At 49.0% G+C, this 144,179-nt stretch overlaps 1 protein-coding gene across 1 annotated transcript; it reads left to right on the top strand.

Annotated features, from left to right (window-relative positions):
* The first annotated feature begins 31,424 nt into the window (after positions 1–31,424).
* Positions 31,425–129,945, top strand: PTCH2 (patched 2). Its single transcript, XM_086952296.1, has 24 exons — positions 31,425–32,031; positions 40,721–40,913; positions 71,102–71,291; positions 72,242–72,311; positions 74,968–75,059; positions 81,719–81,914; positions 82,351–82,472; positions 90,413–90,560; positions 92,549–92,680; positions 93,280–93,435; positions 95,723–95,815; positions 96,490–96,615; positions 97,463–97,581; positions 98,907–99,303; positions 99,766–100,078; positions 104,888–105,030; positions 105,374–105,554; positions 105,726–106,006; positions 109,275–109,412; positions 110,111–110,253; positions 122,546–122,645; positions 123,388–123,672; positions 124,506–125,027; positions 127,275–129,945. The coding sequence occupies exons 1-23, from the start codon at positions 31,876–31,878 to the stop codon at positions 125,025–125,027; spliced, it is 4,296 nt and encodes a 1,431-aa protein (XP_086808422.1). The 5' UTR covers positions 31,425–31,875; the 3' UTR covers positions 127,275–129,945.
* Positions 129,946–144,179: the final 14,234 nt, after the last annotated feature.

Genomic DNA, 144,179 nt, shown 5'->3' with positions numbered 1-144,179 from the left:
GGGGCTACCTAATAGGGGCTGAGCTGAAGAATGGTCCTAGCTTAGTTCCTGTTTCACCATCTCTTGACCCCAAACAGCTTTTTTTGCCTTCATGGTGGTGGCCAGCGTGTTATCCTCCAGATCAGTGTCAGTCTCCACACAAGAGCTATGTTCCTCTTCTTCTTCGGACCACTCACCCCCATCGGAGACAGAGAAGAAGGCTTCACTTGGATCATTTTCCTTATCACATCCAGCCCCTCCTGTTGCCCCGTTTAGCATTAATTCATCCTTGGCTACTGGGGGATTTAAAATGTCAGTTGTCTCTCCTTCAGCATTAATGATATCCCCCCTAGTACTTTTAGCCAGTGGATGCAGGATATTTATATGCTGTTCTAGAGGTGGTGCAATATCAGTAGCAACCAAGTTTTCATTGTTTGAGGATAAAAGTGCTGGATTTGCCACCTCTGCCTCTGCCTCTGTTTTACTTTCGATTTCTATCAGGGTTATATCATCCGGCGCTTGGGTCGGGGGGGTATACAATGGGCACCCAGCTCGTGAGCTGCATCTGGAGCATTGCTCTCTCCCGTGTCCTTAACCCCTTTCTCCTTACCCGCTTTTACCAGCATTTCCAAAACTGACGCAGTTGCCAGCCGGGTCTTGGGAGCTCCATGTTGCCTTTTTTTTTGCTGATCAGGCTGAGTATTTTCATCACCTCGTGTGACATCAGAGGTTACATTTTCAGCCTCATCTTTCTGCATTTTTTTTCTATTGCTGGCAGATTTTGTACCCTGATTCAGTTTTGGCACCATTCCGCGCTGGGCTCTCTGCAAGTAATTCCTCTCTTGGAAACCAGAACGGCTATGAGCGCCGTCAACCACTCCGTGCAGCTTCTCCTCGTTCCTACAGCTCCACGCTGAGCTCCGCGTTCGACTCCGCAATTGGCTCCACCCTCCTCCAGAAGCGTAGCGGGCGAGAGTGAGAGTCTTCAGCGCCTGCAGGACCGCCCTTAGCAGCAGCCTCGATGATCCGATGTGAATGAGAGCCAGCATCTCGTCCGAGCCTGTAAGTCGCCAAACCCTTACTTTCGGGTGCGTTTCCAGCTGCAAACCATTTTTGGATAGTTGTCATTAAGGATAACACGTACACCTTTTGGGGAACAGCGTATCGTAGCACGAAAATATTTTAGCATATCGATACCTACAATGTTATCTGGAGTGTTAAGGGAGAGCAAGAAAGTACATGTTGTAGTGAATCTATCTAGTCCGAATTCAGGTGGCTGTGTTAGTGGGCTAGGGTAAGTGTTCAGTCGAACCCTATTGATGTCATCAATGTGCCAGACAGGGGAGCCCTAGGAACCAGTCTTTCAGACAGGGCACTACTGGTAGCCCCTGTATCATCCAGAAATCGATCAGTAGATCCCAAGACATTTGCTTTAAAATAGGGAACCATTTGATCTACTGGCACCTCAACCGATCCCAAACCCCGTCCTAGGCATCCCTATGCATAATCGGAATCTGTGGGTGTGTAAGCAGAATAGTCAGTCATTTGGTACTGATGTCATTTGTCAAAAGTGTTAGGGTAATTCGTCCTTGTTCAACTGCCTCAAAACGGGGGCGAACACCTGCACCACCCCTTCTCCCTACATTCCCGGGGCGCCCTCTCATACTTCCCTTCACCGATGATATTGTTGGCCCTGTAATAGGGGGCACTCTGAACTCCAGTGCCCAGTCTCCTTACAATAGGCGCACTTGTCAGGAGACATATTTGCCCGGAAGAGGGGGAGTGGTCTGGGTGTATGCATTACACGTCCGCCTATTCTATTCTATTATTCTATTAAAAATATTTATACAGCGCACTATCACCTTCGGTTTCTTGGCGCTCTTGATAAAGATTGCGGTGATCCAGGAAAGGGGGATTAATCATAAGCCGCTTGAAAGAGCAGAGTTTTTAAGAGAGTACGGAAGCTATCGTACTTAGGACAGAGACGAAGAGAGAGGGGTAGGGAGTTCCAGGTGGCGGGAGCCAGGACAGAAAAGCTCAGGCCACCGTGCCTTTTTCTTTTAAATCTGGGGACCTCAAGGAGATTCAAAGATGCTGAGCGCAGAGCTCTGGCAGGAATATGACGGGACAAGGCTGATGAAATAAACTTAGGGGCTGCGTCCTCTAAGGCCCTAAAGGTGGTACATGCCAGTTTGAAGATACACCGTTTTGAGACAGGGAGCCAATGCAGACTGCGGAGTAAGGGGGTGACGTGCTGGTGTTTGGGCTGGCAGAAAATCAAGCGGGCAGCTTGGTTCTGCACCAACTGAAGTCGATGAAGGTGACATGCCGGAATTCCTGCGTACAAGATGTTGGCGTAGTCAAGCCTGGAGGTGATGAGAGCAATGACTACCTGGGTCAGGGCTTCTTTGTTAAGAAACCTACTAATCTTGCGAATTCGCCTGAGATGGAAAAAGCAGGCAGAAGTTACCGCGTTGATGTGGGGTCTCATAGAAAGATCTTGGGAAATGGTCACCCCCAGGCTTTTGACTGAGCTCACAGGAGTGGGTGCCGTCCCCAGAGATGTAGGCCAAAAGGATTGGGGCCACCCACCAAGACGAGCTCAGTCTTGGTGGGGTTTAACTTTAAGTGGCTGTGGTACATCCACTCAGCTATGGTTAGCATAGTAGACTGGAAGTTAGTGCAGGAAGGGGGGAGGGAATCGACAGGGAAAATTAGCTGCAGATCATCGGCATAATTGTAAATTGTGACCGGGAAGTTGTGGAGTGTGGCTAACAGTGGTTGGAGGTATAAATTAAAAAGAAGAGGGGATAATGCCGAGCCTTGTGGGACACCACAGTGAAGGAGAGTGTAGGGCGCAGAGAAGGTGGAGAGGTGAACGGACTGTGAGCGTTGGTGGAGGAAGGATTTAAGCCAGTCAAGGGCCACTACTTGGATACCGGCGTTGTAGACACGGTCGATCAAGATGGTGTGATCGACCGTGTCGAACGCCGCAGAGAGATCCAATAGGACAAGGGCTTGAGCGATGTTCTTGTCAGCTCCTTTCCTGAGGGTGTCCATGACTGCCACTATGACCGCCTCGGTGGAATGGAGGGGTCTAAATCCAGCTTGTTGAGGATCCAAAAACAAAGATTGTTCTATGAAAGAGCTCAGGCAGCGGGTCACGCAAGTTTCCAGAATCTTGCCTAAGTAAGGGAGGAGGGAAATAGGTCTGTAATTACTGAGTATGGTAGGGTCTGCATTGGGTTTCTTAAGAATTGGTAAAACGGCAGCTTGCTTGAAAGAAGATGGGACCACTCCGGTAGCAAGAGAGTTGTTGAGTAATGCTAGAGGGGGGCCCGGGCAAGCAAGAAAGGCTCCTTTGAGAACCTGAGGGGGGCAACAGTCATTAGGGGATCCCGAACTGACTTTGTGAAGAAGTGATGAAAACTCTTGTAGAGAGATCGGTGGGAATTTGGTCAAGGTGCTAGTGTTTTGGGGAGGTAGAGGAGGAGGCGTAGGAGATGCAGGGGTAGGGATGTTATGTTTTATGGTTGTTATTTTTTCTATGAAATAGGAATTGAGTGAGTTGCATAGAGCTTGTGTCGGCTGAGGTTGGGGGGTGACTCGGTCTGGAAGGGAGAGCTCATTTACGATTGAAAAGATGTCTTTTGTTTTATTATTCGAATTCAGAATTTTTTGTGAGAAGTAAGCTGTCTTGGCTTCCAGAATAGTTTTTAAGGACTCAGTGTATATGAGTTTAAGTTGGGGGTCGTAATGGCGACGCCAGCAGCGCTCTGTTTGCCGCAGGGCGAGTTTGTCTGCTTTAAGTTGGTCCGTGTACCAGCGTTGAGCATCAAGGGGGCGCATTGTTTTGATTGTTTTCAGGGGGGCAGCTTTATCGCTAGCCCGGCGTAACCATTCATTGAGTTTCTCAGCCTGATTCTCTACTGAGGATAGCGACAATGGTGCCGAGGATGCCAGTGAGGCGTAGAAGTCAGGAAGATTAGCCCTTTTCCAATTGCGGGCCATCTTGTTCTTAGTGCGAATGGAAGGACACGAGGTGTGAAGATGAAGGTGAAAGAAGATGAAATGGCCTCCTCCGCCTCTTCCACCTCCTCTAAATGGTGGACCATATGCTTGAGCCATCATTACCTTTGTTTTTAAATCCTTATCCTTATCCTTTTTATCCTCCCTTCCCTTTGCTTCCTGTTCCTGTCGCTCATAATATTGTGCAATTGCCAGAAGGGAAACTGGGGAGGATGTGGTCCAAGAACTTTCACTGGCCTTGAGGCGACTAGATATTTCAGGTAACATATTAGCAACAAATTTGTTAACAAACAGGTGTTTGCCTGTCTCGTCAGCCAACGACTGGCCACTAAAGTCATGAAATGCCTCCTCAAATCTTGAAAAGAAGTCAGAAACTGACTCATCATTTTTCTGTTTACAGGATGCTAACGTAGTCCAATCTATTTTCTTCGGGGGTATGAGAGTCTTCAATTTAGTCACAAGATTTAATATCTCCTGTTGGGAATTCTGGGCAGGTTCCCTGTCCGCATCTATTTCTTCTAATTTTTCCCAGATGTCACCAAATGCTACATACAGCGTCATTAATTTTACGGATTGTTCTCCACATATCATGGGGCAAAATAAGCCCAAAGAACATATCTATATCTGCTAAGGTCATAGTGCAAGAGCTGATAACTCCCTCCACCTCCTCATAGAAGGCGGCAGGGTTTTTCCGGGGGTTGGGCTAGGCAGTCTTAAAGGCCAAAACATCAGCTCTACTCCAAGAAGTGTAGACCCAATTATATATGAAATATCCCTGTGCATCACCGGAAGTCTATTCATCATTAGTTCCCGCACCCTTCGGGGGAACATAGAGGGGTGCGGCTTCACGCATTGTCTCCTATCAACTTTACTACTAATACTAGGATTGTCCTCGCCCAACGGAACATCTTATTTCTCTGTCTGAGACTTTTCTGTTTCTACGATTTTATATTTTCTAGCTAATTCTTTCTCCTCTCGCAGTTTTAATGTGTCATCCCGTAGTTTAACCGCTCGTCTAACTGTATCAGGTATGTTTTTGAAAGGGTAAGTCCCATCTCCTAGCTGCTTCTGCATTCAAGTCTTTTGGGCCTGGTTCGTCAGAGATATTTAGCCAATTATTTAATACATCCCAACAGAACTTTTCTAAAAAATATATTTGGTTTGCGTCTTCCCAAGCCTGAACTGTAGTTGTGAGGATCGTTGCTGACGTAGCCCGACAAGAAACCTCTCTAGCACTGCCCTTCAATTTATCTTTATCTTTGCTAGACAGAATAGAGCGAGTCTGTTGCATGGATCGCTGATCATTGTCCATATCTTTTGAGGGGGAGAGCTCCTCATCAGGAGCACTCGGAATGGGTGATTTATACGGTGGCAGGGTTCGCTCTAGTATGATATAATCATCATGAAGCGCATCAAGGGGGGGCGTGGCTTGGACGCCGGAGGGAATGGCGGTGTGAGCTAGAGGCTCCGCGCCTGATCCCCATATTATCCTGATTTAAGGTGCGGAGGCCCGTGCAAACACGCTCACCTGCATGCCATTGGCAGGAGGAATGATAGCAGCACCCTCGTAAGCAAAGGAGCGATCCCGCCAGTGGAACAGTGATCCGGACGACGAGCTTGCCCATACTGTGGGCAGAGCTATCCGGAAACGGCGGCCATTGCTGAGCTGGATGGCCGCTGCTGCTGAGCCCCAACAGACCGTGCTGCACACCGAGGAGACAGTCCCTGAAGCACGAGACAGGCGGACGATGAGTGCACAGCCGGTGGCGCTGCAGATCCCGCAGGACACACGGTGTAGCATCGGCCTGCCCCTTCGGCTGGAGGACGGAGACGCCGGTTCACAAAATGGCGGCGGGGCCGGGCTCCGACACGAAGCAGTGCGATCGGTGGCTCGCATCTCGGAAAGAGACTGAGCGCCCCGGCGGAGGTCTGCTGCCCTGAACATCGCCCGGGCTCCGAAGGGAGCAGTTAATTGAGCTGGAGAAAGCGGGAACACACAAGACCAGCGGCGCACGGAGCGGGTGAGCCGGCGAAGTAGCAAGTAAGAGCAGACTGCGTCGCCACACGAGAGAGTGGGCCCCCGCTCCGCGCCGAGCCCGTGCAAGGCCCTTGGACCTACACTCGCTCAATACTGTCGGCGCGCACTGTGGGGGTGCCCGGGCCTGATTCCGGGAGCCAAGTGCCGGGCATCGCTAAGTCAAGGTTGAAGCGGACCGAAGTGGCACCCCAGACCCGCCACAACGCGAAGGTCGGGGAAAGCAGTGAACTAGCCCTCGGGGACGTTGCGGACCTGTGGGGGCACTGGTGACGAGACCATACGGGCCCAGACCTTGGGGATGGCTTTGAGACACGAGCTGGGGCGAGCTGGCAACCAGGTGTAGCGGCTAAGCGCCGCTGGAAAGAGAAGCGCTCGGACTGATCCAATTTACTGGCACAGCACGGAACTAACGCAGAGAGGTTGCAGATCGTTCCCGGACCACGATCTGGCCCAACCCAATGAGAGGAACCACGGGAGCTCAAGCACGGCTGGTGGGTGAACTGGGAGTTGAGGCGGGAGGAGCCTACATACTTCGCATAAACAGGGGAGTCTCAACTGGTAGGCCCAACGTGCCTAGAAACCACTGGCACTGCGGCTGCTCTCGAACTCACGATTGGAGGGCCGGCAGACCAACAGGGGCCCTTGCTGCAAACCCTCCTATAACCTACGGATATGGACACACCACCCACACTGCGGAGAGTAACAGCCCGACAGGGGTTACAGCACCATGGTGAAGAACAAGGGGAAGACGGACGGGGCCGCAAACTCGGAAACACCGGAGGGCTCCGCCCAGGGGCCTTTGGGCTTGCAACAACTCCAAGACCACATACTGGAGGCTATTGCGGCAACGATAGACACTTTACAGCAGGATATTGCACAAGTGGCGTCAGGCCTGGGGCTCCTACGTGCGGACCATGGCAAACTTAAAGATAGGGTCAAGAACATGGAAGACACCCTACAGGAGTTGGCCCCTGCCCATAAAACAATGGAGGTGAAACTAGCGGACGCCCTAGACCGAATACAAGCCTTGGAGCGGAGAGCCGAAGAGGCCAAAAACAGAAGCCGGTGCAATAATGACCGTTTGGTGGGCCTGCCGGAAAAAACAGAAGGAGGGGATATGATCAGTTATTTGGACACTTGGTTTAAGGCGACAGTGGCACCAGAAGGCCTCTATCCCTTTTTCACACTTGAGCACGCCCACCGTGTCCCGGCTAGGCCTCCCAGACCAGGTCTGCCTAGACCGATAGTGGTCAAGTTACTGCATTATAAGGACAGGAACTTGCTGCTCCAGAGGGCCCGGGATGTGGGGCCATTTCAGGTAGCCAACAGTAAGGTGATGCTATTCCCTGATTACACCTATGAGACGCAGCGGCTGCGAGCCTCCTTCTTGTCCCTTAAACGGGAATTCAGAACTGAAGGCATACAGTACTCCCTGCTCTTCCCGGCCAAGCTACGGGTGGTGCTGGATAGCAAGACACTTTTTTTCCTCACGTCGGTGGATGCCTGGGCGTGGTGGGAAACTTACAAGGTGGGCACGGACGGAGCAAAATACCGGGAGGAAGAAGAACGGCGGACAGCGCAGGTGCGGAAATCGCAAAGACTCCGCAGACGACGGCAGGGATCTCGGAAACCCTCTGTGTCCCCCAAACGGAGGAGGAAAGGAGGGCGGCGCTGCAAGCAGTAGTGGAACTTTCGGGGACGGATGCTTTCCCCTCAAAACGGGGCACGGAGTCGGAGGGCCACATCACGGGTTCGGAAACGGACCAATCGGAAGTTAACAGCACCAGAGACCCGATAGTAACACCACAGACGGCGGAGGAAATCTTGAACATCTGACACGAGTGCAGCAGTAGACGGACACTACTGGTAACTGGGGGAGTTTTTGTCATGTAATGCAGATGTATGTTGCAACACAGGATGGTTCACCGCTGCTGTTTCTGGGGGGATCGTGGGTGCGGGGCGGGGGGCTGGCGTAGCTACCTTCCGGCTTAGAGCCACACTCCAATAGCTCTTAAGGCGACCACAGTGACGACTGTGGAATAGGTGGGAGGTTGGGTTGTTTACCTGAGTTTGGATGGGAACTGATAGTCTGTTATTGGGTCCTGTTCTGGGGGGGAGGGAGGGGAGGATTGTTGGAGATGTTCTCCACTGGGGTCCACTTGTTTCTGTTCTGGAGGGGGGTTGGACAAGTGAGGATCTGGAGACATGTTGGGGGGTAATCACCACTTACGCGGGAGCTGGAGACTGGCCGATGTCACAACTGGAGTTACGGGACAATGGCTAATACAGGCACTCTGAGATGTATGACCTGGAATGTGAGGGGACTGCACACAATGGCAAGGAGACACAAGGTTCACGCCTATCTGATCCGTATGGGGGTGCATATAGCATTTCTTCAAGAAACACACCTGACAAAACAGGAGGGAATGGCTCTACAGCGCAGGTGGAGAGGGCAACTATTTAACACTACTTATTCTGCATTTTCTAGGGGTACACTGATCTAGGTCAGGGCGGGTACTCCATTCCAGATGACCAGGCAAACGATAGGCAAACTTAGGGGCAGGGACATAGCCTTATGCAGCATATACGCACCGAACAATGATCAGCTGTCCTTCCTGACGAGACTCTCAGGAGCACTTGCGCACTATCTGACAGGTCCGGTAGTGATGGGAGGGGACTTCAACTCAGTGACGGACGTTACTCTCGACAGATCTCACCCGCCGCTGGGAGACTCCCCAGTACACCGACTCACCAGAGACCGACTGGACTGGCAAGGGAGATGGGATCTGGTAGATGCTTGGCGTACACAACACCCCCATGAAAGGGACTACTCTTATTTCTCTAGCCTGCATGACTTGCATGTTCGACTTGACACAGTGCTGTGCTCCCCGTTGGTGATGTCGACTGTTGCACGGACTGAGTACCTTGCCAGGACAATCTCAGATCATAACCCCATGCTGGTTACTGTGGACTGTTAGACGACCCCCTGTTCCATGCAACGCTAGAAGAGGGGATAACTCAGTACTTTGCGGACAACGCTAGCACAACAACATCCAGGGCGACGGAGTGGGACGCCTTCAAGGTAGTTGCCAGAGGGCGCTGTATCGAGAAGTATGTGGGGGTATGGAGGGTTCTGTTGGGAGATCTTGACAAGGCAGAGGACAAACTGAGAGACGCGGAAGTGGCGAGGCCAGGCCACCCCGAACTCCAGGAGGCGGTTAGTGCAGCTAGGGAAGCAGTAGCGATTGAAGTGGAGCGTCTACGTAGTTTTGACAACAAGGCCTACACGCTTAGGGCACATGCTGAAGAGGATAAGGCTGGGACGTTGCTGGCGTGGCTGGCTAACCCCACTAAACGGAGCTCCCCTATCCTGGCACTAGAGGAAGACGAGGGACACACGATTTACACTCAAACTGCAATACTACAGGGGTTTCTGCGCTATTATGAAACGCTGTACAGGAGCGCACTGGAGGGAGGTGAATGCGGTATTGACGCTTTTCTGGAGGGGATGCTCCTCCCACGGCTGGACCAGGACCAGGCGGAAGACCTAGGTAGAGACATAGACCTGGGAGAAATTAGGGGAGCCATAAAGCGGATGGCACACAACAAAACGCCGGGACTAGATGGATTGCCCATAGAATTTTATTGTAAATATGTGGACCTGCTGGTGCCCCGTCTCCAAGAGGTGTACATAGAGGCTAAGACGGCTGGCTATTTGCCCCAATCAATGCGGGAGGCGTTCGTGATCCCCTTGCTGAAGCCAGGGAGGGAGAGCAGCAGCACGGCTTCGTACAGACCGTTATCTATGCTAACCACGGACTATAAAATCTTAAGTAACATATTAGCAGCCAGACTGCTGCAGCATATGACCGGCTTGGTCCACAAAGACCAGTCCGGATACATTCCAACGCGCAACACGACAGCAAATATCAGACGCTTTATAAGATTGTTGGATGACATTTATCCAGAGGAGCAGACACCAATAGTTCTGTCAATAGACATTGAAAAAGCGTTTGATAGCTTGGAATGGGAGTACTTGTATAAGGTCATGGAACGCTTTGGGCTCTGTGAAGGCTATTATCCAATGGACGAGAGTGCTATACGCCTCGGCAGTAGCGAGAGTACGAGTAGGATCGCTCATCTCCCAGCAGTACCCGGTGGAGAGGGGGACGAGACAGGGGTGATCTCTGTCCCCCCTCTTATTCGCTCTAGCGATCGAACCCCTCGTAGCAGAGGTCCGGACGGGGAAACACTATAAGGGTTTAAGTAGCAGAGGGTCAACAGTTTATTTCTTTATATGCAGACGACCTATTGTTATTCCTTGAGGACGCAGAGGTGGCGCTGGCGGGCGCGGAGAGACTATTAATGCGCTTCGGAGAACTCTCAGGTTTGAAAGTTAACTGGTCCAAAACATGCTTATTCCCTGTACGACAGGGCGAGGCATGGCCAGCCTTTCGTCCCTTACTCAACTGGGAGCCCACCTGCCTAAAATACCTGGGGGTGTACGCTTTCAAGTTTCAAGTTTATTTATTATGATAAGGAACTCTTTATGAGGTCCACATAAAACAGCATATGCATACAAAACAACAAATGTTTTAAAAAATATATTTCCATCACAATCACATGAGATATCTTAATACAGGTCCAAAAAACATTTTAAAAAGTTGTACAGTTTAAAAGCAAACATTTCATTAGGTGGGTTAATCAAGGCTGCCTTAAACGAAGATGCTGATAATATGTTAAGTTGTAAGCAAATTGGTCTTAACCATCTACGCCTGCAGGGCATCAGTGTAGGGCAAACGAACATGACGTGATCTAGATCCTGATCATACAACTGGCAAAGATCACAGCGTGCCGAACAACCAAACCAGCTGGCATGTAGAATTTTTAGCGGAAGCAAATTGTGTCTTAATAAGTACACCAGGCGTCTCACGCCATGGGAGATGTTCCAGTACATATACGGTTGAGCTTTCCGCAGGGTATAAGATTCAATAACAGGCGTACAACCTTTTTTCGCTAGACAAAAGTCTCTATCAAGACAAAACCCCAATTCCCAAGAGGCTGACTTCAAAACAGTTTTTAATTGATGAGAGGACAATAAAAATAGAGTCTCCTCATCTAATTTCAATTGTAACACAGCAAATCTGAAGTTTTTTACAATCGATGAGAAGTCATTAAAAGATCCTAATAATTCATTTTTTATGAGGACTCTTAAGGTATTGGGTTCACCTTTAGATAAAGCTACTACCCAGCGTATGATACTAGCCAGACCTTGTACCCTGCTGCTACGTAAACCCAATTCCTGTCTCAAGGAAGCAGTCGAATTTGCTGTGCCTACAGACATTAAACTCCGTAGAGTTTTTCCTTCCGCAGTGTTTAAAAAACTCAATTTTTTTGGATCAACTAACTCAATTCCATATAACAGGGAGGCTGGAACTTTCGCTCTGAAAACATCTAAAAGAATAGAAAAATGCCTTCTACCTGTGGCTTTATACAGGGAAACTAAGCTCTTTCCCTGAGAAATAGCCTTCCGAGAGTTATTGTCTATGTGTGGTTTGTCACTTAAATTATGAGTGACAATTTTACCTAAAAAGGTATAAGATTTCACACATTCTAGTTTTTCCCCCCCCACAACCCATGGAAAGTTAAAACATTTAGGCTTCTTTCTACCAGAAAAACAAATCACCTTGCTTTTTGCCGTATTTATTGATAAAAAATGACTTTCAGCATATTCAAAAAGTGCATGCAACCGATTATTTAGGCCCTTTGGGGTGAGATCCAAAATTAGGATGTCGTCTGCATACATAAGGCATGCAATTGGAACACCCCCCAAGGACGGGGCAATACCGGCGCAAGCAGAAAGAGCGATGGGTAAATCAACAGTATATAAGGAAAATAGCAACGGAGCCAAGAGGCAACCTTGCTTCAACCCATTAGATGTTGGAATTAATTTAGATACGCCACGATCACCTCCAAGTAAAACTCTGCACCAAGTGTCAGAATACAGGGCGCGAATTAACTTAATAAGTGATGCAGGCATACCTAGGTTGAATAACTTTCTCCACAGCAAATTTCTATCTACTTTATCAAAGGCGGTGGAGAAGTCAATAAAAGCGCCATATACCTGACCACCCCGAACTTTCACATATTTTTCATTGATAACTTGTAATGCAGTCAGGTTATCTAAAGTTCCATGATTTTGTCTGAAACCAGTTTGCTCCAAGGGAAGGATTTTATGTTCAGATACCCAATCGTTAGTTAAAGAAAGCACACATTTTGCAAACACCTTACCAATGGCGTCAAGCAAGGCAATTTGACGATAATTTTGTGGTAGATCTCTTGCCCCTTTTTTGTATAAAGGGACAATGATGCTTCCTTTCCAGGAGGGGGGGACTGTTCCGCTAGAAAAGCAGAATTTAAACACTGGAAAGAGTATTTTACTCCAAAGTTCACTCTGGTTTTTTAATACTGAAATTGGGATTTTATCAGGACCCATCGCACCAGAGGAACGCATATTCTTAATGGCACATTCAATTTCCTTTTCTGTTGGACAGTCAAGTGTAAATGAGACATTATCAAATTCAACATTAAACCCATAAGAATTATTATTACTGTACAACTTCTCGATATAGTGAACCCACACCTGTTCCTCAATGGCAATGGGCGTAGGACTGGCTCTAGTACCACAGCCTTTGCCAATTAAGGACCAAAAGGTCTTAGTTTGGCGATTATAAGAAGCTTCCCTCAGTTGAATCCAGAGGGCGTCTTCCTTAGAACGTTTTAAGCGGGCCTTAAGCCTAACTCTCCTTCTTTTTAGAATAGACAACTTAGACTTAGCTTCTTGGGTAAAACATAAAAATTGCCCCCTTACAACTTTATTTATTTCTCTATTTATAGCCCGTAGAGGGTGAGGGGCTACAAGGGACTGTTTCACACCTGATTTCTTTTTTGCACAAGCAGTTACAGAATCTAAAAAATTAATAAAACATAACAGCTCTCTCCCTTCCCAGAGAGGTAGATTCTCGACGGTAAAATACAAAAGAGGCGCTAGGTTTTCAACAATACAAGGGTTCCAAAAACATTTCCCTGAGCTGGAATCAAAATTCACAGAATCTATATCCAGACTCCACGGAACCACTTTCTGAAAACTAATGGAGACAGAAAGCGTTAATGCATAATGTTCACTAAGGTTCGATTCAATGACCTTCATATCCTTCAATAGGTGAAAACCGGCATAATCTATCATGATAAAATCAATAATAGATTTTCCCTTATTAGATTTACGAGTAAAAGCTGCCGGGATATCAGATGGAAGCCTCCCATTTACAATTAAGCAATCCGCTTTAAGTAAACCATCTAAAATAAGTTTACCTCTTTTGTTAGTTTTAATTTTGGGGGGGAACTGGGCTGAAGGTATATTCAGAGATTCTTCCAATGGGATATTTCTAAACAACTCCAACCCGCAGTTAGATATATTACAATTTAGGTCCCCAAACATTAACACATGCGGAGTTGGTGAGATCTCCAAGACTTTAGTTAAAAAAGTGAATAAAGTTTTTAAACCAGCATTAAAACAACAATTGGGGGGAATATAAATGTTTACCACAATCAGCAATCTATTAGGGCAATCCTCAAATACATCTTTTAGAGTTATTGCTTGAAACAGTTTTCCTGGATCCAGATAGTGTGAATAGTTCCATTGCAATCTATTAGATAATAAGCATGCTAACCCTCCCTTAGCATGGCCTCTTCTAGTGCTGGTTGCGTTATAATCCAAAACAAAATAGTCTTTATCCAAAACAAAACTTCCATCCACCCAGGTTTCTTGCAAACAGATTATATCTGCCTTTTGAGAATGAAGGAAACCCAATTTCTCCTTATAATCTTTGAATCCGGCAGTGTTCCATGAGATAAATTTCAGCTCCCTGTTAAAAATTAGAATCCTGAATGGAACGGGGAGCAGATTTACTCGCAAGGACTCCAGGTAGCCAACTCCATTTAGATTGATCATCCTTCACTGTCTGCTTAAGGGGAGGGTTTTTGTAGGAAACTAGCCTTTCATTCCTAGCCACACAAACTTTTAGGTTCTCTGATCTAAGATTAGACCAATCCGACAATCGCACACCCGAATTGGAGGAAAGTGATAATGAAGCATTAGCGGCAGTATTTAAAATACATTTTTCCCCAAAGTGTGGCATCACATCTATCCCTCTAATTTGTAGATCCTCAGCCCATTGTAGAACAAGATTTAACACAACTTTTGAATAAAATTTCACCCTTGTTGATCTTAAAGGTTTCCCCACGTAAGAATTAAGGAGAAGTACAAGATCTAAATCGGAGGTTTGGATTAATTTCAAGCTTTCGATCTCTTTAAAACAGATCAATAGGGCAGATCTATTCAAAATTAAATCTGGTTCAAAAAGGGGAGAAAAATCAAGATATAACGTATCCACATTTGTTTTTTCTTTTGGGAGGACAACTGTCGTTAAGGATGGAGCCTGAAAGGGTGTTGCTGTAGGATTTAAAGAAGACGGGGGCGGAATAACAAATGGAGAGGTAACCTTAGAGATAACTTGGCAAGAACCTGGATTAGCCTTACAATAAGAAAAAGGATTAGCGGGAGGGAGGAAAACCTTGGGAAGAAAAGGATTAGTTAAATTTATAGGACCTAGACCAGAGGGGGGAGCGTCTTCTTTGGGCGATACAACCCTAATTTCTACCTTAGGGGTGAGAGACTGCTCCACCTGCGGAGAATCATCTAAACTTAATTCCACATTCTTATCAAAAAGAAGTTTCCTCTGTCTTTTTTTGGCAAACCTACGGATAGGTTTCCTCTTCTTCATTCTAATCTTTTTATGTTTCTGGGGACTCGTATTTCCCATCAATCCCGTTTTTATTTTAGGGATCTCCTCTTCCTTATTTGATGGCAAGGAAAATATCGGAAAGAGGGAAGGCAATTCGGATTTAGAAATAAGAGGGGAAGTTGCTATTATCTCTATCTTATCACTAAGTGGGGCTATACAATTAGCGCCAGCCGAAACAACTTTGGAGGGTTTAGGGATAGCTGAGAGTACTATGGGCTGACTTTCCTTTTGACCTTCTATCGAGGGAGAAGAAAGCGCTAAATCCAAAACTGCCGAAGTTAAAGGAGCGCTTATTTTCTGGGGCATCAACAGAGAAGCCACTGGAATAGGAGGATCTGACACTAACTCGTTTTTGCTTAACAAGAGAACTTGCAAAATCTGCGTTACAGTATCAAAAATACATTCCGAACCTCCCACAAACTTTTCAAGTAATCTTAGAATCGAAGACAAAATTGATTCCAAAGAGGACAAAGAGTTAGAAATTAGCCTCCCGTTAATATTTGGAGAGCCCTCAGCTAAATTGTTCAACACTGGACCTGAACAGGATGTAAGATTTAATTGTGGAAGGGAGAAATCTAATTTATTAGAGGGTGTGCTACTTAGGGGACCAGTACTTGAAATCGTTATTACTTCCTCTAAAGGCACACCTTTAGAGTTCCCCTGCAACGATCCCATCCGCGCCCTATGAGCTGTTAAATCAATATCAGGCAGAGTGAATTCATTCCCTACTACAGGGGATGTAACTAACGTAGCTGGTAGGAAATCAGTATTCATTGAAACTTCCAGCTATGCGAGCATTGAAGGGCAGCATGGCCTTTTGGGCCACGCTCCCGCTCTCGGTAACTGGCCGAATCTCCTTAATTAAAATGATTGCCCTACCGCGCCTTCTATATTATTTCTGCACACTGCCTGTGTGGATTCCCAGCTCCACCTTTTGTCAACTGAAATCACAACTGACCTCGTGGGGATCAGGTAGAAGTAGAGTGGCCCTGACAACGCTTACCCGCCCGAAGGACGAGGGGGAACTGGCAGTCCCGGACTTCGAGTTTTATTATCTGGGGGCCCAACTGCAACTTTTCACGCAGGAAGAGGCGAGGGTCTTTCGGGGGCCAGACGCTGAGAGAGAGGGGGGGACTCCGCGACATGTCCTTGCCTATATAACCCTGCAGCAGCGGCTTACCCTTAGTGATTTAACCCTTGAGGAGAGGACGTTTCGACTCTGCTGGAATCGCTCCCAGCGTCGGGCGGGCGTACGACATCCATACGCCCCTGAGATCCCTCTCGGAATGGTAAAGGCGCTCCCTCACGGAGGGGATTGGTCACAGTTGCAGGTCTGAGAAGACGCAGGGCTGCAGGTCCTTGGCGATTTGTACGAGGATGGGGTGCTATTACCATATCAGACACTCCAAGAGAGGTTTGACCTCCCAAGAGGAGGGTACCTACTGCATGCTGCGATCACTAGAGCGATGCAAGCGCATTGGAAAGAAGGGTTATTAGAGCCCGCAACGACCATGGCTTGTCCATACGCCATGATGGTGGCAGGGACTTACAAAGCAGTCACATGCCTGTACTCTAGAATGCTCTGAGAGAACCTGCCGCCCCTGTCGGCTTTGAAAGCCAAGTGGGAGGCTGACCTGGGTAAGGCGATCCCTGAGACAGCCTGGGCACAGATAGTGCGACGAGCACAGAACAGCACGAGAAACGCATGCTTCCAGCAGATACACTTCTTCATCCTCTGTTGAAAATGAGCCCATAACCCTATCGATGCCCAGGCTGCTGGCGCAAACCGCCTCTTAGTTCCCATGTTGAATAGTTATTAAAATAAAGAGACGGGTGCTGGAAGCAGGAATCAAGAACAGAGTTTATTTCTCATGAGGAGAGCAAGTCATTTCGGACACGAAACACAGTGTCTTTCGGGAGGTGCTCTAACAAGTGAGCTGAGACTCGTGCTTTTATACCCTACAGAACACTTGATAACACAATCGGGACTGTATGACGCAAAAGAAAGACGTCCCTCTAATCCTCGTGGTGATCCTATAATCCTCGTGGCGATCCTACCCACATACATTCACAATAGGGACCCTTGACCTGCTGATAAGAGGGGAGGGCAATCATGCAGCTGAATGTCTCGTAGGATGTGTACGCCTGATCATAGCCCCGGGGGTGGGGTGGCTAAGACCAATAGAGGATCCTTTGAAGAGGAGTGACTTCATACAATAGGGGCAGTAAATGGTATCTCCTGGCCCAGGCGATGGCCTCGGACATGTGTGGTCAGCCGGACTCGGGGGAAAGGGTCATCAAAGGAGTGGTATTCATGCCGTGTGGACAATCGAGCGCGAAGGGAAGGCTTGTCAACAGAGGGGCATTCATGGAAGGGTAGGAGGTGTTGGTCAGGCGCGGCCGTGACTCTCAAGGACTGGGTCTTGCAGAAGAAGAAGGTTTATGACTTGCCCACGTGAGGAGAAGGGAGGGGTAGCCAGGGTGGACACAAGGGTAGAGTCACACAGAGAGCGAGAGAGAGATCTTATGGAGAGAGCGGGGGCAGTCAGGTGCAGCTGGGGAGGGCCACGTCAGCTAAGGCGAAGGATGCCTCTTCAAGAGGGGATGGGGGGATTTGAGTGGGTCGAACAAAAGGGAGAGGGTTTCATGCTTTATGCATGTGAGGGAGAGAGATTTCGAATACACGCAGAAGGGGAGCCGGTGATTCTAATCTTAGGCGGGCAAAAGGGCCAGGGTGCCTAAAATGGCTGTCATGTATACATGGGTACAGGCCTTTGCTGGCAGTAGGATGCAGTTAATGCTTTACGGTATTCGTGGTACGCGCAGGGAGAGGAGTGGGAAAAGGGAAATGAACGTTGCTTATGTACATCAATATTTCTAATTTTCTACAGTCGCCCCTTTTTACATAGCAAAAGTTCATTTTTGTGATCGACGATGGTACATATAAACAGGCACGGTCGCAGAATTAGCATTGTCAATATTGGCATATGGTATATAATCATGGACAGTTGATGTGTTTGGTAGATTACGGCACATAGGAGATTGCATTTGTCGAGTTCCTACCATTTCAAAGCACTACATAGCATAAATGTTTCTGACTAAAAAAATGTAACCAATGAACAGTTTTGACCAGGTAGTTGAGAGCGGAATTCAGTTCAATATACAATCTTTCTTCGTCCCAGTGTCTTTTTGTCAGCGAGCCATCACTGGTAGGCTCCAGTCCAAGTACTTTCGTTGGCGCTGTTGAGCACCGGCGGTGGAGCTATAGGTCCAGCTCGGTTCTTATCCTTACGCGTTGCAGGGTGCGGTCAGTCCTCTGCTGTTAGACCACAGTCCTGTTCCCTAAACAATCCGGTTGGTGGCGCCTTATGTTCGGCACCCACAGTTCTATGGCAGCACCCTATTCCCAGTGGGATGCAGTTCTTTCCCTTGGCAAAAAGTCACGTGGAAAAGAGGGTGAGTGTTGTTCAAACTGTCGATAGGTGAGAGGGCGGAGTTGGGTCAGCGTTCCTGGGACACGCAAAGGGGACCAAAGGGAGCAAAGGATAACAAGCAGGCAAGCCCATCCATCGGGCTCAAGGAAGGGGGGCGGAGACTCCAGGCACACGTGGGTTAGCAGGCGGGGGGCTTCGAGGCGGCCCACCGTTTTTTTTTTTTCATTTTCCACGTTGAAATTGCGGTCTCGTCCCGTATCCTGTTGCTCTGCGGCTCCACCTTTGGTCGAGGTCACGCGAGTCCCAAGATCCGCAGCCAGGCTGTACGTCACTTCTGACCCATCTCCTTCGGCGATCGTGAATCTTTGAATAGGTACAAGACAAGGTTTCAGTGAAATGGCAAAAGAAGATATCTACGCATGTGAATTCCTTCCTCAACTCTACGCATTTGGGAGATACGCTCATTGGTCACAGTCAGAGGTCCATTACCAAGCAGTGCATGTGTCAGTATTCCTACTGGGTTCATGGCAGGTCTATTCATCGTCTTATTTATAAATCAAGTGAGGTAAATGGGGTTCCCATTAATTGTGCGTCACATCATATTCAGCATTTACAGAGCATTTCCCATCAGGACTGACTAACCTTTACGAACAGGGCGGGGGTGCCATTATCGGGAGTCAGGCAAAACAGGGTCTTCTCGAGGGTCAACGGCTACTCAGGTGCATCAAGTTTATATTCGGGACAGCAATTGGGGTTTATCAAAAATGGGGCGGGGAGGCTTCGGGCGCTTGCGCTTGGGTGCAAAAAAAAGGGGGGTGGGGCAATCCGGGCGTTGGGGGTTCAATCTGGACGTGGCGTTCGTTTCTGAAGAACAGATACAAGGTGCCATTGACATACGGTTCCCCTATAAATGGCCAGATTTGGGGGACTTTAGTCGTCTTACCTGTCCTTTCCTTCTCAGCCAATTCAAGTTCATTCATTTTGCAGAAAGGAGAGGCAGTAATATGGCAAGGTACAATCATTTTAGTTTCAGCCAATTTCGTTGAACACCTTCGCGTTCAATAAATATCCAATCAGACTGGTGCCGGTGGGGCACGATTTTACCAAAAGAGAGAGAGAGAGAATAGGAAGACTCTCATAGAGAGTGAGAGTCGTCCGCAATCTAAACGAGCCATTCGGTACACGTATGACATGTAGGGAGAGAGAGAGAGAGAGAGAGAGAGAGAGAGAGAGAGAGAGAGAGAGAGAGAGAGACGTGTACAAAAATAGGTCATTTAGTGCGCTTACAACACAGAACAGCAAAGGTTAGGTAACATGCAGATACTGACAGAGGGAAGACATAAATCCGTACATTATACACAAACTCAGACAGGGAAGACGGCATATGTATTACACATATATAAGACATTCACGACAAGACAGGAAACAATTGTTAGCCTACAAGATCTGTTTTTATATGTATATCCTACGTATCTTTACTATCCTGTTTTATCTACGTGCTTAGCTCCTTCTACCCTTCCCCCCTTTCCCTTCTCGCTTGTCACGCCTGCGAGCGTTCCCAATTACCAATACTCACACCTCGGCTGGTCGATCAGTAATTAACCTGGTCGTGCTAGTTACCCATGGTTGGATCTTAAGCCATTTTTCTGTTCCCTTCCTTGGTGGGAGGTTCTCCAGGCTGAGGCAACGGCAAGTATTGATCGGGAGAACAGTCGGACAGCTTGGCTATATCTATAAGAGTGTGAGAAAGGGGGTAGTGCATTTTTGAACATCAGCAACATCTCTAACTTCCTAGACGGGTGGTGTCGTGGCAACCCTCACCCGTATAAATTTTCTTTGTCCTTTCCCTACCTAGTCAAACGTCCAGTTACATTATTTAACTCGTCATTTCTAGTCAATTTTTCGTCGTTCAGTACCTGTCCAGTTTCTATGTCAGTCCATCCTCTCAGTCGCTATGTCCTAAGGAGGAACAGTCATGTTAAGCCTACGTCTTTTAAAATCTTATTGTTATAACCACTAAACACATATTTCCCCCTTTCCCTCTTTCGTCGGTGGTCCAACCGTCGCTCTTCCACACCTCAGCCGACGTTCTGACGTGTCCTGCAAAAGGGAGGAAAAGAAGAGGTGGGGGGGGGGGGGGCAGCATTCAAAGCGCAGTAGTTCGAAAATGTTTTTACCTACCATATACTCGCCCTACCTCCTCGTACCGCATTCCCTTGCCATTTCGGCATTTCAGCCCAGAGGGACCAGTGGTGTCAGATAGATAATCATTGACGATCTGAGTATCTACATGAGCTACTTGGTCGTAACCCTCTTTATCGGGTGCAAGGGTGACGGTCAGGTGGCATTTTCTGTGGTGTCATTTTAAGGGTATCTGAAACACTTTTCCGGCTGCTTGTGGCACATAAGGTAGCTGCTAAATATCTGATCCCTTTTGATCTACATCCTTCATCATACTTACTCTTCGCTCACAGTAGTAAGGCATCCAAAATTCATTAATGCAACTGCTACGACCATGCTTTCTTCTTCAAAATACTTTTAATAAACAAAATTGGTGGCAGTTCATTGCATAAAGTGCAGCAGTGCAAATAAAATCGTATTAAAATTTCCTTACAGAGCAAGCATGATGCATGTTCAAGAATTCATTTTTAATTAATTCAAAAATTCATTATCCGATACTCATTCGTTATCTAAGTTATACCAATTCATTTTCCAAATCATAATCAGTACCCACCCTAAGTCAATTCATTATTCAAGCACATACTCAATGCCCTTCATATCTACTTTCATTATCCAAAAACTGCACATAGATCTCGGGACAACAAGCTGCGCAATCTGGGTGTAACAGAGTTTATTCAAAGTACTTTTCATTTTGCGGCGGCGCCATTTTAGGCGGGGTCAGGCAAGTTCCAGCACAGTCAGAAATGTTCTAGTCTCGCGTGGTTGGCCCAGAACTTTCCGTTGGCAGTTCAAAAAGTTTTGTGCTATATTGTTAACAGTCTAGCAAATATGGACCATGAGTCAAAGAGTGGGAAGGGCGGCAACAATTTTCCTACCGGGTCATCCTGGCGTTCCTCCGGAACTGAACAAGTCCGTGCCGTGGCTTCATTTTAGCCATTTCCAATCCGAGGCTGGTGCCGGCAGGAGTTGTACCGGTGTCGTGGTTCCCAGTGAAGGGGACGGGGGCACCCATGCGGAGGGATCGGAGCCCCCCGGCTCTTATAGAATCTTCAAGGTTGAGGGGAGAAGGCATGGAGCGTGTGCCCGTCCTGGGCAGAAGACCGCTTTATGATGTTGACCCTCTTTAAGTAAGAGCATTGGGGTGTCGCTGGAAGCCTCCACCTGGAGGGAGGTGGGGGAGGCTCGTTCGCGTCACCTCCCCCTTCCAGCGACCCCGCGCCGTTATCCGGCTCCGTCGTTTCGATATTGGCCGTGCTGGCTATTTGAAGATGGGGGGGGGGGTGGTCGGCGGCTGAGGCAAGACAGCTCCCCCTTCTCTCTTGACATGTGGCGGGACTATCTGGAACTGTCCAGGCGTCGACATGTGGCAGCACTACCTGTAACTATCCAGGAATTTGACGTGTGGCGGGACTACTTGATTTGCCGCCATTCTCGCCCCTGGCTTCGGCCTTCTTCGTGGGTCGGACCAGGCGAGAGACAGAAGGGGGGGGTGGTCGGTGGCTGAAGCAAGACAGCCCCCCCCCCTCGTGGCCTGCGGGGCAGCGGAAGAGGAGAGAAGGAGAGGATTCTGCCATTCTTTGGACCGCCTGCCCAACATCATCTCCTCCCGACCGTGGTCAGGCGAGCCCCTCGTGCCTCGAGGCCTCACCTTCCGGATGGGCGTAACTGCGGACCTGTTGCATTTTGGGAGCTTCCGGAATGGGGGTAGGTACCTATTGGATTGTTTCTATTTCATGTGATCGTTATTTGGGCGTGGCGGGCAACGAGGCAGGCATGTTGGGAGCAGGAACAGGCGTTGAAGCCTAGCTACCTCGTGGCTATCTTTGCTGCCAAACTTTTCGCCATTTTATATTTCTTATTATGAACTATTTCTAATGTTTCTTATTTTTAGTGAAGTCAAAAGCTCATCAGGGGGTTACTGACTTAGCCTGATTTCTTTTTAGTTTTCTTTCTCTTCCTTAGCGTGTTTCGAGCTAAGGCTTTCTGTTAGTAGGGAACGGTGATCACTTCATATTTTTATGTGTCCTTTTCACTAGGGGGTACTTCTGGGCGGACCAGACGAGTTCCCTCCAATAAATGGTCCGGGGTGGAACGAGATTATCGATCAAAAGGGGAACATATATTCCTTCATTGGGGTATCATCCTGGACAGACCGAGCGATGTACTTCCATCTACTAGGGTAGCCTCCTGGACGGACCAGTCTCCTGGGCGGACCATGCGAGCTACCCCCCAAACAGTGGGGAGTGGGTAGGACTGACGAATTCACAAAGGGGCATAACCTACCCTTTACTACTTGCAAAGACTAGATAGAATATTTCTATTCCACGTTGTTTGCAGGCAGAAAATACCTCAAACGAAACAATTCCTGGAACAACAATGTCCAGGCAACCAACCAATCAGTGGGGAGAAAAACAGGCATGACGGATTACAATGAGGACAAATGTCTGCATTACCTGCCCTTCGCTATCCAAAAAGGAAGACAGAATATTTCTACTCGTCTCAGTTTGTAGACAGGGAAGATCTCAAAGAACAACAATCGACTATCAACCGACTTCAAACAATTCAGTGGGGAGAAAAGTAGGCATGACGGATTAGTACCGGGGACAAAAGTCTGTATTACCTACCCTTCTCTATCTGCAAAGAGGGACGACGTTCCTATTCGCCGCTGTTTGAAAACAGAGAATGTCTCGTTCTCAGAAGAGAACCAATATGTCAAGTAGCCCTCAAAGCTAAATGAACCAATACCAATAATTTCGGTATACAAATACCGATTTTCAATACAAACAATCAACAATCAGCAATTTCGGTATACAAATACCGATTTTCAATACAAACAATCAACAATCAGCAATTTCGGTATACAAATACCGATTTTCAATACAATCAATCAACAATTAGGTGGATAGAACCACCCTACCAATCAGGCGTAGGAACGCCCTACTTAATCTTACCCGGACCGGACCATACGGACAGTTCTTCGACTTCCTCCTCCAGCGCCCGTTCGTTCTCTTACTCCATGTAACATTCCTGTGGGATTCCAGTCAGGACAATAGGTCACTGCAAGAGAGGTCCGTTCAGAATTGGTGAAGCTCTGTCGATCGGCAGCCGGGCGAGAGCCCTCTCAAGGCAGGCATGCTCCGATCATTTAGATGTTCACTTCTTCGTTCGGATCTCTCTTACCGCACCCCATGTCACTGATGGGCCCCACTTGGGCGCCAATTGTTGAAAATGAGCCCATAACCCTATCGATGCCCAGGCTGCTGGCGCAAACCGCCTCTTAGTTCCCATGTTGAATAGTTATTAAAATAAAGAGACGGGTGCTGGAAGCAGGAATCAAGAACAGAGTTTATTTCTCATGAGGAGAGCAAGTCATTTCGGACACGAAACACAGTGTCTTTCGGGAGGTGCTCTAACAAGTGAGCTGAGACTCGTGCTTTTATACCCTACAGAACACTTGATAACACAATCGGGACTGTATGACGCAAAAGAAAGACGTCCCTCTAATCCTCGTGGTGATCCTATAATCCTCGTGGCGATCCTACCCACATACATTCACAATAGGGACCCTTGACCTGCTGATAAGAGGGGAGGGCAATCATGCAGCTGAATGTCTCGTAGGATGTGTACGCCTGATCATAGCCCCGGGGGTGGGGTGGCTAAGACCAATAGAGGATCCTTTGAAGAGGAGTGACTTCATACAATAGGGGCAGTAAATGGTATCTCCTGGCCCAGGCGATGGCCTCGGACATGTGTGGTCAGCCGGACTCGGGGGAAAGGGTCATCAAAGGAGTGGTATTCATGCCGTGTGGACAATCGAGCGCGAAGGGAAGGCTTGTCAACAGAGGGGCATTCATGGAAGGGTAGGAGGTGTTGGTCAGGCGCGGCCGTGACTCTCAAGGACTGGGTCTTGCAGAAGAAGAAGGTTTATGACTTGCCCACGTGAGGAGAAGGGAGGGGTAGCCAGGGTGGACACAAGGGTAGAGTCACACAGAGAGCGAGAGAGAGATCTTATGGAGAGAGCGGGGGCAGTCAGGTGCAGCTGGGGAGGGCCACGTCAGCTAAGGCGAAGGATGCCTCTTCAAGAGGGGATGGGGGGATTTGAGTGGGTCGAACAAAAGGGAGATGGTTTCATGCTTTATGCATGTGAGGGAGAGAGATTTCGAATACACGCAGAAGGGGAGCCGGTGATTCTAATCTTAGGCGGGCAAAAGGGCCAGGGTGCCTAAAATGGCTGTCATGTATACATGGGTACAGGCCTTTGCTGGCAGTAGGATGCAGTTAATGCTTTACGGTATTCGTGGTACGCGCAGGGAGAGGAGTGGGAAAAGGGAAATGAACGTTGCTTATGTACATCAATATTTCTAATTTTCTACACCTCCACAGAGCCTATTTAACACCTGGTAAAATCAAAAATATTTCGGGGCAGCTGAGGGAACATGTCCCAGATGTACTACAGAGGGGGCGAAACTAGACCATATGATGTGGTCCTGCACTGCGCTGGGAGACTATTGGCGGGCGGTTGGTGACACATTGAATGAGGTGACGGAGAGGCGATTGCACTTTGACATGGCTATCAGTGTTTTACACTGGTTCCCGCACACTCCCAAAAATAAGATCACAAGTAAATTTATTGATATGGGCCTTCTCCTTGCCAAAACTGAAATCACGAGACTTTGGAAGACGAGATCAGGCCCCACATACAGGAGGCGGATTAATGAGTTGCTGAAATGGGCCGCTAGCGAAAGCACGCTTCGGCACCAAATGGCACGACGGAGACTAGACGACAAGGCGCTGGTCGCAGCTGCTGCGTGGGAAGCATTAGTGCAGGCCTTACGCGACTGCGCGTCGCAAGACGACGGGGACGACCTTGACGCTAACATTGAAACTCCCCAAGACACACCAGGCACATCACACACCTAGACGATCGTTAGCTCCTGATACCATTCACAGAGGTAGACTACACAAGCTCACATGCGTAGGTGGTGGAATTCGGGGGAGGAGGAGAGGGTAGTTGGGGATCTTTTAGGGGATGAAGGGGAGGAGGGATGGGGGAGAAAATAACGGAAAAGCGGACGTGAGAACTTTTTGCACACCAGTAACAGCTTTGTATGGATTTATTACTTCTGACACTTTCCTACTTAACACCGCCCGACCTCTGGGATGTGGGCTTAATGGCTGTGTATGGAACTGAACACAAACTGGCGCCCAGTCAATGCCAGAAATGGAACATCTGCATGGAAGTATTGTGTAACTTATAAGTCTGCAATAAAAATTCTTTAAAAAAAAAAAAATGAAGCGCATCAAGTATTGGATAGACAGGACGTCTAATAGGGTACTGGCCATTTACCTGCAATCGGCGTTCTCTATCTTTCTTTTCTATTCCTTCCTGCATTTCCTTATCTCTTAATTCAATACAATGCTGATATATCGTCTTCCGCTGTTCTTTCTTCGCTATAGCTTCCGCTTTCTTAGCTCTCTCTCGCGCTTCCTTATTCCACATACGCAATCAAACATATCCTGACTACTCTTTCTTTTGAACAAACACTGTTCCACGTACTGAACCTTCTCAAAATCAAATGAACCATTTACTGGCACTGTAGGTCGGGTTCTTTCTTTGTGTATCCATACATTATGGGACAAATACCATATTTTATACACATATCTCTATTCGGCATCCCTTCTGGAGGAGCCATCTGACTTTGTTCCAAAACATTTCTGGTACTGCAACAGCAGCACCACTTACAAATTTTGCTCAGTGTGGGCATGTTTATGTATATGTAAAATATTACTATCCAAACAAATGTCAGAAGGAGAAAAATCCCCACATGACCTGCCTTCAATCTTTGCAAAGAATGAATACTAAAACCAAACCAAACAAGAAAGAGTGCCGCATCAGCGACCTTACCAAACAGAAGTCTTCAACTCCTACCTGCCGATCTCTGGTCGACCTAATGATCACTTCAAATTCGCCAAAGAAGCCCCAGTCGAGGCCGGCCACCACCCGGAGGGTCAAGTCGGGAAAACCGGAAAGTTAACGTTCGCTGCAAAGACAAAGATTTTCTCATGCAGTGCGCGTCCTCAGTGATAATTTCGATCTTCCGTCAAGACCACTCCTTCAGACGGCCGCCTCACCAATAGGGCACCAAGTTGGGCGCCAATTGTGGAAAGGTACCCCCGTGAGGGCACACTGGTGCAGGGTCACCCTCTCATCCACGGGTCTGAAGTCTAACAAAAAAGAGATCGGCACTGGAGTGAAGTAAAACAAACCACGTTTATTAAACACTCAGGGGTGGGACTGCGTCCGAACAACACCCTCAAGTGTTGTGGGAGGAAGTACATTGAATGCAAAAACCATCACCCTTATATACGGTTTGTTGCAGTGTAATTGCATGGGAAGGAAACCTGGAGGAAACAAGTTTAAGCACGGAAATAGCTATAGGCAAACAAGAGCAGATGGGTGACCAGGTGGTCAGGAGATGAGGAGGGGGAGTAAAGAATATTTATGGCGGCAATAAGCAATCATTTGATAACATCTGAGAGCAAGTGCACCTGCAGCTGCATCCCCCCAGCACGTACACCAGATTGACCATGTCAGAAAGGTCAGCTAAAGGACACATGCTGGGTGAAAAGGCGGGCAGCAGAGAGTAAAACGAATACGATAGAAATTAAATGGACGCAACAGTCAAAATGGCTGTCGCTTAAGCTAACATAGAATTTACACTTTTCCACAGAGTGCATGTTTAGGGCTACAAGGTACCAGTCTGTGACAGAAAGCACTGTGAACATGCAAGCCATTATTTTAAACTTGAATTACACAGTATAAGATAGCTGCTATAAAATGTGCGAAAAGTTTTAAAACATAATAGTGCTTTCAAAATATATATTTTTGTAATACCTAGACAGTACGTAGCGCAAATTCTTTTTTAGAATGGTCTTTTAAAAGCGCACACATTGCACCTTAGCTAGTAGCTCCCTTATAATAGCTCTCAAAAAGAATAAATGTGTGTCTTCAGGAAGCTTCAGGTGATTCCATCACTTAAAGCCAATATTGCCTTCCAAGCACCCTTTACATTTGCAGATTGACTAGCTGCATGCATTTACATTTATTTCAGGGAGGCAGGCACCCTAGCAAGAAGGCTTGTTTAGTTGTCTGCCCCTCTCTCTGTGTCAAAGCACAGGAGACTCCCTCCCACTTCCGCTGATGCTTTTCAACCGTCAGAATTAACCATCCTGGGCGGTTGTTTTTTCACACAAAGTGGGGAACTGTTTTTCTAAAATTAAAAAAGTATGGGCACGTCGTCCCCCTCCAATCCCCCCCAATTCGACCATTGCACTAAACACAGTCCTAGTGCTGATGCAGGAATTGGGTAGAAATCAAAAGCCCCAAAGGTTTTGCTGCAATCAGCTATTCTGGTGAAATGTCTGGTATCAGGTCCTTCACTTTGCTATGTCTGCTTCTTGCCATAGTTTTACGGAGGTCGTGTGTGCATAGACCCCCTGGGTGTGAGCCAGGTGTCTGATAATTTACAAAACTGTCCTAAAAATGAAAATCACTTATTTACTCACCACCCAAAATTAACAGTGGTCCCACCCAAGTCATGAAATTATATTTTAGGGTGGCATTGGTAACTGCCAGAGGTTCAAGAGAATATGACCTCATTGAATGGGGCTACCGGGGACCCTATAGTCAGTGTGTGGCACAGTTTAGAGAAAACCAATTATCGGCCAAACTGATCTTAGGTTCGAGACTAATGCAGGCCGACTGCTGGTGCTGGATTTTTGCTTATATCCCAAGTACAGCCAATGAAAATACCATCATTTCAGGGGCCGATACCTTTCAACTGGCCACAGAGGTTATGCGGTGGTTTGGCTAAGACAGTCCTTGCAGTCCTTTAATTCTGCCCCTAGACTCTTTTTTGTCAGCGAATGGAATGAATAACTCCCTTGAGATGAGGCAGTCACCCGTGCCTTGCTCCTCGTGGGCCTGCTGCACTCTACGCAGGGCAGTACAGCGCCCTCCTGCACTCAGCAGTACATTCCCTAGAGTCCCATGCCTGGCCTTGAGAAGCATTGCATCTCCTGGGCTGGTGCACTGAGTTCCCTCTCAAAATGTAAGCCAAATACACGTAACTGGCTGGCTCCAGGCCCGGGACAGTATTCATTCATCTCCGAGGGCACTAGTAAAGTAGGGGCACCTTCCCTCAATGATAAACTCCCCTTCAGTCAGGGGGGAATGCCTCTGCACTGACTTCCTTCTGGCCCTTTGGTGAGGTTAGAAGCTGATGAGGCCACGTCTAATGGTCTGAGGGAACTCAGACTGTCCTGGGTGTGGCCTCTGGACTCCTCTGGGGATCGTGAAGAGGGAGGGGGCCAGCTACTGTTTCAGGGCACGTGTTCTAGCGTCAAGAACCCCACCAGCCCCCCAAGCATCTGGTGTGGACAGCATTGTGCTGGGGTCACTCCACAAGGTGGAGAACCACCCCGTGCAGGGTACGAGCCTCTTCTGCAGCCTTCATTTTTCCTAGTGAACACACTCATACGAAATCACATTCATACGAAATCTTATGTACATATTAATACGAAATCATGTACACATTAATACGAAATCTGGTGTACACAGTACTACTAAAAATGCAGACCAAATGAGTTGAGGACTTCTCTCTCCACATTCTTGAGTGGGTTGTTGAGACTCTGTACACGTTACCGTGTGTGTAGCGAGATTGTCACGAGCCCAGGGACACATTTTTCAGAACCCATGGTTACTTAGTGCTAGACCCCACCGTGAAATATCGCAACCCCGTGAAAGCACAATTTGTGAAAATAACGCGTGGTACAAAAGCGTGGTTGGGGCTGGGAATCTGCAGAAGGGCACATCTGGAACACTCTGTCCTCCCCCTTTGTCTGGGATTGAGGCTGGAGATGTGTTTGTGTTCCCTGTCTCTCCAATAAAAACAACATAAATGAAAAAATACCAGTTCTGCAGCTGTCCCAATAAATGCCATGTCAGGCTGGGATAATAAACAGTGTGTGTGTGTGTGGTGCCGGTGATGCGTGACGCTGTGCATGAGGTGCTGTTAGGATATGCGTCTGGGTTCGCCTGTGTGCGTGTGTGTGTGTGTGTGTGGCGAGGCGCTATGTGTGCGTTTCTTATGTAATATGTGCGCTGTCTCTGCTGTGCATGCGTGCGCATGGGTGATACAGGCGACTGCTGTGTGCGTTTAATTGGTCATATATGTGCATGGGGTGATGTGTAGTTTGTTGTGTGCCCGGTCTTTGGTTTGTGTCCGCAGTGTATGCTGTGGGCATGTTTTCTTTTATGTCCGCACGATGTGTGCGTTATTTATGACAGAATGTGTGTCCTGTGTGTGCAAGCTGTGTTTGCAGCGCGCGTTGTAATGGTGAATGCTTGTGAGTATGGGGTTGCTGATGTTGATACACTGTCCTGGTGGGGTGAGTAGTGTATGTTCTCTCTCGTTGTGTGCATTGTGCTGGTAAGTGCAGTGCTATTGGGTTTCATTCCAAGAGTGCTGGTGCGTAAGTGGTGTAAGTGGAGTGTATTGGCTGTATGTGCGTGTGTAGTTGAGTTTGTGTCTACGGTGAGGTACTCTTCTGCTAGTATTGCGCTTTGTGTGTTAATTAACCAGTGGGTGTGTGCGCGTACTTGGGTGTGGTGATGGGTGAGTGAGGAAATTGCTGCTGGTGTGTTTGTGGTGCTGTGTGCGCATGTGTTTGGGCTGCTCGTAATGTGCGTGGTCTTGTAGGCATGTTTTGTGCTGGTGATGTAGGTGGGGTGCTTCTGGGTGGGTGGTGTGACAGTTTATCTAATACTGGCAATGTGTAGTGGTGATCTTGTATGTGGTGCTTGGCTCATGGCGTGTGTGTTTGTAAAAGTCTGTGCTGCCCTGGGTGGTCTGTGCTGGTGATGATGTGGGCAATGCTGGTTTAAGCACAAAGCATAGTTCAAGTTAAATATATATGTATATATGTATGTATGTATGTATGTATGTATGTATGTCTGTCTGTCTGTCTGTCTGTCTGTCTGTCGGGAAATAAAGCACTTTAAATTTGGAAACTTGCCGTGTGATCCGTGTCCTGATTGACCGTTTCCGCGGTGGAATTGGGAGCTGTTTGACATATATATATATATATATATATATATATATATATATATATATATATATATATATATATATATATATATATATATATATATATATATATATATATATATATATGTGTGTGTGTGTGTGGTAATCGTGCCTGGTGGTTGTGTAGTGTGATTGAGTAGTGCGTGTGCGTCTGGTGATTGTGCAGTGTTTTCCATGGCGTGCAGTTCTGAGTGCGGGTGTGTGTAGCGTCGCTATGCAATGTGCGGGTGTGTGTAGCGCCGCTATACAATGTGTGTGGGTTGCGCGGTGCCAGCTGTGTGTGTGGGGGGGGGGGGGAGGTGCCGGAGATGTGAATGTGTATCATTCCTAAATGTTATGGTGCTAAATTCCTATAGTGTTAAACAGCATTGCCTCACACCAGATGAGCACTAACACCTCAGCCTCTCACTCCAGCCCTCAGTTTACCGCCCCCCCTCCCGTCGCCCCAGGCCCCCCCCCCCCCCATATTGATCTGAGGACAGAGGAGAGAGAGGCAGCAGAGCCCAGGCAGGCGGGAGGGAGAGCTGGGGCTGCTTGGGTGGTCTCGTCTCTCCCTCCGGTTGCTTAGCAGCTAATAATAGGAGATGCTTGTGGGGTAATTTGCCTCTTCCTCAGCCAATGGGGGGAGGCAGAGCCCTTTTCCATCCCAAACCTCCCACCCACCCAGCCGGCCCCCGCCCTCCCCCCTCTCACTTCTTTTCAAGATCTGCTTGGAGGCAGCTTCTCACCAAATGTTGGTGGGACTGCCTGTGAAGCGGAGCTCCAAGACCCCCAGAGCGGCCCTTTTTCTCTCCACTCTTGATTTTCGATGTCTAGCCGTGCTTTGGTTTTTATTATATTTTTGTTGCAGCTGATCCCTCTTTGGAGTGTGTGCCGTTTTTGATGTTCTATTGGTGTTGTTTTCGCCGCTCCTTCTGCGACTTTTAAAAAATTTGCGCCGATCCGGAGGAAAAGGAAAGGGAAAAGCGAGCGTCCCCGAGGAGCTGGGATGACGAAGATGTGGGTCTCCGAGGGGTCTCCCCCGTGATGCCCCCTTTGCCTGGCACCCCCGCCCTCCATGGATTACCTCTCCTGACCGCCCGCGGCTGACTTTCTTTCTGGTTGTGTCTTTGGGTGATTTTCTTTCGTTTTGTTGCTGCTGGTGGTTTTGTTTTCCTCTCCTTGCCACCGCCACCAGCTCCCTCCTTGTGCTTGGATCCCCTATGGCATCGGATCTCCGGGCCCCCCCTGCGCCCCCAGGAGGGTTTGGGGGGCAGCCCCCCGGGTACAGCGCCCCCGCACCGCCGGCTGTCAACCCGGACCTGCAGAGGAGACCCGGCTCCTGCCACGCTGCCTATGCCCTGAAGCAGATCTCCAAGGTAAGAGGGTACGGGCGGTGGGGGTGCCCGCTGGGAGGAAGGGGGTGCAAGTGTGGCGAGAGTGACCCGCGTCTTCAAGGTGCTGGAAGTTGTCTTTCAAAGGATCTGGAGCTCGGCATCCTCGAAAGGAAGCGAGGGAGGGAGAGAGTGCCGTCTCCTTGCATTAAAAGAGGCGCTCCTTTAAATAAAGGAGTCGAGGACGTGAGGGGCGCGGGGTCAGCCGTGGGTGACAGCCCGGGGCTTGGTCCTGGGATAGAAGATGGTGTGCGTGAATGGGAGGCACAGGGCTGGCCTTTGCGTGAGTCGAAGGGATGTTAGGGATTTAAAGAGCCAATAAGGACGCCGGGTGTGGGGACCACTGGCGGTGTGGAGAAGGCTCGCCAGGCAGCGTCGCATCACAGTGGACAGCAGGGGCATGGGGCTACAACAAGGGGACTGCCCGCCTTGAGCTTGCACATTGTGGGAGAGGGGACGCGGCCTGGGCCCGGGGTCTATCTCTGCCGAAACAGAACTGGGTGCACTGAGACGGTCGGGGCAGACCCCCCTCTCTGCACACACGGCGTTGGCTGAGATGCACGGGGGTGGGCTGGACGAGTTTGCCGAGGTTGAAGTCACTGTTCGGGTGGGGAATGCAAAAGTGAGAATAAAACACACCTCATTTGACCTCACACCCGAGCCTCGGAGGGTAGGTGGTTAAGTCAGCCCCAATGCCCGTCCTGCCACCCCCACCTTCTGCTCCCAGTGTAGAGAGAAAGAAGGCCAGCCAGGCCACGGGGAAGGAAACACAAACACGGTGCGGAGGAGTCAAGCCGAGGACAGGGCCGCTTGGGATAATCCCTCTGCCCCCCGGTGGTGGGATCCCGGCGGCCTCTGTCTGCAGTGGAAGAGAGTGTTGTGTGTCTCACAGGAGACGTGCCTGGGATCCCGGCGGCCTCTGTCTGCAAAGGAAGAGAGTGTTGTGTGTCTCACAGGAGACGTGCCTGGGATCCCAGCGGCCTCTGTCTGCAGAGGACGAGAGTGTTGTGTGTCTCACAGGAGACGTGCCCTGAGACCCAGCAGCCTCTGTCTGCAGTGGAAGTTGTGTGTCTCACAGGAGACGTGCCTGTGATCCCAGCGGCCTCTGTCTGCAGGGGAAGTTGTGTGTCTCACAGGAGACGTGCCTGAGACCCAGCAGCCTCTGTCTGCGGTGGAAGTTGTGTGTCTCACAGGAGACGTGCCTGGGATCCAGCGGCCTCTGTTTGCAGAGGACGAGAGTGTTGTGTGTCTCACAGGAGACGTGCCTGCTAACTGCCCCCACAGCCTGCCTGCGGGAGGGTGACCGGAGGACAGCCATCCTTGCAGCAGAACCCCCCTGCGCCTCGGATCCCGGCTGGTGGTGACAGGGACGGTACCATCCCGCTACCATCAGCCCGGTCCTGTGGTCACCATCACCTCCACCCCTGCCGGGCCTGGGTGGTGCCCGAGGCTGTGGAGGGGACCCCGCCCACCGCTCGTGGTGCTCTCCCTTGAGCACTGCAGCTGGGGGCTTTTGATTAGAGGGCGATGTGCGTGTTTTTTCCTTCGTGGCCCAGGACAGTCAGTGAAATGTGGCTGGCTAAGTTAGAGGGTGAGGAGGAAAGTGGTAAGGAACAAGAGGGTGTACACTTGGGCAACATAGACAGGCGCCCAGTGCCATTGTAACTTAGTATAGCATTCCCTGTCAATGTTTGCAGCTTCGAGCCGCTGTAAATAACAGGTGCTAATCTACCTGAGCCCAGCTCAGCTCAGCGTAGTCATGTTATGGACCGAAGAATGGAATAAAACAACTGGTGTGACCGAGGCAGCATTCTAGCATGCATACATGTTACTGCTGTACCTCGTTTCCAAGCGCACCCCGTTTTACCAGGACAACTGGTGTGCAGAGCTGTAAATCTGTTTGGTCCAAATCACACAACTTGCTCAACTGGGGAAGCCGAGACTACGCCCTCCAGGGCCTCAAAAAGTGCTGGTCCTCTTCGTAAGTAATGTACATTTTACATGGTTGAGGGAGAAATAGTAAAAACGCTTTGTTTTTCCTCATAAGAAGGAGCATGTGGCTTCTGCGAGTTTATGTACATGGAAGATTCCAGAGGTGAGGTGTGAAAACTAGAACAGAAAGATCTCCAGACAAAAGTGAGGTTTGAGGGTTTCAAACCCTGCCCGGTGATTTGCAGTGCTCAGGTGTGAGAAGAGTAACGGTGCACTCGTGTGAGGGCCATCCCTAGTGATGAGCACTGCTCTCAAGCGTTAGGAGCACGCCCAATGAGTGACTCGTGTGAGTGTCACGCCTAGTAACTGATTGCTGGTAGAAGTTGATGACATGAGGGGTCTAGGTGGAGACCTTCTCAGCCTTTGTTCCTGTCATTGCCGGTTGTCACCAGTGTCTGGTAGGCCTGCTCGGCTCTGGTCGACAGTGGTTTTCCTTTGAGCTTAGCACATGCCAGGGGTGTCCCGAAGGTGTCCCTTGGCTGTCAAGTAGATGCCTGCTTGATGTATGTGACTGTGGCTCACATGTTCTGTGAGAACAAGCCGAGCTGCAGAGGTGATGGTGGCAGGTCTCTGGGTCGGCGCGAGGGTCCTTGCGTGTTGTTAAGACCCCCCTGATTTGAAACAGTAGCTGGTAGTTGCCAGTGGGAGCCCAATGGGTGAAAGAGGAAGGCTGATGCAGGTATCACTGAGTTGGAACACCTTAAATGCAAGCAGACGTTCTGCCGCTGCAAACGAGAGACCCTTGGGGTTAGCAAGTCTTCAGAGTGTGGAGAAGGTGTCACTTGGTGAGGAGTGGAGGAACCATGGGTGCGAGTGGGTGTCCTGTCCCTGGATTGCAGTAGGGGCTCCCTTGCTAATAAGAAAGTTGAACTGGGAAGGAGACGACCCCTAGGGGTAAACACGAGTTCTTGCTGTGTTTTCTGGATGTCTGTTGTCAAAGAGGGCGTCCAAGACATCTGTCACTCATAAAGAAGTCAATCATTTGACAAGTGATGCTGCCAGCTAGCAGAGTGGGAGGCCGGGCGGGCTACGGCTGCCACCTCACAAGCATGTCGTACCACCAGCTAATGCTTCTGTGGGTGAGGCCAAGTGGATCCAGTCTTTGGCACATGGGGCTTGGCTCCTCCACTTCTGTTGTCTTGCAGTGAGCCTTCTTCCATTTCTGGGTGGGTGGCGATGCTGGAATTTGGTGGTGTATAAGGCCCACCTACTCTTTCTCCAAGGCTGCAAATCACGCCCCTAAATTCGTATTTCCATTGGGTTACCAGTGATTATGTGCCCAGTAAGAGGTAGTGGCAGGAGTGTGGCACCAAGGCAAGCAGCTAAACCTTCGATGATATGCTTTTGTGATCCGCTGTCTGGGCGTCAGGTTAGACAGGATCCATATTTGTACCTCTGGCACTTTTGAACTCAGTGGGTCATGCATATGAAAGGATACATGCTGCCCTTTTTGAAACCGGGGGATGTGGTGAAATGTAATGAAAGTGGGCGGCCATCCCACAACTAAGTTGTCAATCTCTGAGCAGTGATAACAAGTGTTGCAAACAACTATAGACCTCAAAACGACGAGGGTCTGAGTCTGCCATGGCCAGTAACGTGTCCAATTGGATTGTGCATACTGTGGGCACAGAGTCCTTGTCTCGTGTCTTACATTCGATTCTGCACACGGTTGGCCATTAAAAAGTCCTACATGAGATGAGGTATATGATTGGTCAGTGTCACTTCTTGACTGCAGTTTTCGAGTAAACATGTTGGTTCACTCCATGCCCACAGTTGTCCAGTATCCGGCCTAAGTTCAGGTTGTTCTTACGCTTGGCCAGTAACTTGCCTCAGATAAGTTTACGCACACATGTGGCTGCTACCTACGTTAATATTGGATTATGCATACATTCGGCCAATGAAGCATCTCAGATGGACAGTGTGTGCAGTTGAACAGTAACACGTATTAGATCAGATTGCACATACAGTTAGCCAGCATCACGTATTAGATCAGACTGCACACAATCATGTCTTAGATCGGAGTGTACATACAGTTAGATGATAAACATTCTTAAATTGGATTTTGTGTACGGTTGTCCAATATTACATCTAGAGTAGTACAGCCACTGGCCAGATTGTGCATAATCCTTACATTGAATTGTGTGTACTGTTTGTGCAGCTACTTGCCTTATAACGAATTTTACAAACAGCTGCTAACCATTCTCAAATTGGCTTATGTGCATGACTGGCCAATATCACAATTTGAGGGGACAGCCCCAGGTGAGATTGTGTGTATGGTTGGCCAATATCACATCTTGAGGGTATAGCCATAAGTGGGATTGTGTGCTCAGTTGACCAATGTCACGTCTTGAGAGTACAGCAGCAGGTCGGATTGTGTGTCCGATTGGCCAATATCACATCTTGAGGGTACAGTTGCAGGTAGGATTGTGTGTACGGTTGTCCAGTATCACATCTTGAGGGTACAGCCACAGGTGGCATTGTACTTACAGTCGGTGATAACTATTCTTACGGTAGAATGTGTGCATGATTGGTCAATGTCATGCCTTGAGTGTACAGCATGTACAGAACACGCCTTAGATGATTGGATTGTGCATACAGATGGCTGCTAACCATACATAAATTGTCTACAGTTGACCAGTGTCATACTGAGTGTACAGTCACGCTTCTTGGATCGGATTGTGCATATAGGCAGCAGCTAATTGGTCCTAGATTGGATTGCATCTACTATGTGGCCATTTATGTATATTTTATGCATACATTTATGTTGTATTTGGGTTTCTAACTTGTTTTACTGGTCATAGCATGTTTGTTTGGTGGCGTAGTCATGGCCTTGTGGCTTGAGGTGGTCTCGCAGAGAGCCTGCCTTGAGGATAACGTTTGAGGTGTCCTGGGAGGAGATGTGAGCTTTGCAATGTGGAGCGGTCATAGGTTTGGGTTTTTGTATAGCACTAACGTGTTGTGGGCGCTCCATGGAGAATTGAGATACCGGAAGCATACATACAGCACTAAAATTGGCATTAGAGACATGGTAAGCCAGAGCATCGAGTATCTCTGGGTCCAGGGCGCCATGACCTGCCGGTGTATGCCTTGGGATACTCAAAGTGCAGATTTGGGGAAAGTTATGTAAAAAACACCCAGGCTGTAGCCAGGCACTCTCTTCCCCTGCACACAATTCCAAAATGTCATAGCTGCTCTTTGGCTTTCCATGCCTGTGCCAATTCCGCTTTCTGGCCGTTCTAGACTTTGTGGAAATCTGTCACATTTTCTGCGCCATTTTTAATAACCTTTGCCATCTAGGTTTTATCTGTTGTCAGGTACAGGCTAGGCACAGCGAGGCCTTGGGTATAATTGTGTGACAGGCAGTGCATTTGTGTCATGAGGTGTCGGCATACTAATGGCACAGGGTGTGGCTCGCGACAGCAGTTGTGGTCTTGATGTGTGGTGGAGAAATGAGTCACGGTGACCTTGGGTGCTCTGCGCCTCGTCTCAAAAGGGTTCAGCCCGCACTGAGTGCTGTGTAAAGAACAACAAATGGTTCAGTCCATGGAGTTGGGTCATATTTCTAGCAAAACTACTCCACCGACTAGTAAATAGCCCTTTCACGAGAGAGTGATGTTGAGCCAGCCCTAGCTTCTAAGGGTGACTTTGAGGCACACTTGAGCGTAACTGTGAGACACCTATGTTTTTAGGGTTACTGGGCTTCTTTTGGGGTTACTGAGCATATGGGTGACTTTGAGTTTTTAGGGTTACCAAGCCTGTGGCATCTAAGGGTGACTTTGAGGCACTCGTGTTTTTAGGGTTACCGATCCTCAGGGTCTGAGGGTGACTTTCAGACACAGGGTTACTGAGCCTCTGGCCCTGGTGCCTGAGGGCAATTTTGAGACAATCATGTTTTTAGGATTACTGAGCTTCTGGGTCTGAGGGTGACTTAGAGACACTCAAGCTTTTTCGATTTACTGAGCCCCTGGCCCTAACGTTTGAGGGCGACTTTGAGACACTCATTAGGGTTTTTAGGGTTTCAGTGCCAGGCATGGTTTCTGAAGGTGACTCTGAGACACTTGTCTTTAGGGTTACTGAGCCAGCCCTGGCTTCTGAGGGTGACTTTGAGGCACTCGTGTTTTTAGGGTTTCAGTGCCAGGCATGGTTTTTGAGGGTGACTCTGAGACACTTGTCTTTAGGGTTACTGAGCCAGCCCTGGCTTCTGAGGGTGACTTTGAGGCACTCATGTTTTTAGGGTTTCAGTGCCAGGCATGGTTTTTGAGGGTGACTCTGAGACACTTGTCTTTAGGGTTACTGAGCCAGCCCTGGTTTCTGAGGGTGACTTTGAGGCACTCATGTTTTTAGGGTTTCAGAGCCAGCCCTGGCTTCTGAGGGTGACTTTGAGGCACTCATGTTTTTAGGGTTTCAGAGCCAGCCCTGGCTTCTGAGAGTGACTTTGAGGCACTCATGTTTTTAGGGTTTCAGTGCCAGGCATGGTTTCTGAAGGTCACTCTGAGACACTTGTCTTTAGGGCTACTGAGCCAGCCATGGCTTCTGAGGGTGACTTTGAGGCACTCATGTTTTTAGGGTTTCAGAGCCAGCCCTGGTTTTTGAGGGTGACTCTGAGACACTTGTCTTTAGGGTTATTGAGCCAGCCCTGGTTTCTGAGGGTGACTTTGAGGCACTCATGTTTTTAGGGTTTCAGAGCCAGCCCTGGTTTTTGAGGGTCACTCTGAGACACTTGTCTTTAGGGCTACTGAGCCAGCCATGGCTTCTGAGGGTGACTTTGAGGCACTCATGTTTTTAGGGTTTCAGAGCCAGCCCTGGTTTTTGAGGGTGACTCTGAGACACTTGTCTTTAGGGTTACTGAGCCAGCCCTGGCTTCTGAGGGTGACTTTGAGGCACTCATGTTTTTAGGGTTTCAGAGCCAGCCCTGGTTTTTGAGGGTGACTCTGAGACACTTGTCTTTAGGGTTATTGAGCCAGCCCTGGTTTCTGAGGGTGACTTTGAGGCACTCATGTTTTTAGGGTTTCAGAGCCAGCCCTGGTTTTTGAGGGTCACTCTGAGACACTTGTCTTTAGGGCTACTGAGCCAGCCATGGCTTCTGAGGGTGACTTTGAGGCACTCATGTTTTTAGGGTTTCAGAGCCAGCCCTGGTTTTTGAGGGTGACTCTGAGACACTTGTCTTTAGGGTTACTGAGCCAGCCCTGGCTTCTGAGGGTGACTTTGAGGCACTCATGTTTTTAGGGTTTCAGAGCCAGCCCTGGTTTTTGAGGGTGACTCTGAGACACTTGTCTTTAGGGTTATTGAGCCAGCCCTGGTTTCTGAGGGTGACTTTGAGGCACTCATGTTTTTAGGGTTTCAGAGCCAGCCCTGGTTTTTGAGGGTCACTCTGAGACACTTGTCTTTAGGGCTACTGAGCCAGCCATGGCTTCTGAGGGTGACTTTGAGGCACTCATGTTTTTAGGGTTTCAGAGCCAGCCCTGGTTTTTGAGGGTGACTCTGAGACACTTGTCTTTAGGGTTACTGAGCCAGCCCTGGCTTCTGAGGGTGACTTTGAGGCACTCATGTTTTTAGGGTTTCAGAGCCAGCCCTGGTTTTTGAGGGTGACTCTGAGACACTTGTCTTTAGGGTTATTGAGCCAGCCCTGGTTTCTGAGGGTGACTTTGAGGCACTCATGTTTTTAGGGTTTCAGAGCCAGCCCTGGTTTTTGAGGGTCACTCTGAGACACTTGTCTTTAGGGCTACTGAGCCAGCCCTGGTTTTTGAGGGTCACTCTGAGACACTTGTCTTTAGGGTTACTGAGCCAGCCCTGGCTTCTGAGGGTGACTTTGAGGCACTCATGTTTTTAGGGTTTCAGAGCCAGCCCTGGTTTTTGAGGGTGACTCTGAGACACTTGTCTTTAGGGTTATTGAGCCAGCCCTGGTTTCTGAGGGTGACTTTGAGGCACTCATGTTTTTAGGGTTTCAGAGCCAGCCCTGGTTTTTGAGGGTCACTCTGAGACACTTGTCTTTAGGGCTACTGAGCCAGCCCTGGCTTCTGAGGGTGACTTTGAGGCACTCATGTTTTTAGGGTTTCAGAGCCAGCCCTGGCTTCTGAGGGTGACTTTGAGAGAGTGCTGCCTATCAAGGCTTCACCCAGCTTTGTAGTTATAAATCCGCTGTATTACATCCTTTATTCTGGTGTGTACTGTAAAAGTTGTATATCACCACACCAACATCACATACCGTCGGCTCTATAGGTAACCTCCTCCCTTGTAATTCTTCGGTTTTGCCCCTTCTTTGAAATGCGTCTTACAAGTGATACCTAAGCTCAATGTATTTAAAGAGTATGCAGAATTTTGTTGTTTAACTTTTCCAGTCTAAATAAGGGTCTACAGGTTAAGCATGCTTAATATTTGTTGCAGAAAAAAGAGGACTGAATGTGACATAACGCATTTTGTCAGCTGAACTGTGACCAAGTGGCTTACCTAGGTATAGGTCTTGAGATTCCAAAAATGTTTGTGTGCCCCAGGCCAATCCTGTTCCTCTACACACTCTGGAAAGCTGGCTAGCCTCTAAAGTCGTATGACCCTCCCATATGCCTGAATGAAAACCAACTCTACTGATGTAGCGCTGAGAGGCGGACATTTGTTTCGTGCCTGCTTGATCTAACCCCTCTTTCCCTACCTCCCTCCTCACCCTTGTCTTGTCTTCCTTTCTAAGGGGAAAGCAGTGGGTCAAAAGGCCCCTCTCTGGCTCCGGGCCCGCTTCCAGGCGCTGCTCTTCTCCCTGGGCTGCCGGATTCAGCGACACTGCGGCAAGGTGCTGTTCATCGGCCTACTCGTCTTTGGCGCTATGGCCGTTGGGCTGCGGGTGGCATCAATCGAAACGGACATCGAGCAGCTCTGGGTGGAAGGTAAGGCCTCTATGCTCCCCATGAACCAATGCCTGCATTGTGGATATATAGGTACAAGGCAATGTAGATGGTTAGTGGTGGATGGTGGTCATATGTATGGCAAAGTGCAATTGTGAACAGTAGGTAAATGCTATGCGCGCGCTTTCAAAGGAGCCGAGTGTCTACCAGTACTTCTCAGTCCCCCTGAGTTCTCTTCCTAGTCTCAACCCCTGACCTGAAAATTCCACCGGTAAATGTGGTTTCCTTCACTGCTTTTATATCCTTTGGGAACCTGGAATCCTTTTCCAATCCCCATTGCCTCCAGTGTGACATCTTTCTATTCTTAAGCCTCTCTATGTAGGACATGTGGTTGAAAGCATCCATCTTGGGTATCAGCACACCTCCATGTGGATGGACACAACACCACCCCTGGTAACTCCACCGGGGATGGCGTAGTACCGCACTGAAGCCTAAAGGGCTAGAGGCAGTCATCCCAGTCAACTGGAAACAAAGGGGGAGAGAAGGGCGTGATGCAAAGTGATAGGACCCTCAACAAAATATATATTGAGGAGTCCGTGGGATTCTCGCCACCCCCAGCATAACTGTTAAAACATAACTTCAGCACCCCCCAAAAATAACTTACTTTTGATGGGTGCCTATATCTGACATACTGTCCTGTGTCGGTCTTCGGCTTAAATGTCTGAGTGTATCTGACTTGTTACCACCTGAAATGACTCCGTGTATCTGACTTGTTTGCACTGTATGAAGCTCTCACTCTAAATGACAGTGTGTATCTGACTTGTTACCACAGAATGGTGCTCTCCCTCTAAATGACAGTGTGTATCTGACTTGTTACCACCGTATGGAACTCTCACTCTAAATGACAGTGTGTACCTGACTTGTTACCACTGCATTGAACTCTCACTCTAAATGACAGTGTGTATCTGACTTATTACCACAGTATGGAGCTCTCACTCTAAATGACAGTGTGTATCTGACTTGTTACCACTGTATGGAGCTCTCACTCTAAATGACAGTGTGTATCTGACTTGTTACCACTGTATAGAGCTCTCACTCTAAATGACAGTGTGTATCTGACTTGTTACCACTGTATGGAGCTCTCACTCTAAATGACAGTGTGTATCTGACTTGTTACCACTGTATAGAGCTCTCACTCTAAATGACAGTGTGTATCTGACTTGTTACCACTGGATGGAACTCTCACTCTAAATGACAGTGTGTATCTGACTTGTTACCACTGTATAGAGCTCTCACTCTAAATGACAGTGTGTATCTGACTTGTTACCACTGGATGGAACTCTCACTCTAAATGACAGTGTGTATCTGACTTGTTACCACTGTATAGAGCTCTCACTCTAAATGACAGTGTGTATCTGACTTGTTACCACTGTATAGAGCTCTCACTCTAAATGACAGTGTGTATCTGACTTGTTACCACTGGATGGAACTCTTACTCTAAATGACAGTGTGTATCTGACTTGTTACCACTGTATAGAGCTCTCACTCTAAATGACAGTGTGTATCTGACTTGTTACCACTGTATAGAGCTCTCACTCTAAATGACAGTGTGTATCTGACTTGTTACCACTGTATAGAGCTCTCACTCTAAATGACAGTGTATGTGATTTGTTACCACCATGTGGAGTTCCCATTCTAAATGACAGTGTGTATCTGATGTGTTAGCACTGTGTGGGGTTCTCACTCTAAATGACAGTGTGTATCTGACTTGTTACCGCCATATGGAGTTCTCACTCTAAATGAGTGTGTATCTGACTTGTTACTACCATGTGGAGTTCTCACTCTAAATGACAGTGTGTATCTGACTTGTTACCACCATATGGAGTTCTCGCTCTAAATGACAGTGTGTATCTGACTTGTTACCACCATATGGAGTTCTCACTCTAAATGACAGTGTGCATCTGAATTATTACCACCATGTTGAGTTCTAACTCTAAATGACAGTGTGTGTCTGATTTGTTAGCACTGTATGGAACTCTCTCTCTAAACAACAGTGTGTATCTGATTTGTTAGCACCGTGGGGAACTCTCACTCTAAATGACAGTGTGTACCTGACTTGTTACCCCCATGTGGAGTTCTCACTCTAAATGACATGTGTATCTGACTTGTTACCCCCATGTGGAGTTCTCACTCTAAATGACAGTGTGTATCTGACTTGTTACCACCGTATGGAACTCTCACTCTAAATGACAGTTTGTATCTGACTTGTTACCACCGTATGGAACTCTCACTCTAAATGACAGTGTGTACCTGACTTGTTACCACTGTATTGAACTCTCACTCTAAATGACTGTGTGTATCTGACTTGTTACCAGTGTATGGAACTCTCACTCTCAATGACAGGGTGTATCTGACTTATTACCACAGTATGGAGCTCTCACTCTAAATGACAGTGTGTATATGACTTGTTTCCTCTGTATGGAGTTCTCACTCTAAATGACAGTGTGTATCTGACTTGTTTCCTCTGTATGGAGTTCTCACTCTAAATGACAGTGTGTATCTGACTTGTTACCACCGTATGGAACTCTCACTCTAAATGACAGTGTGTACCTGACTTGTTACCACTGTATTGAACTCTCACTCTAAATGACAGTGTGTATCTGACTTGTTAGCACCGTATGGAACTCTCACTCTAAATGACAGTGTGTATCTGACTTGTTACCACCGTATGGAACTCTCACTCTAAATGACAGTGTGTACCTGACTTGCTACCACTGTATTGAACTCTCACTCTAAATGACTGTGTGTATCTGACTTGTTACCACCGTATGGAACTCTCACTCTAAATGACAGTGTGTACCTGACTTGTTACCACTGTATTGAACTCTCACTCTAAATGACTGTGTGTATCTGACTTGTTACCAGTGTATGGAACTCTCACTCTAAATGACAGGGTGTATCTGACTTGTTACCACTGGATGGAACTCTCACTCTAAATGACAGTGTGTATCTTACTTGTTACCACCATGTGGAGTTCTCACTCAAAACAACAGTTTGTAGCTGACTTGTTAACGCAGTATGGCACTCTGACTCTAAATGACAGTGTGTATCTGACTTGTTACGGCTGTATTGAGCTCTCACTCTAACGACAATGTGTATCTGACTTGTTACCACTGTATGGAACTCTCACTTAAAATAAAAGTGTGTGGCTATGTATTGGAATGCTATTGCTACCCCAACATTAGTTAAATGGCTTAGGGATCTTGTGTTTTATAGGGAACAACTAAATGTTTATGCGGAGGTGCTACCTGAAGCTTCTAGGCCTAATGATTTTTGGGCGCCACTTACTATGTATCTGCTAAGCCACCCATATATTATATAAGTGACTGTATATAAAACTGTCTATTAAGTTCAAAAAGTGATGATTGGTAGTGATATTGCAGTGCGGTAAAATATTGAACATGCACCGACTATACTGTTACACCTTCCAATTTATCTGACTGGTGGGAGGGCTGAAGTTCAAATATAACAAAAAATTAGTTATATAATAGGTGATTGCTGTATATTGGGGGCTAATATGTGTGTATTAATGCCATTGATTGGAATTATGACTGAAATGAAAAGATTTTTTTTAAATTGACAGTGTGTATATGACTTGTTACCACTGTATGGAGCTCTCGCTCTAATTGATTGAGTGTATCTCACTTGTTACCACTGTAGGGAGCTCTCACTTTAAATGACAGTATGTATATGACTTATTATCAATGTATGAAGCTCTCATTCAAAATGACAGTGTGTATTTGACTTGTTACCGCTGTAGGGAGCTCTCACTTTAAACGACAGTGTGTATCTGACTTGTTGCCCTGCGAGGCGTCCTTACTTTAAACGACAGTGTGTATCTGACTTGTTGCCCTGCAAGGCGCCTTTACTTTAAATGACAGTGTGTATCTGACTTGTTGCCCTGCGTGGTGTCCTTACTTTAAACAACAGTGTGTATCTGACTTTTTGCCCTGCAAGGCGGCTTTACTTTAAATGCCAGTGTGTGTTTGACTTGCTGCCCTGCACGGCTTCCTTACTTTAAATAACAGTTTGTGTCAGAAATGTTACCACTGAATAGACTCCTATTTTAAAAACCTGCGTATCTGACTTGCTACCACTACATTGACCCTTGCTTTAAATGACTGTGTATTTGACTTGTTGCCGCTGTACGGACCCTTCCATTAAATGACAGAGTGTATCTGATTTGGTACCATTGACTGAATGGGGCCCATAGGAGGGGAAGTCTGTCTGCACAGCAGGGGCGACTGTTACCACACCTGGGGAAAGGGGGTGTGGGGTGTTCTTAGCAGGCCAGTAGGGCTGGGGCAGAAGCTGCCAGGTGTTAGCTCCCTTCACCCACTATAACTTTTAGAAGAGCCGTGACCGTGGTGACAGAGCTCTTCCCAGGTCAGACAGGAGCAAATTGCCATTTCCTCGTGGAAACCTTTTTCTGAAAAATGATTTCTCTGGTATTAATAGATTCAGCATGTTCCCCCCTCCTCTCCCTGGCTGTCGACCTTTCATGTGGGAACACTTTACCGAGCTATTTTTTTTCCCCATTCCCATCTTGGAGCGCGAGAAACGTGCCCTGTGCCGTACCCCTCCAGTGCTTGGGGTCAGCTTGCAGGGGATGCCAGGTTGTTTTTAATTTTCACACCCTTGATGCATTCCTGGCCCCTCCCCCGCCCCGAAGCAGGCCCGGGCTTTTTAGGAGCAGATGTGCTCCGAGGCCCATCCCCCCAGTCCGCCACCCCTTCCCCTCCCTGTGTGGTCCCAATTTCCCAAACTGCTCTTGGATTTCCTTCAACAATAGATGAGACTTTGCCCTCACTCCCGAACTAAAAACTCAGCCCCCACCCCCGCACAGACATGAATGCAGCAAAGTTTACCCACCTGTTTCACACAGTAAAGGAGTCAGAGCAGCTGAAAGAAAATACAAACAAGATTCCGAGACCCCCCTCTTACCTCAGACCCCCAGTCCTGCCCGTTGCCATGTTTTGAGCCGGAGCAGGGCTGTCACTTGCCAGTGTGGGGCGGATGGAGCTCCAAAGAACTGGCGCATTCCTGTTTTACTTTTTTTCTTCTTTAGGTTTGTATCTCGTTGCTGTTTATTTTCTCTCACACATATTATATTTCTCTAGTTTCCCACGTCTGTTTTCTATTTTTCTCTTTAGCTCGTTCTCTCACTTGGCAATTCTCTTACTATATTTTTCATATTTTTCTCACTCTTTTTCTTTTGCTATTCAGTCGTGTTTTCTTTATTTTCCCTATCTATTTGACAGTAGTGTTTATGCTATGTTTCTTTTATAGTTTCCTATTTCAATATTTATTTTTTTCCAATTTTTACAAAATGTTTCGCTTTTCATTAATCAGGCATTCAATTTTAACCTATTAATTTTAACGTTTATTGCTTTATCTCATTAGTTCTTTTTCTTTCCTAGTATCTATCTCAACTTTTTTTCTTCTACAGTTTCTTATCCAATCTGTTTTTCCTTTTGGATATTTCTCTCTCTACCTCCTTGCCACTTCTTCTTTTTTCTAAGAGTATATTTATCAGTCTGTCTGTCATTTTTCAAACTTTACTCCCCCCATTATTTTCCAGGTCGTTTTACATTTTGGATGATAGACAGGCTAATGTTGTTGTTGTTTAAATAAGGATAGCTTTGATGGTAGTAATAACACAATGCTTTGTGCCTTCTTTTCTGGACAGTACATTTTCTTTTTTTGGTATAATTCCTGTCTACTTCGATGCATGTTTCCTCAATTTCTCGGAGCTGAGCTTTTCCACTATGAGTTCGTCGTTCATAACAGCTACGTCGTGTCTTGCCTTAGTCTCCCCTCCTTCCCCCTATGTGTCCTTCTACCATCTTGCATTTTCTTTATTTTCTTCCTGCAAACTTCCTCTTCCTCCGCCACTCAGGTATTTCCGGCATCAGTGATGGTGGGCGAGAGGGGACATGGACGGGAGGTCCTTTTTGTGACACATGAGGATTGATTACATACATGTGCCTGCATTTCCTGGTGGGCTTCCGTGGGGTTGGATTACCAAGCATTTTTTTGTTCAATTTAATGACCCGAGGAAGTATGTCATTGCAGAAATGCCATGTGCGGGTATCTTTGCTCTTGTGGGGTGTTTAGGTACACGTGAGTTGGTTTGCAGCATGTTCACTTTTTTTGCACTTATCAATGCATTTGACCTCTGGTGGTAATTCTGGGCACATGTGGTGGCGATGGAAACGCTTGTGGGGGTCACTGTTAAAATCTGTTTCATGACTTGTTTTAAACCTAATCCATCAGTGTGGCCAACTATTGAAGATAAGGCATCATTGGCTAATGAATGCATTATTATGTGAAAGAACATTGTTAAACACTGCTCTCGTTGATTAGAATATTGTCGTGTCCCGTTTTTTTTAACCACATGGCTGCTGGGCGTTTCCCTCCCCCCCCCCTGTGCTGGAAAATGCCATTTTAGTGGCACCATGACGAGCTCAGCTCGTCATCAGCACACGACACCCGTGGGTGATGACGAGCTAAGCTCGTCATCAGCATCGAAAGTGTTAAAGCTCAGTCACCGTTGATTTGTGCATTGTGATGTCAAGGTGCATTATTAAAGCTCTGCCATTAGTTCGCGCTTTGTGATGGCGACTTGTTTTTAAAGTTGGGTCACCAGATCGTGCATTTTGATGTAAGAGCTCATCATTCAAGCTTACCACGATTGGTCATAGTATTGTGATATTATAGCTCGTTATTAAAGCAGTGCTATCATTGTTTAGTTCATGGTGATGTTCAACTTCATTAAGAAAACTCTGACGACATTAATCAATGCATTGTGATATACTAGCCTATATAGAAAGCTGTGCCATCAGTGGTTGATGCACTGAGACTCAGATCTCGCCAGAAATCTTCATTGTTGTGTTATGTTAATGTACTTGTAGAGTGCAGAATTGCAATGTAAGTGCAGTTTTTTGTTGCTGACTAAAACACTACTAAAGTTAACACACAGATGAAGTTGAAACCTAGCAAGTGAAACCAAAGACAAGTGTAGAGGAATTGGACAACAGATCTATTGAGTTGGTGTAATCAAGTCTAGGCTGAACTGGATAAGAACGCAATATAGAGTTTCAATAAACAGGTGGATCTTTTTTCGAGATTGTCAGCTGTACAAACACCTATTATCAACCCAGGCCACCCCGGGTGTCAAGAACCAAACTGGAATCAGTGTGAAAGCAAAGATTCCTAACTACTTTGGGTGAGGCCACACAAGCAGGCTTCATCAGGCAGCATCTGGCTGCTTCTATAAAATCAAATAATCTGTATGATGTAATTTCCCTATTGATATTTATAAAGGCAACATCACTGGATACACCACTCAAACTTTTTAATGTTTTGTTTTCAATTATTGTTAACCTGCTTGTCAAAAGTATTAATAACTGAAAATAGTTTGAATTCTCTCAAGTTTCAAATAAATTGCCATAATGGGTAGTTACAACTGAACATAAATACATGAAGTGAGACTTAGGCCCAGATTTACTAACATTCGATGCGATGCAGTGCAGCAACCACAGCTCAGCTGAACACCTTAATACAAGGGGAAAGAGAGAGAAAAAAAGAGATATTTACTAAGTTAGCATAGAGATTAGTGTCAAAACCCACGGGTGGTTGCATGGGAACACCCCGTTGACACTTAGTAAAGCATAACACAACTTTGCTTTACTCTTGGGAACTTTGAAATGCAAATACTAGTTTATGTTGGATAGTAAATCCCACCCCAACACTTTGCAACAGGGTTGCTTTTTTGTGTGAAACAAACTCTGCTTAAATCATTAGTAAACCTGGGCATTAGTGTACAGCGTGGATAAATTGTGCAAAGAAAAGGAACAGTTGCTGTGAGATGCAAATGGTAAACAGTGTGATCTAAGAAAATGCATTACAATTCAAATTGTTTGAATGCAAAACTGATATATGCAGTGAGGCGTGGACTGACAGGAGCTAAAACGTAGACTGGCAAAGCTGGTGCAGTGTGGAATGAGCATTACAGGGTGATAAGAAAAGCTGCAGAATAGCAGCTGTGCAAAATGTAGTTTCTATAAATAAGTGCAGTGTAATGTGAAAACAATGTTGCAATGACTGGAAGGTGTGAAGTGAGCAAGTGCAATACCAGGCAGTACCTTCCAGTAGTTTTTACCCATGCAACACTTAACACAGTCACTCTCTTGTCTGGGCCAAGGGCACTGATAGTGTTCAAGGCTATCTGGGGCACTGATAGTGTTTGGTGGCTGTGTGGAGCACTGATAGTGTTCGGTGGCTGTCTGGGGCACTGATAGTGTTCGGTGGCTGTGTGGGGCACTGATAGTGTTCGGTGGCTGTGTGGGGCACCGATAGTGTTCTGTGGCTGTCTGGGGCACTGATAGTGTTCTGTGGCTGTCTGGGGTACTGATAGTGTTCGGTGGCTGTCTGGGGCACTGATAGTGTTCGGTGGCTGTGTGGGGCACTGTTAGTGTTCGGTGGCTGTCTGGGGCACTGATAGTGTTCGTGGCTGTCTGGGGCACATAGTGTTTGGTGGCTGTCTGGGGCACTGATAGTGTTCGGTGGCTGTGTGGGGCACTGTTAGTGTTCGGTAGCTGTCTGGGGCACTGATAGTGTTTGGTGTCTATCTGGGGCACTGATAGTGTTCGGTGGCTGTCTGGGGCACTTATAGTGTTCGGTGGCTGTCTGGGGCACTGATAGTGTTCGATGGCTGTGTGAGCACTGATAGTGTTCGGTGGCTGTCTGGGGCACTGATAGTGTTCGGTGGCTGTTTGGGGCACTGATAGTGTTCGGTGGCTGTGTGGGGCACTGATGGTGTTCGGTGGCTGTGTGGGGCACTGATACTGTTCGGTGGCTGTCTGGGGCACTGATTGTGTTTGGTGGCTGTGTGGGGCACTGATAGTGTTCGGTGGCTGTCTGGGGCACTGATAGTGTTTGGTGGCAGTGTGGGGCACTGATAGTGTTCGGTGGCTGTGTGGGGCACCGATAGTGTTCGGTGGCTGTCTGGGGCACTTATAGTGTTCGGTGGCTGTCTGGGGCACTGATAGTGTTCGATGGCTGCGTAGGGCACTAATAGTGTTCGGTGGCTGTCTGGGGCACTGATAGTGTTCGGTGGCTGTGTGGGGCACTGATGGTGTTCGGTGGCTGTTTGGGGCACTGATAGTGTTCGGTGGCTGTCTGGGGCACTGATTGTGTTCGGTGGCTGTCTGGGGCACTGATTGTGTTTGGTGGCTGTCTGGGGCACTGATTGTGTTCTGTGGCTGTCTGGGGCGCACTGATAGTGTTCGGTGGCTGTCTGGGGCACTGATAGTGTTTGGTGGCTGTCTGGGGCACTGTTAGTGTTTGGTGGCTGTCTGGAGCACTGATAGTGTTCGGTGGCTGTGTGGGGCACTGATGGTGTTCGGTGGCTGTGTGGGGCACTGATGGTGTTCGGTGGCTGTGTGGGGCACTGATTGTGTTCGGTGGCTGTGTGGGGCACTGATAGTGTTCAGTGGCTGTCTGGGGCGCACTGATAGTGTTCAGTGGCTGTCTGGGGCGCACTGATAGTGTTCGGTGGCTGTCTGGGGCACTGATAGTGTTCGGTGGCTGTCTGGGGCACTGATAGTGTTCGGTGGCTGTGTGGGGCACTGATGGTGTTCGGTGGCTGTGTGGGGCACTGATTGTATTCGGTGGCTGTGTGGGGCACTGATAGTGTTCAGTGGCTGTCTGGGGCGCACTGATAGTGTTCGGTGGCTGTCTGGGGCACTGATAGTGTTCGGTGGCTGTCTGGGGCACTGATAGTGTTCGGTGGCTGTGTGGGGCACTGATGGTGTTCGGTGGCTGTGTGGGGCACTGATTGTATTCGGTGGCTGTGTGGGGCACTGATAGTGTTCAGTGGCTGTCTGGGGCGCACTGATAGTGTTCGGTGGCTGTCTGGGGCACTGATAGTGTTCGGTGGCTGTCTGGGGCACTGATAGTGTTTGGTGGCTGTCTGGGGCACTGATAGTGTTCGGTGGCTGTCTGGGGCACTGATAGTGTTTGGTGGCTGTCTGGGGCACCGATAGTGTTCGGTGGCTGTCTGGGGCACTGATGGTGTTCGGTGGCTGTCTGGGGCACTGATGGTGTTCGGTGGCTGTCTGGGGCACTGATAGTGTTCGGTGGCTGTCTGGGGCACTGATTGTGTTCAATGGCTACTAGTCACAGACTGTTTCTAATGGCTGTCAGGCCTCCTTGTCTTCAATGCCGTTAAGGCTCAGCCTTGGCCACTGATTTTGTTCACTGGTTCTCATACCTTAGTCTTTGCCACACATTGCGTACAGTGGCTGTGGCTGTAAGTCCTTCGTCCTGGCCGCTGATTGCGTGAAGAGGCAGCCAGGCTTCAGTCTGGTACACTGGTTTTGTTCTGAGGCTTTGAGGCCTCAGTCTGGGCCACCAGGCTTCCGTCTGGTACACTGGTTTTGTTCAGTGACTTTCAGGCCTCAGTCTGGGCCACTAATGTGGCCAGTGCTTTCTGACTCCCGGTGACCGATATTCCTGCTCAGTAGTCGTCATGCTGCTGTCTGGGCCATGGAGTGGTGCTCAGTAGTCGTCATGCTGCTGTCTGGGCCATGGAATGGCTTTACAGGTTGTCTGTCCCACTGATTGCCTTCATTTGCTGCCCGGCGTCGGTCCGAGTCAACGAGTGCGTAGGTAAACGTAGGTGTCCGTGATTGCTGGATGTTGCTAAAGTTTCCTAACATTGCCTAGGAGTGAGGCGTACAACACACGGCCAGGGGCCCCACGCATACCCGCAGTGGTTCGGAGCAGTGTAAACAGTGCACCCCCAGTGCCCCTCATTTGAATGCTTTTCCGGTCACCGTTGAACCGCTGCGCACCTCCGTCACACAACAAAACTCGTCATGTCAGCTGACTGATGTGCGCATGCCTCCTTTGCGTCATCGCGTCACGCTCTCGCGAGGCCTCTTGCGTCACGGCGCGTGCTCTTCGCCTGTTCGGGACGGCGGACCCATGTACTAGGCCTCTAACGGCCAACATGTCTCTCATGGGCCCCTGGTGCCGCTGCGGCCTGCTGCAGCCTGAGTTTCAGAGCAGAAACCTCTGCACGTGGCCAGGCTCGGCAGGGCCCTTCCGCCCTGCTTCAGCCACCTGACCAGGCCTCGCATGCCCTGAGGGGGGCGAAGGAATCCAGCCGGAGTTTGTATGAAAGTAAAAGCTATTCCGGGCAGGCCGGTTGACGGATTTATAGTAGGGAGGCTGGTTTAATTTTTAACACAAACAATCGAGGCTGCTGGGCCTTTCAGAGGTGAGCCGCCAGGCTCCGGAGAGAGGGACATTCTTTCCTCTATAAAAGAGCTCCCTTCTCTGAGGGCCGCTTTCAGACCCGGGTCTCGTAAAAACGCTTTGCAGGGACCCGGGAAACGCCTGAGGTGACCTAGAAATGAGAGGGGGTGGGATAAGGAGGAGACGCCGGGGTTCAAGGGGGGGGGGATGAACAAGATGTGGGGGGACAGGGTATTAAACGCCGAGTGAAGTGGGCTTACGAAATGGGACAGGTATTGGAATGCTATAGGGGTAGACGAGGAGGTAAAGTACAAGAGGCGATGAGAGAAAGTGCGGGCCACTGTGGGAATTATCGCAAAAAACCACAAGAAGACAATTTGAAGCAAGAGTGAGAAGAGTAAACAAGGGAACGACTAAAGAGTGAAAAGCTGGGCTAATGGAGGGACACAGTAAGTGAGGGAAGGGCAAGACAGGCTTTGTTTTGGGGTCGGTGGTGTAACTAGAGGGCGAGAGTCTGAGGAGGATCTGGGGAGCCTTGAGATAACTTCGCGTTTACATCTGGTGGTACGATGTTTTTTTTGTGGGGGCTGTTGCATTCTAGTTTTCAGGAAAGCACTCTGAGAAATGGATGAAGTGCAGTGTTAAGGGCAATGATGTGAGATGAAGTGACGGCAGGTAAAGGGATCGGGTCACCCAAAAGGTTAGTTTGCTTCAGAATCATCCAGCTACACTGTTTAAGGAGGGTGCTGTGAGCCACTGCACCTGGGCAGTGTTGATATTGATGGTGTGACTCAAATAAAAGAACATCTAACAGTCAGGTGGAACCATGCAAGGTACGACATCATCGGCGGGTTTTGGCTCGCTAGCCACTAATACTTTTAATTCCATGAGATATAAGCCGATTTGTATGTTGGCAGCCCCAGAATGGTAATCACACTTCTGTTGTCCGTGGGGCCTGGGCTGGTTACAATTTGCTACTTGTGGCATTAGATAACTCGGTAGCTTTATACACTGGGCCTTTCTCAAGTGATCCCTATTTGAAATGTCTGAATCCCTGTTTACTTTAATTTTCAATTAATACATTAGCTGCCCACGGGCAAACCTTTTAACACTAGGTTCACTACATTTCCGTGGAGTTATCAAGCTGAGCTAGCGTTCAAGTGCCTTGGGTCCCAACGCACACTGCTCAGATGGTCCTTGCCCAGGAGATGTTTATATATGTTGCCTTTAGGGTGGCTGTCTTAGGGTTCTCATTTAGAAAGAACGCTTCGCGGAAAGGAGATTTACACATAGACATACTCCGGAGGTTCTGCACGCATATAAGGAGGCGAGCTGTACAAATACACTGAGCTTCCCTCAGCACAGCACACACAGGCAGGGAAAGGAGCTGTATAAATATACAGGCTGTGGGCGGAGAGCCCTTCCCGGGAGGGGAAGGAGAAATATAAATATACAGAGAGCAGTGTACTCGACTATATAAACAAACTAGCTATGTGAGGCGGGGTGTGTGGGTAAGGGGATCGTGTACCCCAGCCAGACCAGACACGTATTTTAGATGGGCAGGGCAGCTGTGGCCGGGGAGGGGAGGCCAGGGGGTGGTGCTCAAGTGGTGGTGAAGACCTACTGGGTGGCCAGGCCCGGACTTGTGGGTGGTCTTAAGAATACTGGCACGCAACAACGTGTTTAGGTGGAGGGGCGAGATGGAAAGCAGCTGTGTTTGTGAGTGTGGTTGGCGTTGGGGTCCTGGTTCTGGGGGAGGAAGTTTCAGAAGAAGGCAATCGCCGTTTGGAAGCCCTGATGACAGAGCTGGAGGTGCTGTGTGAAATTCACATCTGCTGTGCAAGCAGCGAGACAAGACAGGGCGTGTGCTAAAGCGCTTGGCCGCACGCCCCGGGTGTGCCCAGACGGAACCGGCGCGGGTGCAGTTTTTTTGCAGAATTTCACACTCGGGGCTGCACCGTGATCTACGGAGGGTGCATAGGAACCCCAAGCTCGTTCTCATCTTAGGCCAGTGGCAGGTCTATAGATTAGAGACTGTAAATTCACGTCATTTCTCGACACGCATACTGTACGTGGCGTCCTTCTTTACCCTGTCATTAAGTGTACTGTTGCTCCTCTCTAGTCGAGGCTTTTATTTTTAATTCATTTACTATTTGCCTCCTTCGTTCCGGCTGGGACGTATGTTTTCACTCTCTCCTTGTGAGAATGTATGTAATTGTAATGTCGCCCCACCCCTTTCAGCGTCAAACTGCTGAAAGAGCCTTCTTTTGTTTTTATTATCTTAAGAATGAGAGTATCTTTCTTGTGCCACACACAGACCCGGTTTTCTTCAGCGTACATCTGTTTACATTGGAAAACGTCTATTAGGGCATTTGCTCACCTTTATTTGGTGTAAATATGTGGATGGCTCTGTGCATGGGAGTGTGGACTGCAAAACTCGACTCCGTATTTCAGGTTAAGTTTAGAGAACTTGGCTCAGTACCCCACACAGGGCGTACAAGAATGGCACAAAATAGCAGGTGAGGCATCAGAAGTGGTTACGTGTGTGGTCTCCAGACCTGAGCACAGCACTCCTGATGAGTGAGGCGTCTCAAAATCGACACAATACTTGGTATTAGGAAATGACACAGCACTGAGGTGTTGTCTCTTTAGGTTCCTGCTTTGTGTGGTACCGACCTGGGCCTATTTGTGCATTTACAGTTGTGGAACTGGGCACACTACCCCAAATGAGACCTTAATTAGTAAATTAAACGAACATTAAATTTATAGAGCGCTCTTCTACCCTGGGGTGTCTGAGCACTATAGTGATGTTAGCTGAATTGAAAGAACATTTTTGTCTGGCTGCTGGGTGTCCCCCCACGGCTCATGTTGAGTAGATCTGGGCCTCAAAGCACTGTTGTCTGTGAGTATTTCCAGTTGGACCTCGCTGACCATGAGTCATTTATACAGTACACGTCGTGAATTCCAGGTGTTCTCTTTAGCATTACAGCAGCTGCCATAAATTATTTATGGAAATGCCTGCAAGGAGCAATTCCATCTCATTTTTCTCTACTGCGAAAAAACTACAGAAGCTTTGTGAAAGTTTTTCATAGAACACCTTTAAGAGTGTGAACTTGCACAGGCAGCAGCTCTAATCTGGAAAGAGATCCTCAATGTATAGCCCCGCCAGAAGATTTTTTAAAATCTGGTTGGATTGTTTACACGTATGATGCTTCATATTTGTGCGACTTCTATAGAGTGTGCAATACACTCTAGGACTCTTTGCAGCCAAAGAAACTGTAATACAATAAATAATCACTAGCGAAGGCAAAGCTAGGCCCAGCTTCTACAGCTTCTTACATTTCCATCACAGCTTGCTTATTGATGTCATCCAGCTTTGTGAAAGTTGCCTTCCTGTTAGGGTGGTACTTGTGATGCACTATCCATGTTTAGTAAATGTTACCTCATGGCTAGATGCCCTGTTGATCCAAATAGATGGCAAGATTTTAAGAAAACTGTCTGACCGGGATATCTCATGCCAGGGCTAATCTGAATGTTATGAATAGAACTGTTCTTAGATAATGCAGACACCAAGATTTTTGGTACAGTTATAAAAGCAGGCATTGTAGACAGTCCTTCGATAATCGCCCGCACTCCGCAGCAAATCATATGTAGCCTTTGTGAGCTACTGAGAGCATACAGGGAGTGTTTCATATAATGTGTGCCTCCATGCTGATCCCAGAGCATAGATTGTAAATGCACTAAATTAAATAGTGTATGTAAATTAGGATTTGTTTGAGAATCAGCATAGGGCGCAGTAGCCCAGAGGTCAAAATCTAACATAGAAAATTCTTATTCACCCCATTGAATGCTTTTTGTAGATGTATTTAAGCAAGAAAGCCTAAGCTTCTGTTATTATGCTCACGCGAATACCCAACACTTTTCTTGCGAACAGCTGTAAAGTGGAATTGAGCATGATATGATAAATGATATTATAGGGACCGTGCTGGTTATGTTATGTTAATTTGTAGGGTGCACTATCTCCTGCGAGGTTATTCTGGTGCTGAGCAGGTGTGAGCCTGCCCAAATCTATTTACTAGTGGAACTGCTTAAAAAGCCAGGTCTTCAGCCTCTTGCATAATTCAAGAAATGAGGAGGGGGCTCTTATGTGTAGCGGCAGGTGGTTTCAAGCTTTAGGAGTGATGTAGGTGGCTTTACCGCTGAATCTGTTTTTCCATATTCATGGGTTATGTGCAAGTAGGAGTCTCGACAAGCAGAGCTGTCTGGAAGGTTTGTGAAAGCGGATGCAATTGTTGAGGTATGTTGGGCACTGGCCGTTCTGTAGTCCTTTTGAAAGTGTGGGTTAGGAGTTTGAATAGTGCTCTTTTGTGTATTAGAAGTCAGTGGAGCTCCTTCAGGTGTGGAATGATTTAAGTGCTGCTTGGGAGGTTGAGAGTGATTCTGTTTGCCGAGTTCTAAATGGTGTGCGCCTTCTAGTGAGTTTTTTGTTGATCCTGCATAGAGGCTGTTCCGGTAGTCCAGCTTGCTTGTGACCAGAGCGTGCATGGCAGTTTTCCGGAGGCTGCTTAGAAGCCATTTGAAAATCTTTCTTGGCATCTTCAGTGTATGGGAACCATGAGTTGGTGAAGGTGTTGAACTTAAATGGTCATGTCAAGTTTGTGGTCAGTGACAACCCAAGGTTTTTGGCGTGGGTGGTGGGGGTTTGTGTCTGTCCTAACTTTGTTTGCCACCTGGTTGAGTACCTCGTGCTTTTCCTAAAGATCATTAATTCGTGTTTGTCTCTGTTCAGCTTTAGACAGTTGGTTTTGATCCAGTGAGCAATTTCAGTCATGCGTGCATTGAACTTAATCTGGGTACGGCGAAGCTTGTTTATGGTGGAGAGAACAAGTTGTGTGTCATCGCATAGAAGAGGAGATGTTGAAGTTATGAGAGCAGATGATGCTGGCGCGAGGGAACATGTATGCATTGAAGAAGGTCGGCCTCAGTGAGGATCCTTGCAGAACCTGCGATCCGTTCTTAATTCTTCCTCCAGTGCTTATCTGTAGAGTTAAAAACCTTATTCAGAGTCATGGATTTAGACTTGTTTCTGGTCTTGTGGGCATCCAGTCCCACCAAGACTCCTGAGCAGCCATTTTCAATAGACAACAGCGTTGCCCCCAGTATGAGTTGATCTACCCTGGTTTGCATGAATTGCTTATGATATAACCAACTAGAAAGGCACTGTTCGTAAATCTTTCAATGACAAATGTTGTGACTTAGATTAATCTTGGTACTGTGAAGCTTAGCTTACAAACATTACTGTGATTTGGGGATGCTTGTGGGCATCCAGATTTCGGTGCTTAGGAAAGGCATGTTAGATTTTTCTCCCCTAAGATCACAGTCCCTGTTTTCTAGTTTTGTTAACCCCTTTCTTCTTTCTCTCCTTTTCATGACGTCCATGACACCCTTTCTCCATATGTTCTATAGACTTTACAGTATAGTAAATAATAAAACACTCGCAGAAAAGTCAGACATATTGATAATTTAATGCCACCCATACATTATCACAATTTACGTGGCTCTTCAAGTGATGACACCTTACCATTTCAAATATTGTTTCTTTTCTTTCAGTTTCCTCATTCCTGGACTCACAAACTTTTTGAGCCTCCCTCTTTTCTCCATCAGTAGATGTATACAGCTGCTAGCTTTTCAATCACTCACAGACATGCCTGACCTCAGTGGCATGAACATGGTTTCTAGAAACGTTGTGTCAAGTGATTACTTCTAGATAATGCCGTTACCGGTAAGGACTGCCAGGCCCACACCTACCATCAAAAGTTTCACCCGAATTTTGCATTTTGCTTGCATAGTTTTTCAAACATTACAAACTTAATAATGGTTGCACAGTTAGGTAACTCTACAAATCTTTATTTATGAACAAAAATTCTTCACAAAATAGTTATGCTATGACGTTTCTTGCAAATACACTTCATGTGCAAGAAAATACTGTCCCCAAAAACTCATTTTTGATGAGCTTTTGTACCTTAAAAAAGTAACTATAACTCGAGGACATCTTCTTTCTTGCAATCTAATCTTCTCAATCTTCAGGCAGCGTGCAAAACAATTAAGAAACTTCACTAAGTTTGTAGAGAAAAAAGAACTTCACAACTTCATACTTCCCTTTCACCTGTGTTCTCCTACTAACAAAGGTATTTCAATGTTTTTGTCATACCCCCCACCCCATCTATTTTCACCCAACAAATGCAAATGTATAACCTTGTGTCTCTCATCAATCCACATATGCCCACCTTGGGAGTCTCTGCTTAAATTTCTCCTTTCACCAATGGTCCTTCGAAGATTGTGGCAACATCACTGCTGCCACATCCACCTCTAATTGTGATCCTTCTTTCTTGGCTTATTTTTACATATACTAGTTTCATGGATTTTTTACTTGTCCACCTTAATCTTTCCATATACTTTTATTCTTAGCTTACCGATATTTATCCTTATTTATATTTTGTGGGTAAAAAATGAAGTTAGAGCCGTTATATTTCCACATATTTTAACTGAGACATGCACACTCACACATTGAAGTCCCATGGGCTATTGCCATAAACCATAAAATAGCATAACCACCTGAACCATTGTTACTGTATTTGTAATATTATCACTTCTGCTCAGCTGCGGGTAGTTAAGCTTCATTATGCTCTTTTTTTTACTCCCCGTGTATCGGTATGCACTGCAATTGTTTTCAACCGTGATTGACAGCTTAAAAAAAACACTGTAAGGCCTAAGTAATTTGTGCATTGCAACTATTTTTATTTCCGCTTGACCCTTTCCTTCCTTAACTACTTTCCCGATTATCTCTTTTGCAAATATACTTTCACTTTCTTAGGATGATTTTAAAAAAAATCTATTTAACTACTAGCATGTTTGCTCTTGCTGCTGTCACTTCCACACCACCTTCGAGGAACGTTGTGGAATTTTATTTTGGTACTTTTCTGAGGGGGAATCCTGCAAAATGCTAGCATCGGTCTTGTCAAGGGCAATGCTCACTGTGGTGCCCAGCCCAGTGCAGCATTTGTAAACCAGTCGGCTATTCTGCTAGGTATTGCGAGAACGTAGGGGCAAGGGAGGGGGCAGGGGGCTCAGCGGATGAAAGAACGCGCATCATGGCAATAAAAAAAATAAAAATATGTATAGAAAAAAACGAGAGGCGAGGTACAGAATCTCCATTTACTTTAAAAGAAAAAAAGAGTTTTACTTTTTTTGGCCAGGAACAGTGTTTCCCGAGCCGCCAAAAAAATCATTTCGTGCCTGAATGAAAGCAGCAATGTGGAAAGATTCGTGCATTCAGGGCCGCCTGAATGCATGTTTCACTCACATATTAAGACACATTAGCGGGCAGTGGACTGACTAATGTGTCCATTTCCCAGAGCAGCCAACAGAGAGGATGATTACCATAATTAGGCCGGGCTGGGCCATACATATGGAAATAGCAAGTGCTTAAATGTCAACACCAGTGCAAATTTATGTCAGTGCTGTCAGGAGTCTTGGCCGTGAATGGACGTTCCTAACGGAATTTTTTAACACCCCCCTTTTTTGGGGGTGGTTGAGGAACGGACGGGTGGGTGCTGCTAACCTATCCCCAACTTGTGTAGCTTTTCCCGCATGTTCCTATTTTTTGCGGTGTTGGCATCTTTTTATTTCGAGGGCTCTTTCCAAGCCTGAGGGTGACATTTTGAAGCAGTGGGTCTTACATACACCACTGATGCGCAAGCGATCCAGGCAGCTGCAGGAGAAACAGGGAATCCTGTTGCCAAAAAATCGAAAAGACCGGTCGCGACTCCGAGAGTGAGCGTTTTAGGCAAGAGGGTCGATTCCGGGCAATAGAGATGTGTTATGGGGCCTAAACGAAGCGGGATATACAAGGCTTGGGTAGGGTTGAGGAGTATGGAAGGGCTAGGGCCCTGGTCCAACCCTCTCTTTCTCACTCATTCTCTCAGGCTCTCGCTCCTTTTTTTTCCTGTAAAAGAAAAAAGTCAGCCCGCTCTGCCTTGTTTATGTCAGGGGTAGGGGCTCTGCTTTTGTGAAGCGTTTTTTCCACCCCCTCCCCTCGGTGGTGTTTGTTGGAGAACACACACTCGCAGGCATTCTTCGAGGCCGGACAAAAGAGCTGTATTTGGCCAGTGCTGGACGGCCTTCCGTACCACGGGGACACCCATCTGCTGCACAGCTAGGGGTGTGGTGTGAGGAGGGGGAGTTGGACTGAAAGACATTTTAATTACATGTTTTCATCCACATTGGTCGCAGCATCTACTGTGGTCTGTGTATGCCTCCCCGCAATTAAAGGTCGCCTATCAATCGTTGCGCCCCATCAGTACATAATCCACCTAACCAGAGCCATGGCCACCTTGGGCAGTGACGTCCCTCCAAGGGCCCCACTAAAGAGTCCATCAAGCACCCCATTGTGTCTTCCCCACTTCAGAGTGCATCCCTCTGAACGCCAGAAGAATGACCCCAGGCAAGCTATAACCCCAACCTCCTTCCCCCTTCTAGGAGGCATGTTATGCCTAGCCAAAACCTGAGACCCTCCACCCACGATAATGCACCCTAAAAAATGATAAGAACCGAAAATCTGAGGACCCCAGTGCAGATGGCATCAAACCCCTCGACTACATGAAAGGGGTGTATTTCTGCCCCTCCAGGTTTCAGAAGCCCAAGGGATGATCTTGTATCATAATAGGCGTTTTTATGGTACATAACCTTCGACTAAAAATGAAGGGAGCATAGAGGACGATATAAATTGCATAACATTATTTTACAGTGGCCACCTCTGTATTCTTGCCAATGCGTCATCGTTTTCTGATGAGCGAAATTACTTCTTAAGTCAGACATGCCCAAAAATATAGGACTTGTGCTAATTTGAGGACCACTTTGTGGCGTAATGTATTTTTCTTCAAGAGTCATAGATAGGAAAGGAGGTCTTGTAAATACACAACAGGTGTAATTTAAGAACAGACATGGACTCAGGTATTGAGAGTAACACATTATACCGATTGCATCCAACGGGGCCCTAAATTATGAGTGTTTTATGTGTTGTAACTTCACATGTCATGATTAAGACGCCCACTTTTCCCGCAAATATCTCTCAAAATGTCTTTAGCATTTAGATCGCCATTAGGGTATAGAAAACAGGGTTGTGGGCAGAGACTGGTTGTGTGTCTTAAAATACCATAAAAAGTGACCCTTGTTTTTCCAAAAAAATGTAGTGCTTTCCAGACATTTCTTGCCATTTAGCCACTCTTCTTCGATGCTTCGGCAAAATGCCTAAATAAAGGGCATGAAATTCTGCCACCCGGGCTTACAGCCAATATCCGGGAACAGGTAAAAAGCGGCTCTTTTTTTAGATTGTGCAGGGTCCGACTTCCTCCGGAGCAGCAGGAGTCCTTTGATGGGTTCCCTAATCCAGCTAATCCGAGGTCACAACAATCTGTAAGGTGGCCCCTCGGCGCAGGGGGCTGCGTCGGGCACAGGGGCTGTCCGCCGGAGGACGGGCGAGGAAATTTCACTGTCACTTTTCATTTTTTCCCCCCTCCTTCCGAATGCCTCTATCGCTTTACTGCTCCGTCCTCCTTGCAAAGGGCCTACTTCCCACCTTGTGATAGTGTGGCCATCAGTTTGTAGAGGAAGCTACAAACACACATATATCCTTTTTGTTATTCAGATTATACATAAATAATGTCTTGTAGAAAGTTAACCATTTTTTGTTGTTTTTATAATAAATTGTGTTACAATTTAATAAACTTACAAGAAACTCCTTCTTCCCCTCACATAACCACACATATTAAGTATGCTACCAGTTAACACACTATAACACTAATAAATAATAAACAAGCAGTTTCAACTAAGTTCTCAAACATATATACTCAAAGCTGTTACTTTGACATATACGTAGTAGGAACAGTAGCAGATAGGGGATTCCAGGTAAAAAACTCTCAATAAATAGTTTTCTGAAGGTGGCATGACAAAGGCCGGGGAAGGTTGGATAGGTGTTTTATTAGCATTTTTTTAGTTTTCCTGTTCTTCATTTTTGACACTGTTTTGAGGAGTACTACTTTGCAGTTTATTGTATTCCATCTGTATATTTAATATCTTATGGCTGCTAGAGTTTCAAAAGACCAGGGACATATTGTGCAAAAAAGTGGCTCCTTAAATTCTGAGATGCAACTTTTCACACATCAGCTTGTTCAGAACGTGGCTGCATGGATGCTGAGGACTATCCAAGAGTGCTCCAGCTTGTGCAGAATATTTTTTGCTTAGATGCTGTGGGCTATCCGAGAGCACTCCAGTTTATGCAGAATATGGCGGCTTAGATGCTGAGTATTGAAGGTGGGGGCTCAAGTTTGTGCAGAGCGTAGCTGTGTAGATGCTGAGGACTATCCGAGAGGACTCCAGCTTGTGCAGATCATGCCTGCTTAGATGCTGAGGATTGTCTGTGGGTGCTGCAGCTTGTGCAGAACATGACTGCCTAGACGCTAATAACTATCCACGAGGGCTCCAGGTAGTGCAGAATATAGCAGCTTAGAAGCTGAGGGTTATCTGTGGGTGCTCCAGCTTGTGCAGAACATGCCTGCTTAGATGCTGAGGATTGTCTGTGGGTGCTCAAGCTTGTGCAGAACATGGCTGCTTATATGTTAAGGACTGTCTGTGAGGGCTCCCCTGGTGCAGAATATAGTGTCTTAGAAGCTGAGGTTTGTCTGTGGGTGCTCCAGATTGTGCAGAACATGGCTGCTTAGTTGCTGAGGACTGTCAGTGGGTGCTCTGGCTTGTGAAGAAAGTGGCAGCTTGGATGCTAAGGCTGTCTCTGGATGCATCACTGTGTCCAGAATGTGGTGTTTGTGGTAGCTCTAGTTTGTCCAGAGCACACCTATTGCATGCTGAGCAGCGTTTGTGGAAGCTCTAGCCTTTGCAGCAGGTAACTGCTAGGATGATTTGGATGCTGAGTAGTGTTGGTGGGAGCTCTAGCTTGTCCAGACATGACTGCTTAGATGCTGAGCAGCCTCTGAGCAAGCTTTAATTTATGCAGAGTTTGACTTCTTGGATGCCCAGGACTGTGGAAGCTCCAGATTGTGCAGAACATGGCTCTTGGATGCCCAGGACTGTGGAAGCTCCAGATTGTGCAGAACATGGCTCTTGGATGACCAGGACTGTGGAAGCTCCAGATTGTGCAGAACATGGCTCTTGGATGACCAGGACTGTGGAAGCTCCAGATTGTGTAGAACATGGCTCTTGGATTTTGAGGACTGTGGAAGCTTCAGATTGTGCAGAACATGGCTCTTGGATGACCAGGACTGTGGAAGCTCCAGATTGTGAAGAACATGGCTGCTTGGAAGCTCCGGGCTGTGGAAGCTCAAGATTGTGAAGAACATAGCTCTTGGATGCTCAGGACTGTGGAAGCTCCAGATTGTGAAGAACATGGCTGCTTGGAAGCTCCGGGCTGTGGAAGCTCAAGATTGTGAAGAACATAGCTCTTGGATGCTCAGGACTGTGGAAGCTCCAGATTGTGCACAACGTGGCTCTTGGATTCTGGGGACTGTGGAAGCTCCAGATTGTGTAGAACATGGGTTTTGGATGCCCAGGACTGTGGAAGCTCCAGATTGTGCACAACGTGGCTCTTGGATTCTGAGGACTGTGGAAGCTCCAGATTGTGTAGAACATGGGTTTTGGATGCCCAGGACTGTGGAAGCTCCAGATTGTGCAGAATGTGGCTCTTGGATTCTGGGGACTGTGGAAGCTCCAGATTGTGTAGAACATGGGTTTTGGATGCCCAGGACTGTGGAAGCTCCAGATTGTGCACAACGTGGCTCTTGGATTCTGAGGACTGTGAAAGCTCCAGATTGTGTAGAACATGGGGTTTGGATGCCCAGGACTGTGGAAGCTCCAGATTGTGCACAACGTGGCTCTTGGATTCTGAGGACTGTGAAAGCTCCAGATTGTGTAGAACATGGGGTTTGGATGCCCAGGACTGTGGAAGCTCCAGATTGTGCAGAATGTGGCTCTTGGATTCTGGGGACTGTGGAAGCTCCAGATTGTGTAGAACATGGGTTTTGGATGCCCAGGACTGTGGAAGCTCCAGATTGTGCACAACGTGGCTCTTGGATTCTGAGGACTGTGGAAGCTCCAGATTGTGTAGAACATGGGTTTTGGATGCCCAGGACTGTGGAAGCTCCAGATTGTGCACAACGTGGCTCTTGGATTCTGGGGACTGTGGAAGCTCCAGATTGTGTAGAACATGGGTTTTGGATGCCCAGGACTGTGGAAGCTCCAGATTGTGCACAACGTGGCTCTTGGATTCTGAGGACTGTGGAAGCTCCAGGTTGTGTAGAACATGGGTTTTGGATGCCCAGGACTGTGGAAGCTCCAGATTGTGCAGAATGTGGCTCTTGGATTCTGAGGACTGTGGAAGCTCCAGATTGTGTAGAACGTGGCTCTTGGATGCCTCGGGCAGTGGAAGCTCCAGATTGTGCAGAGCCCAGATATTGGCTGCTGAGAATTGTCTGTGGAAGCTCCATTCTTGTGCAGAACCTGGCTGCTTGGATGCTGAGGGCTGTCTGTGGAAGCCTCAGCTTGTGCATGTTTACATGGCTGGGGAGAGGGACATAGGGCTGGGGAGCGAGAGATCGGGAGAATCATAGGGCTCCTAGGAGGGAGACATTGACAAGAAGCTGAAGCGTGGGCTGCAATGGTTGTCATGTCAGTCTGTGCTGATAGGGTGTAGTGCTGCCGCTGACATTGTGCCATGTTGCTCTTCAGACAAGGCTAATGGCATGTCTGTGCTCATGTTCCTTGAGTGTCATAGTGCTACTGACACGTTTAAGAAAATTGTGTGAATCCATATGAATACCCTGCCCCCCATCCTCCTTACAGATTAGCACAACTCCCCATGACACACAAGATAAACCTAGCCTTAGTGGCCAAAGCAGGCGCCCTTATGCAAACAGGCATGTTCGCAGGGTTTTTCTCAAGCCATTCATGTATTTGAGGCCTGTGCGCCAGGGCATTAACTCATTGGGGCCGTATCCAATGGGTTCGCTGGCTCAGCACAGAGCTGAGCACCTGTTTCTATGCACCAGAAGTGGGTAAAGTGAATTCACTGAACCCAATATTTCTTCCGAGTCAGTGCATTATTATATATATATATATATATCTCAGAAACGGAAAGAAGGAAAACCCTCTCACTGTTTCCGAGTTGTACTGTCTGAAAATAAACCCTAACTTTGATTTCCCCCACCCCTGTTCTCACAACTAATGCCCTGGGCATGGTCTACAGAGAGCTCACAGAGGTGGGCAGTGAAACCTTTCCCGGCACCCGCCTCATGCGTGATTTGCGGGGTGAGAGGAATGAAAGAGGTAGCACAATATTCCCATCACTGTTGGTCCTTCTGTCGCAGGAGCAGTTTGTGTTACTTGTTGCTGACATGTGCATGCCCTCTTTGCTACAGTGACCACATAACCCGATGCAACTAGGACAGGCGGTTCCCGCTCAAATACCCATACCCTGAGTAGGTGGCACTTGAGCAGGCCACAGTAATAATGTTTTAAGGATTATCTCGAAAGGGCAGCCCATCACGTTGGAATCCATTACCCCTTGCGATTGGTCAGACCACCACTGCATTCTCTTCTATATCAACATGGAGGTGAAGTTGAGGAAGGCTGATCCAATGAAATGTAAGATCTGGAAAAGGGATTTCAGATCAATAAACCCAGTTGAATTAGCTGCCCACTGTAAAACTGCCCTAAAAAATACCTCAACAAAAAAATCCAAACCATGGTACAACGACAATCTAAACACGGAACGACACAACCATAGGGCAGCTGAACGAGCCTGGAAGTCAAATCCCTCCTTGGAACACCTAAAACTCCTAAGAGATGTCAAGGAGTATTTACAACAAGCAAGTCAAGTGTGCTAAGGCAGATTACTTCAGAGAACAACATCGCCCCAAGAAACTCTTCGAACTGGTCAAACAACAATCAACTGTGGGTGCAAATCACTTTGTCTCTAATGTCAGTCCACCGTATGGCGATTAATTTTCTGCTTTCTTCATTGAGAAATCAAGACTCATTTCTAGTGAACTTGCCTCCAAGAAGGCTCTACTGCCAGCTTCTGGGTTCGCTCCATCTCTTGTCATAGAAAAGCCCAATCTCACAGGCCTGATCATCAAGAATAAGGCCTCTTGGAGCACCTTCACCCCACTCAGTGAAAAAGACATCAACCGGATTCTTCAGAACATCATTCCATCCAACCACTTCAGTGACCCTTTGCCCAGGACCATCTTCAAAGAGATCAATAATGTTCTCATCCCCACATGGACAAGGATAGCAAACACTTCTCTATCCCAAGGCATGATCTCAGACTGTCTAAAAACAGTGCAGGTATCACCCATACTGAAAAAAAACGCTGAGAAATCTGACCTCAATAAATTCCGCCCCATATCTAACATCCCCACTCTAGCTAAATTACTCGAAAAATGTGTACAATCCCAACTCTGTGCTCACATGGAGAATTTCCAACTCCTTAACCAACATCAATCAGGCTTTCGGAAGGGGCACAGCACAGAATCGGCACTCATGCACGTTATGAACGACTTATTAAATATACTCGATCAAAATGACTCCTGCCTCCTTGATCTTTCCTCCGCATTCGACACAGTTAATCACGACAACCTTCTTTCCACTCTGAAGAACAGGATGGGATTCTCGGGTTTGGTGCTACAATGGTTCTCCTCCTTCCTCCACCAGAGAACACAAAGAATTAAGGCAAACCACTCCCTCTCCCAGCTCCCTCCGGTACTCATGGGTGTCCCCCCAAGGGTCTGCCCTCTCTCCTATCCTATTCAACCTCTTTTTGGAACCTCTTGCTAATTCTCTAAATTATATGAACATTCCCTTCCACAAGTACTCTGACGACACACAACTTTACCTGAAAATCTCATCCCTGGATAACATCATCTCACTCAACTCTACCTTAACATCTACTCAAAACTGGTTAACTGAGAACCAACTCCAGCTCAACACCTCCAAAACTGAATTCCTGCTCATCTCTCCTCCGAACCCCCCTTCAAGCTAGACCTTTGGTTGACTCACCTCACTACTTTCAATTGCACCCCACTCATCAGAGACTCTACCAAATCCCTCAGAATCACCTGGGACAAGCACCTGAATATGAAAAATCATATCTGCAACGTATGTAAGGGAGCTAATCACTTGATGAGGACACTCAGAAATATCAAGCCCTTCCTTCCACAAAATGACTTCAAACAAGCGGTCCAAGCACTGATCTTGCCAAGGCTAGACTATGGCAGCGCTACTCTCAGTGGCCTTCCCAAGTACACTCTGGCTCCACTGAGGTCAGCACTGAACGTTACGGCCAGACTAGTTACTGGTACCAAACGGAATGAGCACATTTCCCCAGTCGTAAAGTCTCTTAAATGGTTACCCTACAAAGCCCTAATCCAGTTAAAGATTATTGTTCTAGCTCACAAAGCCCTGCACGACAACACCCCCAGGTACCTGGCACAAAAGCTTGAATTATCATGTGGCAAGAGAGCATCTAGAAGCGCTAACAACTTCCTCCTGAAACCACGTATCATGAATAAAAAGAGAACTTGTCGTCAAGCCTTCTCAGGTGCTGCACCAAAGATCTGGAACTCTCTTCAACTGGATTTTTGCAGAATATCATCAATAACTGCTTTCAAACTTGAAGCCAAAAGATTCCTAATGAACACATTTTTACCCTAATTTGGCTGATGTGCATTCGTGCGCCACCACTGATCATACAACCGGTGTTGATTGACTCTACATCCTTTACCATCCTGTGTTTGTGCTCTATGCTCCTCTCGGATGTAAGGCTTGCCCCCCCCCCCCCCCTAGCAGCCTGTTATTGACCTGCTTATTTCAATACTTGCTGTGTACCACCTGCCTGTGATTATTGTGACTGTAACTGTTTGGTATTCTCATCTGATATTGTTACTGGAGCTGTATTCTCCCTCTCTTCTCATTGTGTATCACTTGTATGTGATTTTTGTGACTACAACTGTTTGGCATTCTTTACTAGAGTAGTACTCTCCCTTTCATCCTTTTGCAAAGCCCTCCGATATCTCTCGGGATCTGGTTCGCACTATATAAAACGTAATAAAATAAAATAAATAAAGATAAGTCACTTCTTCAAAATTACCTTTTGAACCACCCAAGGTGGTCAGACAGGCTGTGTTCTGCAAGAACATTTCACACCGGGTTGGGCTGTAGAATCAGATCTTGGTCGCACACCATAAGGCATCCCTCTTGTTACCTGGTGGTGAGAAGGAGTGGGTCCACAGCTGGTGTTTGATTAGGCAGAGGTCGGGGACCACCCCTTAGGGATACAGGAGATTTCACCTGTATGATCTGGATAGATTGGAATTCAGAGTGGACCTGAACACCTGATAACACATAATGCAACCATAAATTGTAAATAGATATAAATAATTAGGCTGTATCTTAAGTGGATGGAACACTTAACTGATACTGTTATGTACGTGGAATTATTTACTACGCAGTTGTTCGTGTTACATTTTGTGAGAGAATAACGTACCTGTGTGCACCCAAAACTGAGATGTTGCAGTCATGTCACTGATTCGGTTGAGTTGGAGGGAGGTAGGAAACAACTGGAAGCATACGGGGCTTAAAACTTAACTCGGCTCATCCGCTGAGCCAGTGCAGCTCATTCTCATACGGTGCCAGAGCGCTGCAACAAATGTAATGCTTACATATCTAATTCGAAATTACTTTTCAACTGTGTGTCTAAAACCTAAATCACCTAATAAGGTCTCTAAGAATGAAAAAAAAGTCATAGCACAAATAAAGAATGTTCACAAAATCAGTGCAGTGTAGTTGACAAACACGTGCACTAGTAGATGAAAAGCTGCATAGAACATGGTGTGGGAGATTTTGTTAGGGAAATAAAGGGATTGAAAATGTTTGATGTGCTTTAAAAAGAAAGATGTTGAATGGAAACATCGAAAGAAAGTGTTTATTTCCCTTGAAAGAAACGGTTATCAGCTCTGAAGGCCAGCAGGTATTTTGGCAAAGCTTGAGTAGTGACATTTTAAACAAATCGAAACAGGATGCAGCATCTTAGGTGATTTTTAAGAGGATGAACAGGAATCTATTAACCTGATCAAGTAACTTCAAGTTCACTTTTAGATGAAGTTACCCCATGAGAACCCTGGACGGTAAAATAATTCACATTAAATGCTTGCAGTGAAATAATAGGCGCAAGAGCTGATCACTCGCGTGCTTTTGAGCAGATCACTAGTGTTGTGTGAGAGCATGATGCATGTGTGTGCCTGAACTGACTATTCATGTATACTTCAGGCAGTCACTCACATGTTGATTTGATCATATTAGGCTTATGTGTGGTTTAGATGATCAGTTATAGTTGGGTTTAAATTGATTACTTGTTTGTGCGTTTGAGCCAAACAGGCTATCATTGAAAAGTGGACTTCAGTCAGTGTTTCTTATGTTCACTTGAGCTCATCACTCTATGGACTCTCGAGAGAATCACTATATGTACGCTTGGGACGATGATCAGTCATAAATGCGCATGTCTTAGTTCCTGGAAAACACCTATGAACAACGGTATTTAAATCAGCGTTGTGTGATCTACTGCAACCTTGTCTCACAAGAATTCAAGCCCAGCTTGAGAAAAAGATCGAGATATTTTTCAAATGCCTGACTGAGAAATTAGCTTATTTGAGAGAGAGATAGAGATAGGTGTTTACCGTGTGCTTGATTTCAGACTAGCCATCAGCAGTCATAAGCATGCAGTTGTTAGTACAGTCTTGAACACATAAACTGGAATAAAGGGTTCAGGGGAATGAAGTTTGTGCTTGAAATGGAGTTGACTAGTGGATTGCCAGAAGAACCAGGGGTGGGGCCTCTGTTGGCCAGACTTTTTCAAAAAACCTTTTTCAGTGATATATCTAAGGGGCTCAAGGGACAGCTGGACCAGTTAAGCTTGTGCTTTCTTGGTTGCTGAGGATCTTTCTCAGAAATACGTGTACAGAGGTGTGACCGACTGTGCCACAGGCCTTCCCAGCCTTTCATGGCCCTGGTATGTTAGGAAATCTTCCCCTTTTTATTCAAATGAACTGTGAATAGTGCGGATTATGCCCTCTCTGCCGAAACCCATGTCAGGAAGATTCCTTACTTAAAGGCAGCACATTGTGGTTCTGGACTGCATGATTATAGGTGCTGATGTCTAGGAGTCAGTAGGTTCAGGAATTAGCTCTTCCTCAATACGATCTGAAGTCTTGGTAGGCCTATGCTGTTCTCTTTTTCTAAGGACCCTTTCCTTCTCTGTATGGTTCTCCAAATCTTTTCTTTGTGGTTGCCCTGGGCCCATCTCTCTCCCCTCGCCTTTCCGCTCATCTCTCCCTTCATCTTAGCTCTGTCTTATCTCTGTTATTTACATTTTCCTCTCTCAATCTCTTACTTGCTGCTACTCCTTTTGTCCATTTATCTCCACTATTTATCTCTGTCTCTTTCAGTCTTGAAGATCCAGCAGTGCTCTTCCTCCCCCTGCTTCTCCCTGTTTCTGGTCTTCCATCCTGTGTCTGTATTCCCCCTTGTATACTTCCTGGATCTCCCTTTTCTTCTCACACGACTGTTTTTTCCTGCCACAATTCTCTTCTGTCTCTGTACAAAACGTCTATATTTTATGCGCACTGTCTGTGTGGAACCACAGATTGGACATACTCTGCCACCAAAGACCTGGGTCCGACATTGCCCCGTGGCTGCGCTTATGGGCGTGGCATGTGGTGACTGAGATGAGGCTGCCTGGCATGTCAGTCCAGTCACCTGCTCTTCTCTCTTGTCCCCTGCAGCGGGCAGCCGCGTCAGCCATGAGCTGCGCTACACGAAGGAAAAGCTGGGCGAGGAGGCGGTGTACACGTCGCAGATGATGATCCAGACCCCCCGTGGGACGGGCGACAATGTCCTGAGCCAAAGCGCCCTCCTGCTCCACCTCAAGGCTGCCCTGGCCGCCAGCAAGGTGCAGGTGTCGCTCTACGGAAAGTAAGTCAGGGACATGCAGAGGAGCAGTGCAGCCCTGGTGTGGGGCTGTCCTCGCTGCTGCTCCTTGGGTGTCCGGGGAGGCCTTGGGTGAGCGTGGGGTGGGGCCTGCTCTCTGTAGCTTGGTGTGCGCGAGCGAGCGATGTTCTATCCTTTTTCAGCGAGTGATGTCTTTTCTTTCATGTGCATCCATCCCCTTGTGGGGGCCTTGCAGTGCTCTCCATCTGTGCGAGGAGAGTCTCTGCTGTACACCCGTCTGTGAGAGGAGGGGCTCTACCGCACATCTGGGTGAGAGATGGGGCTCTACTGCACATCTGTGTGAGAGATGGAGCTCTGCTGCACATCTGTGTGAGAGATGGGGCTCTGCGGATCACCTGTGTGTGAGAGGAGGGGCTCTGCTGCACACCTGTGTGAGAGGAGAGGCTCTGCTGTACATCCCTGTGTGAGGAGGGCTCTGCTGCACATTGTGTGTGAGAGGAGGGGCACTGCTGCACATCCGTTTGTGAGAGGAGGGGCACTGCTGTACATCTGTTTGTGACAGGTGGGGCTCTGCTGCACTTCTGTGTGCGAGGGGTAGTGCTCTGCTGTTCATCTGCTTGTGAGTGAAGATGCTCCGCTGTGCACCTGTGTCAGAGAAGATGCTTTGTTATCCATCTGTGTGTGAGTGGAAGTGCTTTGCTCCATCTGAGTGAGTAGTGATCCGATCTGTCTCTGTTGAGGTATCTTGCTTTGCTACACTAGCCCTTCTCTGTGAGAGAATTCTTGCACTGATGCTGCCTGCACTTGAAATCTTTGAATGTTTGTTTGTTAGTGTGAGTGCTCGTGCATACACAGATGTGTGAAAATCAGAATATACCTGTTCATTAGATGCTTATGACTTCACTTCCCTCTCACGGCACATCTGCACTGTCTGTCCGACCTGCAAACTCAGACGCTTTCCTTTCTCTCCAAAGGTCTTGGGATTTGAACAAACTCTGCTATAAGTCTGGAGTTCCCATCATCGAGAACGCAATGGTAGAACGGGTGAGTGTCTTTGCCGCAGTCAGTGTGGACCAACTGATAAGTTATCACTTCAGCAGCTCGGCATTAATCTGTGCATGGAGATTACACATACTTGGTCATTCTAGCCCTTCCATACGACATTATTATGTGCAGCCGAGATTTACAACTCAGCCCTGGATTCTGTACTCTTGGGTGTGCCTGTGCGTCCAGGGTGGACAGACCGTGTGTGAAATCTTCAGGCCGTCAGACATTATTTGGGGCGCATCTGAGTTAAGGCTGTGTGATGGAGCCTAGGGCTAGAATAATAGAAAAGGATCCTGTAGGTGAGGGTTGAGATTCACTGACAGTGGAGCGATGGAGCCCAGAGGGTAAATAGCAAAGGATCCTGGAGGACAGGGATGAGAGTCACTGACAGTGGAGCAGTGAGTCCCACAGGTGGAATAGCAAAGGATCCTGGAGGTCAGGGATGAGAGTCACTGACAGTGGAGCAGTGAGTCCCAGGGGTGGAATAGCAAAGAATTCTGGAGGTCAGGGATGAGAGTCACTGACAGTGGAGCAGTGAGTCCCACAGGTGGAATAGCAAAGAATCCTGGAGGTCAAGGATGAGAATCACTGACAGTGGAGCAGTGAGTCCCACAGGTGGAATAGCAAAGCATCCTGGAGGGCAGGGATGAGAGTCACTGACAGTGGAGCAGTGAGTCCCAGAGGTGGAATAGCAAGGGATCCTGGAGGACAGGGATGAGAGTCACTGACAGTGGATCAGTGAGTCCCACAGGTTGAATAGCATAGAACCCTGGAGGGCAGGGATGAGAGTCACTGACAGTGGAGCAGTGAGTCCCAGAGGTGGAATAGCAAAGGATTCTCATGTCAGGGATGAGAGTCACTGACAGTGGAGCAGTGAGTCCCAGAGGTGGAATAGCAAAGGATCCTGGAGGTCAGGGATGAGAGTCACTGACAGTGGAGCAGTGAGTCCCAAAGGTGCAATAGCAAAGAATCCTAGAGGTCCGGGATGAGTCACTGACAGTGGAGCAGTGAGTCCCACAGGTGGAATAGCAAAGGATCCTGGAGGACAGGGATGAGAGTCACTGACAGTGGAGCAGTGAGTCCCACAGGTGGACTAGCAAAGAATCCTGAGGTCAGGAATGAGAGTCACTGACAGTGGAGCAGTGAGTCCCACAGGTGGAGTAGCAAAGGATCCTGGAGGGCAGGGATGAGAGTCACTGACAGTGGAGCAGTGAGTCCCACAGGTGGAATAGCAAAGAATCCTAGAGGTCAGGGATGAGGGTCACTGACAGTGGAGCAGTGAGTCCCACAGGTGGAATAGCAAAGGATCCTGGAGGGCAGGGATGAGAGTCACTGACAGTGGAGCAGTGAGTCCCAGAGGTGGAATAGCAAAGAATCCTGGAGGTCAGGGATGAGAGTCACTGACAGTGGAGCAGTGAGTCCCAGAGGTGGAATAGCAAAGGTTCCTGGAGGGCAGGGATGAGAGTCACTGACAGTGGAGCAGTGAGTCCCAGAGGTGGAATAGCAAATAATCCTGGAGGTCAGTGGAGCAGTGAGTCCCACAGGTGGAATAGCAAAGGTTCCTGGAGGGCAGGGATGAGAGTCACTGACAGTGGAGCAGTGAGTCCCAGAGGTGGAATAGCAAAGAATCCTAGAGGTCAGGGATGAGAGTCACTGACAGTGGAGCAGTGAGTCCCACAGGTGGAATAGCAAAGGTTCCTGAAGGGGAGGGATGAGAGTCACTGACAGTGGAGCAGTGAGTCCCAGAGGTGGAATAGCAAAGGATCCTGGAGGGCAGGGATGAGAGTCACTGACAGTGGAGCAGTGAGTCCCAGAGGTGGAATAGCAAAGAATCCTGGAGGTCAGGGATGAGAGTCACTGACAGTGGAGCAGTGAGTCCCAGAGGTGGAATAGCAAAGGTTCCTGGAGGGCAGGGATGAGAGTCACTGACAGTGGAGCAGTGAGTCCCAGAGGTGGAATAGCAAAGAATCCTGGAGGTCAGTGGAGCAGTGAGTCCCACAGGTGGAATAGCAAAGGTTCCTGGAGGGCAGGGATGAGAGTCACTGACAGTGGAGCAGTGAGTCCCAGAGGTGGAATAGCAAAGAATCCTAGAGGTCAGGGATGAGAGTCACTGACAGTGGAGCAGTGAGTCCCACAGGTGGAATAGCAAAGGTTCCTGAAGGGGAGGGAGGAGAGTCACTGACAGTGGAGCAGTGAGTCCCAGAGGTGGAATAGCAAAGAATCCTGGAGGTCAGGGATGAGAGTCACTGACAGTGGAGCAGTGAGTCCCACAGGTGGAGTAGCAAAGGGTCCTGGGTGGGAGGGATGAGATACTGTCACATTGCAGGGTGGTGGAGTCCAGAGCTAGAATAATGGCAGGGTTGAGATCCGCTGACCAAGCAAGGTGATTGAGTCCACAGCTAGAACAGTAAAGGATCCTGGAGAACATTATTGTAGGGCACGGGCTAATGAGTACTATGGGGCCAATTGCTCTCTTAGCAATGGCAGTTTTTTGGGGGTGAGGCCTGGGGTAAATCCGCCATGCTGAGGTGTATGTTTGATGGACCTTGGTAGAAAAATAGCGGGGGAGGGAAAGTAGGATGGAGGTGGACTGGGAGAACTCTGTGATGGACGTTTGAGCCAGCTTCTAAACCGCATCTTGTTGTCTCTACAGATGATTGAAAAGCTCTTTCCGTGCCTCATCGTGACTCCTTTGGACTGTTTCTGGGAAGGCTCCCTGCTGCAGGGCGGCTCTGCCTACCTTCCGTGAGTACCACCAGCCTCAGTTTTCAACTATCAATGCCAGTTAACGGGATGAGTGTTCTGCCTATTGAGAATTTTCCTGTAGTCATGCCACGGTCAGTGACCAGTGACCGTCTCGGAAGTGAAGAAATATCCCAATTTCAGTACGACTCCTCCTTTCGCCCATGGTAATATTCACTTTGGAGCCAGTAAGACGTGTGATGGAACCTCGGTGTTAGAGTGATGCATAATTGTCCCTAAAATATTGTTGTGTGTTATCCTGGAGATCGATTTAGCCATTCCAAGTCTTGGTCTGGTAAAATTAGTTTTACAAAGCCTTCTTATAGGGACACAAAAGGACCCCAAATATGATGTAAAACAAGAACCCTTTAAAATTCCCACAAAAAACTGTGTGTCTTGTAAGTCTGTAGAACTGACAAAAATAAACCAAATTCAAAGTCTGTACACTTCGAGATAGTCTGTAGCGCTCATGCCAATGAGGCAGTTCAGTTTCTGTAGACTGGCCAGGAGGCTATTTTGGTCCCGGGTCCTTTATTGGCCAGAGAGAGGATGGTGTTACAGGGATGCCCTGGGCGCGGAATCCATGGCATGGTGACTAGCAGATACTCCAGCCAGACCTAGACATAATTCAGGCGGGTCCAAGTGCTGCATGGAACTGCGCAGCTCCCCCATCACTGGATGCCCCTGTATAGAGTGATAAAGTGAGCTAGCGTTACATTGTCAAACCAAGAGAGGACAGAGAATTGGCTACATTAGTTTCTGCACTAAGGCTGTGAGAAGGGCCCTGTAATCTTGTGATTCAACTGGTATATATGTGTCAGAGGCACAGTTGACCCTGATGGAGGGACACTGTGAAGAGTGGCCTTTATGGGAGGGTCTTTAGGCACCTGTTAGAAGCAGGCTGCCCAGGTGAGGCTGTAGGCACAGGTGTCACTGTCCGCATCGGTGGTGAGCGGCCTCTACACGTATCCACTCTAGTCACCTGTGGTGAGCGGCCCCACAGGTAGCACTGTCGATTCAAGCGGTGAGTGATCTGCACAGGTGGCGCTGTCTTTTCTAGAGGTGAGTGACCTGCGCAGGTGGCGCAGTCGATTCTAGAGGTGAGTGACCTGCACAGGTGGCGCTGTCTTTTCTAGAGGTGAGTGACCTGCACAGGTGGCACTGTGAGCAAATGTGGGGAGCGGCAACGCAGATAGCTCTGTGAGGACCTGTAGTAAGCGACGGCACAGGTAGCACTGTGGGCACCTGCGGTGAGCAGACTCCACTGGTGGTACTGTGGGCACCTGCGGTGAGCAGACTGCACTGGTGGTACTGTGGGCACCTGTGGTGAGCGGTCTCCCCAAGTGATACTGTGGGCACAGGGGGTACTGTGGGCACCTGTGGTGAGCGGTCTCCCCTGGTGGTACTGTGGGAACAGGTGGTACTGTGGGCATCTGTGGTGAGCGGCCCCCACAGGTTGGTCAGCGGCTGCACAGGTGGTACTGTGGGCACCAGTGGTGAGCGGCATCCGCAGGTGGTACTGTGGGCACCTGTGGGGAGCGGCCTCCACAGGAGGTACAGTACACCATGGTGGCTTGAGCTCAGGCCCCTGGGGGCGGTGGAGAGAGCATGGTGTGGGCGGAGAGCACCGGGCTGCCCTCATCCTCTCATTATATTTCTATCAGGATGTGTAGGGGGCGCCGGCCGGCCGGCCGGGTGGGTGTCTGGAGGGAGGGGAGTGCAGGCTGCAGCTTTGGAAGCTGCTCCACAATAGGCAGTGTTCTCTCTGTTTACAAGTGTGTTTGTCCCTGAGGGGCCCGGGGGGCTGTGCTCTGTCAGCAATGGGTAACTGCCCTCATTCTCATGCTAATGATGGCCGTGGAGCTGAGGGGCCTAGTACTTCTAAAGCCGGCCAGGCCCGGGGAACCGCTAGGAGGAGAGGGAGAGAGAGAGGGAGGGAGGGAGGGAGGGATGGAACCAGAAAGATGCTCACAAAACGGAAGAGAAGGCCAGAGCGGGACAGGGCAGGAGAGGGAGACAAATATACCGATGGAAAGACCGAGGCAGAAGGGACAGCATCGGAGAAACAGCGAGAGATAATGACAATTTACGAGGCGCAGGCTCTGTACTACCTATAAAAAGGCAGTCCTGGCACGCTGCACGTGCAGTGGGTAGCCACCGCGCTTACAACCCGAGGCGCAGGGATAGCAGCTTCCAAGCACTGCCTGGCCACCTTAGCAGAAGGTTTGCTGCTCCCCTTTGACATGGAACTAGAGGGAGAAAGAGTGTGTGTGCGAGGGAGAGAGAGCAAGGGAGAGAGAGTGAAAGAACTGGAGCCAGAGAGCAAAAGGGTAGAGACAACTTGGACAACAAAAGGCTGCAATCTGCTTGAAAAACAAAAGGCAGCAGACTTGGCGCAGTGAAGCAAGAAAAGGCCGATAAAGGGGGCCCGCTTGGTATGTGGGAACCTGCTCCCATGAATCACTGGTGCGCTTGGAAGGCAGAGGCACTGCTTTCCCTCCATGCCAGGGGAGGGCCCGGGGAACAGAACAACACTGATGCACTAAGGATCATGCATTGCCACAGCTCTGTGACACTGAGGGATCGCTCTCTCTTTCATGGGTCCAGACCTTCTTGCTATACTTCCTCTCGGTGGCTCGTGGGGAGGCTCGTGGGGAGGTCGTATCTTTACATTACAGAATCAGAAATTTAGCCAGAATGTATGCTGTAGGCACTCAGCCGGCTTCCTCTCCGCAGCACTTTACGCGGTCAGCTTTCACCGACTGCACAACCGAACATCAAGAGACTTGTGGCTTCCACTAAATCATCAGACTTCAAATAATGACTTTAAAAGTGGGAGACTAGTTCAAATTAGGGGTGCTGGCATGGGTAAAGGCTGGGTGTAAGGGCTGAAAATATAGTGGTCACATAATCCTCCAAGCTGTAGTGGTAACAAAAGCAGCAAACAAATAGGCCTGGGAAAGAGACAGTGGAGCAGTTGTGCAAAGAAAGAGCGCATGGGTGGCGCTCAAGACTGTCTCGAACCAGTGTGCAGCCTGCATGAACCTGGGGACTTCGCCCTGCGGCACATGCTGTTCCAATAAAGGCCTATTTGGAAGGCTGTATGTGGGTCGCCGCAGCGGTGGTCTTTTGGACACGCTCGTGTCTGGGGTGGTAATGGTATATATTTGCTCCTTGGATGGCTGTTCCATGCTATGGTGGCCTCACTAGTGGTATATGGCTGGATCTTACTACCCGGAACCTCCTGTCATTTCCACCCACCAGCAAAAAGAAATAATGGCTGTGGCGTGAAAAGGTGGCTACGGCTATCCAGTCTGGGTCCATGAAACAAGCATCATAGTGCTTTGCGAGTGCCCCTCGTAACTTAATATTCCAGAGAACAGACTTCTATCTGACTGACTTTTCACAGCCTTCAATGACACTGGCCTTCTAGTTGTATTCTGTGTCAAATGCTTTTTTTAATTGTAATAAAGTTGTGCCCCTTATAGAGATGACGAAGCACTCCCTGACTTCTGCCTATGAAGCTTGGAGGTCGCCAATGTGCTTGCTATGTGCCTGTGCGCTGCCTCTTCTTCTACCTTATGTCTGGCTGCAGCCTCTGCTCACTATAAGGGTGGCCGTAGCTCCGCTTTTTGCACTGTGCACTTCCCCTCTACCCAAAGCATGTCTGCCTGCCCTGTGTCTATGTGCTGCCCTACCACTCACCATGTGACTTGCTTCTGCCCTCTAGAAGGCTAGTTGTATCCCTATTGCCTGCCTTGTGACTTTGTGCTGCCCCTCCACCCACTATATGTCTGGCTTCTGTCCCTCTGCCTGCTATAAGGCTGGCTGTAGCCCCGCTTCCTGCCCTGTGCCTGTGTGCTGCCTCGCCACCCACCATAAGTAATCTACAGCGGAAGCTATTGGGTCAAACATTGCTTAGTGTGTGATGCTGGAGTAAAGTTTTAACCAATCAATTAATCCATCATGATAGTTTAACAGTTCTGAAACACCCCAAATAACATGAATAAAAATACTCATACAATCTAAGCAATCACTTTTTTGTTTTATGTAAAAAAAGATTCAGACATATATGACTGTCACATATGCAATTACATTAACAAAGGTGAAAGGTGACGTATGTGAATTAAGTGAGATAAGGTGACACATTAGTGAGATCAGTGAAAGGTAGATACGTTTTTACATATATATACACACACACACAAAAACAAAGAATGGCCTGACCTTTTGCAATAACGTGTCTTCCTCAGTGGCCCTGGCAATAGTTATTCCAGGCTTAGGGTGAGGGGACTAATGGACATGACCTTAAAACACGTTGACGTTTCGACCCAGGATTGTGCGCAAATCAAAAGTTCTTCATCTGGACTGACAATAAGAGGAGTATGGACAGCCAAGAAAATACGTGGAAGAGGTCTACGTATTGAGGCCTGAAGATTCAGTAAGTTTGAATGGTATGTGGTGGGCGCCCTTAATTATAGGTGAAATGCCACATCCAGTAGGAGTCTTGAAAAGCGACTGATTTTCACTTTGTGGCTCAAAGAACGGTTAAGATGAGTCCACCCTCCGGTTGGAGTCTTCTTGGCGACACAGCATGTTAATTAAGATGGCATAAACTATGCCTCAGTCACTAGATGTTGGTCTCGCTCGTGCTTGTTACTTTTAAAACGTACAGTATGCCTTAGTCACTGGACGCTGATCTGTTTGTGCTTGTCACTCTTCCGAATCGAGGGCAACAAATGCCGAAAGCTGCAGAGCCGCACCTTAGCTCACTTAATGCACATACGTCATATCTTTCACCTTTGTTGATGTACTTGCAAATGTGACAGCCATATATGTCTGAATCTTTTTTACATAAAACAAAAAAGTAATTGTTTACATTGTAGGAGTATTTTTATTCATGTTATTTGGGGTGTTTCAGAAATATCATGATGGATTAATTGATAGGTTTAAAACTTTACTCCAGCATCACACACTAAGCAATAGTTTGACCCAACAGCATCAGCTATAGATTACTTATTAATGCCCAGGTGCTGAGGGATACAGGGTTACCTAGTTACCACTAGTGGGTCGCCGCCCACCATATGCATGGCTTCTGCACCTTTTCTTGTGTTGTGCCTTCTGCCCTGCTGCTTGCCTTGTGCCTGTGTGCTGTGCCTCCATCCACCATATGTCTGTCGGCTGCTCCTCTGCCTGTCCTCCACCTGGCTGCTCCTCATCTGCCTGTCCTCCACTGGGTTCTGCCTGTCTTCCACCTGCCTGCTGCTCCTCTGCATGTCTCCCAATCTGCTTGCTGCTCCTCTGCCAGTCCTCCACCAAGCTCTGCTCCTCTGCCTGTCCTCCCTGGGATCTGCCCCGCTGTCTGTCTACCTGGCTTTACTCCTCTGCCTGTCCTCCACCTTCCTGCTGCTCCTCTGCCTGTCCTCCACCTGCCTGCAGCACCTCTGCCTGTCCTCCACCTACCTGTCCTCCCACCTGCCTGCTGCACCTCTGCCTGTTCTCCACCTGCCTGCTGCTCCTCTGCCTGTCCTCCACCTGCCTGCTGCTCCTCTGCCTGTCCTCCACCTGCCTGCAGCACCTCTGCCTGTCCTCCACCTGCCTGTCCTCCACCTGCCTGCTGCACCCCTGCCTGCTGCACCTCTGCCTGTCTTCCACCTGGCTGCTGTCCCTTTAGTTGCGTCTTCTCCCTCCGCCATGTGCCCCTCGCCTCATGCTTGTCCTGGCTGTGCTCCTCTGGCTCCCCCTGCCCGCAGTGTATCAAGATGTAACCGAGCTGCCATTAATTGTCCTGACGCTGCACGGCGTCGGGGATGGAAGCCGACGAGGCGTCGTAGGGCTTCTTTTCCCGCTTTGTTTGTCTCTGTAACAGGATCATGCACGCCGGGTTACCGTGCATCTGCCCTGGAACGCTGCTCCGAGGGGGTGGGGGTGCTCGAGAGACCAGAGCAGAGAGGACGGGTCACGCCGGGCAGCATAGCTAGAGGGAAGCGTCTCTACATGCAGCCTAGCCAGCCCTCTCCTGGGGGTTACCACGCGGATCAAGAGCAAAAACCAGCCGAGTGACCCACTTCCAAGCCTACTTTGTATCTGCCGAGTCTTCAATCCCTTCCCAAGTCTGCTTGTTCCAGGGCATGCTCAATTGTGGCCTGCCACACCTTTGGCGTGCTTGCAACCCCATTGTCTGGCTCCTTACTGAGTCTTGCAAGTCTTTCCCTGCTCCAGACCTCCTGTCGCTGCAGACTCTCCTCCGAGGCCGCCTCTCCTGGGTCATTTTGTCTTCTCGCTGACCCATCCTTCTCCACCTGGAAAAGCTTACCTGTTCATGACTCTGTTACCACATTCCACACCACAAGCCCCACACTGCACCCATGCCTAGCCGACCTCTCGCAGCCTGGTCTCCGGTCTGGTTTTCGCTTTCCTCTCCACGAAAGAACACCCTCACAGACCCTCACAGTGCACCCCAAGGATGCGCAGCCTCTCTTTCCTGAGTCTGTTCACAGGTCTGGCTGAGCAGATTCATTCACTGCCAGTAGGAGTGTCCATGATTGTGGACGCCACTGGAAGTCACATGGCTTCACTCGGGGCAGGAGGGGCTCGCAGCAATAATTCATGTTTGCTATTTGCTGCTTTATATTTGTAACAAATCTTTTTTATGTTTTTGGCAGTGGGAGGCCCGAAATCCAGTGGAAAAACCTAAATCCAATGCAGCTGATGGAAGAGCTTGGGCAGTTCACCTCCGTGGATGGCTTTAAGGAGATGCTGGACAAGGCCGACGTGGGCCAGGCGTACATGGAGCGGCCGTGCCTCGACCCTATGGACCCCCAGTGCCCAGAGAGCGCGCCCAACAAGCAGAAAAGACGGGTGAGTTTGCCATGTGGCATTGCCTCAGAGGTTGATAGAGGACTGATTGTACCACCTCTGTGATCATTTCTAGGACTGCATTTATCACAGTTTGTATGGGCACATTCTGGGGGCTACTTGTCTAAAGTGCTTATTTTGAGGACTGATTTTACCAGACACACTTGTTGTATGAGTTCATTTTGGGTGTGGAGGGCAAAGGTAGTAGCGGGGCCATTTTACACAGCATTGTCTGCCAATTCTTAGCAGTTTTGCAGTCTTTATCTGCCCTCAGAATCCCTTTATCTTCTACAGAAAGCCTACAGGGTTTAGTAAAATAAATGTTATCTATTTACAAATATGTTAAAGTCTAATTGGCATGTATGATATGTGCGGTGATGTTCCACTGCCCCATGGACGCTGCCACCCTCATGACCCGCTTCATTATTCCTTTCCCCAGATTCCCAACATCCCCCAGGAGCTGGCGGGGGGCTGCTACGGCTTCTCCAAGAGGTTCATGCACTGGCAGGAAGAGCTGATCCTTGGAGGCACTGTGAGGGACTCCCAGGACAGACTGCTGAGGTAAGGCTGAGAGGGGGTGGGTGGCCTTTGCCTTCGAAGAGCCATGGACAGCTTAGGAATTTGGTTTGGGAGGGGGCATATCACTTGTCGGATGTGGAAGGGTGCTGGGGAGTGTGCACATGGCCTCCACCATATGAAGGAGGATGGCTGGGCCTCCATTTTCAGTATAGTAGAGGTTTGGGATGCCCCGAAGTCATATTAGGTACTTCGTGTGAATTGATTAAGAAAATCATTACTAGACCACTAAATGTGGCTGGGTCCTCAGAGAGGCTAAGAACCAATCAGAAATGTTGAAAGCAAAAGGAGCTGCAAAGTTGCCGTAAATTGCAGTCGGGTTTCTTGAAAGGCTGGTACAGCTGCAGTGAGTGTGAGCTTCTGAGGGCAAAACTAGGAAGGCTGAAAAAGGATGACGCCCAGATAAGGAAGGAGGGCGGGTGCAGTGGTCAGAGTGTGGTACGAGGAGAGATGATGGGGAAACAGGTCGGCTGAAGGACTCTTTGCTGTTTGGACTATTTACTGGCCAGGGCCTGTTAAAGTAGAGCTGTACTGTAGAGGTGTGTGCCTACTATAGCAATGGACACAGAGATCTTTGGTAGCTACAATGGATAGTAATCTTTAGTTCAGCATATGTATGTACAGTCCCTCTGCGGCCATGGGGCTCAGCAGATCTAACCATGAGTGTGAGGAGTGACCATCTCTGCAAGCAATGCTCTTGAAGGGTCTCCGCAGTCAGAGTTAGCTCTGAACTGGCACAAGCCCTTCCCCTTCCTTGGTTGAGGCAGAGTGGGTAAAGAACAAGCTTGTTCATATTTTATAAATGCCCATGTGATGGTGATCGTAAAGTATTGTTTTGTTTTTGAGCTCAGACAGCCATAGCCCTTTGATGCTGTGTTACCGTGTGAGATTTAATTCGTTTTTTTAGTTGGAGTGGTAAAGACTGCGCTTACTGCGAGGTAGGCCTTGCTGCCCGGGGTAGAGCGCAAAACTTAGTAGTAGAGGTGAGACGTGAGAGTGGGGTCTGGTCTTCTAGGGTCGTTGAGCCGGGGAGTATAGACTTTGATGCTTGGGGTAGGATGCTGGGCACGCCTGTCCTGGGTGAGATTGGAGTAGTGCTCGTGCTTAGCTGTCTAGTACAAAACAGGAGGGAGGTTAATGCCCAGGCGGTGGTGATAGGCTATGCCTCCCTTGAGTAGGGCCTTACTGCTCGGAGCTTGAGACCCGGCTCCCAGTGTGAGGTGATCGTCTAGGCCTGATCGACATTCATGGAGCAAGAGTGGGCCTGGCTGCCTGCAAGTGTTGAGGGGCATTTACAGTTTATTTATTTTATTTATTTATTTTGAAAGTTTTATATAGCGCGAACAAGATCTTTGCAGATATCAGAGCGCTTTACAAGACAACGGGGGTGATCGAGTAATAAAATGTAATACTTGAGGTAGTGAGGTAGTTGCATAGTAGTTACATAGTTACAAAGGTAGGTCAAAGAAAACATGAGGTAGTTTGAGGCCTGGCTCCAGTCTGAGGTGACCGTCTAGGCCTGATTGACCGGGGCGCGGTCTAAAGCCTGGGCGACCAGGCATGGGGAGGGTTAGAGGCCCGGCCCTGGCCGAGCTGTCCAGGCATCGGCCTGTGCTGCAGGGCTGGGTGTGATGCAGCAGGCGGCCTGATCTCTTTATTGCCCCACTGATGGAGATCTGTAATGGGCTCCTGCCCTCTCTGTCACTGCTGCAGATGGTTATCCCCTGACTGTTAACAACCCTGAGCCCACACAAGAGGAGCAGCTGCCTTTTTTTTTTTGTGGCCTGGAGCCAAAGGCCTGATGGAGCCAAAATCAATCCAAGGCGGCGCTGAGCGCGAATAACATTGTCGGAGGGCATCGGAGCGCTCAGAGCTGCCTGGCTTCTCCGCGGTGGAGTACAACAAACCAGGGCTCTGCCCCGGGCCCCTGCATCTGAGGGCACAGGGGAGAGAGGAGGGCTCTGCCCCCGGCCCCTGCATTTGAGGGAACAGGGGAGAGAGGAGGGCTCTGCCCCGGGGCCCCGCTCACAGGACATCTGAGGGAACAGGGGAGAGAGGAGGGCTCTGCCCCAGGCCCCTGCATCTGAGAGAACAGGGGAGAGAGAGGAGGGCTCTGCCCCGGGCCCCTGCATCTGAGAGAACAGGGGAGAGAGAGGAGGGCTCTGCCCCGGGCCCCTGCATCTGAGGGAACAGGGGAGAGAGGAGGGCTCTGCCCCGGGCCACTGTATCTGAGAGAACAGGGAGGGCTCTTCCCCGGGCCCCCGCACACAGGACATCTGAGGGAACAGGGGAGAGAGGAGGGCTCTGCCCCAGGCCCCTGCATCTGAGAGAACAGGGGAGAGAGAGGAGGGCTCTGCCCCGGGCCCCTGCATCTGGGAGAACAGGGGAGAGAGAGGAGGGCTCTGCCCCGGGCCCCTGCATCTGAGGGAACAGGGGAGAGAGGAGGGCTCTGCCCCGGGCCACTGTATCTGAGAGAACAGGGGAGCGAGAGGAGGGCTCTTCCCCGGGCCCCCGCACACAGGACATCTGAGGGAACAGGGGAGAGAGGAGGGCTCTGCCCCAGGCCCCTGCATCTGAGAGAACAGGGGAGAGAGAGGAGGGCTCTGCCCCGGCCCCCTGCATCTGAGAGAACAAGGGAGAGAGAGGAGGGCTCTGCCCCGGGCCCCTGCATCTAAAGGAGCGAGAGGAGGGCTCTTCCCTGGACCCCTGCATCTGAGGGAACAGGGGAGTGAGAGGAGGGCTTTGCCCCGGGCCCCTGCATCTGAGAGAACAGGGGAGCGAGAGGAGGGCTCTGCCCCGGGCCCCCGCTCACAGGACATCTGAGGGAACAGGGGAAAGAGGAGGGCTCTGTCCCGGCCCCCTGCATCTGAGAGAACAGGGGGGAGAGAGGAGGGCTCTGCCCTGGGCCCCTGCGTCTGGGAGAACAGGGGAGCGAAAGGAGGGCTCTTCCTTGGGCCCCTGCATCTGAGGGAACAGGGGAGAGAGGAGGGCACTGCCCTGGGCCCCTGCATCTGAGGGAACAGGGAAGAGAGGAGGGCTCTTCCCTGGGCCCCTGCATCTGAGGGAACAGGGGAGAGAGGAGGGCTCTTCCCTGGGCCTCTGCATCTGAGAGAACAGGGAGAGAGGAGGGCTCTGCCCGGGGCCCCCGCTCACAGGACATCTGAGGGAACAGGGGAGAGAGGAGGGCTCTGCCCTGGGCCCCTGCATCTGAGGGAACAGGGGAGAGAGAGGAGGGCTCTGACCTGGGCCCCTGCATCTGAGGGAACAAGGGAGAGAGGAGGGCTCTGCCCCGGGCCCCTGCATCTGAGAGAACAGGGGGGAGAGAGGAGGGCTCTGCCCTGGGCCCCTGCATCTGGGAGAACAGGGGAGCGAAAGGAGGGCTCTTCCCTGGGCCCCTGTATCTGAGGGAACGAGGGAGCGAGAGGAGGGCTTTGCCCCGGGCCCCTGCATCTGAGAGAACAGGGGAGCGAGAGGAGGGCTCTTCCCTGGGCCCCTGCATCTGAGGGAACAGGGGAGAGAGGAGGGCACTGCCCTGGGCCCCTGCATCTGAGGGAACAGGGGAGAGAGGAGGGCTCTTCCCTGGGCCCCTGCATCTGAGCGAACAGGGGAGAGAGGAGGGCACTTCTCTGGGCCCCTGCATCTGAGGGAACAGGGGAGAGAGGAGGGCTCTGCCCTGGGCCCCTGCATCTGAGCGAACAGGGGAGAGAGGAGGGCACTGCCCTGGTCCTCTGCATCTGAGGGAACAGGGGAGAGAGAGGAGGGCACTGCCCTGGTCCTCTGCATCTGAGGGAAGAGGGGAGAGAGGAGGGCTCTTCCCTGGGCCTCTGCATCTGAGGGAACAGGGAGAGAGGAGGGCTCTGCCCGGGGCCCCCGCTCACAGGACATCTGAGGGAACAGGGGAGTGAGAGGAGGGCTCTGACCTAGGCCCCTGCATCTGAGGGAACAGGGGAGAGAGGAGGGCTCTGCCCCGGGCCCCTGCATCTGAGGGAACAGGGGAGAGAGAGGAGGGCTCTGACCTGGGCCCCTGCATCTGAGGGAACAAGGGAGAGAGGAGGGCTCTGCCCCGGGCCCCTGCATCTGAGGGAACAGGGGAGAAGAGGAGGGCTCTGCCCCGGGCCCCTGCATCTGAGGGAACAGGGGAGAGAGAGGAGGGCTCTTCCCTGGACCCCTGCATCTGAGCGAACAGGGAGAGAGGAGGGCTCTGCCCCGGGCCCCTGCATCTGAGGGAACAGGGGAGTGAGGAGGGCTCTGCCCGGGACCCCTGTATCTGAGCGAACAGGGGAGAGAGGAGGGCTCTGCCCGGGGCCCCTGCATCTGAGGAAACAGGGGAGAGAGGCGGGCTCTGCCCGGGGCCACTGCATCTGAGGGAACAGGGGAGAGAGGAGGGCTCTTCCCTGGGCCCCTGCATCTGAGGGAACAGGGGAGAGAGGAGGACTCTGCATCTTAGGGAACAGGGGAGAGAGGAGGGCTCTGCCCCGGGCCCCTGCATCTGGGGGAACAGGGGAGAGAGGAGGGCTCTTCCCTGGGCCCCTGCATCATAGCGAACAGGGGAGAGAGGAGGGCCCTGCCCTGGTCCTCTGCATCTGAGGGAACAGGGAGAGAGGAGGGCTCTGCCCGGGGCCCCCTGCATCTGAGGGAACCGGGGAGAGAGGAGGGCTCTGCCCTGGGCCCATGCATCTGAGGGAACAGGGGAGAGAGGAGGGCACTGCCCTGGTCCTCTGCATCTGAGGGGAACAGGGGAGCGAGAGGAGGGTTCTTCCCTGGGCCACTGCATCTGAGGGAACAGGGGAGAGAGGATGTCTCTTCCCTGGGCCACTGCATCTGAGGGAACAGGGGAGAGAGGAGGGCTCTTCCCTGGGCCGCTGCATCATAGCGAACAGGGGAGAGAGGAGGGCCCTGCCCTGGTCCTCTGCATCTGAGGGAACAGGGAGAGAGGAGGGCTCTGCCCGGGGCTCCCTGCATCTGAGGGAACAGGGGAGAGAGGAGGGCTCTGCCCCGGGCCCCTGCATCTGAGGGAACAGGGGAGAGATAGGAGGGCCTTGCCCTGGGCCCCTGCATCTGAGGGAACAGGGGAGCGAGAGGAGGGCTCTGCCCCGGGCCCCCGCTCACAGGACATCTGAGGGAACAGGGGAGAAAGGAGGGCTCTGCCCCAGGCCGCTGCGTCACAGGGCATGCTGGGAGTGGGTACTTCTCTGTGGGATTCGGCGCTGTGGAGCTTTAGGGATGCTGTGTGCTGGACCCTGTATCGTAGTAATCGCAAAACCTTACTCTCCCTACTACGGCTGTGCTATACCCTTATGCCCTTTACTGTCACAACTGCAACTCTTATATCCTCATACTCTGACTCTCCCTACTACCTCCTTAAACGCTACTCGCCCAACCACAGGTGTTATATCTTCGTACCCTTACTCTCCCTACCACAGCTGTTATATCCTCGTACCCTTATAGGCCCTACCACAGCTGTTATATCTTCGTACCCTTACTCGCCCTACCACAGCTGTTTTATCTTTGTACCCTTACTCGCCCAACCACAGCTGTTATATCCTCGTTCCACTTACTCGCCCTACCACAGCTGTTATATCCTCGTACCCTTACTCGCTCTGCCACAGCTGTTATATCTTCGTACCCTCACTCTCCCTACCTCTGCTAATATATCCTCATACCACTTCTACTGCAGGTGTGTTATTTCCTCCGCCCCCTACTGCAGCTGTTATATCCTCCTACCCCTAGTGTCGTTCCCTCAGCTGATATATCCTCATACAAGTCATCCCCCCTGCTGCAGCTGTTACATCCTCCTACTCCAGTGCGTGTTGCAGCTTCTCCATTCTCATCCAGGGTATACTCATCAATAGTCGTAATCTATGAATAATCCCCGCCCATGTGCGGGATCCCGGAGCATATATAAAATATACGGAGCGTAGAGAAAAAAAACAAATATATATATATATATATATATATATATATATGTACATATAAATGCATATGTATATGTGAAAACATATACATGCAGCCTACCATGTTTCCAACATGGCAAAAATGCTGAAATTACATAGGTTTGCATTGTAGTACCTATACCTTTCCAACCCATAAGGAAAAGAGGAAGCAGTACACAATTTCCATACAACAATACTTTATTGCCATAGAGAAAGCTTGTAATTGCAGGCATTTGCCTTTAGGCTGCAGTAGAGTAGTAAGAAACAAAGGAAAACGGACACCTTGCCTTTAAGGCATTAGAGTAGGGGTACCGTGCCTTTAAGACCTGCAGGAGACCCCTTGCTCCCATGATGCACCACAGGTGGCAGTTAGGTCAGTTCTTTTTTCCGTCTCCTTCTGTGAGGATCCTGGAGCTGAGCTCTTCAGTTTTTGACTGAAAGTAATTGAATTGGTATTTTTCTCAGAAAATTCGACATTTTCTGACACTTAACAGCTTATTCTACTGGTTTTGTGGTTTTGCCATAAATTTTTCGAGTCAGAATGCCAGCTTTATTCAGGAAATGCCCTTCCTCTGGCAAGAAGATTGCACTGGCAGACCCACACTCCGTGTGTATTGTGTGTCTTCAATCCACACACTCTCCTGAACAGTGCTACCACTGCCAGAATTTTTCAAGACGGACTCTGCGTGACAGGGAACGTATAAAACTTCATGCCCAGCTGGAGAACAACAAGAGTCATCATGTAGGTGACCATGGGGACTTCAGACCACGTTCTTCAAGCATTTCTACTAACAGCCCTGAGTCCTTCTACCAGCCACGAGGCCTTTAACCACTTACAGTGTCTTCTACCAGCCCTGAGGCCTGTGACCATCTTTTATTTCTGCCACAAGCCCAGTGGTCTACCACCAAAAACGAGGACTTTCTAACTCCAGTGGCCCATAACCACCTCTAATGGCTGCTCCCATCCGCGAGGTCTAATGTTAACCAGGAGGCCTGTGACATGAACTAATGTTTGCTACCAACTATGAGGCCTGTGACCAGACCTGAATCCTTACCCCAGCCCTAATTCTTGCTACCAGCCTTCAGCCCCCTCCCCATACCTGAGGCCAAAATAAAGGCCTATGAGCGACACTGCGGTTTTCTGCCAGTCCTAATACCTACTGTGAGCTCGGTAGCCTGCTGTCAACCCAAGCCTACTGTCCGTTCAGAATTCTACTCTTAGCCCGGCCCTAAGGCCACTCTGGGTCCTGTAAACTACTATCAGATCTCCCTCGCACCAGGGAAAGTTAGACAACTGATTCAGTGCCCTTACAGTTGTGTTCTTTTAGCGAACAGTTGGAACGTGTAGGGTTGTACGTATAATGCAGATTCGACCCTCCTTGTTTCAGCACTGTAAGCTGTTGCATAAAAAACAGGATCGGCTTAAAGTCACACTCGCGCAAAGGGAAATAAATGATGAATCCACTAATGTCCCTTTTTCGCTCATAGTAATCTAGAGGCAGGGATGAGGTACACCTTGCCCCTCCTTTTTCATTCCAACCTCTCCCTCCCCACAGCCACGGCGCCCTCCGGTTTTGTCCCATGCTGCCGCGTACAGCCTGGGATATTTCTCACACAGATAGACTATGAAAGCAGATGGATTGTAAATGTAGAACTGGGTTCGTCCTATGGGATCAACAGTCTGTGGTGCCCCCATATAGATGATTTTTCAGATATTTTTCACTATCCATATTCTGTCAAATGTACTTGACCTTCTCTAGAGCTTCTATCATTTCTGCAAAAAATGAAGGTTTTTGATCGGGAAATAATGTTAATTCTATTGAAGGTTTATTAGCCGTCTTAGCAGGAGACTTCAAATTCAACAGGCTCCAAGCTGACCTTGTAGTCTGTTGGAAACCTCATTTTGTGCATTCATACTTGCATATTGCCCAGTACAGGCCGTGTAAACTGTTTACACCTTCTTTAGCTGAACTTTCCCCCCTCTCCTTGCAGCGCCGAAGCTCTCCAGACGATGTTCCTGCTCATGAGCTCCCGACAGCTCTATGAACATTTCAGGGATAACTACGAGATCCATGACATCAACTGGACTGAAGAGAAGGCGGCGGCCATCTTGGAGACGTGGCAGAGGAAGTTTGTGGAGGTAATACCATATAAGTATTGTTTACGTTACACATTAAATGACGGAACACTTTGTGTCGTGGGTCCTGCCTTGTAGCCTCGGTGGCCACCGAGCTGAGTTGGTGATTGACGCCTGGTCGTCGGGGACCTCTGCGTGCATGTGTGGGGTGCCATTGGCCAAGGTTTCCATGGCATAGATGACCCACCATCTCCCAGGTGACAGAGAAAGACAAGACAGACAGGAAGAGAAACGGAGGGGGGAGATAGAGAGCTGGAAAGATTGACAGGAGGAGAGAGAATGTTCAAGGAGCTTTTCCGCCCCTAGCAGTAACACCACCCCCAGCCTGGCTGAGAGATGAGCCGCACTGGCACGCTCTGTTGTTCTTAAGACAAAGTAGATGAAGGACATGCTCACCTGCTCAGGGTAGAGTTACTTGGACACATTGAAATGTTTGTGAGGTTTTGTTTTATAATTGTAAAAACGCAGGGTAAACGTGAGTTTGAATAAATCCCACATCTCCAGAAAAGAACACCGCATTCACCCCTAGTATGGAAAAGTGGACGGTTCTTGTCTGCAAGAATATGTCCTAACTTTCATGGGGATGTTTCTCACTTCTGTCTGGAACCAGCCTCGGTTCCACGCTTTCAGCAATGATTCTTTTCTTTGCTGAACGTTCATGTTGCCGTTCTTTGGATAGATTTGCTTGTAGCCGCCAGGTCTCCTGGGTTCCATCTGTCCTCGGTGTGGGATATAAACAAGGTCAGCCTTCACATCGCTGGCACATGGCGAGGGAAGGGAACAGGCTGTTTCGGAGATAGCGGCAGTCTGAGTGGGAAAGGCCTGCAGACTGGCCCAGGCAGGTTCTTCCACACGCACCAATACCTTGGAGTTCAACAATTCATCACCCACCACAATGGACTTTCACCTTTATTCTGATAAATATATGTGGTCACTGTGCCCTTCCGGAGACAGGCCCCTTCGCTTAGAAGACACGTGCCTTTTGCTTAGGAGAAGTGGTGTATTTGTGTTCCAGCGGCCCTCCTGGACGCCGCCTCTCGCGGGAGTCCTATATACATACTGAAAGACTCCAAGGGGCGAAGTGCACGCAGGTTTAGAAGAGGAACCAGCCTGTCTTGCCTTTTTAAAGAAAATTTAGGCTTTCACTGGTCGTGGCACTAGGGACATGGTGACCTGAGCTGACCTCTGCCCTCTGCCCTTCAGCATCTGCAAGCACTATTCTCAGCTGTCAAACTTGCAGAGATTTTTTTCTGTAAGAAATTGCAGAAGCAGCTTGCATCCTTTCGGTCTCCAGGGCATTTTACAGGGGCGAGAAGAGGAGCAGTTGGAAGGAGAACTCCTCCGGAGGCACTCTGCGTGTTTGCTGTGTGCGTCCATCCGTCTGTCCAGGAGCCTTCCAGCATGGCCTGAGGAGGGCGTCCATTGAATGGATGGTCTTTCTAGTGCTTGCTCTAGCGGTGCTTGTTCCCGTTCCTCCCTGTGACTGGATTTGCGATGGCGTGGACATGTGGGCTTCATAAGTGATGCTCCATGGACTTTGGAGGTCACCTAGTTAGAGGGCACTTGGGTCACTTGCGCCAGAGCTGCATGATTAGGCCCTCATAGAGTTTTGCGCTGGTCCTTACCGCTGCGATTGGACTCAGAAAGCCATCAGATGACTTCTTTCGAAGGGCAAGAAGGCGCTATGGGAAGTGGAAAGTATCTGTTACCCTCTGGGTGTTTTTGCAAATGGCATGTGTGTCCTAGAGTTCATTTATGTTCTTTTTCGATTAGAGGAGCTCTTAAGGCACGGTGTCCGGGGCCTGAAAGTCCATGTTGTTAATTCGCTTCTTGGGCTTGTATGTTGCAGTATTATACAAAAAGCCTCTACTGCCTTGCTTCTAATCTTTGCTAGTGTGTTGTTTTCTGTAGTACATCGTGGCTCGGCAACAATCAGTAAGTAAATAACAATGTTGACTATTAACAAATGTTGCTGTCTCCCACCCTTGCAGCTGGCTCAACAGTCCGCTCCGGAAAACTCCTCTCAGATCATCCACGCCTTCTCCACCACCACCCTCAATGACATCATGAAGTCTTTCTCTGACGTCAGCGTGATCCGTGTAGCTGGCGGGTACCTCCTGATGGTGCGTATGTCCCCTTTCTGCATGTGCACCGCTGATATCATGTGTTTGCTTTAGCAGCATTCGGTTTCATGACCGGGTAATATGAGTCACGGTGCTTGGTTGGGTTCTGTAGGCCTATAAAGAGCTGTGGACACCTGGCCCTGGGCGTGGGCTTCTTTCGGAGGGGTCATATGAGTCCAATCCCCCTTCTGTAGGGTCTGTGAGTGAGGAGCTGTTTCAGTTTGCCATCATCTCACACCCAAACCAGATTTGTTTGGGGCCTCGCTTACTTCCACCACGTGTGTACATAAATGTGCCTGTGCACGTGCACCCTGTTCACCACAAAACATGGCTATCTATCATGGAGCATACTATCAAACCCTCTCCACTGCAAAAAATATGCTGCCGCTTGAAAAAGAATCCCCCTTTCATGCCTTTGATGACTGACCCTGTCGCTTCTGACTTCAGTTTGCAATGTCTGTAAACCGTGATGCCTTGTGATTTACCCTGCACATTCCTTTATCACTCGCTCTACTTTACCCAGGGCTCCATGTGTAGAACTGTATTCATTGGCCCTTTTTGAGGAAGATGTCTGACGCTGTCTTCACCTCTTTTTGCAGCTTGCCTATGCCTGCGTGACCATGCTGCGCTGGGATTGCTCCAAGTCACAAGGGGCTGTGGGGCTGGCCGGTGTGCTGCTCGTTGCCCTATCAGTGGCATCTGGCCTCGGACTTTGCTCCTTGCTAGGCATCTCTTTCAACGCGGCCACCACCCAGGTAGGCTGAAGAGCAACATTATTGAGACTCTGCCTGTGTCTGCACATATGACAGTCCGTTCAAAAAATACGTATAGATCTCCCTGTATCATACAACATGCTTCCATATCAGACCTTATTTGTAGAACCCCCTATCACTACACATGCAGGGCACGAGTATACTTTTCCTGCATCTCAGAACAAGTCTGTACATTCCCTCGCTCACAGAACATGTCTGTATATTCTCTCTGTATCAGAACCTTGGAGAATTTCTGCACTTCAGAACGTTTGTGGATTCCATCCATCACATAACATGTTTATAGCCTCACGCCTCTTAAGACAGAGTATGCTGTAGAAGCCTACTTGTCTCCACACACAGAGCATGTTGTAGACCACATGTCTACAACATGACAGAAAATGCAGGTAGATTCTCTCATCTCACATGTGTAAATTCTGCCCTTCCATAAGGAATGTGCTGTACAACACACACCTTAGCACTCTTCGGCGCAGCACATGCCGTAGACCCGACACTTCAGCTCAGCAGCACATGCCGCAGGCACCACACCTCAGCGGCAAACATGCGGTAAGCACCACACTTCAGCGCCGAACATGCATTAAGCACCACACCTCAGCGCCGAACATGCATTAAGCACCACACTTCAGCGCCGAACATACAGTAAGCACCACACCTCAGCGCCGAACATACAGTAAGCACCACACCTCAGCGCCGAACATGCAGTAAGCACCATACCTCAGCACTGAACATGCAGTAAACACCACACCTCAGCACTGAACATGCAGTAAACACCACACCTCAGCACTGAACATGCAAACACCACACCTCAGCACTGAACATGCAGTAAACACCACACCTCAGCACTGAACATGCAGTAAACACCACACCTCAGCACTGAACATGCAGTAAACACCACACCTCAGCATTGAACATGCAGTAAACACCACACCTCAGCACTGAACATGCAGTAAACACCACACCTAAGCGCCGAACATGCAGTAAACACCACACCTCAGCACTGAACATGCAGTAAACACCACACCTCAGCGCCGAACATGCATTAAGCACCACACCTCAGCGCCGAACATGCAGTAAGCACCATACCTCAGCACTGAACATGCAGTAAACACCACACCTCAGCACTGAACATGCAGTAAACACCACACCTCAGCACTGAACATGCAGTAAACACCACACCTCAGCGCCGAACATGCAGTAAACACCACACCTCAGCACTGAACATGCAGTAAACACCACACCTAAGCGCCGAACATGCAGTGAGCACCACACCTCAGCGCCGAAAATGCAGTAAGCAGCACACCTCAGCGCTGAACATGCATCAAACACCACACCTAAGCGCTGAAAATGCAGTGAGCACCACACCTCAGCGCCGAAAAAGCAGTAAGCAGCACACCTCAGTGCTGAGCATGCATTAAGCACCACACTTCAGCGCCGAACATACAGTAAGCACCACACCTCAGCGCCGAACATACAGTAAGCACCACACCTCAGCGCCGAACATGCAGTAAGCACCATACCTCAGCGCCGAAAATGCAGTAAGCAGCATACCTCAGCACTGAACATGCAGTAAACACCACACCTCAGCACTGAACATGCAGTAAACACCACACCTAAGCGCTGAAAATGCAGTGAGCACCACACCTCCGCGCCGAAAAAGCAGTAAGCAGCACACCTCAGTGCTGAGCATGCATTAAGCACCACACTTCAGCGCCGAACATACAGTAAGCACCACACCTCAGCGCCGAACATGCAGTAAGCACCATACCTCAGCACTGAACATGCAGTAAACACCACACCTCAGCACTGAACATGCAGTAAACACCACACCTCAGCGCCGAACATGCAGTGAGCACCACACCTCAGCGCCGAACATGCAGTAAGCACCACACCTCAGCGCTGAACATGCAGTAAACACCATACCTCAGCACTGAACATGCAGTAAACACCACACCTCAGCGCTGAACATGCAGTAAACACCACACCTCAGCGCCGAACATGCAGTGAGCACCACACCTCAGCGCCGAACATGCAGTAAGCACCACACCTCAGCGCTGAACATGCAGTAAACACCTTTGCCTCAGCGCCGAACATGCAGTAAGCAGCACACCTCCGCGGCGAACGTGCAGTAAGCACCACTCCTCCTCAGAGGACTTGCTGTAGACAATCGCTCTTGCCGATTTATTTTCCTGTTTTCCATTGAATGTTGTCTTTGGGTGTTCCCTGTTTTGATATATTTTGTCTTTCTCTTCTTCTGTCTTCCGTACACTGGCAGGTGTTGCCCTTTCTGGCACTTGGAATTGGGGTGGATGACATGTTTCTTCTGGCACACGCCTTCACAGAAACAGGACTGAGCACCCCCTTCAAGGTGAGGATACAGCTTGTAATGAGCTGTTGAGATTAAACTAGTTCTCTGCGTCTCCAGTAGGATAAATGGAAAATCAGACACATAGGGGTAAAGAGGGACACCCTAAGCTGATAGAGAAAGAAGGGCACAAGAACAAGGCTCTAATTGGTGAACAAGAGACATAAGAGGTGGGAGTAAGGAATGTACACCATGTTCTGAAAGAGGATACAAAGTAGGAGAAACATAGCAGGTATTGTGAAGTAGAAGATGCCACAAGACTTGGAGGTTAAGGACGTATGCAGGACTCCAGAAACGAGATTCATACATGGATCTATGAAGGAAAATAAGACAGTCTCTGGAAGAAGTGAAAAGGGATTGGTGTCTTTATTTGGACTTACGGGTATGTGCCTTTTTTTAAAGCCCCACAATTCCGTGTACAGTTCACACAAAGTACCTAAGCCACCCGTGGGGTTGGCTACAGAGACTGGTTTTGTACGCAACCCTTCAGGTGCTGGTGATGCTTGTGGCATCACTGTCAACTGGCCTTTTTACAAGGTGATAACACCTTGGTAGGTTGTAGTGTCAGTTGGACACTGGATAGAGAGCTCTAGGAGGAGGAAAGGAAATAGAAGGGTATGTGAGAAAAGGGCAATCGGACTACCTATGTAACTTCCCTGCTTTGTTTCTTTCCCCAGGAGAGGACGGGCGAGTGTCTTCGCCGCACGGGGACTAGTGTCACTCTGACCTCCGTCAACAATATGATTGCATTCTTCATGGCAGCGCTGGTGCCCATCCCTGCTCTAAGAGCGTTCTCACTCCAGGTAAGGGCTGTGCATGCTTTGGGCGCCAGGACCAAGGCAGTGCTGGTGGTGGTGGTGGTGATAACCCTGGTCAAGGCACTGGTGGTAGTGGTGATCACCATGGTCAGGGCACTGGTGGTGGTCACCCTGTTCAAGGCACTGGTGGGGCTGCTGGTCGTGGTCACCCTGGTCAAGGCACTGGTGGTGCTGATGGTGGTGATCATCCTTGTGCAAGACTTTCTGCAGTCTGGGGAGAGCCAAATGGAAGGGTTTAGTGTCCGCAGCGGTCAGGTTGGCTTTACCTGCAGCCGTAGTGGGAAAATATCAGATTAGAGATGGGCTTGGTGATGTCGTCGGTAAATGTACCGTAGTTATGCTGCCTTTCGGTGGTGGGCTTTGAATAATTATTCACAAAGTGCTTTTAGCTATGCCCTTTTGAAATTCCCATTTAGGCAGTGTTTTAAATGGGAAGGTACTGTCTGGTACTGAGTAGCAGCACTTCTTTAGTTTGAAACAGAGGGCCTACACTGCTGAGCGCTGCTGCTGTACATTTAATGGGAGAGTACCGGCCCTTCTCAGGAGCAAACAGGTACTCTAAACAGTAAGTACCTGCACTGCTATGTTTCCTTTGAAACACTGCCTGTAGATAGGATGACTTCCTGAAAAGGTAAAAACTACTCCTGGAAGTTAATTACCTACATCTGATCTGCAGTCAAAATCTTGCTAACTCATTGCCACCACCTCGAGCAGGTCACTCTGCACTGCTGCTGACAAGGGCTCACCCTGTGCTGGGCTTCTCTTTTGTGGAAATTGAGATTCAAGTGACATGTGTCTTTTCCCTCTTGTTCTCTTTTTCTCACCATGGCAGGCAGCCATCGTGGTGGTGTTCAATTTTGCAATGGTGCTGCTCATCTTCCCTGCCATCCTGAGCTTGGACCTTCAGCGGCGTGAGGACAAGAGGCTGGACATCCTTTGCTGCTTCTACAGGTGAGTGCCGGCCTGCGCTTTCTCTGTGTGTGTGTGTGGTGCTGCAGGCAGACCCTTCCATGAAATGTATGACTGCCACAAATACCTCAGCAGGGCCGTCTGCCTCCATATGTTCAGGCCGGAAGCAAAATTCCACATCTGGCAAGGAAATATAAGTATGAACTTTAAGTTAGGACAAAATACCTTCTTCTGAGGCACTTCAGTTCTTTGGCAGCCCTCCCACTGGAAGAGATTTAGTGAGCGCTATGAGCAGGGGCGGCTCCTCCATTAGGGCGGAGGAGCGTTGGCCCACTTCCTTCTCGCAGTGCAAGAAGCAGAAACATAAAATTGTATTTTTAATACCATTTTATGTTTCTGCTTCGCGCACTGTGAGAAAGCAGAAAGGTATGCCTACTTGGGGGCGGGCGGGCGGGTGGGCAGGTCGGGGAGGAGTGGCTTGCCCAATGCTGTGGGCCCCGACTGTTTAGTTGGGCCTGTCCGGCCGACCAAAACAGTCATGCGCAATGGCCTCCCCATAGGCGCCCGGCTGGGCGCCGTCGCCACCAATCACAGTGCGCCATTGCAGCGTTGTGACTGGCTTAGGGGAGGGAAGGGAGGCTGCTTGTGGCTGCTTCCTGTTCAGGAGAGCAGCAGGAAAACGGGACCCAGTCAGGACCTGAGGCGGAGAGGGACCCAGGAAGGTAACAATTTACATTAAAGCCGTCCCACGAAGCCGCACAACATTAGCCCGTGAGTCATGCCGGCAACGACTGGCTATGAATAAGCACACCTTTACATTCTGTGCCAGGTGAATTTTTGATGCTCACTGGCCAGACTGCGGTGTTTGTAAAAGCATTGGTTAAGGTTTAACTTATTTGATAGGGACCAGTGTTACGACGTCACAAACTGAACACACTATAGCATATTTTAATTAAAGTGTCCCTTTTTTTAAATTCCTAAAGCAGTGTCTTCTCCATGAAACTAGGGCACTAAGTCACAAAACATGAAGTGTTGAGTACAACATGAAGTGAATGGATTTACCAATCCTTCCTTTGTGTATGTGTGTTTGCTTCCCCTAAGCATGCGTTAAAAATCTTGTAGTGTTCCATCCCTTTTCCTGCATGAAGTGCATAGTGCAGTATTTACTCTTTCTTAGCGTCCTGCTACTCTGTGGACATATTGCAGATAGTGCAGTGTTTTCAATTTGCATCTGTGTACCAACCTACGCTCAGCCCCATGCATTGTAATGCTGGAGTGTGTATTTGTCTGCATTGCTCACTTGTTTGATAAACAAGTGATTGTATACATTGTGTGTGACATTATCCCCTTACCTTGGTTCGTTTCAGCCCTTGCTCAAATCGTGTTATTCAGATCCAGCCACAGGAGTATGCGGATGCCAACGACAACTGCACATACCACCCGTCCTCCTATGGTGGCCCCACCATCACCACTAGTACCCACATCACCACCACGGTGCAGGCCTTCACACAGTGCGACTCCTCTGGCCAACACATTGTTACCATACTGCCGCCCACCTCACAGATCCGTACCTCACCCTCTGTCATTGTGGACCCCCTAGGATCCCAAGTGTTCACCCCTTCCAGCTCCACACGGGACCTACTCGCTCAGGTGGACGAGACGAAGGCGGGGCGAGAGTGTGTTCCACTGCCCTTTGTCAAGTGGAACCTGTCGGATTTTGCCCGTGAGAAGTACGCCCCTCTGCTGCTGAAGACGCAGACCAAAGTACGTAATGACCTACTACTACCTGCTGTGTGTGTGTATGAGGGGTTAGTGGAGCTCTTGCCTCACATAGGTTGTTGGTGTATCTGTACAGTCAGTAGGTAAACACTTGGGTATAACTCAAAACTGTAGAATGGCGCTGTGCTTTGGGGACAGGTTCTGGTTTTCTTTTCAGCCAGATGAGGACTCTGAACAGTGTCTGCATACAAAGTTTAATGCAAAGTTCAATGCACATAACTTTGTCTCAGTCCATGAACCGGGACTAGTGTAATGTGCACTGGAATGATATAGATGTGTATTCATAGTAATAAAATGGTAGGAATTCTGCGTAAACTTTGCATTTGTGGTACCTGAGGAGATTAGAATATCTTCCTGAATGAGATTGATAGGGGGGAGGGAGATGCGGCGCTGTGCGATTGTGTGTACACTTCTTAAATTGTTTTTAATCCCACCACTTCGTTGCAGGGTATCGTGGTTGTACTCTTCATGGCTCTCTTGGGCCTCAGTCTGTACGGCACCACCAAGGTCCACGACGGGCTCTACCTGACCGACATAGTGCCCCGTGACACCAAGGAATATGGCTTCATCTCGGCCCAGTTCAAGTACTTCTCCTTCTACAACATGTTCATCGTCACCAAGGGCGGCTTTGAATACCCCCAGGCACAGAGGCCGCTGCTCGAACTGCACCAGAGCTTCAACTCCATCAAATTTGTGGTGCGAAGCGAGGATAGGGCCTTGCCCAAAATGTGGTTGCACTACTTCCAGGACTGGCTCAGAGGTGAGGTTTGTTGAAGCGTGCCCCTTAATTGTTTCTGTAGTTGCCCGATGAGGAAGGTCTCTTTTTGTTAACAATATGTTCGAGGCATATGAGTTGTAGATCACATGCTTTGCATAGCCTGCTATCTAGTGTTGGGTCCGGATGTTTGCACTTTGTTTTTCTTCGAAGAAGTCTTTTCCAGTCACAAGGTAGATGACTCCTCCTTTTGGTGATAAGGCGCATGGGTGTTGACTCCATTGTTAGATTGTTTTTTTCCGCCATCGTGTTCGAATGTGAACTGCTGCGCTCCGGTTCAGCACTGTTTCTCTGGTTCTCTTCGACGTGCAATCCACTACTCTTGACGGTATTGTTTTTCAAACGCGTTTTCCCATTCTCCATGTATCGTTTCGACTCAAAGGTCTTTGATCCGAAAATTTGTGGTAGGCCGTTAGGCCTTACCGCGCCGAGCTTGCTAGCAGTCGATGGAACAGACTCCATTTAAGCTCTGTCCCAGGTGTCGTGCTAAGTTTCCGTGCACCGACTTGCACGAAGTGTGCAACTGCTGCCTATTCCCGAAACACGACGAAAAAGACTGCAATGTGCAACATCAGAGCGGCTCCGCTTCGGACATCTTTGGCGAAGATTCCAACAGAGAAGAATTCTACGCTCAAGGAGCTGAAGAAGAAGCAGAGCATATCTCCGTGTCCGAGGCCGCTCCGACATGAAAGAAAAGGTGCAAGTTACACCGGGTCAGCGTACCGTGAGTACAGAAACCTTCTTGCCCCAGCAACACAAAAAGAAAAAGGCTCCGGTCCCTCTGCCTTCAGGCCAAGGCTACCTCCATTTCACACCAGACTGCGAGAACATTATCAAAGAGGCTAGACGTACTACCGCGAGAGCTTGCTATGCGGTAAAGTGAAAGCGGTTTGTCATATACTGTAATTGATGCTTCAGTTCAAAACATTTGTTATTTATTACATCTACAATGTTCAAACTTAGCGTACACATCCATACGCTTACATCTTGCTGCAATGGCTGCATACATTCAGAATAGACAGCAATTGTCTCTCTTCAGAGTGCTTGTCATTAAAGCATTTATGGAGGCACTTAAAAGGGTAATTCCCCAAGATTTCCACCGGCTCCAGTGTGGAATCTCAACATTGTCCTCACCAGACTGATGGGTCCACCTCTTGAGTCATTGCACATATGTGAGTTGCAATTTCTCACTTGGAAGGTAGCTTTCCTCATAGCTATCACATCACTGAGAAGAGTGGGAGAGATTCAGGCACTAACCAGAGAATTACCATTTTTACAAGTACACCAAAACAAAGTGGTTCTTCGGACCAACCCTAAATTTCTACCAAAAGTCATTTCTGCCTTTCATTGCAACCACTCTATTGAGTTGCCTGTATTCTTCCCTCAACCACATTCTGTGTCAGAACGTGCTGTATACACCTTAGCTGTGAAAAGAACATTACTCTACTACATAGAAAGGACAAAACGCTTCCGTAAAACGAAACAACTATTTGTGGCTTTTGCTCCACCAAAGGCAATCCCACATTAAAATCAGGTATTACACGGTGGATAGTCAGGTGCATTCAAACATGCTATGCGAAAGCAAAACAATTCCCATAAGAGCGCATGTCACGCGCAAACTAGGGGCTTCTACAGCATTTTTAGGAAATATACCCATAGTTGACATTTGCAAAGTTACAACAGGGTCTACACCACACACATTCACAAAACACTATTGTGTAGATGCGTTTGCAGGACAGCAAGCTAGTGTGGGCCAAGCAGTTTTACGTACACTATTTCATACGACTGCAACAGCTACAGGTTAGCCACCGCTTTGGGAGATCATTGCTGTACAGTCAATGCAAAGCATGGGATCTACAGCTCACAAGCCTCGAACGGAAAATGCTACTTACCCAGTATGCATCTGTTCTTGGCATGTAGAGCTGTAGATTCACATGCACCCACCCGCATCCCAGGGTACCTATACCTGTTGCAGTGACAACTTACTTAGATACATATATACATGGACATCTCTTTCTACTACTCTTACTAACTCCATTATCACCCTCTGCGGGAAAACAATCTAACAGTGGAGTCGAAGCCCATGTGCACTATCACCGAAAGGAGGAGTCACCTACTTTGTGACTGGAAAAGTCTTCTTCGAAGAAAAACAAAGTGCAAACATCCGGACCTAATACTAGATGGCATAAGCATGTGAATCTGCAGCTCTACATGCCAAGAACAGATACATACTGGTAAGTAGAATTTTCCTTATAGAGACGAGCATGTAGTCGTTATCTGTGTCAGGTGAGTTAATACACTGCACTGTACTCGAAAAGATGTTTGTTTACATGTACACGTATGTATCTGATTGGTATGGGGTGGGCAGGCTCTGTACTCCATATAGGTTTTAGTACCCTACATTCTAGAGACATAGAGAGTAGGCTGCCTGCCCTGCAGAGTTTCCTGTAACATGCAGACACAGGAGATGAGAGTGGCGTGGTGGCACACGAAGCTCGTTGTAACACATGGATCAGTCAGATGGCCGAGACGGCTCTCCCTACTCCACAGATCTTACAGTAGCATCATACAGACACATTCTGAGATAGTACTCCACGGATCTTTCTATTAGTAATATACAGAGTGCTCCTCACTCCACGGATCTTACAAGAGTACTATTCAGACAAAGGCTTAGAGAAAGCTACCGCTCCACGGACCTTAGAGTAGTACAGCACAGACACAAGGCAAGGAGACTCCCTGCTCAACAGATCTTTAGGAGTACCATACAGACATAGGGTGAGGGAGCTCCTTGCTCCACAGATATTACGGCAGTACAATACAGACACAGGGCGAGGGAGCTCCATGCTCCACGGATATTACAGGAGTACAACACAGACACAGGGCGAGGGAGCTCCCTGCTCCACAGATAGTACAGTAATACCATAAAGACACAGAGTGAGAGGGGGATCCCCATTTTCGAAGCACTTGGAGTGAGGGGCGCTCTAAAGATGCGGCAGGTGGGAGCTAACAGGAAGAGGAGTCCTATGTTCATCCTGGTGATATGGAGGTGACTCCAAAGCTTAAAGCACCGCAAGACTCGGGAGGTGCGAGGGAGCTCTCCGCGGAGCTTAGAGTATCCTGAGTCATATGCACTGTTATGGGAACAATCTGTTTGCAGAGCCTGTAGTAACACTAGTCATACAAACACAGGAGATGACAGGAAGCCCTCTGCAGCGATTACCGTAACCCAACTCCAGGCAGACATGGGAGCGCTGAAAGAGATCTGTTGACTGGGTGTGAGTGTTTGATTGGTTCAGATGCTCCGTCCATCACCACCCCCTTTTGTACCGCTTTGTTCGCCATAAGTTGGTAGGGTATGCTCAGACGTGAGTCCCTTGCTCACTTTGCCACTGGATTCAAGCAAGCCTGGCTGAAGACGGCTGAAATGCCAGAAACCGGTCCTCGGAAGCTTGTTTCCGGTCCAGGGAAGGCATGGCTTGGCAGTTCGGGCTGGACTGTTCCCATGAGGCACAGGGTCAGACTGATTTGCATATGGCCATGTCTGAACTGGGGTGGCAGAGTGGGCTAAAGAACGGTGATGGATCAAACCCAGATCTGTTGACTGGGTGTGAGTGTTTGATTGGTTCAGATGCTCCGTCCATCACCACCCCCTTTTGTACCGCTCTAAAGATGCGGCAGGTGGGAGCTAACAGGAAGAGGAGTCCTATGTTCATCTTGGTGATATGGAGGTGACTCCAAAGCTTAAAGCACCGCAAGACTCAGGAGGTGCGAGGGAGCTCTCCGCGGAGCTTAGAGTATCCTGAGTCATATGCACTGTTATGGGAACAAGCTGTTTGCAGAGCCTGTAGTATCACTAGTCATACAAATACAGGAGATGACAGGAAGCCCTCTGCAGCGATTACCGTAACCCAACTACAGGCAGACATGGGAGCGCTGAAAGAGATCCCTGCAAAGCGTATTATACAGATGTAAGAGGCACAAGTGAGCTCCCAGCAAAGCGTGCAGTACATGAGTCTTATATTCACTGTGGTGAAAGGGGGCGCTCTCTTGCAGTACCCCAAGTCATACAGACACAGAAGGCGAGTGAGGGCTCTGCAGAGCTTGCATTTACAAGCGTCATACATGAACTGAAGTGAGAGGGCGCTCTCTTGCAGTACCCCAAGTCATACATACATAGGAGGTGAGAGGGAGCTCTCCGCAGAGCTTGAAGTTACATGTGTCATACATGAACTGGGGGAGAAGGAACTCTCTGCCACAATCTTCTGCATTGTTGTGCGCCGCTCTGTCTAGGTCTGTACCACAAAAGTTGTCACTCTTATCTTCCAAGTGAGCAAGATGGAGCAGAGGAGGCAACCCTTGCAGGAAGCTGGCCCAAGAAAGCTGTTATTAGTTGGGAGGACATGGAAGCTTTCTCTTGGATGGCCCCCGCAGGAAGCTCAGCTTCCCCACAGCCCACACACAGCCTGCCCCAGTGGAAAGCACACCGCCCAGCTCTCTGCACCACTGCCAGCTCAGCTCACTTCCTGGCTTAGGTTACTGCCTGCCATCCATCATCCTTTTCTGCTCTGCCTCAAGTCGTCCCTGGCAGCCTCCCCTGACCAGCAGAGGATCACCACTCCTGATCTCACTGCTGGCAGCCCCCACTTCCCCAGGAGGGCAGTAACACAGAGACTATATTGGTACCATCTCTACTGGGGCATCTTTGATGATTGTTGCACTGGGGAAGTGGTGGGATTTTTAATTCCAGCTGAGACTCACCCTGCTGCCTTGCCTGTCTGTCTTCCTCTCCTCTAGATCTGCAAGCCAAGTTTGATCAGGACTGGGAGGCGGGACGCATCACCCGTGACAGCTACCGCAATGGCACAGAAAACGGGGTCCTTGCCTACAAGCTGCTGATCCAGACCGGTGACAAGAAGGTCCCCTTCGACTACAACCAGGTGAGTTTCCTTGTACAGGTACCCCAGAGACAAAATAACCTTTGAGGGTCCACACGCATGAAACGCATGCCTCCCGTCTACAATCATGGCATTAAGTAGGATACAAGTAGAGACCCACATTTGTGGCCAAGTTGCAAAACAGTTGGGATCCAGATCAGCTGGCACAGCAGCACCATATAGGGAGGAAGTGAGGCACTATTATGCCAAGAAATGAATGAGCCGGGTCCCCTGTGGGTTGGCACCTAAGTAGTATGAAGGGAAGAACTCCAGGGGTGCTGCTTTAGCAATGGAAGATCTTATTGGCTTTGCTGACATCTGCTCTCCCAATTCTGCTCCTCTACAGCTTACGACACGTCGCCTATTGGACGAGAATGGTCTCATTCATCCAGACACTTTCTACATCTTCCTGACAGTATGGGTGAGCAACGACCCCTTGGGGTACGCTGCCTCTCAGGCCAACTTCTACCCTCAGCCTCCGGAGTGGATCCATGACAAGTATGACACTACGGGCGAGAACTTAAGAAGTAAGTGTCCTTCAACATTTCACCCCTTGCTAACGCCTGCTGCCTGGACCTCTTGTATTACAGCTCTCCGCACAGCTTAAGGCATGCACACATAACTAGCCCATGAACCTCCTGGTGTACAGTGCACGGAGGGCTAGCCCCACTAACCCCTCACTCTGCTTGTTTCTACAGTTCCCTCTGCGGAGCCTCTGGAGTTTGCCCAGTTCCCGTTCTACCTCAACGGCCTGCGCCAGACTTCTGACTTCATTGAAGCCATTGAGAGTGTCCGTGCTATCTGCGAGGAGTTTGCTGCCCGGGGCGTCCTAAGTTACCCTAACGGCTACCCCTTCCTGTTTTGGGAGCAGTATATCGGTCTGCGCCATTGGTTCCTCTTGGCAATCAGCATTGTTCTGGCTTGCACCTTCCTGGTCTGTGCCATCTTGCTGCTCAATCCCTGGACGGCAGGCATCATTGTGAGTAAAGAGCAGCGCTGGGCTCCATTTTGTGCAGATGCCTATGCGGAAAGGTCTATGCGTTTGGGTGTGGTAGTCCACTGTTGTGTGGGGCCAGTGATGGTTGATTAGGCAAGGGTCTGTTGAAGTGTACATGGCCTTCAAGATGGAACGATGGAGCTCCTTTGAAGTGTACATAGTCTTAGAGGTGGATTGAGGGAGCCTCCGTTGTAGTGTACACAGTCTTAGAGGTGGATTTAGGGCGCCTCCGTTGTAGTGTACATAGCCTTTCGAGGTGGATTTAGGGTGCCTCCGTTGTAGTGTACATAGCCTTTCGAGGTGGAATGAGGGAGCCTCCTTTGAAGTGTACATAGTCTTAGAGGTGGAATGAGGGAGCCTCCGTTGAAGTGTACATGGCCTTAGAGGTGGAATGGGGGAGCCTCAGTTGAAGTGTACATAGTCTTAGAGGTGGAATGAGGGAGCCTCCGTTGAAGCGTACATTGTCTTAGAGGTGGAATGAGGGAGCCTCAGTTAAAGTGTACATAGTCTTAGAGGTGGAATGAGGGAGCCTCCGTTGAAGCGTATATGGCCTTAGAGGTGGAATGAGGGAGCCTCTGTTGAAGTGTACATAGTCTTAGAGGTGGAATGAGGGAGCCTACGTTGAAGCGTACATGGCCTTAGAGGTGGAATGGGGGAGCCTCCGTTGAAGCGTACATGGCCTTAGAGGTGGAATGAGGGAGTCTCCATTGAAGCGTACATAGTCTTAGAGGTGGAATGAGGGAGCCTCAGTTGAAGTGTACATGGCCTTAGAGGTGGAATGAGGGAGCCTCCATTGAAGTGTACATAGTCTTAGAGGTAGAATGAGGAAGCCTCCATTGAAGTGTACATGGCCTTAGAGGTGGAATGAGGGAGCCTCCGTTGTAGTGTACACGCCCTTAGAGGTGGAATGAGGGAGCCTCCGTTAAAGTGTACAAGCCCTTAGATGTGGAATGAGGGAGCCTCCGTTGTAGTGTACAAGCCCTTAGATGTGGAATGAGGAAGCCTCCGTTGAAGTGTACATAGTCTTAGAGGTGGAATGAGGAAGCCTCCATTGAAGTGTACATAGTCTTAGAGGTGGAATGGGGAGCCTCCTTTGAAGTGTACATGGCCTTAGAGGTGGAATGAGGAAGCCTCCGTTGAAGTATACATAGTCTTAGAGGTGGAATGAGGGAGCCTCCTTTGAAGTGTACATGGCCTTAGAGGTGGAATGAGGGAGCCTCCGTTGTAGTGTACAAGCCCTTAGATGTGGAATGAGGGAGCCTCCGTTGAAGTGTACACGCCCTTAGATGTGGAATGAGGAAGCCTCCGTTGAAGTGTACATAGTCTTAGAGGTGGAATGAGGGAGCCTCCTTTGAAGTGTACATGGCCTTAGAGGTGGAATGAGGAAGCCTCCGTTGAAGTGTACATAGTCTTAGAGGTGGAATGAGGGATTCTCCGTTGCAGTGTACACGCCCTTAGAGGTGGAATGAGGGAGCCTCCGTTGAAGTGTACAAGCCCTTAGATGTGGAATGAGGGATCCTCCGTTGAAGTGTACATAGTCTTAGAGGTGGAATGAGGAAGCCTCCATTGAAGTGTACACGCCCTTAGAGGTGGAATGAGGGAGCCTCCGTTGAAGTGTACAAGCCCTTTGATGTGGAATGAGGATGCCTCCGTTGAAGTGTACATAGTCTTAGAGGTAGAATGAGGGAGCCTCCGTTGAAGTGTACACGCCCTTAGATGTGGAATGAGGAAGCCTCTGTTGAAGTGTACATAGTCTTAGAGGTAGAATGAGGGAGCCTCCGTTGAAGTGTACACGCCCTTAGATGTGGAATGAGTAAGCCTCCGTTGAAGTGTACATAGTCTTAGAGGTGGAATGTGGGAGCCTCCGTTAAAGTGTACGTGGCCTTAGAGGTAGAATGAGGGATCCTCCGTTGAAGTGTACGTGCCCTTAGATGTGGAATGAGGAAGCCTCCGTTGAAGTGTACATAGTCTTAGAGGTGGAATGAGGGAGCCTCCATTGAAGTGTACATAGTCTTAGAGGTGGAATGAGGGAGCCTCCATTGAAGTGTACATAGTCTTAGAGGTGGAATGAGGGAGCCTCCGTTGTAGTGTACAAGCCCTTAGATGTGGAATGAGGAAGCCTCCGTTGAAGTGTACATAGTCTTAGAGGTGGAATGAGGGAGCCTCCGTTGTAGTGTACATAGTCTTAGAGGTGGAATGAGGAAGCCTCCATTGAAGTGTACATAGTCTTAGAGGTAGAATGAGGGAGCCTAGTCTAGTCTAGTCTGGACATTTGTATTGCGCACATATCACGTCCAAGGGAGTCTCATGGCGCATGCAGTCAGTCCTGAAAAAAGAGATGAGCCAAGAATAGATCTAGCAGAAGAGCCAGGTTTTCAATTTTTTTGGTACGTGGCCTTGGAGGTGGAATGAAGGAGCCTCCGTTGAAGCGTACGTGGCCTAAAAGGTGGAATGAAGGAGCCTCCGTTAAAGTGTACGTGGCCTTAGAGGTGGAATGAGGGATCCTCCGTTAAAGTGTATGTGGCCTTAAAGGTGGAATGAAGGAGCCTCCGTTGAAGTGTACACGCCCTTAGATGTGGAATGAGTGAGCCTCCATTGAAGTGTACATAGTCTTAGAGGTAGAATGAGGGAGCCTCCGTTGAAGCGTATGTGGCCTTCGAGGTGGACTGAAGGAGCCTCTGTTAATGTGTACGTGGCCTTAGAGGTGGAATGAGGGATCCTCCGTTGAAGTGTACATAGTCTTAGAGGTGGAATGAGGAAGCCTCCATTGAAGTGTACATAGTCTTAGAGGTAGAATGAGGGAGCCTCCGTTGAAGCGTATGTGGCCTTAGAGGTGGAATGAAGGAGCCTCTGTTAAAGTGTACGTGGCCTTAGAGGTGGAATGAGGGATCCTCCGTTGAAGTGTACATAGTCTTAGAGGTGGAATGAGGGATCCTCCGTTGAAGTGTACGTGGCCTTATAGGTGGAATGAGGGATCCTCCGTTGAAGTGTACGTGGCCTTAGAGGTGGAATGAGGGAGCCTCCGATGAAGTGTCGAGGCCAGTGAGGCACATTGCACGAGGCTCTACTGGTGTATGCGAGGTCAGGAGTAGGAAATGAGAGTGATTCCCTAGAAGTCCAGGACGCCAGCGACTGGCCGTGAATGAGATCCCGTTGCAGAGCGTGAAGCCGAATGAATGATACGCCACCAAAGTCTTGAAAGATGTCTTTTGAGAAATGGTGCTTAACGTGGAGGTCTCTTTCCCTCCAGGTCTTTATCTTGGCCATGATGACCGTGGAGCTCTTTGGAATCATGGGACTGATGGGCATCAAGCTCAGCGCCATCCCTGTGGTGATCCTCATTGCCTCTGTGGGCATCGGAGTAGAGTTCACTGTCCATGTGGCTCTGGTAAGTATCCTGCAGCCCGCTCCATTACACACTGGGATAGAATTACTGATACAAACGTCAGACTAAATTCCATAACCAGTTTTGGTTTTCCATATCTCTCTATGAATGCTAGACGGGAGCCGTTTCCTTCAGCCTTCCTAATCTCTTTGGGACTTGGAGCATGCAGGTGCTGGTGCTGCAGTTCTGCCTTGTGACCAGGCAAAGTCAGAGCAGGGAGCACCTACTTAACAGCCAGTCACTTCGTGCTCAAAAAAGCGATCCCTAGTAGCTAGATTGCCCGTGGCATGTTGTGTGTCCTAGAGTTAAAAGAAGCTGATGCAGCAGTGACGCCTGGTGGCCAGTCTGGGTTTGGCATTATCTTGAGGCCCTGGGGGAGCTAAGCTTGATAGGTGTCCTCCTAATAGCGACTCCCAGTGGTGGATCAGAGAGGAAAGCTTGTTTATGGTACGAAAGGAAGCTTGAAGATAGTGGGTGCGATGGTGTCTCCCCCCAGTGACCATTTAGTGTATGACCAGAGCTCACTTCCTGTTGAGTGTTTTCTCGACATTTACTTGAAATAAAAATATAAAACCATCTCAGTCTTCTAGGTTTTAAAGAAAAACATATGTTCAGAAGTATTCCGACAGGTTGAATAGAACAAGCAATGTAAAAATGTTGTTTTTTTTTGTGTTAAAGCTATTTTTTTTTTACTGATTTAGGGCTTTCTTACGGCTATTGGCAACAGGAACCTGCGGTCAGCCCTGGCGCTGGAGCACATGTTTGCGCCAGTGATGGACGGTGCCATTTCCACCCTCCTGGGAGTGCTTATGCTGGCCGGCTCTGAATTTGACTTCATCTTGAGGTACGAGCATGTGCAACATTATTGAATATTCTTCCCTCTCCCTGTTCCGCAGACATTTCTCCACTCCCCTCTCTTCTTTCCTTTGCCTCTCATTCTCAACTGCTGTTTCTACAGCCTCATCTCCATGATTCTTTAGGTCCTGTATGCTGTCTTTTTGTGGGTGTTCCTTCATCCTCTGCTGCACCTATTTTGTTCCAAATAGTCCCTCGGGCATGTGTCTTGCGGAGACCATAGATCTGCTTAGGAAGATGAGCGAAGCACAGCACTGTGCTTGTAAACATTGCCCAAGGTAGAGGCGCCAGTCGTGGTTTTTTGATTCTGGGGCCATGGAGATGGGTGGAGAGGTGTGTGTGCGCCTTCACTAGGAGATGAACAGAAATGGCGACCCTCACTGTGAGATCTTCAGAAATGGGGGGCTTTTTGGAGAGTTGTGGAGAAGATAGCGTGACTTGAATGAAATAAGACACATGTGCCCTGTAGATTGAGTCACACTCTTGGCTTGGACCCTCCTTGATGAGCACCCCTGCAGCCGGATTGGCGTCCTGGTGCGTGGATTGCTTGCTGCTGTAGTAGTGGTGGAAGGAATCGTGGAAAGATCCTTCTTAGGTTTTGGTATTGCCAGCGCTGCTCCCAAGCAGACCTATTGCTTACATTTTACATAGAGAGGACTGTGGGTCTGCTCCTCGCAGCCGTTGGCTTTTTTTAACCAGCCTCTTTCAACCATTGGCTTGAGAGTTTATCAATCATGCCTTGGTATTTCTCTCTCACCTCATGCTTTCCGTCTCCACTCGGTACTTGCATTGAACTGCAGGAGGGGCTGCTTTACAAGTACTGTCTGCCTTTCTGGCTCCTGCCCCTGGAGTGTGTGCCAATGCACCCAGCCCTAGGGGCTTTGCCAGTGCTTGTTAGCTTTTCCCCCTTGGCAGCGTGGCTGCCCTTTCGTCGGGCTGACTGTCAGAGGGAAGCAGCTTCCTTGACATGCTGGCCCCTTTGAGATCATTTGAGCCCACAGCTCGCCCGCCCTGGCTGCATCCAGGCGGCTTGCGGGCACCGAGCCTGCAGGGCAGAGCTCGCCACCGGGATCCCACCCGTGCCGCGGACCCGGAGACAGCGGCGCATAAATATTTATGGAGTGAAGAACTCTGTGATTACACGAAAAGTGGAGCGTCCTGCCTTCCCTCCCAGGGTGGGGGCCCGGCCTGGAGGCTGCCGCGCTCTGGCCTGGCTGAGGTAAACAAAGATGGCGCCGGGGCTGGGGGAGAGGCCTGGGCTGAACCGGCTGCAGCCCCAGCCCGGCTTCAGCCTGGGAGGTCTTGTTTAGCCAGGGGAGGGGGGAGCCCCGGCTGGCTCTGGAGCAGCATAAATATCGCTCATGTCAATGTTTCTCTTCAGCGGAGCGTAGAATAAACAGCTGAAGCTGCTCGGCCATTTGAGATCCCACCCCTCCTTCCACTCTCTCCCGGCTCCCTTCCTCTCCCACCCCCAAAACTAAACACTGAGTGGAAAAGATGACAAGGCCTCTGGTATATAAACACGCAGCATTCCTGCAGGCCACTCGATCTCCTGCGCTGATCCGAGCAGGAAGCTCTGCTGCGGCTCAGATCCGTGGTGTGCTCGGGGAGGAGAGAGAGACGGGCCTGCATGCTATGTGCAGCTAGCTAGCCCGAGGGCCTGTGCTGATCCTGTGACAGGGGTCACGGCTGTCCCGTGCAGGAGCATCTCTGTCCTGGAGGACACTTCCACCCCATACCGTTGGCGCCCAGAGTCCACAGCCCATCTAGTGTCACCTGCAGGAGGAGGGCAACCATTTGACCATTATTCCTTCCTACGGCTAGATAGTCACTGCACAGGCCCTCATGGTAATGCTGGCCCCCTCAGAGCAATCAAACACACACGGGAGGGTGCCACATGCCACTTCTAGGTCTCTGCTCCAAGCTTCTGTCTCCCAAGGTCTCCTGTCCGATGGCCTCTGATTGGCCTGACTCTCTTCTTCTACCCCCAAGTCCTGCAGTCTTCTCTTGGACTCTTCTTGGCCCGGGACCTGCTACTTCACGTATTCTGCCCCGCCCAGGTCTCCGCTCCAATGATCTGTCTCCCAAGGTCTCCTGTCCAGGGTCTTCGGTTGCCTTGACTCTCTTCTTATACCCCAAGTCCTGCAGTCTTCTGTTAAACTGTTCCTGTCCTGAGCCTCCTATTTCTGATATTCTGGCCAAGCAAGATCTCCTCTCCCAACCACCTGTCTGCCAAGGTCTTTGCTTGCCCTGTCGCTCTTCCTGCCACCCCAATTCCCGCGATGCCCCGTCCGTCTTCTGCCACCAGGCCTCTGGTGATTCGGTGCCAGCTGTCTTTTGCCATCAGTACCTTTCCTTTACCCCTCAGCGTCGCCGCGGCTCGCTCCCACCTCTGTCGAGCTGCCCTGTGTTCTGAGTGTAATTATGAGCCTCGCTTCCTGCTGAGATGGGGGTCACGCCCTAAAGTTCCCTTGCAAGGCTTTTGACAACCATAATACGGCAGCAGTCACAGAACTAACACACGCTGTAAATTAAAAATGGGAACATGAAGCTTGGCCCTCCAAGTCGAGGTTTTTAGTTATTTTCCTTTCTCCTCGTGCCGTCCTGCTCCATCTGTCCTTTTCTTTCCTTTTCGTTTGTCCCCACTCACCTCTTTTAAGGGACTGAAGCCTCTCCGCGTGTTTCTCTTCTCACCCCTCCCCCTCCAGCCCCCGAGCAGCTGAAAACCTTCTGAATTCTTTTTCGGAGGACAGGGAATGCAGCCCCTAACATAAACAGCCATCTCAGGAAGCGGCAGGGCCGCACTGATAGACCGGAGGGGGGCAGGGGTGAGAGGGAGATGGTGCCTGAACTTTTACTCAAAGTCTCTGCAGTTTAAAAGAAAACATGGGGTTAGGGGCGATGAGAGAGTGCCGGGGAGACCCTCCCCCTGCAGCTCGTCACGCTCTCACTCAGTGAGTGGCGAGAGTGAAGGGCCCTGTGCCCACCCATTGCTTGGGGTGTTATGAAGAACATGTGGAAAAGTTTGGGTTTGGGTTCCCTCTGGCAGGATTTTATTGACGTGATCGGCATTTTTATGTGAAAGCCTGTAAAAAAAATGAGGGAAAATCAATGAAAGCCGGTCTTTTCCATTTGAAATAAGCACTGCAAACAGGAAGTATAAAAGAACATGAGAATATTACAAAATGTGCAGTAAAGCAGGCAGGCACTTTGCCATGCCCGTGGTGGCCCTTTCCCATTTTAAATATTTGAAGACATGGGCATTTGTCGCTTCAAAATGTGGCTGGGGCAAAGGTTCAGGCCGAACCTCCCCTCCTGGCTTCTCTGGAAGGGTTAACATACTGCCTGGACCCCAACCTCCATACCCAATTGTTATATTGTCGACGGTCTAGTAGTTGGGGTGGGAGGAGCTAGGTGGGCTGAGGGGAAGAGGTGGGGTCAGGAACAGGAAAGGGCAGTTAGTGTAGGGACGGGGAATGAGCAACAGGTTGAATAAAGAACTAGTGCAGTAGCAAGTCGGTGTCCTGTGTATTTGTGGGTCGGGACACGACAGCTGGCGACGAGGGTGGGATGAGAAAGGAACCCACCCAAGAAAGCCCCGTCCCGCAGCGCAGAGTGAGCTCCGCTGCAACGAAGCCCCGTGGCGCCGGTAACGAGCCCCTAGGAGTGGCCAGATCTCCCCTCACAAGGTAAAGAGGGTCGAGGAAGGAAACGACGATCCAGCAGACGAGTGCTGACGGGCCCTGAAAAGCGCCGAGCTGGAGCGCCAGAAAGAAGCAGAAGAAAAGCGCGCCTGAAAGCGGCAGAGGAAAAGGGCGCCAAAACGCCGACCGCTGAGCTCGTGGAAGAGCTTGCAGCGCACTATTCCCGGCGGGAGCCGGAGACGCCCGACACTGCCCAGGTGAGCCTGCACCGCCGCGACGGCGGAAAGAAGCGGAGAAAAGCCCCACACACGCGCAACCCGCCCGAAGCCAGCGCTTCGTCAGTCAGAGGCAGCCGAGTCCAAACAGGCGGCAAGGAATACGCGAGACCAGCGCGAGGCAGACGACGCTCACCTCAGCACAGCGCGACAGTACCCAGCTCAACTGTGAGTGCATGTGTGTCCAGAGTGAAAGAAAGACCTCGTGGGCTACAGAGGGGGCGGCCATCTTAAGGTCAGGCGGCCTAAGGGACAGACCCTACGTGATTGAAAGGCGGCCATCTTTAAGTCAGGCGAAAATTGAAAACAAGCACTGGCACATTCGAATTGACATCCCGTGGCCTGATCCTTCAGCATTCAATGCCAGACAAGCGCCGATCAAGCAGTAGTAGTGGCAGAGAGCAACAGTGAAAGTCAACGTCAGTAATCACAACCAGCGTTCAGTGCAAGCTGAAAATACCACTGCCAGAATGTCCAACCCTCCTGTGCAAGACGCCCAAAACACTGACCAGAAAAAGGAGGTCAAAGGCACGCATCTGCGTGCACCGGAACCCTTGATCATCACCTCTGGGAGTAGCATGGGCCTGAAATGGCAGGAATGGCTGGAGGACTTTGAGGACTATATCAAAGGGTCTAGAATTGAGACAGATGAGGACAAGATAATAACCCTTCGCAATCTCGGAGGGCGCGAGCTCAGCAAAATAGTGCGAGAGATCCCAACCAACGACGGTGACACTTATGTCAAAGTGAAGGACATACTAAACAATCGCTTCCTACACAAAAGAAACGTTGATTATGAGAGGCACAAGTTTCACCAACAGCACCAGGACAAGGATGAGCCATTGACGTCCTTCATACACCGACTAAGGCGTCAGTCACAGTACTGCGACTTCACAAACTTTTCCCCGGACGCGGCCATCAAGTCTCAGATTATCTCGGGATGCCACTCAGAGTCGCTGAGACGAAGACTACTGAGGAAGCCACAAGAGTTGGCGGAAATTGAGGAAAACTCACGAATATATGATCAAGCTGAAGAAAATGCAGCAGAGATCGAAGTCAAACCCAGCACCAGCCGAGAACATGCCAACCGCGTCTCCGACCGCCAACATGGCCGACAGGCCCACCGAGGCAACCCACGTGACAGATCACGCCGATCCAAATTCTCACCCAGACGCCGAACAGATTACCGGCCAAGAGACTCAGAAAGGAGAGACCGACGACCCGAACGCACAAGACGGTGCTACAGGTGCGGGTATGATTACCCCCACATTGACTCGTGCCCTGCCATGGGCCAACGCTGTCGAAAGTGCGGAAGATCCAACCACTTTGAGGTCATGTGTAGCGAGTATCACCGAGAACAACGTAGCGGTGCTAGTCGACGCACCAGCCAGCCGAGATCCTCAAGAACAGAAACCAAGCGGCACCACGCCAGAGCCGTTCAGGATGAACCTGCTCACTCCCCAGCGTCGTCTCACTCCAGTCGTGAGTCCAGACGGTCCAGATGGGATCGCCGATCCCCCTCGAGAGAATCCAGATCCTCCTCCTCCAGGAGATCGGGCTACACCACCGAGTATGTCAACATCGCTGACAACGACCAGCTTAAACGCTACCCCCGGCTCGACATCATGGTGGGCAATCATGCAGCAAAGTTCGTCATGGACAGCGGTGCCTCTCTCAATTACATATCTGTTGCTGAGCACGAGCGCATGGTTCCCAAGCCTCACCTGCGTTTTGCACCCGTTCGAGTATACACATGGATGGCGAGGAAACCACTCCCATGCCTGGGGAAGTTCGACACCACTCTCACACACGGCGATATCACCATTCCCGCCGTCATTCACGTTATCAAGGGACCAGACGCTGACTGCCTGCTAAGTCTTCCAACTGCTGAGCGCCTACGTCTTGTTCACATTCTGTTCAACATAAACGACAGCTCCAACTATGTCGTGAAGTATCCTGCCCTCTTCAAGGGCCTGGGCAAACTAAAAGGCCGACAAGTACACCTGCATATCAACGAGCGAATCAAGCCCATTGCTCAGCATCCACGGCGAGTGCCGTTTCACCTGCAAGCCGCGGTGGCCCAAGAGCTGCAAGACCTTCTGGATGCCGACATCATAGAACGCACTGAAGGACCCACTCCCTGGGTGTCCCCGGTGGTTGTCGTGCCAAAAAAAGGGACCCCCGAGAAAGTCCGTCTATGCGTAGACATGCGCCTCCCGAACACAGCAATCGAAAGGGAGAGACACCCCGGCCCACACCTGAGCGATATGATTACAGCCCTCAATGGAGCCACGGTCTTTTCCAAGCTAGACCTCAACAAAGGATATCACCAGCTCGAGCTAGATGACAACTCTCGCTCCATCACCACGTTCGCCACACACCTCGGCCTCTTCCGATACAAACGCCTCAGTTTTGGTGTGTCCTCAGCAGCTGAAATTTTCCAAGAGACAATTCGACTTATCATTCACCACATTCCAAATTCTCTCAACTACAGCGATGACATTCTGGTATATGGCGCCAATCTTCGAGAGCACGACATCGCCCTTGACCGCGTCTGTAGGGCCCTGCTAGACGCAAACCTGACTCTCAATAAGGACAAGTGCGAGTTTCATCAATCGACACTAAAATTCTTTGGACACATTTTCTCATCCAACGGCATGAAACCAGATCCCGACAAGGTGGCTGTGCTCAACAACACCAAGAGCCCTGAGGATGTAAACGATCTACGCTCCTTCCTTGGGATGGCGAGCTACTGTGCTCGTTACATCCGCGACTACGCCACAATAAGTCATCCTCTGAGACTCCTCACGAAATCCAACCAGCCCTTTGAGTGGACCTCAGACTGCGAGCGTGCCTTCAGAGACATCAAACGGGCAGTTGAATCATCCGACTGTTTGTCCTACTTCAACCCCAAACGCAAAACGGAGATCACCGTAGACGCCAGTCCCGTAGGCCTGGGTGCAATCCTGGCCCAATACGACGACGAATCTGACCAACGGAGGATAATTGCCTATGCCAGCCGCAGCCTCACAGACCCGGAAAGGAAGTACTCTCAGCCTGAGAAGGAGAGCCTGGCGGTCGTGTGGGCGTGTGAGCACTTCCACATCTTCATCTATGGGAAGCACTTCACGCTCATTACTGACCATCAGGCACTCGTGACCATATACGGAAATCCGAAGTGCAAGATGCCCCCCAGGATCGAGCGGTGGGGCCTCCGGCTGCAAGAATACACCTTTACGATCATTCACAAACCGGGGAAGGGTGATAACCCTGCTGACTACATGTCTCGCCACCCCCGAGACTCTCCAGCGCCGACGTCATCTATAGCGGAGGAATACATTCACTTCGTCTCAAACCATGCTCGCCCCCCAGCCATACCAATGGACACCATCCGCGAAGCAACCAGCAGAGACGCCGTTCTGCAGATCGTGATGCAGCGAATACTGTCCAACAGGTGGAGACATCATCCGCAAGACGATGAGGAGAACCCCGATGTCAGAAGCGAACTCCGAGCATTCCGACATGTAGCTGATGAACTGTCAATCACTGAAGATGGCCTTCTTCTAAGAGACCACCGGATAGTCATCCCGGCCACCCTCAGACAAGGCGTAGTTGACCTAGCTCATGAAGGTCATCGTGGGGTCGTCTCAACCAAGAGGGCGCTCCGAGAGCGTGTCTGGTTTCCTGCGCTAGACCAGATCGTCGAAGCCACTCTGAAGGACTGTCATCCCTGTCAGCTAACTGGTCCCAGCACGCCACCAGCACCGCTCCAAATGACCCCGCTACCTGACGGTGTATGGCAGGAAGTTGCAATGGACTTCTACGGGCCCCTGCAGTCAGGGAAATATGTGATCGCCATTGTAGATGAATACTCACGGTTTCCAGTGGCTCAATTCATCCCGTCCACCAATGCCGCCTGTACCCTTAAAGTGCTGGAGGAAGTCTTCGCAACCTGGGGTGTTCCCAGAATCATCAAAACGGACAATGGGCCCCCATTCAACGGGCACGAATTCAGTGACTTCGCGAAACAGATGGACTTCCAACACCGCAGGGTCACCCCGCTCTGGCCACAGGCCAATGGGACTGTCGAACGCTTCATGTCCACCATCAAGAAAACCTTCCAACGGGCCACGGCTGAAAAAAGGGACCTGCAAGCAGCATTGAATGAAGTCCTCTGTGCATACCGAACCACTCCCCACTCCACGACGGGTGTCTGCCCTGCCACTCTCATGCTCGGGAGGACACCCAGAACTCGGATCCCAACCTGGGAAGGTGCCCTGAAGAAGCCCCTCTCAGACCATCAGATCGAAGACATGGCTGCAACAGATCGATATCACAAAGAGAAGATGAAGGAACATGCGGATCTTAAACGGAGGGCCCAGTCCCCTTCCCTCAAGGAGGGCGACAGAGTCCTTGTCAAACAAGAACAGCGCCAGAAAACTGACTGTCGTTTCAGAAACGAACCCCTTACAGTGGTGCAGCAAAAGGGCACAATGGTGACTGCAGAGTCAGAGAACAGGCGGGTCACTCGGAACGCTTCCCACTTTAAGAAATGCCCTCCTGAGAAGCGTGACTGCACGCCCCCTGCCTCCGTGCCGGAGAACGCTGAGCACCCCGAGGCAAGCGCACCTGAATCCGCACCCCGCCTGGAACCAGACCCCGTGGTCGAGACTGCTGTGACCACCTCGGGTCGCCCACGACGCCAGGTACAGCCTCCAAAAAGACTGATTGTTGAAATGGACTAATTTCACTTTGCTGTTTTGTTAAGAAAGGGGGAGATGTTATATTGTCGACGGTCTAGTAGTTGGGGTGGGAGGAGCTAGGTGGGCTGAGGGGAAGAGGTGGGGTCAGGAACAGGAAAGGGCAGTTAGTGTAGGGACGGGGAATGAGCAACAGGTTGAATAAAGAACTAGTGCAGTAGCAAGTCGGTGTCCTGTGTATTTGTGGGTCGGGACACGACACCAATGTGCCACATAGAAATATATATCTCCATATAGAAAATTGTGTTGAGATACTGCTTAAACTACAATGTGGCCAGGCACAAAAGGACGGTGATTAACAACCAGTACGCCCCTTCTAAAATTCTTTATGTCACCACCTTGAACCTTTTCTTTTTCCCCACCACTTCACACTTGAGCACTCTCCTTTACGCACGTTTCCCTTGGAAATACCGAATGTAGAGTGTATAGTAACTTGTTTGCTTCAGCACCCGACATGAAAATAAAATGCATGTGCTTTTAGAATTTGGTTTGTTGCATTCTCTTTGTCATTGTTCTGAATAATTTATTAAGTATCATGAGCAGACTTATGTTCTTTTAGTATGCCAGAGAAATGATTTACCAAATATACAAAGGATCACTGATTGACCTCTTGCTTATAAATAAGGTTCAGGACCACTGTTTTTTGTACCAGACTGTAACCAGGTCCAGGACCATTTTGGGTGACCCCATCTTTTGTAATGGCTTCTCTGGAAGGGTGGCAGTCAAAGCTGTGCAAAATTCTGCACCTAATGCCATTCAAATGAACTGGGCTTTTTATCCATGCTTCGCTGAGGGAGTCTGGATTCTGTCCAGATGGTCATGTGCAAAATGCCATTCTGGAGGCTTATGGAAGGGTCAGGTGGCTCTTGTGGTAAATGCCAGCCGGCTGCTGAGGGTTGAGGACCTTATTCTGGAGGCTTACGGAAGGGTCAGGTGGCTTTTGTGGTAAATGCCAGCCGGCTGCTGAGGGTTGAGGACCTTATTCTGGAGGCTTACGGAAGGGTCAGGGGGCTCTTGTGGTAAATGCCAGCCGGCTGCTGAGGGTTGAGGACCTTATTCTGGAGGCTTATGGAAGGGTCAGGGGGCTCTTGTGGTAAATGCCAGCCGGCTGCTGAGGGTTGAGGACCTTATTCTGGAGGCTTACGGAAGGGTCAGGTGGCTCTTGTGGTAAATGCCAGCCGGCTGCTGAGGGTTGAGGACCTTATTCTGGAGGCCTATGGAAGGGTCAGGTGGCTCTTGTGGTAAATGCCAGCCGGCTGCTGAGGGTTGAGGACCTTTTTCTGGAGGCTTATGGAAGGGTCAGGTGGCTCTTGTGGTAAATGCCAGCCGGCTGCTGAGGGTTGAGGACCTTATTCTGGAGGCTTACGGAAGGGTCAGGTGGCTCTTGTGGTAAATGCCAGCCGGCTGCTGAGGGTTGAGGACCTTATTCTGGAGGCTTACGGAAGGGTCAGGGGGCTCTTGTGGTAAATGCCAGCCGGCTGCTGAGGGTTGAGGCCCTTATTCTGGAGGCTTATGGAAGGGTCAGGGGGCTCTTGTGGTAAATGCCAGCCGGCTGCTGAGGGTTGAGGACCTTATTCTGGAGGCTTACGGAAGGGTCAGGTGGCTCTTGTGGTAAATGCCAGCCGGCTGCTGAGGGTTGAGGACCTTATTCTGGAGGCTTATGGAAGGGTCAGGTGGCTCTTGTGGTAAATGCCAGCCGGCTGCTGAGGGTTGAGGACCTTATTCTGGAGGCTTATGGAAGGGTCAGGGGGCTCTTGTGGTAAATGCCAGCCCGCTGCTGAGGGTTGAGGACCTTATTCTGGAGGATTACGGAAGGGTCAGGGGGCTCTTGTGGTAAATGCCAGCCGGCTGCTGAGGGTTGAGGACCTTTTTCTGGAGGCTTACGGAAGGGTCAGGTGGCTCTTGTGGTAAATGCCAGCCGGCTGCTGAGGGTTGAGGACCTTATTCTGGAGGCTTATGGAAGGGTCAGGGGGCTCTTGTGGTAAATGCCAGCCGGCTGCTGGGGGTTGAGGACCTTATTCTGGAGGCTTATGGAAGGGTCAGGTGGCTCTTGTGGTAAATGCCAGCCGGCTGCTGAGGGTTGAGGACCTTTTTCTGGAGGCTTATGGAAGAGTCAGGTGGCTCTTGTGGTAAATGCCAGCCAGCTGCTGAGGGTTGAGGACCTTATTCTGGAGGCTTATGGAAGGGTCAGGGGGCTCTTGTGGTAAATGCCAGCCGGCTGCTGAGGGTTGAGGACCTTATTCTGGAGGCTTATGGAAGGGTCAGGGGGCTCTTGTGGTAAATGCCAGCCGGCTGCTGAGGGTTGAGGACCTTATTCTGGAGGCTTATGGAAGGGTCAGGGGGCTCTTGTGGTAAATGCCAGCCGGCTGCTGGGGGTTGAGGACCTTATTCTGGAGGCTTATGGAAGGGTCAGGGGGCTCTTGTGGTAAATGCCAGCCGGCTGCTGAGGGTTGAGGACCTTATCCTGGAGGCTTATGGAAGGGTCAGGTGGCTCTTGTGGTAAATGCCAGCCGGCTGCTGAGGGTTGAGGACCTTATTCTGGAGGCTTACGGAAGGGTCAGGGGCTCTTGTGGTAAATGCCAGCCGGCTGCTGAGGGTTGAGGACCTTATTCTGGAGGCTTATGGAAGGGTCAGGTGGCTCTTGTGGTAAAATGCCAGCCAGCTGCTGAGGGTTGAGGACCTTATTCTGGTGGCTCTTGTGGTAAATGCCAGCCGGCTGCTGAGGGTTGAGGACCTTATTCTGGAGGCTTACGGAAGGGTCAGGGGGCTCTTGTGGTAAATGCCAGCCAGCTGCTGAGGGTTGAGGACCTTATTCCGGAGGCTTATGGAAGGGTCAGGAGGCTCTTGTGGTAAATGCCAGCCGGCTGCTGGGGGTTGAGGACCTTATTCTGGAGGCTTATGGAAGGGTCAGGGGGCTCTTGTGGCAAATGCCAGCTGGCTGCTGAGGGTTGAGGACCTTTTTTCTGGAGGCTTATGGAAGGGTCAGGTGGCTCTTGTGGTAAATGCCAGCCGGCTGCTGAGGGTTGAGGACCTTATTCTGGAGGCTTACGGAAGGGTCAGGGGGCTCTTGTGGTAAATGCCAGCCGGCTGCTGAGGGTTGAGGACCTTATTCTGGAGGCTTACGGAAGGGTCAGGGGGCTCTTGTGGTAAATGCCAGCCGGCTGCTGAGGGTTGAGGACCTTTTTCTGGAGGCTTATGGAAGGGTCAGCTGGCTCTTGAGGGCAGAAGCTATCTCATGGATCTTGTGGTAAATGCCAGCCGGCTGCTGAATGTTTTGGTGCTTTTTCTGGAACTTATGGAAGGGTCATGGTGCTTCTGAGGGTGGGGGCTATCTCATGGGTCCCGTGGAAAATACAAGGTTATGAATAGGTTTCAGATTAAAGTGCAGGGTCACTGCTGAGGGCACCTTGGCTTGTATTGGCAGTGCTTGGTTTTGCTTTGGACATTGCCAGGTTGCACTTTGGTTCTTTTTCCAGCAGTGCCAGGGTGCACCTTGGAACCTGTGGAAATTGCCCGGTTGCACCGGAGGTCCAGTGGGCTGCGCTAGGTTGGATCGGGAGTCTGCCAGAAAGGATCTCACCCTCTTTACTCTTTCTTTCCAGGTACTTCTTTGCAGTTCTGACAATTCTGACCATTCTGGGCCTTCTGAACGGACTGGTGCTGCTTCCTGTCCTGCTGTCTGTCATCGGCCCCCCCACAGAAGTAAGGCACAATGCCATCATTTCATTTCATGTTCCTCATAAGATTTTCAGATAGCTCATCAGTCCAGTCAGGTTGCGTTCTGTTAAAGATGGCTGCCCGTGGCCCAGTGCAGAGCCACCATCTTGCAGCAGTCTAGTTCTCTCATCTGAACATATCAGAACAGGCCCAGTGTCTGCAAGAGCTTTGTTACAATGGGAACCCACTCAAGATTGACTTTATAGCTCTTAAAAGTGTTAATTTCTGAATGTTGTGTTCGTTTCTTTCGTGTATAGGTATTTGGAACAGCACAATATTTGTCAGTACTCCTAGTCCTCGGTGGTTTCTTCTAATACAAGTCCCTGCATAGGGTTTGTTGCCAGGTGGTTGTTTAGCAGTGTTAGTTGCGCCCTATTGTTTGTTGTAGGAGGCCCCTATGTTTTATGATGAGAGCTCCCTATGATTTTGTATGAACACCAGGAGCAGCCGGTGCAGGTATGGTGAAGTAGGCCGCTCCTCAGAAACACCAGTGTTTGTAATGCTAGGCTCTAGAGGGTCTCTTGCTTCTGCTCTCGGTAGGGTGTTTTGGTTGTTGCCCATATGAACATTATAAGGTTACTAATATGATTTTGTCGGTCCCTACCTAAGGTTTGCACGAGTCATGCCCTATGGTTTTCACCAGTTGCTCCCTAGGGTTGGCTCGCTAGTTAGCATGCATGGTGTTGTACTAAGACATTGATTGGCCTTTCTCTTTCCACAACATCAGATGGTTCCAGCTGACAGTAGCAACCACTTACCACCACCTTCGCCAGAACCCATCCCGCCACCTCTCAATCACCACGGCTTGTATATGCAGCCACCTCCTGGCAGACACAGCTCTTTCATGGACTCGGACTCTGAGTACTACTCGGAAACTACCACCACAGCCACCTCTGGGGCTGGCGACGAGGATCTGCACTTGTATGAGCAGCGCAGCCCCTACATCATCCCACCACCCCCTTCGCACATCCTGCTGGAGAACAGCAAGGACCCCAGCTTTCCCAAAATCACTGTAAGTATCTATTGCAAAGACAAAGCGGGGGAATGCATTTGTTTGCGTATGTGAGTTCATGTATGTATGTGTGTAATTAAGTATGTGGGTGTGCCTGCATTAATGTTTGTAAGTGTGCTTGTATGTGTCCTTAGGCACCTGTGCTTGTGTGCATGTCTCTATGTCTAGGTTTGTGAGTTTATCATGCTATGGTTTTCCATGTTTGCATTATGATTCTGTGGTTCTACATGTTTGCAGCCCTCTGTATTTGCTTTTGTCTGTAAACATGTATATGTTGTCATTGCCCATACCACGCCTTCTTCATGCTGAACCAGGTCACTATTACCTTTAAGGTGGTGGCAGGCAGCGGCTGCCCAGCCTCTCAAGTGTGCTCATGTTTCTGCTTCTTGTGGGGACTTCATTTTGCTTTCCTTTTCTTAGGTTTGTGGTTAGAATTTGGCAGAAAAAAGTGGGACGATGAAGATGCTCTGTGGCGGAGCATGTTTCACTTGGTTCTCGTATTTGTTCTGATATTACGTTGCTGGATCACACTTAACAGATTCTGTAGTATGAATCTGCTTTCGATTATCATCTTATGCATATTAAATGTTTTTTTCTTCCTAAACCTGTGCATCAGGTGGAATGTGGCTGGTTTGAATAATTCCAAAAGCCATATTCCAAGGGTCCCTGTATCTATGATTAAAAAAAGGCAGATCATGAATGAAAAACTGACCTTTTGCAGCAGATGTCCTGCTCCTGTTATTCTACATAGATGACTCTAAGTTCTTTGTTGAAATAAATTGCTTTTTGCTTGTTGCTCGGTGGATGACGCCTCTATCCTTCTTGTCCACCAGGTTGTGAAGTCTTGCAATGAAAACGAGGACCTGCCACCCAAGAAGGACCCTCTGGCACAGCAGCAGCCTCAGCCCAAGGTGAACACATTTGCGTCGCAGATAGTCTGCCAGGACCTAAAACATTTCCAGCAGCTGGAGCTCGGCGAGAGGAGGCCGCAGCCCCCCAGCCACAGACTGCACAGGCCTGGCAGGCCTAACATTGTGAGTTCTAGGACTCAACCGCGGGCCCTGCCCACCCACACAGCTCACAACCACCCCCGGACTGCACTGCCAGCCTACAGCACCACAGTGACTGCCACTGCCTCGGTGACGGTGGCTGTGCACCCTAGACTGCCTGGGGCGGTCCAAGGGTACGCCCATGAGGGCTTTGTGGACATTGAGCCAGACTGTTGTAGAGACTCTTCTCCCCCACCTGACATGATTCGCAAGAACAGGAGGAACGGGAAGCAGCAGCTCGAAGAGTTGGAGTTACAGGACCTTGAACAGAACAGGCGACTCGAAGACACTTCTGCGAGGCACTAGGTCAGTATTTATTCCAGACTCTGCTGCCTTGAACCTTTGCATGCTGTTCTCTGAGTTTTCAACAATATCCCATTGAAATTCTTTTGTAGAATCAGTCAAGTAAGCTGCTGCTATGATGGTACTCTAGGCACATACTTCAAATATTCACACACTGAGCATATATATATATATATATAGATATAGATATAGATATAGATATATATATATATATATATATATATATATATATATATATATATATATATATATATATATATATATATATATATATATATATATATATATATATATATATATATATATATATATATATAATATATATATATATATATGTATACATAACCTCACTTATACATATATACCATCCATGTATTGGTGTCTTTATTAATTTACTTCTAATTCAGCATCTCCAATTCACTACCCTATATCTCACCCTATACCGCTCTCAAATATCCTCTACATCCACACTCTGATTCATCCCAAACCACATTTTACTACTATAATTCCTAAAATAACCCTTTCTAGATTATTCCCTCGTTTCCCCTCCTTGCATCATCTCAAACCTCCTTTACTATTCAGATCTCCTAAACAAGCCTTTCTAAACCTTTTCTCTGACTCTTTCCCCCTCTACTCATCCCCAACCTCCTCCTACTGCTATGGTCTTTAAAAAGCACTTTCTAGACCCTTCCCTCTTTTATCCCTCCACTATTTTTTTTAATCCAACTAAGAGACTTATATGTCCACTGTTAAAATTAATTTTATATTTCCCTATACTGATTCCCCACTAATCCTGTTTGGGTTCCATAATAGCGTGCTACCCACTGAAAAGCGCTTTGACACTTCATCAGGGGTAGCAAGTGCTATATAAATGCAAACCCTTCCCTCTTCTATCCCTCCGCTATCCTTTTTCAATCCAAATAAACTTACAAGTCCACCACTCAAATTAATTTCCTATATCCCTATACAAATTCAGCCCTAATCCTCTTTGGGTTCTGGAGTAGCGTGCTACTCGCCGAAAAGCCATGTGATGCCTCATCGAGGGTGGAAAGCGTTATACAAATGAATTTACAATTACAATATGAGTGCCATCCTTTCTAAAGTATTTAAATGTTACCAGATGACTTCCTGTGAGCTGAGGCACCATGTCGCAATCTAACAATAGTTGTACTCTAGAACGTAGTTTGAATTGAGGTCAGCCAGAGCTACTCTCAGAATGCATTGGGTTGGTATTCAAGTGACCTTTCCGTTGAGGGTCTGTGGTTGCAAGTCAGTAAGATATGATAGATGAGTGTGTTAGTGCACCTGCTGCATTAGACTGCTAGACACTGGGGGAATGACAGCCCACTGTCTTCCAGAGGCGATAGAATTAGCAGAACAGTGCTTGCAGCTGACTTTCTGTAACAATCTTGATCAATTCCTCCTTATACATTCCAGCTATTAGTAGAAATCAGAACGCTTCCAAATCTTAAAAAAAAACCCTACCATGTATAGTATTTCTAAAGGCCATCTTTCATTTCTAGAGTATTATATTGAAAAGATCGATCAAACGGAATGGAGGGAGATTTTACAACTATGTTTGTGGGGCATAATAGTAAAAAAAAAAATTCAAGCAAATTCTTTAACTACTGTGCATTTTCTCTCATGGTAATAAACATAGGGCAGATATATAACAAGGTTATCACTAAAGAAAATAGCCATCCTGAAAGGAAATAGGCATTGAAAAGAAATGGCTTTTAGGGAAAAGGGATAATGGTAGAGATTAGAAATGAAGAGGCAGAGCGAAGAACATATTTAAAGCAAATAGGCATTTAAACATTCATGCAGAAATAAAATAGATATCCAAAGCGGACAATAAGGGAAGAGTTGCCTATGGGAGAAACTTGTACCTAGAAAGGAAATCGAGGTGCTAGAAAGGGATTAAGGTCATAAAGGAAATTTACAATTTTAAAGGAATTTAAAAAAGAAAATGGAAAGAAAATAACATCCAGCAAAGACATTGACTTTTATATATGCATTGACTTTTATATATTAAATGGATGGACAGTGTGAAAGGAAATATATATCTAGGATGGGAGCAAATATTTCCAATAGAAATTAACGTTTAGAAAGCAAATTCTTTTAGCCTTGTTCCTCATACGCATCAAATTTCAATTTATCATGCAGTCTGTACGTCAACTTGTAAATAGTAAAGGGAATAAACCAATGTTTTGTGTGCAAAGCACTCTAATCTGTTTTTTTTCCTTGTAGGTTTCTGTGAAAGAACAGTAACCCAGCACCAGAACTCCCTCCACGCTTGAGCTGAACTCCCGCCAGTCCTTGCAAGAATCAGCTCCCTCCCATCTTTTGTACAGAAAGCCTCATCACTGCCAGAGAGTGTTAAATATTATTAATATTATTAGTTATAATAAATAAATCAAGATAAAGTATTAGAGACCCTCTTTTAAGATATATTTTAATACTAAAATTTATTTAAAAGTGTACTGTATAACTCAGTGTGTGCTCTCATGTGAAGGCGCCTGGCTGATGTCCGGGAGTGCGGTGGTGGACTTGCCGGACCTTCCCGCATAAGTCCAACTGCTTGACATGGACAGAAAAAAGAGAGCAATCTCTCGCCAGGACGTCTTTTAGAATGAAAGACAATATTCTGAAATATTGTGCTGCTATACTTCCATTACAAAAACAGACCGTATGACATTCACAATTTGATACATTTTTGAAAGATTTCTATAAAGGTGTGGCCTCTCTTTTAATTACAAAGCCAGTGGCAAGCAATGTGACCCAAATTTGGATAGCTGCTTTTCTTCTCTCCTTTTTTTTCTCTGATGGTTCGTTAAATTCGACATTAGGCAGTGTGCTTGAGTTTTTCCTGGGTAATGCCACCTGACGGCAGCAGGAACAGATGCCTCTTATCACTGAACAGGAACCACTGGGCTTAGCATGCACTTTTTGGTGAGCCCTAGTCCAGAGTGTAAGAATGTTGTCCAGCCTTTGGGTTTGAGCTGTCGGGTCCTCTGCACCTGGGATGTGGAAGCCCTAGGATTGGATAATGAAGACGCTTGTCCACTAGAATGCACCCACTGAGGAGATAATCAGTTGCCAAATGAATACTAATTTCTCTAGCAAAATTAGAAAGTTGTGCTCCTAAAAGAGAAGTGCTCCAGCACATCCGCTGTCCTCCAAATCACACCCTTCTGTATCGCTGGAGAGAGCCGAAACATTCTCTTCCCAGCATCACAGAACGGTCAAAGCTCTTCCTTTCAATGGCAACAACCTCAGTTACTCATTGGCTCTCTAATCCACCCCAAGCCCACCATGCTAATCATTTTCACAGCCTGAAATGGAAAGTTTACTACCTGTAAGATGAGGTCTTTGACAAGGAGGACATTTCCCCAAGATTGACAACTTGAATATTCCCAGCCATTGGAGGGGAACTGGTTCTTCCTAGCTGCAAGTAAAAAAGTCTGCTTCCGCAGAGGAAGTCCATGACTTGCAGCACCCCAGGCAAGTCTCCTGACATAGGGCTTGAGTCTTGCTGCAATGCAGGTGAATGGTGTCACCGCAGTCAGCAGCCTGCTACTATGTTGTTGACTCAAATTAACATCGATTTTGCCTCTTGTTTTTGTGACTAAAAAAGATGCCACATTCCTTCATATCTATGCAAAACGTGCTCTGGTTAGGAAACGTGTCTGATTTTTATTGTGTTTCTACAGAAAGTGTTTCTAGTACAGGGTGCACATTTCTCGCACTCTTCTCCCCATCCCCCAGGGCCATTTCTCTGTTAGCGCCAGACATTGTAGCACTATTAGATTATTCCTTCTTCAGGAGCATTTACAGGAGGACTCCAAGGAGGTTATCCAAGAGGAATAGACCCAAATACTTAAAAGACCATTGAGGAATCACCTGGCCCTGGATCTGTCTCCTACCCCCATGAAATGTGTAGGACTAGATCGATAAGCTAATGTCCCTTTTCACTCTCCTTTGGGTGGGGTTAATTTCACTAGTCCTGGCACTACCTGCTGCTTCGGATCTTACCGGGTCGTAAAAGGGCAAAGGGAGAGGAAAAGAGTTAAGGGCAGCCTTCTTCAGGGTGACGGCAACGCCAGCCTATGGCTGAGGCAGCAGGGCCATCTCCCCTTACCTGGACAGAATCCTAAAATTGCCCACAACATCCCATAGCTGCTTAAATACACAAAACAACAATAATTGTAGCTTTGGGGATGGAGCAGAGTCTATGGTAGTGTTGGCCGGCTTTGCCTTTGCCTCTTTGTTTTGGGTACCAGGAATCTGCCACTTCCCTCTCCTTCAGCAGAGGGGGCTGCAGTCTCAGGGGTGGTTCCTGGCGCCTTTCCTTTTCCCGTCCCTGGGTGACAGTCCTTAAGCACAGGTTGGATCACTGCCAAATGGGCAAAAGCATATGAATGTCAAAAGTCTGAGCTATTGGTTTTATACAAATGTTTTTATTAGATTGTCTTTTGTGTGTTTTGCTTATGAAAATGGCAGCTCGATGTCAATGTCTAACGTAATTTTAAGGCAGAATATGGCATAAAAGATGAATATGCAGAGCCCCTTTCGCTGTTCCAGAAATCTGTGTTAAAAAGGGAAAATGATCCAATTTGTACATCATAGGTACTACTAAAATGAAAGAAATAGGGGTGATACATGAGATATATATGTTTTCTATGTATAGAGAAATATATAAATATATATATAAATATAAATATTTCCATGACTACAAAAGTGAATTTCCATGATACAGCTTGTTTTCATTTGTCTGTTTGTATGTTTAGTGGTTATAGCTTAATACAAATTGTTGTAATGGCATATAAATTATTTATATTAAATGAACAAAGTTTTATTTTTGTAGTTGTACAGATGCTAGCTATTTGACTGGAGTTTATTTTCAAAGAGTAAATATATATTATATATATACCTACAACCATTGGCTGTTGTTTTTTTTCTTCATTTTATCAAACGGCTGTCTTGTGTCAATATGTGTGTGTGTGCCCCTACAAGATATTTTCTGGTTCTCACTCTGGTGCATGATTTGGTTTGTGGCATGCACAGATCTGGTGTGTGGAATGTCTTTGTGATAGAACATTGGTTACTTGTAGACTCCATGCTGCCCAACCTCTATTCAAAGGGCTGAAGGGGAGGTTGGCAAAGGGAAAAATGGGACATGGAATAGGGGGAACCAGGGGAGTCACAGCAGAAGTTGTTGGGCCCATATGGATGGAGTAGTCTTACTCTGAACACTTGTAGTTCACATTACAGCATGATTGTGTGTTGTAGGCAGTTGACTGTAGGCATCTGACCAGCTGAGAGGTAGAGAAGGAGCTGAGAACATATGTGTTAATACATGTACACAGGTGATTGTGAATAGGAAAGATGTGTGTTAGTGTGAGTTGTGTTTTGGTGCAAGTGTTAATCCATACCATAACACAAGAACCCATCGTTTTGCTGCGTGAATCTTTTCTGGATTCACATGTTGTGCATTATTCTGCCATCTAGTGGTTGGGTCCGGAATTGTTGCATTTGTCCCTTTTTTCCCCCCTGTTGTTGGGCATTGACGTACCACCATTTGGTGTCCCCTTGTGGCGTCGCTGTGCTTCCTCCGGAAACTCCCACCTTTGGTCGCTATCTTTAGATTCTCTTTTTCCGCTGTTTAGTCTGTATCGATACAGAAGGAGCTCCATATTTTGGAGAGATTAAATAATGCAAAATAGGGAAAAAATCAAGAAGAATCAACAGGACATCGGATCAAGGTACTGGAGAGCGCCAAAGGCGAAGTAACAACCTCATAGACGACCGGAGAACATTGTGCATGCAGGGGTGCTCCCTGTGTGTGGTAATGGAAAAAACACAGTTCAAGTTCTGCCAGAACTGCCATCCCAAGTTTGCCCAGGAGGACCAAAATCCATTCTGCAACCTCTGCCTACTGGTAGACCACCGAAGTGAGGATTGGAACCTCTGTTCGGCATTCACCCCGAAGACCCTTGGGGTGAGGCAATCTTACATAGGTTCAGAAAGCTCGGAGTTCCATGAGGTACAATGGCAAGACCTCGACATAGATTACCCAGAAGAGGCTGTCGACACCTATACTTCGAAGCCTTCTCCACCAGACGATATTGGTATGTACAACCAAGTCATTAAACAAGTAGCAGATACATATGGAGTCCAACTTGAGGAGGAAAAACCTGAGTCATGCTTCTTGTTAGAAACTCTACTGCCTATACAATCTAGGAACCAATTCCTCCCTATGTTACCAAGTGTGCTAGACCAGGGGAAGGAAGCTTTCAAGAAGCCTGCCACATGCAAAGCAGTTACACCTAGAGGGGAGAAAAAATACAAACACTCCTCCAAGGACCCAAATTACAACAAGAGGTCAGTGCCTACAGATTCCATCATAACATCCACGGCCAGAAACAGAGCAAATGTCTCAAGTAAAACCAGAACTCACCCTGATACAGAAAGTAAAAGAATGGAAGGTTGAGAAAAGTGCGGCAAACAAATGGCGCATCGCAAATTCAAATGTCCTGTTCAACCGCCACGCCTATCAGCACTTGGATAAACCTGCCAGAAAAATACCAAAAAAGGGCAACACATTTAGTAGAAGGGAGGAAGAACATGGCCAGTACATGCCTGAAATCAGCACTGGATGTCGCAGAGACATCAAGCAGGCAAATGATGATCGGATAACGGAGAGAAGACATGCATGGCTACGCATCTCAGGATTTAAGCTAGAAGTGCAAAACAACAACCTTAGTGCACCATTCAATGGGAAACAGTTCTTTGGAAGCATGGTAGACAACACCCTAAACCAATTAAAGAAGGACAACATGATGGCAAGATTAATGGGGGCTCTATAGTTCAGAGGGGGCATGCGTAGAGGAACCACCCCCTCAAGAAGGCCAGCAGTTAGGGAGAATCTTCTCCCCACAACCTCACATCAAACCTACCAGCAAACTTACCAAGGAGGAAACCAATCGCAGCAGCAGGGACAGCAACAAAGTTGGCAGTACCAGCTAGGAAGACAGTCCTTTCGAGGACGCCCCTGTGGAAGAGGCCTATCACAAAGGGGGGCACTCCCCCTACCACCACGTGACTTAACATCAGACAGAATACACACCCCAGAAAGACCAGGGCGTGTGCCCGCAAAGAAGACAAAGCAACAAAAATTAAACAAAGTTACTCTAGCATTCTACACCAGTAGGAGGCAGACTAAAACGCTTTCTTCACAAATGGAAGCAAATCACTTGGGACAAATGGATTCTAAATATAATACAATACGGTTACTGCATAGAACTAATCAAAACACCTCCAAAGAGAGGCCCAAGAAGGAAGGTACATTCCAAGGGGGAAACACAGCCATTAAAAGAAGTAGAGAAAATGATGACAAAGGAAGCAGTAGAGTTGTGCCAAACAAGGAGATAAACAAGGAAAACTACTCCACATACTTCCTAGTACCAAAGATGGATGCAACACTACGCCCTATTCTGGATCTAAGGTTCCTGAACAAATTTATAAAAATGCAAAAGTTCAAGATAACAACCCTGCAGGAGGTAATACCACAACTACAAAGAGGGGACTTTATGGCTACAATAGACTCAAAGGACTCCTATCTGCATATCCCCATGAACGAAAAACACAAACAATTCTTAATGTTTGTGATCAACAAGACGCACTATCAACTCAAAGTGGTGGCTTTCGGTATAAAATCTGCACCAAGAGTATTTACAGAGTGCCTAGCAGCAGTGGCTACATACCTAAGAAGACAAGGAATACATGTGTACCCTTACTTAGACTACTGCCTAGTAGGGGCAAACTCGTACAGAGCCTGCAAGCAACATATGCAACAGGTAATCAAGACACTAAATCAGCTGGGTTTCTCTATCCACTGGGAGAAGTCTTCCCCGGAACTAGAACAGGAGAACGTGTTCTTGGGGGCAAAAATAGATTCAGTCCAAGGGAAAGTTTTCCAGAGCGAAAAAAGAACAGCAGCTCTGCTGAAGGGAAGGAATCACAGCTATACCAGAGAGGGCAAACTCTGACAGTGAGGACAGTGGTGAAGTTGCTAGAGATGATGGCTTCCTGTATCCACTTGATACCAAACATACACTACACATGAGACTGTTCCAGGAATGGCTTAAGGTACAATGGCCTCAGGGAATTGGGAGCATCTAGTGGTTGTCACGCAAAAAAATAGTGGAAGAGATAGCCTGGTGGAACAGAGCAAACATAACACCAGGGAGACCTTTTACACAACCAACTCCTACTGTAACCATAACTACAGATGCCTCCCAGATGGGATGGGGAGCACACATGCACAATCTCAAAGTAAGGGGAGTGATGAAGGAGGAGGATGCATAGTAGCACATCAACATCCTGTAATTAAAGACAGTGTTCCTAGCCTGAAAAGCCTTCCAGAAAGCTCTGGAGAAAACCAATACTAATACAAACAGCCAACACCAGCACCATGTTCTACATAAACAAACGAGAGGGAACTTAATCAATACCACTCTCCACGCTTGCGCAGCAATTGTGGAGCTGGGCAATTCCATGGGAAATAAACATTGTAGCAATGCACCTACCTGGGGAAGGACAATGTAGAAGCGGACAGACTGAGCATGCAAACTTCATGGGCTCACAAATGGGAACTGAATCAGTCAGAACTCAGGAAAAAAATTCTGAAATGGGGAACTCCAGAAATCAACCTCTTCGCAACACCCCAGAACGCAAAATGCCAACGCTTCGCATCCAGGCAACACTACCATCAGTCCATAGGGAATGCACTATGGATAGACTGGTGAGGGTTATTTGCCTATGCTTTTCCCCTGCTACCAGTACTCCACAAGGTGATCAGTAAAGGCAGAACCAGCAGCATGAAGATGATACTTATTGCACCACAATGGGCAAGACAAACCTTGTTCTCAGAAATATTGGAAATATCATAGGGATCAATTCACAAATTGCAAAGGAGACAAGACTTGTTAATAATGCAAGAAGGAAGGGTGCTCCAACCAGAACCAGAGACTTTATGCGTGGCAGCTCCTGAGGACTTCTAATTTGGCAACTAAAGTTACCAGAAGACACAATTGCAAACCTAAGGGAGGCAAGAAGGCATTCCACTAGGAAGTGTTTATACGGAAAAGTGGAAACGATACTCTCTATGGTGTCCCCAGGAAGGGCTTCTCAAAAAGTACACAAAGGATAAAACAGGGCTGAGGTACTTAACACATTTACAGGATTGTAAGCTTACCTACGTATCACTAAAAGTTCACCTAGCAGCAACAGTAGCATATACAAGGAACCACACAGGAAGAAGCTTATTCATGTCACCAGTGTTCAAAAGGTTCCTAGCAGGAGCCAAAAGACCCCCCCCCCCACCCCCCAAAGAGTAACTGCACCCACTTGGAATCTAAATATGGTACTCTCAACTAATCAAGGCATTATTTGAACCATGACGCAATACCACACTACAAATGCTCACACAAAAAACAGCATTTTTGGTAGCTATTACATCACTAAGTACAGTAAGTGGGTTACGATAACATCCCTATGTAGAGTAAGTGAGTTACCATAACATCACTATGTTGAGTAAGTGAGTTACAGGCACTAACGTTACAGGAACCCTATTTCCAAATACATAACAGAATTGTCATGACAATGGATCCTCAATTCATGCCAAAGGTGATCTTACAGTTCCATATGAAGCAAACCATACAGACACCAAGTTTCTTCCAGAAACCAAAGACACATGGAGAAAGGAAGTTACGCACCCTTGACGCTAGAAGGGTAGGAATGTATTACAATGAAAGAAAAAAAGAATACATGAAAATAAACAACTCTTTATATCATTTGCTAACAGTCTTCTAGGGAGACCAGTAACCAAGAACACGATTGCAAGATGGCTGGTAAAACAATACTATTGTCCTAGAAGGAAGCAGGGGAGACATTATAAAGGGCCCCAGGGGCGCATTTGACAAGGATGAAAGTGGCAACTATCGCTTTTCTAGTGAACACTCCACTTGAAGACATTTGCATGACCACAACGTGGTCTTCAGTGCACATGTTCACAAAGCACTAATGTGTGGGCATTCAAATAAACAAGGAAGTTCAAGTAGGGCAAAGGGTCTTACAGCCTCTCTTCTCATATCAATGCTCATCTTCAACCCAGCAGCCTCAATTGTAACAAACCGCTACAAAATCTATGCACAGGATGCGAATCCAGAAAATATTCACGCTGCAAAACGTATAGGGCCTTATTTATGAAGGCCTTGCGCCACCTGTGCGTCACTTTTAAAATGGGAAAAAGTGAGGCACTGGTGGCGCAAGGCCTTTATAAATGAGGCCCATAGTTTCTTACCAGTCGGTGTAGTTTTGCAACTTGAAGAATTTTCTGGATTCACCACCGAATCTACCCCCCTCCACCAATGAAGATGGAAAAGGAGGAAGAGAAAAAAAAAGAAGCTGAAGATGGCGACCAAAGGTGGGAGCTTCCGGAAAAAGCACAGCGACGTCACAAGGGGACACCAAATGGTGGTACGTCATCGCCCACTAACAGAAAAAAACAAGCATTTGCACTGCAATAAGTCTCAAATTTACGCGAGTTTAAGCTATTGGCATAGTAAATGACAATGCCTATTATTTTTGTTTTTTAAAACATAAATAAAAAAGGCATTGTCATTTACAATGCCAATAGCTTAAATTCGCGTAAATGCTAGACCTATTGCATTGCACATGCTTGCTTAAGTTTAAAACTCAGCGTGGCGCCGTTTCAAGGACACCGCACTCGTTTATTTATTTATTTATTTTCTAACTTTAACACAGAGCGCGGTGTCTTTGAAGCGGACACTGCACTCAGTGTTAATGTTTTAAAAAAAAAAGAAACCAAGCGCAGTGTCCTTGAATCGGCGCCACGCCCATTATGATAGTAAAAAAATAAATAAATAAACAGAGCGCGGTCTCCCTGAAGTGGACGTCGCACTCAACATAAAAGTTAAATATAAATAAATAAACTGAGTGCGGTGTCCCTAAAGCGGGCGCCGCACTCAGAATACAAATACAATAAAATAGCATCCGCCATTGTCCCAATAAGTGCCCATAAACAAAATAGTGCTGACCCCCCTAGATGAAGCTGACCATGTACGGAGCCAAGTAAAAGGTCCAGTCGTCATGGGCGGTAACAAATGGTGACACGGTGGTTACAAGGAGGGACTAACAAGCCTCATAAAGAATCGGAAGCCAGCATTTACCAAGGACAATAACACTAGCTAATGAAAAGTATGGGCGAAGAGTGGGCGAGGCTTACACAGCATACTTGACTACTGCCTCGCAGAGCGAGCAGTGCATGCCTGCTGCCGCTAGGCTCGACCTACAAAGAGGGAACAAATAGAACAATTCCAGGCCCAACCACTAGGTGGCAGAATCATGCACAGCATGTGAATCCAGAAAATTCTTCAAGCTGCAAAACATTACCGACAGGTAAGAAACGATACGTTACGGAATGTGTAACACTTTTGACTCTGTTTTGACTCTGATATTGGAACAAGTGTAATGAAAATCCTAGGTGTCTCTTACGAAAGAGACCATGGAGCCGATTCCTCCGGCATGCAGGTTTATGCCATTTACGGAGATGTCTCTTCTTCAAATACCATGGAATTGTATAAAAACCACAAACTATACAATTACATATAATATACGGATGATATTAATAATATATCAAACCAACTGCCTCCTCATCCTTCTTGATCTCTCCTCAGCCTTTGATACTGTCAAACATGAGAACCTACTGGAGCTGTTATATACCAGAATGGGTGTATCCGGGACTGTTCTCAAATGGTTCACTTCCTTCCTACATAACCGGTCTCAGAAGTTCAAGATCAACAACGTACTGTCCTCAGCTGTACCTGCAACTTTAGGCGTCCCACAAGGATCTTCCCTATCCCCCACATTGTTCAACCTCGTCATGGAACCACTCACCACCGTGCTGCAAGCATCTAATGTACACTTCCATATGTACGCCGATGACACTCAACTGTACCTCAAACTACAATCCCCGGAAGACATAAAAATTCTGAATTCCACACTCAGTAACACCCAATCATGGTTGGCCGATAATGACCTCAAACTAAATGCTCTGAAGACTGAGTTCCTTCTGATCTCACCTCCTGAGAAAATCGCCATCACCCAAACATGGCTCAATCACCTAACTGCCCTCAATGTCCAACCCACTATTGTGGAATCCGCGAAATCCTTAGGCATCACACTTGACGCCAACCTCAATATGCAGCAGCACATTAGCAAAGCAACTAAAGGAGCTAATTTCCAAATCAACACTCTGAGGAAACTTAAACCCTTCTTCCCAGCTAAGGACTTCCAAACTGCTGTACAAGCCCTAGTCATCCCTCGCATAGACTACGGAATCGTGGCCCTCAGCGGATTCCCCCTTTCAACAACCGCTCCCCTAAAAGCCTCCTTGAACGCTGCCGCGAGACTCATCACTGGTTCTAGAAAACATTCGCATATATCCCCTGACTTGAGATCCCTGAACTGGCTGCCTGTTGAAGCCAGAATACAGCTGAAAAGTGCCTGTATGACACACTCGGCCGTACACCACAAGTCTCCTAACTACCTCCCTCAAAAGCTGACTATATCTGGAGGCTCGAGATCCAATAGAAGCACAAAAAATCTCCTCCTGAAACCTCGAAGATTCCGGAAGGAAAAAACATACAAACGCTCCTTCTCAGGAATGGCACCCAGGATCTGGAATGCACTCCCTCCTGAAACAAGACTTATCTCTTTCACTGCATTTTTTAAGAAGGAGGTCAAAGCCATCCTTATGGCCAAGTTCACATGAACTCTATTATTGCTGGATCTAAGACTTTGCACCGTTTGTGTATTATTGGTTACCTGATCGTTTATTGGTATTATATTGTTACTTTTTTACTTGTTTGCTATCCTATTTTGCTACTCATTCACTATCGACTACTATATTGTACCCAATAGTTGGTTTAATCACCCTCCTGTTGCCCCTACCCCTTATTTCTGTAAAGCGCTCTGATATCTGCAAAGATCGTGTTCGCGCTATATAAAACTTTGAATAAATAAAATAAATAAACTGGGAAGCCTAGTTGCTGAGGCAGCCATGCGCACTACAAATCCCTAATAATAATAATAATAATAAACTGCATGTGAAATCTGAAAGAGACACGTTAGTGATAGATTCCTTACCTTAGAATATCCCCAGGCGTCAGACTGGATCCGGAAACTTTTGCGTAGCAATACCCCTGCGCGCTGGTAGGCGTCGTCTGCGGCTCCGCGTCCGTCGTCGGCGTCGTGAGCGCCGGGATGACGTCATCGGAGTATATAGACGGCGCCCATGCGCGCTGACGTCAGTTCTTCTTTTTTCCGCGCCAGCTAGCGCAGATCCGGAAGAAGCTCTACCCCCAGTCACTTTTTGACTGAAAACTTTTTTGATCTTTTTGATCCTCTAGTTAGTCGATTCTCGACTATCGGTGCCAGGGATGCCCGGGTTCAAGCCTTGCTCGAAGTGCGGCCGACTCATGTCGGTCACGGACCCCCATCGCCGGTGCCTGAAGTGCTTAGGCCTCGACCACGACGATCGAACCTGCTCCGACTGCCGGGCCCTGACGTCGAAGGCTAGGCGGGAGCGGTCCCGCAAGCGTCTCGAGCTGAGGCAGTCGGCCCCGCGCCGCTCCAGGTCCCGGTCCCACGGGAGGTCGAGGGACAGGTCGCGAGGTCGGAGTCATCGACGTTCCGGGAGTGGACACCGATCGTCTGGTTCCAAGTCCTCAGGTAAGAGGCATGAGAGGTCGGAGCAACACCATCGGTCCTCCGACCCGCCCCGTCGCTCGCTCGATGCGACCGGGGATTCGGGCGACACCGCCCACGCGGCTCCGCGGGAGTCGCAAGCTTCGCCGCCTGCCCCACACCTTCGGGTCCCTGGGCACGGCGCGTCGCAGGAGGAGGTCGAGAGGTACCTCATGGCCATGAGGGCCCTCCCTCCTCAGTCGGTTCCCGTGGCGCCTTCGGGCCGATCGGCTCCGTCTGGAGGTCCTTCCGGGTCGGGCGCTTCGGCCCCGACGACGTCGGGTGCTTCGGCCCCGGCGCCGCTGGCGACTTCGGTCCCGGCGCCGCGCGACCTCGCTGGATCCGGCTCCGGATCCGGGACCTCGCCGGTCGACCTTACGACCTCGCCGGCGACGTCCCTTCAGGTGTCGTCCCCGGCAGCCGACGTGGTTGCCGACCCCAATGCTTCCTACGGTCCTACTCAGGTGTCTGAGGGGCGCCGTTGGGCGCCGATTCCGTCGGCCTTCGGAGAGTTCTATCTCCACGAGGAGGCCCTGGCTGTTAATCCTGGTCTCCAGGAGCCGGGTGACGAGGAGCAATGGGAGGGGTCCGAGGACCCTCTGGCACGTGATTGCCAGTCTCATCAGGACTGGACATATGAGCTTGGGGAGGCCAGTGGTATTGACACCTCGCCAGACACTGGATTTACGTCGCCCCCGACTGTGGCTTCGGAGGCGGGTTCTGCTTACAGTGTAGTGTTGACGAAGGCAGCTAAGGCCCTAAACCTTGAGCTCCCCGTCGCGGCCGTGAGGACTAATCTCCTCACTGAGGTCCTCAAACAGCAGTCCGGCTCCGCGGAGCCCCTTCTGCCGTTCAATGAGGCCTTGTGTGACGTTCTGCTGGGCACTTGGTCCAAGCCCGCCACAGGTCCCCCTGTGGATAGGAACGTGGCCAGACGCTACCGCCCGGCACCGGGCGACCCTTGCTTTTTGTCCACCCACCCCACCCCCGAGAGCCTGGTCATCCAGGCCTCCAACTCCCAGACCGCATTCCCGTCGGCCCCGCCCGACAGGGAATCCAAGAGATATGAGCAGTTCGGGAAGAAGGTCTTCTCGTCTGTGAGCCTAGGGCTCCGGTCAGTGAACACCAACTGTCTCTTGGGCCGCTACACCCACACTCTGTGGGACACGGTTGCGGAGGTGCTGCCACAATGCCCTGAGGAGGTCAGGGCTAAACTCAGCCAAACCCTTGCGGACGGCCGAGATGCGGCACGCTTTTCTATCCGGTGTGGACTGGATACCACGGACTCACTGGGCAGGGCGATGGCAACGACGGTGGCGGTTCGACGCCACGCCTGGTTGAGGTCCGCCAATTTCTCGGCCGATGTCCAGGCCACTCTCCTGGACATGCCGTTTGATGGCCGTCGCCTCTTCGGCGACAAGGCAGACCATGCGCTGGAACGTTTTAAGGACTCCAGGGCCACGGCCAAGTCCTTGGGCCTTGCGGCCCCACGCCAGCAATCGGGTGCCTTTCGCTCCTTTCGTGGCCACGGAAGGGGCGCCCCACCACGGACCGTCAGCCACGCGCCGCAGAATGTTCAGCAACGCGGTGGCGGCCGTGGGAACCGCCGTGGCGGTGGTCGGGCCAGCGGCGAGGCCAGTCCACACCTCCCTCAGCAGCCCCCGCCTCAAAACCTTCCTAGTCCGAGTTTTCAGGCCCATGTGACGCCTGTGGGAGGCAGGGTTCGCCATCACCTCTCCCACTGGCATACAGTCACTTCGGACAGGTGGGTGCTGCAAATTGTCCGAAGGGGTTTCTCCCTCCCCTTCGAGTCTTCCCCTCCATCCATGCCACCTCAATACCACCGTGTGTCGGGGGATCACTTGCAACTTCTGCAAGAGGAGGTTTCGGCCCTCTTGGCCAAGAGGGCCATCGAGCGCGTTCCTGGGCCAGAAGTAGGACGTGGCTGTTATTCCCACTACTTTCTGGTACCCAAGAAGGGCAAAGGGGGCCTACGCCCTATCTTGGATCTGCGGAACGTCAACGGCTTCCTCCGGACGGAGAAGTTCAAGATGCTCACTTTGGCTCAGGTCCTGGCTGCCCTGGACCCAGGAGACTGGATGGTAGCGTTGGACTTGCAGGACGCCTATTTCCACATCCCCGTCCTGCCGGCCCACCGGCGTTACCTGCGGTTCACGGTAGGCCAAGAGCACTTTCAGTTTACCGTGCTCCCCTTCGGCCTTACCAGCGCCCCACGGGTGTTCACGAAGGTGATGGCGGTGGTCGCAGCCCATCTGCGCAGGCAAGGGGTATCAGTCTTCCCCTACCTCGACGACTGGTTGTTGAAGGCGGGCTCGCCCCAGACAGTCGTCAGCCACCTCCAGACTACGGCCGACCTCCTGCACTTGCTGGGGTTCTCCATCAATGTGCCGAAGTCACACCTGTGTCCCTCTCAGAAGCTCCTCTTCATCGGAGCGGTTCTCGACTCGGCGCAGTTTCGGGTTTACCCACCCGAGCAGCGGGTTCGGGATATTCAGGCTCTGATTCCTATCTTCGGGCCGTTATCCCGGGTCTCGGTCAGGTTGACGCTGCGGCTTCTGGGACTGATGGCCTCCTGCATCCTTCTGGTGCGTCACGCCAGGTGGCGGATGCGGGCTCTGCAGTGGGACCTGAAGTTTCAGTGGGCCCAGCATCAGGGCAACCTGTCCGATCATGTCCTGATCTCGGAGGGCACTGCGAAGCAACTGCAGTGGTGGCTCACGGACCGCGACTGGGTCAGTGGCAGACCCCTCTCTCTACCCCAGCCGGAGCACGTAGTTGTGACGGACGCGTCCCTCCAGGGCTGGGGAGGCCACATGGGAGAGGCGGAGATCAGAGGCCTCTGGTCTCCGGCGGAGTCCCGGCTCCACATCAACCTTCTGGAGCTGCGGGCGATTCGTCTTGCACTGAAGGCATTCCTCCCCTCTGTCAGGGGGAGCGTGGTGCAAGTGTTCACCGACAACACCACCGCCATGTGGTACTGCAACAAACAGGGCGGTGTGGGGTCGTGGACCCTTTGCCAGAAGGCTCTGCGCCTCTGGCAGTGGCTGGAACATCAGGGCGTGACTCTGGTGGTTCAACACCTGGCAGGTTCTCTGAATGCCAGGGCGGACGAACTCAGCCGCCGGTGCATGATGGATCACGAATGGCGTCTGAACTCGGACGTGGCGCAAGGTCTCTTTCGACAGTGGGGAGAGCCTTGGTTAGATCTATTCGCCACAGAAGAGAATGCGCAATGTCAGCAGTTCTGCGCGTTGGAGTTTCCAAGGCGGCACTCGCTCGGAGACGCTTTTCGTCGCGAGTGGAGCTGCGGCCTGTTGTACGCCTTTCCGCCTATACCACTTCTGCCCAGAGTGCTGAAGAAGATCAGGCGCGACCGGGCCCAGGTCGTCCTTGTGGCTCCGGACTGGGCACGAAGATACTGGTATCCCGAGCTACTCAGCATGTCAGTCGATCCCCCGATTCGTCTGCCTCTTCGGGAGGACCTTCTGTCGCAGCAGCAGGGGACGGTCCTGCACCCGAACCTGTCCAGTCTCCACCTACAAGCTTGGAGATTGAGCGGCGGCAGTTGAGGCCATTTGACTTGCCTCCCGAAGTCTGTGACATCATTCTGGCAGCCAGGCGTCCCTCCACGAAGTCGGTATACGCCTGCCGGTGGAATAGATTTGTGGCATGGTGCGCAGCAAAGGCTGTGGATCCCCTCTCTGCACCCCTTTCGGAAGTGCTGCTCTTTCTTTTTTCCCTTGCCCGGCAGGGCTCTGCTCTGGGCACTCTTAAAGGGTACCTTTCTGCTCTTTCAGCCTTCTTGAGGCTACCAGATCAGCCTTCCTTGTTCAAGTCCCCTATAGTGAGTAGATTTCTGAAGGGCATCACGCACATGTTCCCTCCTGTTCCCTTCGTGATGCCCCAGTGGGACTTGAATCTTGTTCTCACCTATCTGATGTGTGCTCCCTTTGAGCCGCTTCATAACTGTCCTCTTCGTCTCCTTACTCTGAAGACGGCTTTCCTGGTTGCCATCACCTCTGCCAGGAGGGTGAGTGAGCTCCAGGCTCTTTCTTCTTCTCCACCTTTCCTGTCTGTTCATCCTGATAAGGTGGTGTTGCGTACACGGCCTTCCTTTCTGCCCAAGGTTGTCACGGCCTTCCACATTGGGCAGTCCATCACCTTGCCCACCTTCTTTCCGCCTCCGCATCCCTCGAAAGAGGAGGAGAGGCTCCACCGTCTGGATCCAAAACGTGCGCTCTCCTACTACCTAGACCGCACTCGCCAATTCCGGGTGGATGACCAACTCTTCGTTGGTTACGTGGGCGCGAAGAAGGGAAAGGCTGTACACAAGAGGACCATCTCCAGGTGGATCATCTTGTGCATCCAAGCATGCTACTCCATGGCGAGGAAGGAGCCCCCGGCTGGATTGCGGGCTCACTCCACTCGGGCCACGGCGACGACAACTGCCCTGGGCCGCGGTGTCCCCCTGCAGGACATCTGTCAGGCAGCCACGTGGGCCTCGCTGCACACGTTCGCGAGACAATACAGTCAAGTCCGGAGGGATGGCTTCTTTGGCCGTTCCGTCCTCCAGGACTTTCTGGTGTGATATTGGTTCGCAGACCCACCACCGGGGTTGGTATTGCTGGGGTATCTATTCTAAGGTAAGGAATCTATCACTAACGTGTCTCTTTCAGATGCACAAGTTACTACTTGTGTAACGATATATCTGTAAGAGACATTAGTTAGTGATAAATTCCTTACCGCCCTCCTATCCTCCCCGTTCTGCGAACCGATATTTAGGGTTAAGGTCATCCCCTTTCAGGGCCCTAGTTTCATGGCACCAGTGTTAGTTCTATCATGGCTCTGCGTATCTGGCGCGGAAAAGCTGTGTTATCAGAACTGACGTCAGCGCGCATGGGCGCCGTCTATATACTCCGATGACGTCATCCCGGCGCTCACGACGCCGACGACGGACGCGGAGCCGCAGACGACGCCTACCAGCGCGCAGGGGTATTGCTACGCAAAAGTTTCCGGATCCAGTCTGACGCCTGGGGATATTCTAAGGTAAGGAATCTATCACTAACTAATGTCTCTTACAGATATATCGTTACACAAGTAGTAACTTGTGCGCCAAGTATGTAAAGGGAAAAGAGGCTGGACCATGCACAACAATTTGAAACATTAGTTTAAAATCAACAAATATTGCAAAACATAGCATAATCGTCTAATGAATAGTAAAGAATATATACACTCAGGGGCATAATATCAAGAAAGGGCGTTCCATTATCGCCGCTTTTATCGGCAGGAAATAATGGGCTT

This window comes from Lissotriton vulgaris, chromosome 1_1, assembly GCF_964263255.1.
Source record: "Lissotriton vulgaris chromosome 1_1, aLisVul1.2, whole genome shotgun sequence".
In the NCBI taxonomy this organism is placed as follows: Eukaryota; Metazoa; Chordata; class Amphibia; order Caudata; family Salamandridae; genus Lissotriton; species Lissotriton vulgaris.
The sequence above is the reverse complement of the archived record's forward strand: the minus strand, read 5'-3'. Positions and strand labels throughout refer to the sequence as shown.

What these genes read in the sequence shown, in the direction of transcription:
- PTCH2 (XM_086952296.1), top strand. Translation starts at nt 31,876, where the DNA reads ATGGCATCGGATCTCCGGGCCCCCCCTGCGCCCCCAGGAGGGTTTGGG. An exon ending in AGAACGCAATGGTAGAACGG is followed by an intron (nt 72,312 to 74,967) that starts GTGAGTGTCTTT and finishes TTGTCTCTACAG; the next exon opens with ATGATTGAAAAGCTCTTTCC. An exon ending in TCATCGGCCCCCCCACAGAA is followed by an intron (nt 122,646 to 123,387) that starts GTAAGGCACAAT and finishes CCACAACATCAG; the next exon opens with ATGGTTCCAGCTGACAGTAG.